General features: G+C 43.0%; 18 protein-coding genes and 2 non-coding genes across 25 annotated transcripts; 8 read left to right on the top strand and 12 right to left on the bottom strand.

Annotated features, from left to right (window-relative positions):
* Positions 1-9,822: 9,822 nt before the first annotated feature.
* On the bottom strand, positions 9,823-10,610 carry LOC140626146 (histone H2B type 1-C/E/F/G/I). The gene has a single exon (XM_072813761.1). The coding sequence runs from the start codon at positions 10,566-10,568 to the stop codon at positions 10,188-10,190; it is 381 nt and encodes a 126-aa protein (XP_072669862.1). The 5' UTR covers positions 10,569-10,610; the 3' UTR covers positions 9,823-10,187.
* On the top strand, positions 10,603-12,795 carry LOC140626153 (histone H2A type 1). Its single transcript, XM_072813768.1, has one exon. It carries the CDS (start codon positions 10,897-10,899, stop codon positions 11,287-11,289), a length of 393 nt encoding a protein of 130 aa, XP_072669869.1. The 5' UTR covers positions 10,603-10,896; the 3' UTR covers positions 11,290-12,795.
* A 120-nt stretch (positions 12,796-12,915) lies between these two features.
* Positions 12,916-16,727, top strand: LOC140626149 (histone H3.1). The gene has a single exon (XM_072813764.1). It carries the CDS (start codon positions 12,945-12,947, stop codon positions 13,353-13,355), a length of 411 nt encoding a protein of 136 aa, XP_072669865.1. The 5' UTR covers positions 12,916-12,944; the 3' UTR covers positions 13,356-16,727.
* Positions 15,538-16,790, bottom strand: LOC140626147 (histone H2A type 1-H-like). The gene has a single exon (XM_072813762.1). It carries the CDS (start codon positions 16,773-16,775, stop codon positions 16,326-16,328), a length of 450 nt encoding a protein of 149 aa, XP_072669863.1. The 5' UTR covers positions 16,776-16,790; the 3' UTR covers positions 15,538-16,325.
* Positions 16,791-16,872: 82 nt separating this feature from the next.
* Positions 16,873-18,026, top strand: LOC140626157 (histone H2B type 1-C/E/F/G/I). Its single transcript, XM_072813776.1, has one exon. The coding sequence runs from the start codon at positions 17,016-17,018 to the stop codon at positions 17,394-17,396; it is 381 nt and encodes a 126-aa protein (XP_072669877.1). The 5' UTR covers positions 16,873-17,015; the 3' UTR covers positions 17,397-18,026.
* Positions 17,440-23,416, top strand: LOC140626076 (histone H4-like). The gene is made up of 3 exons (XM_072813689.1): positions 17,440-17,512; positions 20,456-20,505; positions 22,195-23,416. Exons 1-3 carry the CDS (start codon positions 17,440-17,442, stop codon positions 22,513-22,515), a joined length of 444 nt encoding a protein of 147 aa, XP_072669790.1. The 3' UTR covers positions 22,516-23,416.
* A 1,920-nt stretch (positions 23,417-25,336) lies between these two features.
* LOC140626158 (histone H4) lies at positions 25,337-26,099 on the bottom strand. Its single transcript, XM_072813777.1, has one exon. The coding sequence runs from the start codon at positions 26,075-26,077 to the stop codon at positions 25,766-25,768; it is 312 nt and encodes a 103-aa protein (XP_072669878.1). The 5' UTR covers positions 26,078-26,099; the 3' UTR covers positions 25,337-25,765.
* A 14,357-nt stretch (positions 26,100-40,456) lies between these two features.
* LOC140626152 (histone H2A type 1-E) lies at positions 40,457-41,759 on the bottom strand. Its single transcript, XM_072813767.1, has one exon. The coding sequence runs from the start codon at positions 41,677-41,679 to the stop codon at positions 41,287-41,289; it is 393 nt and encodes a 130-aa protein (XP_072669868.1). The 5' UTR covers positions 41,680-41,759; the 3' UTR covers positions 40,457-41,286.
* A 144-nt stretch (positions 41,760-41,903) lies between these two features.
* Positions 41,904-50,581, top strand: LOC140626155 (histone H2B type 1-K). Of its 4 annotated transcripts, none has more exons than XR_012025349.1 (3): positions 41,904-42,406; positions 43,816-43,907; positions 45,837-46,427. XR_012025349.1 is itself a non-coding variant. In XM_072813772.1 (2 exons), exon 1 carries the CDS (start codon positions 42,003-42,005, stop codon positions 42,381-42,383), a length of 381 nt encoding a protein of 126 aa, XP_072669873.1. In that variant the 5' UTR covers positions 41,904-42,002; the 3' UTR covers positions 42,384-42,406; positions 43,414-43,642. The 4 variants fall into 4 exon arrangements, 2 of the variants coding, with proteins under 2 accessions (XP_072669873.1, XP_072669872.1); XR_012025350.1 differs by lacking the exons at positions 41,904-42,406; positions 43,816-43,907 and adding exons at positions 43,942-44,561; positions 50,113-50,581 and having other exon boundaries at positions 45,837-48,256; XM_072813772.1 differs by lacking the exons at positions 43,816-43,907; positions 45,837-46,427 and adding an exon at positions 43,414-43,642.
* Positions 50,582-51,467: 886 nt separating this feature from the next.
* Positions 51,468-57,357, bottom strand: H1-5 (H1.5 linker histone, cluster member). Its single transcript, XM_072813757.1, has 2 exons — positions 55,755-57,357; positions 51,468-54,944 (listed from the first exon to the last, which is right to left on the bottom strand). Exon 1 carries the CDS (start codon positions 57,291-57,293, stop codon positions 56,613-56,615), a length of 681 nt encoding a protein of 226 aa, XP_072669858.1. The 5' UTR covers positions 57,294-57,357; the 3' UTR covers positions 51,468-54,944; positions 55,755-56,612.
* LOC140626148 (histone H2A type 1-H-like) lies at positions 55,969-56,437 on the top strand. The gene has a single exon (XM_072813763.1). The coding sequence runs from the start codon at positions 55,985-55,987 to the stop codon at positions 56,420-56,422; it is 438 nt and encodes a 145-aa protein (XP_072669864.1). The 5' UTR covers positions 55,969-55,984; the 3' UTR covers positions 56,423-56,437.
* A 2,731-nt stretch (positions 57,358-60,088) lies between the features above and the next one.
* On the bottom strand, positions 60,089-61,253 carry LOC140626151 (histone H3.1). The gene has a single exon (XM_072813766.1). It carries the CDS (start codon positions 61,235-61,237, stop codon positions 60,827-60,829), a length of 411 nt encoding a protein of 136 aa, XP_072669867.1. The 5' UTR covers positions 61,238-61,253; the 3' UTR covers positions 60,089-60,826.
* A 436-nt stretch (positions 61,254-61,689) lies between these two features.
* LOC140626159 (histone H4) lies at positions 61,690-62,464 on the bottom strand. The gene has a single exon (XM_072813778.1). The coding sequence runs from the start codon at positions 62,462-62,464 to the stop codon at positions 62,153-62,155; it is 312 nt and encodes a 103-aa protein (XP_072669879.1). The 3' UTR covers positions 61,690-62,152.
* Positions 62,465-68,547: 6,083 nt separating this feature from the next.
* On the bottom strand, positions 68,548-70,290 carry LOC140626150 (histone H3.1). Its single transcript, XM_072813765.1, has one exon. It carries the CDS (start codon positions 70,264-70,266, stop codon positions 69,856-69,858), a length of 411 nt encoding a protein of 136 aa, XP_072669866.1. The 5' UTR covers positions 70,267-70,290; the 3' UTR covers positions 68,548-69,855.
* A 733-nt stretch (positions 70,291-71,023) lies between these two features.
* Positions 71,024-72,333, bottom strand: LOC140626154 (histone H2A type 1). The gene has a single exon (XM_072813769.1). It carries the CDS (start codon positions 72,312-72,314, stop codon positions 71,922-71,924), a length of 393 nt encoding a protein of 130 aa, XP_072669870.1. The 5' UTR covers positions 72,315-72,333; the 3' UTR covers positions 71,024-71,921.
* Positions 72,334-72,512: 179 nt separating this feature from the next.
* Positions 72,513-77,161, top strand: LOC140626156 (histone H2B type 1-C/E/F/G/I). Of its 3 annotated transcripts, none has more exons than XM_072813774.1 (3): positions 72,513-73,313; positions 73,456-73,603; positions 75,720-77,161. In XM_072813774.1, exon 1 carries the CDS (start codon positions 72,618-72,620, stop codon positions 72,996-72,998), a length of 381 nt encoding a protein of 126 aa, XP_072669875.1. In that variant the 5' UTR covers positions 72,513-72,617; the 3' UTR covers positions 72,999-73,313; positions 73,456-73,603; positions 75,720-77,161. The 3 variants fall into 3 exon arrangements, with proteins under 3 accessions (XP_072669875.1, XP_072669874.1, XP_072669876.1); XM_072813773.1 differs by having other exon boundaries at positions 73,448-73,603; XM_072813775.1 differs by lacking the exon at positions 73,456-73,603.
* Positions 77,162-77,816: 655 nt separating this feature from the next.
* On the bottom strand, positions 77,817-77,888 carry TRNAM-CAU (transfer RNA methionine (anticodon CAU)). Its single transcript has one exon. It is a non-coding gene; the product is annotated as a tRNA-Met (tRNA).
* A 355-nt stretch (positions 77,889-78,243) lies between these two features.
* TRNAG-GCC (transfer RNA glycine (anticodon GCC)) lies at positions 78,244-78,314 on the bottom strand. Its single transcript has one exon. It is a non-coding gene; the product is annotated as a tRNA-Gly (tRNA).
* An 11,548-nt stretch (positions 78,315-89,862) lies between these two features.
* On the bottom strand, positions 89,863-90,804 carry LOC140626134 (olfactory receptor 2B2). Its single transcript, XM_072813744.1, has one exon. It carries the CDS (start codon positions 90,802-90,804, stop codon positions 89,863-89,865), a length of 942 nt encoding a protein of 313 aa, XP_072669845.1.
* A 28,221-nt stretch (positions 90,805-119,025) lies between these two features.
* Positions 119,026-119,964, top strand: LOC140626135 (putative olfactory receptor 2W6). Its single transcript, XM_072813745.1, has one exon. It carries the CDS (start codon positions 119,026-119,028, stop codon positions 119,962-119,964), a length of 939 nt encoding a protein of 312 aa, XP_072669846.1.
* Positions 119,965-123,165: the final 3,201 nt, after the last annotated feature.

Raw genomic sequence — 123,165 nt, 5'->3', positions numbered from 1 at the left:
CACTTAAATAACCCCACACTGTTATAGTGGTCTCTAGAATTTTGCATATTCTATAATCTGACTTGATAAGCTCTTCACAATTCATACCTAGTTATTTAATCGTGAGATCCTGTCATCATTTTATGAAGGCTGCCCCAAGTACAGAATGCAGCCCCAGGTAAAACATTCTATGAGACTCACTGCTCAGCTCCTTGGGCTGCTCCATTCTGCCTATCCTTGTAGACTTTAACCCCACCAACTATTACTGATTCCTTGAATGTCATACCCACTTTCTTACTTCACCTGCCTAGAATACTGTTTTGTACTACCTCCACCCCTACTGGGAATATTATCTATCCTGTGCTCCTGGGGCTTTCCATACACATCTTTATTGAGTTATTTATTATGTGTGTTTTATCAATATTTGAGCAAGGAGATTCTTAGATTTGTTTATTTGTTCATTCATTTATTGTCAATGCATACATGATTTAAAATTCAAAGAGCATAAAAGTTACTTGAAAAGATCCTCCCTTCATCCATGGCAGTTTATCTAGTATCCTTCAAGAGATATTTTACAATTGCATAAACATACATGTACAAAGGTTTCTTGCACAATATCCTGAACCTTAGTTTTTGCATTTGCCAATAGATCTTGGAAATCATCACATAGCTATACCTGGAGAGGCCTGATAATACACAGTGATTACAAAAATAGATTCTGAAGCTAGATTTTTTTTAAAAAATTATATTTTCACTACTTATTAGCTGTGCAACCTCAGGCAATGTACTCAACCTCTCTGAATCCCTGTTTTATAATCTATAAAACAGGCCTTATAGTAATTTAACTCATTGTTATAAAGATTAAATAACTGGATGTATCTAAGGAATCTGTTAGGACATTACCTGGCAATAACTTGGATGTTACTCAGTAAGCAAGAAATACTAGCTACTGTTATTATGAAAAAGAGCATTTTCATTTGGTTTTACCATCAGATAGAATAATGCACTGTAATTCATTCCTGGTGTTGATCACTCAGATTGCTCCTAGTCTTTTGTACTACAAACTGGCTGCTGCAAATCCCTGTCATATGCCATTTTGTACATATTCAAGAATGGTACAATCCCAGAGGTATGGTTTTTGGGTGAAAAAATATATGCATCATTTTGAGAGACATTGCCAGATTTTCCTCCATGGAGGTTTTACCTATTTTCAGGGCCAGCAGTGGTGACTGGAAATTAAGATCACAGAGTCTTATCAAGAATTTCCATTCCTAACCCAACATACAGGGGCTGCCCTATAGTGAATAGTAAATGCTAAATAAAATGCTAGTTAACTGGATGGAAGAACAGTTTAGTAAATACAGTTGGGTTTGGGGGGTGTTGTGCCCAAGATCGCGAATCCAAGAAACCACCAAGGAGCCGACACTGATGCAAGCACACGAGGGTTTATTAGCAAGCTCGAGCTTTGGTCCAAGTATACCCATCACAGCAGAGCAGGGACTTGGACCCTGAGGTGGGTTACAGCTGGATTTTTAGGGGCTGGTCTAGGGGATTTCCAGTAAGGGTGGGGGAGTTTCTCAAGCTCTTAGTTCCTCATTCAGATATGGGGCATGCTCTGCAGTTTTTCTTGGAACTGACTTGGGCTACAGGCTGCAGGGCGTGCTTATCTAGGGGCCAGGGGTGGGGGACATTTTTTGAATTTCTTGGGTCCCACATTCCCCCCTTTTTCAGAGGAACCCAATGCAGGACCCAATCATGGGTCCTGAAAGTTCAGTGGTTGGTATTGTTGCCTTAGCACCAGGGGTTGAACGGTGTTAACCCGGTCCCTGACAAAAGCCACTAGTCTATTAATGAGGCAGGGTCCAAAGGTCAGAAGGAGGAGGAGGAGGATGAGGGGGCCGGCTAGGGAGGACAATAGGGTAGTTAGCCAGGGGGAATGATCGAACCAGGATTCGAACCACCCCTGTTGCTGCTCTCGCTCTCGTTTTCACCTGCCAGTCCTTCCCTGACCGTTGCCATCGATTCTCGGACTATCCCTGAGTGGTCAGTGTAGAAACAGCATTCTTGGTTCAGGGCAGCACAGATTCCCCCTTGCTGTAGAAAAATTAGGTCTAACCCCCTCCTGTTTTGGAGCACCACTTCAGATAAAGATGTTAGGGATTCTTGGAGGTGGGAAATGGAGGTCTCTATGTGCTCTATGTCTACATCAATGGCAGCCCTAAGGCTACTGTAGTGGGAAGCCTGAGTGGCCAGTGAGGTAATACCTGTTCCTGCACCAGCCAAACCAATTCCTAGTAGGGTGGCGATGGTGACAGCAGAGATGGGCTCTCATTTATTTTACCCGTGGTTACCCAGGTCCATCCATTGAAGTACCTGCTCATCTGAATGGTAGATGATTCTAGGGAGTAGTTGAACCAGCACACAGAAGCCCCCAGTTCTGTTTATAACCTGTCCGTGAGCGCAGGGAGTTAATCCCTTGGAACAGGCCCACCAACTGTCTTGGGGCGGTAGATGATACCCGGTACTGTTTATAGGCTGTGTAACATTGCACAGAATCTGGTAGTGGCGTGGAGGAGTGCCTATGCAGAGCTCCTGGCTTGACATGGATTGTAAGGTGAGGCCTTTACTACCAACCAGGCTTTTGGTTCCACATGCAAGCATTAGGGTCCGTGGTTGTGTTATGTTGACCCATTATTGCAATTCCTTCATAGAAGGGGGGCCGGATGTCATAGCACAGCCAGCAGGATTGGGTTAGATTGGGTTTAGTTGTGTTGAGGAATTTGTAAGTCTGGGACATCAGGGCCCAAAGAGGGTGTTGAGAGGGGTTGAGGGGCAGGGGAGTGGGGTGCACGGGAAGGCGAGCCGGGACTGGGGTGCCTCAACTGGAGGGGTTGTGGGATGAATTCAAAGGGGTGCTGTAGATATTGCCTGAGGAGGCACTAGCAAATTGTTTGGACCTAAGGCAATTGGGTTAGTCGGGGGTCTAACCCCGAGCAGTGGGTCGCTGCTCAAGTCTGATTCCAAATATCGCCCCGAGATCTCTGGGGAAGATTCTGGTTTTTTCATAAAGTCTTATTCCTCAAAAGCATCCAGTATTCCAACTTGTCTCTGCCTGTCCTTTAGGAGTGAAGGTAATGTTTACCAGATTGCAGGTATCCTTGCTGTGTTTAGAGCCTATTTTAGAGCATTGGCCTATAGGGCCAATTAGTTTGACTGATATCAGGTCATCCCTTATTGGGGGATCCCACCAGGTGTGGCCAGTGGAGATGCAGTTCCATGAGGAGCAATAGTAACTGCTGGCGCCCCCACATTGTTGGGCCTTTTTCCTGGTGTGTCCCAGGCAGCCATAAAAATGGTGCTGACTAATGAAAGCCCTGTCCCAGGTCAGTTGAAGGAGTTTAACTAAGTCAAAAATTAAAGAGGGAAACCAAGTCCCGGGTGGATGCAACCCGATGGTGACATTTAAAATTTCTCCCGTGGCTGTGTTATGAACTATCCATGTCAGATTTTATGGTGAGTGGGGGTTAGTTTCAGCTGCGAGGGGATACAGCGCAAGTAATATTAGCAGGGTAAGTGGGAACGACTCAGTCTTAGCTTTAGGGGATTGTCCTTGTCAGGCTGACTCTTCCATTCTGGAACAAAGTCCTTAAGGACAGCATGTGGATCAGCTGGCTGGACGTGGGTGTAGTGGACCCAGGGAGTTATTCCGTGGACCTTGAGAGCGGGTGGGAGTGGTCATGATCACAATGTAGGGTCCTTTCCAGCGAGGTTGGAGTGTCTGCTGTTGATCCCGCAAGTATACCCAATTGCCTGGTCGATACTGATGGGGGTCAGGGGGTGGCCCAGTCTCGTAGAGGGCCCTCAACTTAGTCCATAGCTGCTCATGGGCTCTTTGTAACATTTGGAGGGAGAAAAGAAGTTTTTGGTCATTGAACTCAGCAAGCACTTCAGGTTTCAGGGTAGGAATGATAAGTGGGGGTATACCAAACATGATTTCATAGGGAGTCAGTCCCATCTTATATGGTGAGTTCCTCACCCTATATAGGGCAAAGGGGAGGAGATTCACCCAGACCCCGCCGGTCTCCAAGGCTAATTTAGTTAAGGTCTCTTTTAATGTCCTATTCATCCTTTCTACTTGACCAGAGCTCTGGGGTCTGTAACCACAATGTAATTTCCAATCTGCCCCCAGTATTTGTGCTACTCTCTGTGTTACCTTAGAAATGAACCCTGGTCCATTGTTGGATCTGATCCTGGAAGGAAATCCATACCGTGGCAGAATGTCCTCCAGCAGCTTTTTGGTCACGATATGTGCTGTTTCGTGTTTGGTGAGGAACGCCTCTGTCCACCCTGAAGAGGTATCTATAAAAACTAGCAAGTACTTGTATCCATACCTTCCAGGCCTTACCTCAGTGAAATCTACTCCCCAGTATGCTCCTGTGCGGTCTCCCCTGAGTCAGGTTCCGGGGTTAGACCCATGGGCGGTAGCGTTGGTTAGCTGGCATGCATGGCAGCTTGCCACAATCTGCTCTATCTTTGCTCGAGAGTCTGTAATAGTGATCTTTGCATGTCGTATGAGGTCTTCCATCTTCCTTGTTCCCATATGAGTACTCCGATGCATCTTGGATAGGACTCGCCGTCCTAGTTCCTCTGGCAGGATGATGCTGGAGTCTGTGGCCCTTCACCAGCCACGCAAGCACTGGGTCATAGGCAAGCGTTTGATCCAGTGTAAGTCAGCATCAGTATAGTTGGGGGTGTCCAGCAGGGTCGGTGCCCCCGGATCAGGTAGCGTGGTTGTTAAGATCTGAGTCACCGAAAAAGGGCCACCTCCTTTGCTTTTGAATCGGCTAGCTGGTTTCCCCCGGCTATTGGTGTGTCTGCTCTCTGGTGTCCCGGACAGTGGATGATAGCTAGTGCCTTGGCAGCCAGAGGGCCCTCAGGAGTTCAAGAATCTCTGTTTTATTTTTAATAGTCTCTCCCTCTGCTGTCAGAAGCCCTTTCTCTCTGTAAAGGGCTCCGTGGATGTGAGCGGTGGCGAAGGCGTACCTGCTGTCGGTGTAGATGTTGATTCATTTACCTTCTCCCATGGTCAGCGCCTTGGCCAGTGTGGTCAGTTCTGCCCGTTGAGCCGATGTTCCGGCTGCCAATGGCTCTGCCCAGACGGTCTCTGTTTCCGTGGTTACGGCTGCCCCCACGTATCTGATTCCTTCTCCGCAACTGCTGCCGTCCATGTACCAGGTGGCATCCGCATTCGGCAGTGGCTGGTCCTGGAGATCAGCTCTGATTCCGTACACCTGTGCCAAAATTTCTTCACAGTCATGCAGAGGGGGGTCCCACTCTGGGTTAGGGAGTAGCGTTGCCGGATTCAGGGTTGTCGGTGGCTTGAATAAAATTCTGGTGAGGTTTAGCAGTAGGCTCTGATAATGGGTCAGATGGGCATTGCTGATCCAGCTGTCTGGGGGCTGTTTGAGTACCCCTTCAATAGCATGTGGGGTGGTAACATGTAGTTCTTGCCCCATGGCCAGTTTGTCTGTGTCCTTGACCATAGTGGCCACCGCGGCAATAATTTTTAAGCATGGGGGCCATCTAGTGGCCACCGTGTCCAGCTTTTTGGAGAGATAGTCTATGGGTCTCTTCCAGGGACCTATGTACTGGACAAGGACCCCTTTTGCCACCCGTATTTCTCATCCACATACAGGTAGAAGGGCTTGGTTAGGTTGGGCAACCCAGAGCTGGGGCAGACAGCAAGGCCTGTTTAAGGTCATTAAAGACTTTGTTCATGGCCTCTGTCCATTCAAAATTTTGCTGGTGCTTGGTGGCCTCATAGAGGGGTCTGGCCATCTCGGCAAAACCCAGAATCCATAATCGACAGAACCCTGCTGACCCCAGGAATTCACATACCTGGCGGATGGGTTGCAGCTGTGGGATCCTTAGGACGGTTTACTTCCATGCATCTGTCAACCATCTTTGTCCATCCTTTAATTTGTACCCTAGGTAGCTCACCTCTGCTCTGCAGATCTGGGCTTTTTTAGCTGAGGCCTGGTATCCCAGAGCTGCTATTGTCTGGAGCAAGTCCTTGGTGCCTCGCAGGCATGTGTCCCGGTCCTCTGTCACCAACAGGATATCATCTACATAATGCAATAAGGTCAAATGAGGGTGTTCGGAACGGAACTCACCCAAGTCTTCATGTAAAGCCTCATCGAAGATGGTCGGTGAATTTTTGAATCCTTGTGGTAGTCCAGGTGAGCTGGCCATTGATGCCTTTCTGGGGTCCGTCCATTCAAAGGTGAAAAGGTCTTGGCTCTTGGGTGCTAAAGTCAGGCTGAAAAAGGCGTCTTTTAAATCTAATACCGTATACCAATTTTTCCTGGAGGCAAGGTGGAAAGGAGGGTGTATGGGTTTGGGACCGTAGGGTGCATATCCTCTACTCGCTGGTTGACCTCCCTTAAGTCCTGGACTGGCCTGTAATTGTTAGAGCGGCCTGGTTAACAAAAGCCATGATAATTGTGGCCTTTGTTTCTGGGGCTTATGGGTTCATAGGGTTGTACTGCCTAAAAGCCTCTATGATTCTCTCTAAGAGGGCTGCTGAACTCTCATCCTTACCCTGTCTTACATCATAGACCTTGGCCAGATTGGTAGGTTTGCACGCGGCAGGCTGGAGACCTGCCATTAGAGTCTGGCGGTGGACCCGGAGTCTCTCCTTACCTTCAGCTGAGTTGTAGTCCCAGGTAGGGCAGGATAAGGGGAAGGCAGCGTTTATAAGGTCTGGGTTTTGAGTTGGCTGTCTGTCCTCTCCCAGGACAGACTTCTGGGCTTCCGCCTGAGTTCGTTCTCTCTCTTCGGTGGTGAAGAGAACCTGCAAGAGCTGTTGGCAGTCCTCCCAAGTAGGCTGGGTAAAGAGAACAGTATCTAAAAGGCCGATTAGATCTTTCGGGTCATCAGAGAACTTTGCATTTTGGGTTCTCCAATTAGATAAATCACTGATGGAGAACGGCCAATATAGCATTGGTTGTTCTCCAGTCTCGGGAGGCCCCATGGCGCAGAGGGGAAGGGAGGTGGAGTCGGCTGGCCCCACATTTGGAGGTGGGCCTGCCGGTGGGTCCATCAGCATGTCCCTGCGGCTAGCGTGCACAGGGACTCCCTCGTCAGGGAGGGGTGGCGCCCCTTCTGCAGCCCCCGGTGCCTCCAATGGAGGGGCGGAAGGGGGAGGGGGTGCCCAGTAGGACAGCGGGAGGATCAGGTCCTCCGGAGAGGAATCCTGCAAGACCCAATAAAGGGGCGTTTTGATCTTAGAGTCAGTCTCCTTCTCCGCTTTCCGCAGGGCTAGAATCTTGGTAGGTCCTGCTTTGGGAGGTAAAAATGGTTTTAGCCAAGGAGGGGGTTCTCGATCATGTCCTGCCAGATCAGGATGTAGGGCACCTGGTCAGAGTGGCCGTCCGGTTTGTCCCTGAAGATCAAGGCCTTAACCTGTAAGATAATAGGTAGGTAAAGTTCCTTCTTGGGGCCATCCCACGTCAAAGGTTGGCCATTCTGACATGCAAGAAGTTTGAAATTTCCCTCTCCGTATGTCTGTGCTCAGATTATAAGCTTTTCTCCTAACCTCCAAGAAGTGGGAGAGCCTAAGAGACGGGGGTTGGGGGTGGGGGTGGGGGTGGGGGGGTGGTTTGGTCTGCCACATTATGTCCCCAGTCCACACCAAGGCACAGAGAGTTATGACGATTAACAAGGACACAGTAACACAGACAAACGTTCCAATGCGGCCACGGAGACAAAACAGAAAGTAACCTGAAGGGCTGGCTGTCCGTAATGGCAGTTGGCCCTCCTCACAGATGAGGATTTCGTCCTTCTGGCAGGGGCAAGGGACGTCTCCCAAGACCCCTGTCGACCAGCGCGTCTGCCTAAGCCAATGTCGACCTAATTGTCTGGAATTCCTACAGGTAGAAATACAGCATGGAGCTCTCAGAAAATATGCGTGCAAAAGGTAGAAAAGTTGAGTGCACTTACCAGGTGTGGGACCCTCTGGGTGAGGTCCTGGGGGTCTCTCGGATCCCGGACAAGCCCCCAAATGTTGTGCTCAAGATTGCGAATCCGAGAAACCACCAAGGAGCCGACACTGATGCAAGCACACGAGGGTTTATTAGCAAGCTCGAGCTTTGGTCCAAGTATACCCGTCACAGCGGAGCAGGGACTTGGACCCTGAGGTGGGTTACAGGTGGATTTTTAGGGGCTGGTCTAGGGGATTTCCAGTAAGGGTGGGGGAGTTTCTCAAGCTCTTAGTTCCTCATTCAGATATGGGGCATGCTCTGCAGTTTTTCCTGGAACTGACTTGGGCTACAGGCTGCAGGGCGTGCTTATCTAGGGGCCAGGGGTGGAGGACATTTTCTGAATTTCTTGGGTCCCACAGAGGGCAGCAAGATAAACATTTTAAAACCCACTTTGGCATCTTATTTTCTAGTAAAGTCACTGAAGATTATTGGAAGGCAAAGTAGACATAGTTAACTTTTATTGATCACTTTGACTTGATCTACTATTACAGAGATTTCTTCTGGAAATCGGAGAGTAACATAAATATTATTGCAGTTTTGTTAATACCTTTAATGCAACAGGTTAGCAGAGGATCATAAATAGGGTTTTGTCCAGAGTACAACTGATTTACTGGCTTTCCTGTAGCAAAATGCTTTCTTATTCTAATAATAGGTCTTCACATTTATTATTTCATGTGATTCTAAAACATATGAAAAGATGTGAGGGGAAAAAGACAAATGAACATTGAGACACTAAGCTGTAAACTCGCTTTAAATTTACCATTGTAATCTTTAAGTTATTCCCATTTTATGGAGGAAAGATATGGAGACCCATGCCTTATGTAGTTTGCTGCAAGACCCAGAGCCAAGAAGTGGCCTAGTTGGGCTGAGACCTTAGCAGGGCCCTAGGAACTTATTTAATGACCAATCAACTTGAATAAATAGTAGTTACCATGTAAGAGTGACTTTGATAAAAGCAAAGGTCTGTTTTCGGGCTTCATTTGCACTTTCTATTCTCACATAGGTGGGCAATATGACCTAAAACAGGCAGTAGATCCTATACTAGGGGGATGGATTCAGATTTGGCAGCCGAAATCCCATTCACTCTAGTTTCTTGCTGTGTGACCTTGGGTAAGTTCCTTCTGTTTACCTTACTTGAGAGACGGAGATGACTGTACCTACTTCATAGAGCTGTTCTAAGAAGTTAACATGCCCTAAGCACCGTAACATGCCACATGGTACACCGTGAGTTTGCTATATTCTACAGATCAATCAACATACCTCTGGTCACACAGCAAGTGGTGGAGCTGAAACCAGAGGCCGATCTTCCCATTCCAGTACCTTGTTTCGCATCTGCAGTTTGGCAAGCAGCAAGCGGAGACGCACATGCACCAACATATTTGTCTTGCCTAAAACATTCATACCTGAATCCACGTCACCCTTTTCCCTTTCCCTTTGTGTGTGCAAGGGCAGCACAAAGACTGCGTCACCTTCACACTGCCTCAGCGACTCCCGAGAAGCTTCCGCTCGAACCTCCCTCCCTCCCGCCGCCTTTGTTTGCAAGCAGGAAGGAGGTAGGACAAGAGGGCGGAGGCAAAAAAAAAAAAGGGGGGGGGGGTGGGCAGGCGGGTGGCTCAGCGGTTTAGCGCCACCCTGGGTCCAGGGCGTGATCCTGGAGTCCCAGAATCCAGTCCCGTCGGGCTCCTTGCATGGAGCCTGCTTCTTCCTCTGTGTGTCTCTGCCTCTGTGTCTCTCATGAATAATTTTTTTTTTTAAACAAAAAAGGGCTGAGGCTTTCCCGCCTGCGCTGCTCTAGTTTACAATTTGTTCCGAAAGGGTCAAGGAAAACACTGGTCTCCCCGCTCTCTTGAGCGCCCCGGCTTTTTTGTCCTTAGGATTTGTCTACACCGTCAACATCAGGTTCAGCTGTGGCACTTAGTGAAGGGACCGGGAAGGGTGGTACCAAGTGCCAAGATCAGCCCGAGCCCTCCATTCAGCCGGGCGGCGTCAAGCGCACATCCCGGCCTCAGACCCGTGGGGTCTCAGGATGTTCCTGCAGGACGGGGCACGGGACGCCGTAACCTACTCTTCTATACTTTTGTAAGGGCAAAGCGAAACACCTCTTTCTTAACGAAATTAAGTGGCTCTGAAAAGAGCCTTTGGGTTGGATGGTGCCTCGGAGCGCGCTCACTTGGAGCTGGTGTACTTGGTGACGGCCTTGGTGCCCTCGGACACGGCGTGCTTGGCCAGCTCCCCGGGCAGCAGCAGGCGCACGGCCGTCTGGATCTCCCTGGACGTGATGGTCGAGCGCTTGTTGTAATGCGCCAGGCGCGACGCCTCGCCCGCGATGCGCTCGAAGATGTCGTTGACGAACGAGTTCATGATGCCCATGGCCTTGGACGAGATGCCCGTGTCGGGGTGCACCTGCTTCAGCACCTTGTACACGTACACCGAGTAGCTCTCCTTGCGGCTGCGCTTGCGCTTCTTGCCGTCCTTCTTCTGCGCCTTGGTCACCGCCTTCTTGGAGCCCTTCTTCGGGGCCGGCGCGGACTTGGCGGGCTCGGGCATGATGGAGACAACACAGACCTTCCTCAAAAAAGACAAAAACAAGTGTCGTGGGAGCAAAGTGCCGCTGGTCCCTTTCATATAGAACCTCTCATGCAAATAAGGTGTCAGCTAAAGTCCTGTGTCTGATTGGTGACTATTCAAACTAACGTCAGAAACTAGTTCTGCCCAATCAAAACGCGAGAATCCGAAAGTTGCGTTTCCATTGGTTAAGATAAAGCCGCAACCGTAACCAATGCAAAACCTTCTTTTTCGCGCCCAACAGGGGCTATAAAAGGTGCTGGACTCGGCTTTCGCTTTTGCAACCACTTGCAGTGTACTTAGGTGCCTGATGTCGGGACGCGGGAAGCAGGGCGGCAAGGCTCGCGCCAAGGCCAAGACGCGCTCGTCGCGGGCCGGGCTCCAGTTCCCGGTGGGCCGCGTCCACCGCCTGCTCCGCAAGGGCAACTACGCGGAGCGGGTCGGGGCGGGCGCGCCGGTGTACCTGGCGGCCGTGCTGGAGTACCTGACGGCCGAGATCCTGGAGCTGGCGGGCAACGCGGCCCGCGACAACAAGAAGACGCGCATCATCCCGCGCCACCTGCAGCTGGCCATCCGCAACGACGAGGAGCTCAACAAGCTGCTGGGCAAAGTCACCATCGCGCAGGGCGGCGTCTTGCCCAACATCCAGGCCGTGCTGCTGCCCAAGAAGACCGAGAGCCACCACAAGGCCAAGGGGAAGTAGATCTCTGGATTGATTTGCCCTGCAGAACTTCTAGTCAAACCAAAGGCTCTTTTAAGAGCCACCTAAGGCTTTCTGTAAAGAGCTGAACACTTGAGAGATTCCTAAGAATCAAACAGCGCTTTTCGTCAATCTCCCAACTTGGATTAGGGGAGGGCAATTTGATGAAACTTCTATTGTAAGGGCTAAGGTTTCCAAAATCCTTTCTTGATGGTCATTAAACTTCGTGCATGGAGTATTCCAAAAACCTGTCTTGGTTCGTCAGAACTAGGTAAACGGATTATATGCAGGAGCTTGTGAACTCTTCGATACTGGTGTGCTTTTTCAGCTTCACAAAGAAGTTCTGGTGATGGAGTTCTTTTGAGGGCAAACAGCAGTTTCAAAACCTTGTTTTCTAGTTCTAGTTCTAATTGAAGACCTGAACGTACAGAGATTAACCCAAAACCTCCATTCCAAGCCAAAGCTATTTTTAGAGACTTTAGTGATTTCTGAGACCTAATCTGGCCTGTTTTCACATTGCTAAATTGAAATTTTAATCATCCTTAAAGATTTGAGATGTCAACAGGTACCTGATGAACCAATGATCATTCTTCCTTTAAAAGTGTCTTTCTTGGTCTTTTTATTGTGACTTAAAGGTTTTGATGATACATGAATGGATTTAGATTCTCTAATTGCCTGCCGTGGTGACTTCTAGTTCAGAGGCATCAGATACGTCATGCCATGCAAGGAACCTACAGTTTTGGCAGTTGCTAATGAGAAGTATTGGAGTGCCTTAGTTTAGCCCTATATAGATTCCTGGTGGTACGCAATTAGATTCTTCAAGACAAAGGGATTACAAGTAATTCTGTTAAATTACAGATATATAATGCTTCGTACCTATGGCAGAGCCAGTCCCTCCGTTCCCAAATTAATAAAAAAAAAAAAAAGACAGTAGGTTTCTATTAGCATTCTGAATTTCCAGGAGAGCAGAAAATTAAAGTCTACTACAATAGGATTGGTTTACATCACCTGAAAAAAAATAAGTTCATGTAAGTATGTTTCTCTGAAGTTACTAGCCTTTGATTGTTCACATACAAATTAGATTTTTCTTACGGAAAAATAAAAACAAATCTTTAAGTGTTCAAAGGATAACAAATTGGGGGAAGAGGGTATAGAGTTGAGCTGTCCTGTGTGGTAGCCACTAGCCAATTGTGGCTAGTAATCCCTGTGCGTGGGACTAGTTTGATTCAAGAAGCGCAAAACACGTTAAAATACGCGCTGGATTCCGCAGAGTTCGTATAAAATAAAAAGGAATGTAAAATATCTAACAACTGTTGACCACATGTCAAAATGAGTGTTTTGGCTGTATTGGGTTAAAGCATTACTTAAAATAATTTCTCCTCGTTTTACTTTGTTCTAATGTAGATCCTAAAAAATTTATTCTTAGGTAGCTCGAATTGATTTCTACTGGAAATCTCCTAATATAAAGCAGACAGGAAAAATATATTGAGGTCACGGGCGAGTGTTATCAGGGCATTTGAGGCACCCTAAAAATTTCGAGCCCTTAACCAATCCGGTTACTGGTTTTATAGCCGGTTCCCTTTTGTCCAATCAGCGTCTGACTCTCACTATAAATACCATGACTGGCTCCCTCCTTACCTGCACGGAGTATCCAAGCCATGGCTCGCACGAAGCAGACGGCGCGCAAGTCGACGGGCGGCAAGGCCCCGCGCAAGCAGCTGGCCACCAAGGCGGCCCGCAAGAGCGCGCCGGCCACCGGCGGCGTCAAGAAGCCGCACCGCTACCGGCCCGGCACGGTGGCCCTGCGCGAGATCCGGCGCTACCAGAAGTCCACGGAGCTGCTGATCCGCAAGCTGCCGTTCCAGCGCCTGGTGCGCGAGATCGCGCAGGACTTCAAGACCGACCTGCGCTTCCAGAGCTCGGCCGTCATGGCGCTGCAGGAGGCGTGCGAGGCCTACCTGGTGGGGCTCTTCGAGGACACCAACCTCTGCGCCATCCACGCCAAGCGCGTCACCATCATGCCCAAGGACATCCAGCTGGCGCGCCGCATCCGCGGGGAGAGGGCCTGAGCCGTGAGCTCGCCCACTCCTTTTCAAAGGCTCTTTTCAGAGCCGCCACATGCACGATGAAAAGGCCTGTTTCCCTGTGATCCGTGGTGCAGCAATTTCCTCTGACAAGTCCCAGGTTGGCATTTTAGTCTTGTCTGATTAGTGTTGTAAAGTTACTTCTAAGGGTTTTCCTTTGTCTTAGCAGGTTCCTGCTCCAGTTTTATAATCTTAGTCAACTTTACCTGTCACCTGTCTTGTCCTGTTTGCTCTACTCTATCCCACAGAACGGTAGAGAAGACCACCTGTAAATCCTGTCTCCCTCTTAGGAGGTAGGTGGGAATTTCGAGATTACATTGTACTTTAGAAATAGGAAAGAAAGATCACAGCTGCTGTTAAACCATTGACCATGACACTAGTTGCCTTTATGTAAGTGACTTCATGGTAAATAGGACCTGTGATTGCCACATCCGAAAGTTAGGATGATGCTAATATTTTGCAGATTAAAAATGTCCTATAGCCTACCAGCAAAAAGTATCATGTCCTCTGTAATCTGCCTTAATCTCGAGCGGGTGGAATAAATTTGGATGGAAGCAGTGCCCTCCACTCCCTAGCGCACACTTGGCGGCTGTGGTGATCCAATCCAAGGCCAATTTCTAAGCAGCTTGGTATTGAGAATAAGCAATCTTCCTTCTGAGCTGATAAAGCTAAAGTCCCACAAAAGAAGTCCCAGTTCCACTGATCAATAAAGTCTTGCTGGCTGGGCAGAGGCCCATCTAGAGGTTTGCAGTAAACATAATTCTCCAAATTAGTCTTTCAATTTTAAATATATGAAGACTTATTTAGGAGCAGTGAGTAGTTCTAGTTAATGTGATTTTGGATGCTCCATGTCTCTCAAAACAATATGCTAAACTGACATCTTGTGGCCTTCAACCTAAACTCTGGCCTTTCAAGTTGCTTTCATCACACAGTACCAGGACTTGTTTTGCTATAGGGATGGCACAGATAATTTTGGCTTGTGCTAATGTATAGATGGTGGGGCCATCTGCTAATGTAAGGCTCACTGAAGTAGTGATGGCATTGATCAGTCTGAGATAGGCATTTAGAGTTTCCTGATGATATACAAGAATATCATGAATATGCACACTGAGTGCAGGAGATAAGTCTGGGATGACCATAAAGATTTGGGAGTCATTAGTATATGAATAATATTTAAAACCAAGGGACAGGCCTACAGATCCCTTCTGGCTCCCCATCCTGTCTTGCAATCTCTGCATCTCCACTTTATTGCCAGTATTAAACTGTGTCATTTGCTTGAACATATAAGCCATGAGACTGATGATGCTCATTCTCTGCTAACATTACCATCCTTCTAATTCCCAATTCCCTTGAACCCTCAGATCAGATGTTTCTGCTCACAGATCTCACTCCTCCTCTATGCCCTCCTAATATCCTCTGCTTACTTCTCTTGCTACATTATGTTTTAATTATTTGCTTTTGTGTGATTCTTCCCATTAGATTGTTTTTCTTTTGGCTAAGCAATGTCTTACTGCCATGTCCTTAATGCATTGTACTTGAATATGAAATAAAAAATTGTAGAAATAGAAATATATTACGATTTAATGAAAGAGGAAACAAGAAATAGTCTTTGTCCCTCCATTTCTTGAGATGGCAGTACTAGTAAGTGGAAGAAATATTCTTTCTGAGGAGCCCTAGAATAAAAGGATCTTGCTTGGCCCATAAAGAAATGTGGACAACTATCAGGATCTTTTACCTCACTGTTCTCAAAGCAGCTTTTGACTTTTCAAAGGTGTTCTTATTTTTGTTGTTGTTGTTTGTTTCAAACTGTGCGTCTCCATAATCAAAATTTGGAATCAAGTTAATGGCATTCAGTATCATCCTTGTTACAGCCAAGCTTGTACTGCGATATTGGACATCTCATTTGGCAATGTGATGTCAGGCAGTAATGTGGATAATTAGATACTATAAATTATATTTGAACACTTTTAGTAAGCATGTCATTTCAAACAAATTATTCTTTAAAGGCAATTTTTAAAGATACATTTACTATCTTCCTGCTGACAACCCTAATGGGTTTCTGGGTACCATTTATGGAAACCACTCCTGCATCCTCCCAAAGTTGCTTTGAGAGTAAAACTGGTCACCCATAAGCAATCTACAACTAATTTCCAGATATGGACTTAGGTTAATTTATTGTTGTTGCATATTCAATATAAATGACTTTGAAATTATAGTCTATTTAGTTCACAAATGTCAATTTGCTGGCAAAGTATTCTAAATACTGTAGGGAAGGAAAACATGTTTTTCTTCTGCCCTTCTGGTACTCTTCTACCCTACCTGGTTTAAGGAATTGACATGAGACAGATTTAACAGGAGGAAATGCACATTTTATCACATGGATAGGCCCACTGAAAATTTCAACCCCAAAGAAACGACTGAGGGAGTTTTTGTACCTTAGACAAATTTGTGAGGACTTGACAAAATAAGGAAAACAGGTACTTACAAGCCCTGACTGATAAGGAAATATAAGCAGAATTTGAGCTGAGACAGATTAGGTTAAAAATTAACAAGGTTTGTTTCTAGAACTCCCTAGCCTTTAGAGACCATTTCGCTCTGGTGACAAGGATGTCTTTTTACCTTTTAGTATAGGAAGGGTATTTTTCATGTGGGCTTATTACTTCCGGCTTTCAGGGAAAGTGGTAAGGTCGGAGGGTCTTTACCCTGTTTCGCAAGTAGGCTCACCTGCCAATAATCACGCTGCCATTGTAGGAAACTAAAAGCAAAGGGAGACGGACCTTGGCTACAATAACTGAAGCGTGACCAAGGGTTAAAGATGACCTAGGCCTGGAACCTCTGCCCCAAATCATCCTTATCGGTACAATATAGTCCAGATAAAGCAAGTGTCATCTTTTTAGGACTATAGAAATGGCTCTGAAAAGAGCCTTTGTTTTGCGACATTCCCTACTTTGCCCCTCATTTGGCCTTGTGGTGGCTCTCGGTCTTCTTGGGCAGCAGCACGGCCTGGATGTTGGGCAGGACGCCGCCCTGCGCGATGGTGACTTTGCCCAGCAGCTTGTTGAGCTCCTCGTCGTTGCGGATGGCCAGCTGCAGGTGGCGCGGGATGATGCGCGTCTTCTTGTTGTCGCGGGCCGCGTTGCCCGCCAGCTCCAGGATCTCGGCCGTCAGGTACTCCAGCACGGCCGCCAGGTACACCGGCGCGCCCGCCCCGACCCGCTCCGCGTAGTTGCCCTTGCGGAGCAGGCGGTGGACGCGGCCCACCGGGAACTGGAGCCCGGCCCGCGACGAGCGCGTCTTGGCCTTGGCGCGAGCCTTGCCGCCCTGCTTCCCGCGACCTGACATCTCCAACTGCCAATAGCGTTTGTCAAGTGTGGCTACGGTGCAAGTAAGTTCAGAAAAGCGCATTTTATAGCTCCTCCTGGGCGCGAAAAGGACGCTATGCAATTGGCTAACATTTCATTTCAATTTAGACCAATGGAAACGCAACTCCGTAGAGTGACCATCTTGATTGGGTCAAACTGTGACGTGATGTCACCCAAGGTAATCTCCAATCACCAGCGACCCTCCCCGTCTCCTTTGCATATAAAGTCATTATAATTGAAGAGGTGCGTTGCCCTGGTTCACTTTGCTTTCCTGCGGGTCACCATGCCCGAGCCCGCCAAGTCCGCGCCGGCCCCGAAGAAGGGCTCCAAGAAGGCGGTGACCAAGGCGCAGAAGAAGGACGGCAAGAAGCGCAAGCGCAGCCGCAAGGAGAGCTACTCGGTGTACGTGTACAAGGTGCTGAAGCAGGTGCACCCCGACACGGGCATCTCGTCCAAGGCCATGGGCATCATGAACTCGTTCGTCAACGACATCTTCGAGCGCATCGCGGGCGAGGCGTCGCGCCTGGCGCATTACAACAAGCGCTCGACCATCACGTCCAGGGAGATCCAGACGGCCGTGCGCCTGCTGCTGCCCGGGGAGCTGGCCAAGCACGCCGTGTCCGAGGGCACCAAGGCCGTCACCAAGTACACCAGCTCCAAGTGAGTCTGCCAGCTGCTGAAAGAACGGTCCTGACAGACATAGACCTATGGCCAACCGGCTCTTTTTAGAGCCGTCCACACTTACTAAGAAAGCTGTTCCGCTGCTCGGATTCGGCCACAGTAGGAATGCACATCAATCTTTTGGATGTCCATAGCTATAGGTAAAGTGTAGAGTTCTAGTTAGCTTTGTGTATTTCAGTCTAATTTCCATTTGCGGGGGTCCCTGGGTGGCTCAGCAGTTTAGCGCCTGTCTTCTGTCCAGGACGTGATCTGGGGTTCTGGGATTGAGTTCTGCATCAGGCTCACTGCATGGAGCCTGCTTCTCCCTCTCCCTGTGTCTCTGCTTCTCTCATGAATATAAATCTTACAAGTGATTTCCAGTTGGTTTTTAATACTATTCCACGTATTCATATCCAAGCTAACAACTCCCCGGATCTTTGGGCTGCAGAAATATTTGCAAGTCCTGAACCACCGTGTTAACGGAGGAAGTCCTAGGCATCCTAGCTCTCCGCTTATCTCTGGGTGGGGTATTCACACGGGGCCCACCATCTCCCATTACGATTCTAAGCATTGTGAAAGGGGTATTAGCGATGTGACCAGTAAGATTTGAAAATTAAACCGGAGTTCTTTCTCATGGGCTGAGTGAAGAGGTGAAAATATTTCTTTTACTTCTCTGTCTCTTCAGTTCTCTTTAAAATCCTATTCCCAATAATGCACCATATCTTCATTGGCCGGCAAGTCTGCTGCCTCTGACAGGGAAAGCCAAAATTAAAGGCAGGTCTGGTATGGGTGCTGTGTTGCACTAGCTGCTGGAAATCCAGGAAGATCTACCATTATTACCTTTGCTTAAGAGTAAGGACTTGCAGAGAGGATTGCAAGAACAAAATACATGTAGCCAGTGTACTTAAGGCTAACTTTGACATTTGCTTACGCAGTGCATCCACTATTCTTCAATCTTACATTTATTCTGCCAACTGGCCTTGAGTGCCTCTGCTAAGGAATGTATCTGCAATGGGAAAGTCCTAGCATTTTCAGAAGAAACAGTTAAGAAAATACGGACTCTAAAAAGAAACTGGGAAGTGAATGAAATGGAGCCTACTGACTGAATAAGGTCTTGTAGCTGGGAGGGGAAGTCTGCTCCAGGCAGAGTGCCCTGGACTTAGAAATTCTTCAGCATGGCTAGAGGCTGGAATGGCTGGGGATGAATGTGGAAAGCTCAGTAGAAGGGGGGTAGCAAACCTTGCTATATTGAGGAGCTTTGTACACTTTGAAAAGATTTAGAAAGTTTATCTACGAGACCACAGAATTTTAAAATCTTGTAAAATGTCTGATTCAGAATCCTTATTCTGGTGGCCCAGTTGAGAGCAGCTTGAAAGGAGGTGAGATCCAGGTGAAAAGGTTGGAAAGAGCAGCCAGGGGTGAGGGTCTGAACTAGGTAAGGCAGAGATCAGGAAGAGGAAGAGGGGAGGAGGGGATGTGAAGGGAGTTAAGGGGAAAGGGAGCAGAAGGGTTAGGCCTTGCTGCAGACTGACTCACAGGGGTGAAGGAGGCCAGGCTAGAGTGTCTGGCTTTCAGCTGTGCCAAGTCACTATTCAACAAAGTGGTTTCAGAAGGTGGGCGTGGGAGGAAAAGTGATTTGCCAGGTTCATTCTGACTTGTTGCCCCCATAATACAGCAGCTAGGCATATACTGAATATCTAAAGCTTAAAAGAGTTTGAGAAAACTGCAGAAGTGGGAAGGTCACAGGAACCTCCCCCACCCTGCTCAGCCCTTCCCTGAAAGCTGGAGATAAACCTATCCTGGGGAAGGGGCCAGCCCTGTACCCTGAGGAGGGGAAGCCTTCTTATAACCAGAGACCAGGTATTTAGATGCAGGGTCACAGGAAAAAAAAAAAAAACAAAAAACCTTGCTGTTTCTTCGGTTTACTACCCCAAGCTCAAACCACTTTGTCTTGTCACATCTTCACAAATGCATCTTTGTCTAAAAGACATGAAATTCCCCCTGATTAGTTGCTTTGGGACTTCCTTCTCTCCTGAAGGCATCCATGTAACATGCAAAACTTTGATAAAATGTGTATGCTTTTTTTCCTATTACGGATATTAAATAATTAATATCTTCTGTCAGTTTAACTCGTAGGCAGAGCCAAAGAAGGCAGAGAATGTTCCATTCCCCTACAGTTCATCCAACAAATACTTATTGCCCCTCTGCTGCGAGCCAGGCCCAAGTTCAAACCCAGTGGATAGGACAGTGAAGAGTTTCAGAACAGAGCTCCCCAATCCTTGGGTGGCTCCGCAGGAGATCCGGGATCTTGTCCCACATCAGGCTCCCTACATGGGGTCTGCTTCTCCCTCTGCCTGTGTCTCTGCCTCTGTCTCTCTCTCTGTCTCAAATAAACAAATAAACAAGGCTCCCCCAAATGCCACTGACACGTGGACAATTTTGAATTAATGTCACCTGAAAATACCATAGGTCAGAAGGAAATTCTGCCCTTCCCCTAACTGCTTGAAAGAATTTAGGTGACGGGTTGATAACAGAGAGGGAATTCTTATAAGATGGAACTTTTTCATGTGAGATCTCAGCTCCTCAGGGCACATGTGCAATTGCTAAACATCTCTTCTCTCGCTATGAATTTCGCTTCTCTTTGTAGTCCCCTCTCCCATTCCTTAGCCGGAGATAGCATAGAAACCTTCATTCTTTGACTGCCTTTAAGTATTATTTTTTACAGGGCTTCTGAACTGACAAAATTAAATGTTTTTCTTCTATGAATTTGTCTCCTGTCACTTTAAGTAGTAGATCAGCCAGAGAATCTAGAAGGAAATGAAGGAAAATTTTCTAGCTCCTACAATATACAAAGATGTAGAACTCATTCTTTTAAATATGTCCATTTTCCTGCACTTAAAAAGTGCAATGCAATTGTGAAAAAAATTCCAAAGGGGGTGCATTCTTTCTTTAAACCTGAAAGAAGAAGAAAAATAAATAAATAAACCTGAAAGAAGTTACAATATTTTGAAAGGGAGCAGAATAGAGCATTTCAACATATGCCTCTTTTTGGTGTTGTATCAGTGACAGTGAATGTATATGCACAACAGTTATTGCTGGCACAGGCGAATGTGGTAAGAATTTGGTGGAAAATGTAGTAATATTAATTAAATACCACAAAATCTACATCCTCTCTGACAAGGCATTTCAATTCTAGGTTATCCTCAGGAAATAACTTATGTACAGAACGCTCTTTTAAAATAGAAAACAATAGAAAGCACGTTTTGTTAAATACTAGAGATTTTGTTTAAAATGTATCATAGAAACTATTTACGATGGAGTATTACACAGGCATAAACAATCACCTTTCTTTTTTTTTTTCATGTTCTCTAATGTAAATTTTCCAAAGATTCAACGGAGAATAGATTTCCTTTGGTAAAGGAAGCTGATTAAACTATAGAAGAGAATAGAATTTTTAGGAATAGTTCTGTCAGGGAGCATAGATATCCTGTCCCTTTCTAAGTCTTTGTAACCAGGCCAAGAATCACATTGGCATGAGACAGATTAACAGGAGAAAATCAAATTCAGTTGTACAGGCAATCCGTACAGACATGAAATTTCAAAGACTGTCAAGCAAAATGTGAAGTATGTATGTCTTTCTGAGCTAAGGAGAAAGAGTCTGGGGCCTGGGACTTCAAAGGGAAGCAATGTAATTCACAGGAAGAGTAATTGTCTGGTACACAAATATTTGCAGGCACTCAGACAAACAGGCCTTGGTCCTCCCCATGGTCTGCACCTAGCTCATAGCATAATACAATTATCTGCTGTGATGACTCTCTTCCTGGACCAGGTGTTCTATCTAATTACCTTTTAGGCAGTTGTGGAGGGGGTAAAAACTTTTCCAGAATTTGCTGGATTTTAATACCTTCATGTCAAAGCGACCACTCTTAGGATGGCCTGCCCTCACCCCCTACAGTTCCAATATTGTGTTAAAAGTGGTACATCTGGGCAGCCCAGATGGCTCAGTGGTTTCATGCCGCCTTCATCCCAGGGCGTTATCCTGGAGACCCGGGACAGGCTCCTGGAGACCCGGGACAGGCTCCCTGCATAGAATCTGCCTGCTTCTCCCTCTGCCTGAGTCTCTGCCTCTCTCTCTCTCTCTCTCTCTCTCTCTCTCTCTCTCTGTGTGTGTCTCTAATGAATAAATAAATAAAAATCTTTTAAAAAAAAGTGATACATCTGTACGTCCGTACTTCAGTACAGAAAAGAATTATTTTACATATGTGGCTTGTTAAGGAATTGCTAGGTAATTGGTTAAGGTATACCGTAGTGAATTCTTAAGAAGGACTAACAGGTATTAAGAGCAACTTTTTTGTGTCCTTAGAGAAGGGGAATTGATTAAAATATAGCGTAAAGAAGTTCCGAGACACCATACATAGCATTGTGTGAATTTTCTTTGAAAAAATATGTGCATTTATCTGTTCACCAAAATATCAAATTAGCTAGCAGTAGTAACTGTTCTTTGTGTGGTGGGAGAAAAGGTTATTTTATTGCTTGTCCTTTTTTGGTATTTCTAACAACATTCGCGTTTGGCATTAACATTCAAAAGCAATTTTTAAAGCTTTAACAGGGTAACAGAATAGTTAGGAGGTACAAAACAAACCCAGTACAAGGAAACCTAAGCCTGTTTTGTTTTTTGTTTGGTTTGGTTTGCCTTCCCTCTCCCACGCAGTGGCACTTTCATCTTAGCTTCTCCGTTCGGTCCTCTAGCAGAGGTAGAAAAGCCTGCAGCGCTGGAGAAGGGACGGGACGTTGTGCACTAGTCTCTCAGCTCGTTGGGTCGCGGCAAGGGCGGGAAGGGGCTGGGCAAGGGCGGCGCCAAGCGCCACCGCAAGGTGCTGCGCGACAACATCCAGGGCATCACCAAGCCCGCCATCCGGCGGCTGGCCCGGCGCGGCGGCGTCAAGCGCATCTCGGGCCTCATCTACGAGGAGACCCGCGGGGTGCTCAAGGTGTTCCTGGAGAACGTGATCCGGGACGCCGTCACCTACACGGAGCACGCCAAGCGCAAGACGGTCACGGCCATGGACGTGGTCTACGCGCTCAAGCGCCAGGGCCGCACCCTCTACGGCTTCGGCGGCTGAGCTCCGGACCGTTGTCCTCCCTAAACACAAAAGCCCTTTTCCCGCCCCCACCCCCCTTGGGTGACACCCCCCTGTCACCCAAGGAGCCGTGACACTGGCTTGTAGTGCTTGCATTGCGCACACGCCCTGCGGTGCAGAGCTCGCTGGTCTGTGTGGCCACAGCGCTGTGGGCCATGTCACTGTCACTTGCACAGGTTGCTAGTCCTGTCAACCAACCCTATAGCCAAAAGTTTCCCCTGAGTTGGTTCGGTATCTTTAAGTTCGTGCAAGAATTTGCTCAAGGAGGTAGGTCCTGTGAAAGGGCTTTTAGAGCTTGTTGGCGTTCAGCATAGGTTCCTTTGTAAAACTGGACACTGGAGAAACGTTTCTACCTCTGCTAATCTTGCAAGAGATGTCTTAATGGAGAGTCTGCCTGATGCAGTTGGAAAAATGTTCAGACAATAATTCAGAAAGAATTGTCATAGGAAAAATGACAATTTTTAACTTTAATTATAATCTTCTCCATGAGCAAAATGAGACCTGGCTTGTCAAGTCAAGGAGGTCACTGGTCTATTAGCTCGGAGGGACAATTAATGGCCTATTACTTGTCTCCATCACTTACCCCAAAGAATAGAGAACTTTTAAAATTTAAAGTGAATAAAGATGTTTTGGTCTTTTAAGGATGATGATCATAGTTGGCATTCATTAGGTGTTTATAATGGACAAATCATGAATGTGTCATTGGTGATTGCCAATAAAAACTCAGTTACAGGGACGCCTGGGTGGCTCAGCAGTTGAGCACCTGCCTTCAACCCAGGGCATGATCCTGGAGTCTCAGGATGGAGTCCCACATTGGGCTCCCTGCATGGAGCCTGCCTATGTCTAAGCCTCTCTCTGTGTCTCTCATGAATAAAAATAAAATCTTAAAAAAAAAAAAAACAAACAACTCAGTTACAGTTACAGTAACATTGTTCTGTTTAAGCAAATATAAGTATGTTTTATCCAACTTAAATAGTATGATTGTTACACATTTATATTAGAAGCATTTTATCTGATTGCAACAGGGATGAATATTTTTTATTTACTCTCTTTTTTCCTATTGTGAGATATATAACACAACAGTTCTACAATTGTATATGGCTAATCACAAATACAAAGTATGTCTTTTCTCATGAAATGAGAAAGTATGAGTGGCCCAGTGGTCACTTGGGAAACTACAAAAGTAGTTCAGATGTAATACATTAAAGGTTTCGTTATTCAAAATTTAGGACCTGGATTTAGGAAAGATATTATCAAGAAGTTTTCAAAGTTTCATTAAATCAGGCTATGAATATAAGTCATAGATGTCTAAAGACAAGTACTAGAATATTAGCTATAAAAATTGCTATTTTTATAGCAATTTATAAATAATGTACAGAATACCTAGAGCTTTTTTAAATTTTTTTTCTAAGAATTGACTTTTATCAAAATTATTCAAGAAATTAATGGAAAGCTACAAATGCCTAATTGACCCTCAGAACGTGTTGGGGAAATATAATTTTAAAAAAAGATCTCCCATCTCAGAAAATTGCTCCACAAAGGTACTAGAAATAGAAAAGTTTCATTATTGAATAAGCATTAAATCAGAATGTGATACATATCATGCAGTCTGCTACAGGAATAGCAGACAAAAAAGAAATCTCACTCTGTCGGAGAGCTAAGTGAACACAAAGCATTCAAAATACTGCAGGTTTTGCAATTTGGAGTTCTATGTTAGCTGAAGTTAGGCCCAGGTCTTCTCAGGAAAACAGGAGATTACCATCATTAAGAAAGGCACCACTGTATTTCAGAGATGCCTCTAGGGTCCTTGAGGACCCTACCAGCTCTGGTAGACGGGCTAGATGCACATTTAACATCTGACCTTACAAGGGTTAAATCTTGGTGAGGCAAGAAGGTGTTGAGTTTTTAACTTCAGCTTTAAAATGTATATATGTCATCATTGCTTATTCTCTTTATATGCATGTGGGCAATGACTACTTCAATCTATGTATCTGCATTAGCAAAGCTTCTTACCAACACCCAAGTCTTCACCTTTGATTTTGGGATCTTTCTCTAGTTTTTAAGATCTTCTCTGGGAGAATCCTAAAACTACTTTAAGAATCGGTCTGGATTTACGTCCTAATCTCGAGTTTGACTCCTTTTGTACTTTGCACTAAGGATCTCTTTTTAGTAGCTCTCCTGGGTTAGGAGCTGCCTTCATTCATGGTAACATTTGTGTTGCAACCGTTTCCCTTATTTAGCTGAAATGCCTTTTTTTTTTTTTTTTTTTAATTTATTTATTCAGAGAGAGAGAGAGACTGAGAGGCAGAGACGCAGGCAGAGGGAGAAGCAGGCTCCATACAGGGAGCCTGACGCGGGACCGGATCCCGGGTCCCCAGGATCAGACCCCGGGCTGCAGGCGGCGCTAAACCGCTGCGCCACCGGGGGTGCCCTGAAATGCCTTTTTATTGCATCCCACCCTCACCAGCTGTTCTGTAGGTATTGACCAGCATCAAGTCTTCTACAGGCTTCCAGTCTCTGCTCCCAGTGGAAACCAGGTCTGAAGCCCGGGGCTAATCACATGCTTGGTCTCTTAGAAGGGAGACAAGCAAAGTATGGCTCGTCATGACTTGCTCTCCAGTTAAGCTCATTTAAGCAGAGGACAGATGGCACCAGAATAGAGGTCACTAAATTGTGATTAAGCTTTAAGGCCTCGTATACACTGAAATGTGCCTTCTCGCAAACTCCAGCTGAGGTGCCAGGTGCCTTTCCTCCTTCCAATGTCAGGCAAGACTAGTATTGTATTAAAATTCCGCTTAAAGACCTATTTTTTAAGATTTTACTTATTCATTCATGAGACACAGAGGTAGAGACACAGGCAGAGAGAAGCAGGCTCCAGGCAGGGAACCCAACATGGGACTCGATCGTGTATCTTCAGGATCATGCCCTGGGCTGAGGGCGGCGTTAAACCGCTGAGCCACCCGGGCTGCCCCCGCTTAAAAGATTTAAACGTCAAATGTTAAATACTGAAAACCTAATACAACTTCAAAAACAAACCCGGGGGAAACCATGTAAAATTTAGGACTAGCGCTTTCTCCAAGAACTAAGGATCGGTAAACCCAAGGACGGAAACAGATACTTCAAGGCCAAACTCCTTTTTCCACAAGCTAGAACTAAACCAGCATCGCAACTCCTCAGATGAAAGGATGGAGGCCCTGAAAAGGGCCTTTGGTTTAGGCAACGGATGCGGAGCTCAGCCCCCAAAGCCGTAGAGGGTGCGGCCCTGGCGCTTGAGCGCGTAGACCACGTCCATGGCCGTGACCGTCTTGCGCTTGGCGTGCTCCGTGTAGGTGACGGCGTCCCGGATCACGTTCTCCAGGAACACCTTGAGCACCCCGCGGGTCTCCTCGTAGATGAGGCCCGAGATGCGCTTGACGCCGCCGCGCCGGGCCAGCCGCCGGATGGCGGGCTTGGTGATGCCCTGGATGTTGTCGCGCAGCACCTTGCGGTGGCGCTTGGCGCCGCCCTTGCCCAGCCCCTTCCCGCCCTTGCCGCGACCAGACATGGCACAAGCGCTCTGTGCGACGACCTCCCGGCGCTGGGCCTGCGCCTCCGCCGGGAGTAATTATAAGCAGGCGTCGGACCTCGTTGAGAACTGAGGGCGCGGGCGGGAAGCGGGGCTTCGGCCCCTCCTCGGGCTCCGCCCCCTCGGGCCGCGCTCCCGGGACCGTCCCGTGAGAGACGGAGCCGGGCGCTCGCCGCCGAGCTCGGCGGGTTCCGCAGCCCAGGGCTGTTCGCTTCTGCAGCCTCCCCTCCTTACTCAGCGGAATGCGATTAGGGGCTTCCCGTGTCCAACAGTCCTGCACGTCCTCGTCTCCATCGGAGTAATTGTTAGCTGGGAAGGGTACCCCCAGAGGCCACCCCAAGATAAGACCTGCCGCCGCAAAATGGGCCACTTTGGTAGGAAGGGGAGCAGAGTATGGCACCCCAAAATGGGATCTTTGGCATAGACTGTTTTCGAGCAGATTTTTTTTTTTTAAGATTTTATTTATTTATTAAAGACACAGGGAATAAGAGAGAGACAGAGACACAGGCAGAGGGAGAAGCAGGCTCCATGCAGGGAGCCGGACGCGGGACCCGATCCCAGGTCTCCAGGACCACACCCCGGGCTGCAGGCGGCGCTAAACCGCTGAGCCACCGGGGCTGCCCTGAGCGGATTATTTTTAAGAAATGCCGTACACAGGAGAGTCTCTGAAACCAGAGTAGAAGTCACTCTTAGGGACATTTTCCATGTAGGAAGGAGACCTCAGTGGGGAAGTGTGTCCCTCTCTGCACCAGAAGAAGAAAGTCGGTCATCGGAGTCTTGTCCGTGGGAGAAGGCCCAGACTTCATTCTGCGTGACAACCTGTTCCCCACCCGTTTCCTGGTGGCCCATACGTGCCCCCCTCCCTGCTCACTCCCCTCCTACACCATCTTGGAGCTGAAGACAGTGTTCAAGGTGGTGGCTTCGGCTTTTTCAGGGAGTTTTACTCAGTTCTTCAGAGTATCTCCCACGTGTACAGGAGGTGTACATGTTATTAAACTGCAGTTTGTTTTTCTCATTAGTTTTTTTTTTTTTTACGGTGGGGAGGAATCACAGCACCTAGAAGGGTAGAGGGGAATTTATCCCCCCCCCCCAACTATTCTTTTTACTACATCTTTTTTTTTTTTTTTTTTTTACATCAGTATTTTAAGCTGTAGTTGTATTACAGGTCATAGTTTGGTACTGCATTATTTATTATTTGTTTTCAAAAGTTTCTGATGTAGTTTCACAAGATTTCTTTTTGGGGGGTAAATTTAGAATCATTGTAGTAGTTTGAGAAAAAAGCCCTTTGAGCGTTTGATCGTAATTGCATTAACTATAAATTAATTAGAATACAATACAAACCCTGCAAAAGTCAAGTACTTAAATCTAAAAATTTGGTACTTTGGGTTGCTTTTAAGCATTTTAATTTTTAATGACTAAAATAAAAATTTGGTTTTCATACAATATTTAACATGGAATGATATTTTTGGCATACATTGAATTTTATTTTTAAAGAACAGATATGGGATCATACTCTGAAATTTTTGACACTGATACAATTTTGTAAACTCCTGTAATAATGTGAGTCATTCAGTTGCGTGTTTTAGAAACAATAGCTGAAACAAGAGTTAGAAAAATTTGGTTTTAAATTGTATCTCCTCTATCAATCAGATTTTGGGCACTTGCTTATATCTTCTAAATCTTTACTAATCTAGAGTGGAATTAGTAACAATACTTACCTCATAGCATTATTGTAAGAACTAATGAAGGGCACCTGGCTGGCTCAATCCATAGCATCTGACAGCTCAGCTCATGATCTCAGGATTGTGAGATCAAGCCATGTGTTCGACTCTGAGCTGAGTGTGGAGCCTACTTGTGATTCTCTGTCTCCCTCTGCCCCTTCCCTGCCTATCACTCTTTCAAAAAAAAAAAAAATTAATGGAGATAATTTACATAAAATATTGAGTATACAGAATATGTTTCTGTATACTATAAAAAGAAATTAAAAAAAAAGATTTTATTTATTTATTCATGAGAGAAACAGAGAGAGAGAGAGAGAGGCAGAGACATAGGCAGAGAGAAGCAGGCTCCATGCAGGAAGCCCAACGTGGGACTCAATTCCAGGACCCCGGGATCATGCCCTGGGCCAAAGACAGATGCCCAACCGCTGAGCCACACAGGCATCCCTAATTTTATTTTTAGTACTAAATTTAAAATATTTTGTAGTTATATAATACTTTAAAATATTTTACTTTAATAAACATGGATTTAAAACATGCTACATTATATATAAAATGTTACATAACTAATATTTATTTTTGCTACATGTTATTAAAGGATTAACAGAATCCATATTTATCTTAAGTATGTATTTATAGTATGTGGGGAGGAATATTTCCCTTCTTCCCTTCTAAGTTCTTTGGCTGATCTAACAATTATATTGATATGAGACAGACTAACAGGAATAAAACAAACTTCATATGTATGGAAGCCTCATAAAAGTCTAAGTCTGTTAATTGAGTCTTATATACCATCCTAAACTAGGGAAAAGTGAAAGGGTCTGGTAGTACAAAGAGAAGGAAGAGCTTTCACAGGCAGGAGAGAGATGTTTGGAAAATAAAAGTTTGCTCGATTATGTGGATACGTTTCTTAGGTTAAAAGGTATGTCTGATAATAGCTCTTTTCCTGGTTCAGGCCCCCTTTCCAATGTAAATTTAAGCAGTTGAGGGTGAAATTAAAGGGGGTTTCCTGAATCTGCTAAGTTTTGACTGCTTTTTTTTTTTTATTATTTTTACTTATTTATGATAGTCACACACACAGAGAGAGAGAGAGAGAGGCAGAGACATAGGCAGAGGGAGAAGCAGGATCCATGCACCAGGAGCCTGATGTGGGACTCAATCCCGGGTGTCCAGGATCGCGCCCTGGGCCAAAGGCAGGCGCTAAACCGCTGCGCCACCCAGGGTTCCCGTTTTGACTTCTTTTAACTCAAAATAATCCTTATGCTAGGGGCTCCTAGGTAGTTTAGTCGGTTAAGTGTCTGCCTTAGCCTCAGGTCATGATCTTAGGGTCCTGGAATCAAGCCCCACATTGGGGTCCCTGCTCAGTGGGAGTCTGCTTTTCCCTCTGTGATCTCTCTCTTAAATAAATAAAATCTTTTTTTTTTAATTTTTATTTATTTATGATAGTCACAGAGAGAGAGAGAGAGAGAGAGAGAGAGAGAGGCAGAGACACAGGCAGAGGGAGAAGCAGGCTCCATGCACCGGGAGCCTGATGTGGGATTCGATCCCGGGTCTCCAGGATCGCGCCCTGGGCCAAAGGCAGGCGCCAAACCGCTGTGCCACCCAGGGATCCCCTAAATAAAATCTTAAAAATAAAAAAGATCCTTATGCCAAAGAGGATATTTTGGGGTGGCAAAATCTGTTCTCCTTCAATAGATTTTTATGGACATTCATTTTTGGTTAAAATGTATTTTTAATATTTATTACCCTGAACAAAATAAACATTTGTTACTTTATTCTTCTGTTCCAATTTCTTAGATATGTATGTACATCTTTATCATGTATTGTGTTTTGAAATAACTTCCAATTAGTATCCTCACAGCTAAAAATATAAGTGAAGGATAATCACAGCAAAGGACTCATTGCTATTCCCTCTTTACCAAAACCCCCTCCTGAAACACTACCACTACCCCCGGAAAACTAGTATTTTCATAGAAACAATTTAAATAGTAAGCATATATAAAAGTCTGTAAGTTGAGAGATTTATAAAAAAACAGAAAAAAAAATTAGAGGAAAGTTAGTTTGAGAGCCTCAGAAATTTGTCATGGTTGGGTGATCCGTGATTCTCTGCTCTTGTAGTTAGCCCCTTGCCCAGAGTCCCCACCTTCCAAACCACTGCTGCCACAAGTCGCTGAGGCTGTCTCATTATTCCACCAGGTAACTAACACTCTTTGACATCAGTGTTTATTTAAATGTGAGGTTGTTGATAGACTGGGTAATAGTTGATAGACAAAGTAATAATGTCATCCAGAACAGCCTTTTTCCAGATAAATTAATATCATGAACTGAAAAGGTGACTTAAGCCTTTCAAGCTGATCATTGCTCCTTGGACTCTGCTCTTCTTTATGCTGCTTCCACTAGGTTGACTGCTTTGAAGTTGCTCACTTAACAATCCCTGTTTTCCACCATGTGATCTCATCCTTGTTTAACTTTCAACATCTTTTTTCTTTTTATTTTATTATTTTTTTAAAAAAGATTTTATTTATTAAGGGCACACAACCATGGGGAGAAGCAGAAGCAGACTCCTCACTGAGAAGGAATCCTGATGTGGGGCTCAATCCCATGATCATGACCGGAGGCATGAAGGCAAATGCTTCACCAACTGAGCTACACCCCTTCTCATTTTTATTTTACACCACTTACCTATGTTATATGGTTTTTATTATTATAAAATTAACACAATATATTGACCATATTTTATGATGTTTTCATTGAACTAATGTTGAGGAAGATGCAAATAAGAATCAAACCCACTCTCTAAGGGACTTTATCAACTACTGGATAAGATACTCAAGATACCTAATTTGGGAAGACACTTTTAAGTGCTTTCATAGAGTCTGCAGAGAGAGAAATTAACAGAAGACCAACTCCAGAAAGAAAGGTTACATACACTTTCCCTCTGTCAATCACTTCAGTTTAAAAAAACTTTTTTTCCCATTAATCTTCTACCACTAAAATGGAACTTTATCTCCTATGAAAATAACTTCAGAGTGTAAACTATCAAGTTCTAATTTGTTCTTCTGGATCTAATTGCAATTACAAATATCTGAATTTTTTAAATCAAAACTTGTTGAAACGTTATCTCCATTTTAAAAAGTTTAAATTATTTTTCTAATTATGTAAGTCATAATAGTACACTCTTTGTCCAGTGACTTTGGAGCTATAATTGATCAACAAAAAAATTCAATTAACAGGGAATTATTAGCAATGATGTATCATATCTGGATATTTTACTCAAAACAAAAATGTATATCTATTTGTCAGTCATTTGATTATGGGTTCATTGATTTGATTAATCAAAACCACACCAATAATATAATTTGAATAACAATTTAACAATGTGGTAGTTCTTGTGAGGAATACAAACAATGCAGTAAAGCAAGTACTGGTAATTTCATCTGTTGGGGCAAAAAAAACTTGTCCTCTCTTCCCTTCTAGGTTCTTTGGATGGTCTATTAATTAAGTTGACATAGGACAGATTAACAAGAGAAAAATGTTCAATTTCATTCATGCAGGAGACCCACAAAGACAGGAGAGGCTCCCCAACACTCAGTTGAGGCCTCTATGCTACAGAGCTAAGAAGGGAGTAAGGCCTGGGACTTCAAAAGGAAGGAAGACAGTTCATAGGAAGATGGAAAAGCAAATGTTTAGCAAAAGAAGGTTTGCCAGGCCTTGCAGAGACACAGACATGGGAGAAATTGGAAGGAACAGGTCCTACTGAGCTCCCTTCATCTTACCACACTTGGCTCATACTTTGTAGTTATCTCTGGTGATCATCTCTTAAATTCTTTTAGGCAGTTGAGAGTGGAGGTAAAAATCTCTTCCTGAGTATTTTGAGCCTAATTGTCTTCATCTCAAAATAATCCACATGTCAAAGTGGCTCATTCTAGATTTGTTCTGAACCATGTCACATCATCAACATCAATAATAAAAAGCACCTATTTTATTATTAAAAATAGGAAGAACTCATAGGCTTTCCTTGGAGCTGTATTACTCTACATGACATTTATATTTCTAAGAGAAATTGCTATTCAAAATTTACAAACTCAGATAATGCAGGTGACATTTTAAGAGGAGACAACTGAATGGTCAGATTTACTGAAATCAGAATTTGGGTCCTCTGACATCAAATAATAAAATACATTAAAAAGAAATGCTTTTCAAGGTAACAGTTACTTCCTATTTGTGATTGTTGTGGTCACTTATTCTGTCTTTGCACGTGATTGCAGTTCAGATTTACCTAGAAGACACACAGATATTTCAAGACTCAGAAAATAAATTTATTACAACAGAGTAGAAATGCCACAGAATCTGATTTTAATTAAGAAATTCATGGGTAAGAAGTAAACATTAACTGATGTGTGCATGGGTGGAGAGGAATGAAGGCCCTCTCTAGTGACTTGATGATGAGCGGGGTGTGATGGTGGGGAGACCAGTGGCAGAAGTTGGCAGCATCATAACTGATTGGGTCCCCATATAATTAAGTTAAAAATGTGATGTCCTATTCAGTAAGATTCAGTTGAATTAGGAGAAAAGGGAAAGGAGGTCAGTCATAGTGATGCAGGAAAAAAGGCAAAAGAAAAATTATGCAATTTCCTTGCTACCTACTGTCCACTGACAAGTCCTTGAAACAGGACTTGTCATATTTCTAGGAATTCAGCTGCCTCGATGTTAATACTTTGCTAAGGTCATAAGGCAATCTTTTTTTAAAAAGATTTTATTTATTTATTCATGAGAGACACAGAAGGAGAGAGAGGGGGCAGAGACACAGGCAGAGGGAGAAGCAGGCTCCATGCAGGGAGCCCAACATGGGACTTGATCCCTGGTCTCCAGGATCTTCAGCCGTGGGCTGAAGGCGGCACTAACCGCTGAGCCACCCGGGCTGCCCCTCATAAGGCAATCTTAGCCCGACCCCCAGGATCCTGTAAGTCTGCTTTAATCTATACAAATTCCTTTAGAAATCTGCTTTATCTCTATAAATCCCCCAAGATACATATTAGCAGTCATCCCCCTTGTGTATGACCCACTGATGCACATCTGAAAGGTCTCATGACTCAGGTTTTATTAGATGGTAATAAATGATCCTTTCCTAACAACAGCTAGCCCCCTCAACGTCCTGGGAACCTTGCTTCCAAAATTCCTGAAAGACTTGTGCTCTCCCTGACCCCCTCCCAACTTGAAAGTATACCATGGGCCACTGTTCATGACCCCAGGGGAGTTCATTCTGCCCATGGGTCCTGTCCCCGTGCTTTCATAAAACCGCCTTTTTTGCACCAAAGACATCTCAAGAATTCTTTCTGGGCCGTTGGCTTGAACCTTAACATCTTTTCCTACATTAATAGTGTTTCAGGATTTTTTCTGATCTCAGCTGTCTGGTGTCTGCAGACCCCGGTCATGTGTCTTGAAGGAATGAAGAGGGAGACCAGACACAGTGGGAAGCAGCAAAGCAAAGTTTTATTAAGAGGCTAGAATCAACTCTCCACACAGAGGGTGGATCCAAGAAGAATACCGACACACACACACACACACACACACACACACACACACACACAAACCTCACCCCCAGCAATGAGAGGAGATTGCTTTTTGTGCAGCTTAACAGGGATTCTTTCAGTGGGGACCCTGAAGGATTTCTGTGTCTTTGATAGGGACAGTATTCCAGTGAGGCTACCTCCCCAAGCCCAGCCCTCTTGGGTTTTTTTTCTCTGTGGTTTTTCCAGGAGGCCAAGCAGCTGCGATATAGATCTTACCCTTGGGGCCGCTGGTCCTTACTGTAGTCCTCTCTGCCTGCCTCTGCCCTGTTCCCACTCCCATCAGGTAGCTCCCCACTGCCCTTCCAGGGATCCATGACTGCTTCCTGCTGGGGAGGCACAGCGCTTCCTCAGCACTCTGTCCAGAGGTCCCTATCATAGGTAGGGGCTGTCTCCATCTGTGGCTGCATAGACAGTACTGTCTGTTGCCTGATGGACTCTAAATGAGAAAAGAGAAATAAATCAGATATGGGGATTTAGAACATAAGATCCAAAAAGCAGGAGGAAGATGACTAAGGTGAAATGGCCATCACCAGAATCAGAGTTGGCACTAACGGGCGCCCACCACGAGGAGAGATCCTCTATTTGGGTCACCAGGTTATCTGAGGACTCTAAATGAGTGACCATCTAACCTGTGTTGTTAATATAAAAGCAGCATTCTTCCCAGGAGGAAGGTACAGGTGACCCCTGCCTGGGAGGTCAGGAGGTCAGGAGGTCCAGGGCTCAGTGGTTTTGGAAGGTCATGCCTGCCAAGCAGTTTACTTGCTGCCTGAGTACTGGGGCTCCCTACACCCACGTTTTGGATTATTTTATGACATGTGGCCCGAGGTGGGAGCAGGGGCATAGTCTTGACTGGAGCTAAGTAGGCCCCTGGGATGAAAGAGGGAAAGTTGGTTGTCTTGGAGCTGGGGGCAAAGCCCCCGAAGAGCTTCACTGAGACTTTGCCAGAGAGATGACACAATTTACCAAATCAAAGACTCCCTTATCTACCAGCAGCTCATTTAATTACAAGGATGGGTCTCCCATAAGAGACCTCAGAGGGGCTGGAGCCCCTTTCTGCAGGAGTGTTTCTAATCTGGAGTGAGGCAATAGGGAGAGAGACACCCAATTCTGACTTGTTTCTTGTGCTAGGTGTCTTCTTTCTTTCTTTCTTTCTTTCTTTCTTTCTTTCTTTCTTTCTTTCTTTCTTTCTTTCTTTCTTTCAAGATTTTATTTATTTATTCATGAGAGACACACAGAGGCAGAGACACAGGCAGAGGGAGAAGCAGGCTCCATGCAGGGAGCCCGATGCAGGACTCGATCCCTGGACCCCGGGATCACGACCTGAGTCAATGGCAGAACCTCAACCGAGCCACCCAGGTGCCCCTCTTGTGCTGGCTTTCTGAGGTGTTGTTTAATAACCTCATTAGTGCTTTCTACATTTTCCAAGGATCGGGGTATCCACCATAGTATGAGTGACAGTGAATTCCCAAAGCCTTGGATACTCTACTACCTGGGACTTAAAGGAGGAGTCCTTATCACTTTGACCAAGGAAGTCCAAAGGGGGGATGATTTCATTCGTCAGAGTCTTTACCACCTGAGGTCTCTGTGGTTCTGCGGGGAAGGCCTCCATCCAGTGTGTGACGGCATCTACCCAAACCAGGAGGCATTTGTATCCTTGGGCTCCAAGGCACATGTGTGAAATCCGTTCACCAATCTCCCTCAGAGTAGCTCCCCACTCACTGTATGCCTTGGGATTTGTGGATGACAGAACGGGTTATTTATTTAGTTAGTTAGTTAGTTTTGGCAGACTTCACAAATCTTTAAAATGTGTTTAATGGTTTTATTCAGGTTTTCTCCTGTAAAAAACTTGTGGTCTCTGCAAGGTTTTATCCTGTCCCAGATGGAAGGTTTGATATAGGGTTTTTCCAAAGCTTTCCATTGGTTAGCGGTGGGTAGCTGAGCCTACCATCCTCTGCTGGAGCAGCCTGTAGGCCAAGGGGTACCATCTCCTTCTGAGGCCCGTTGCTTTTTCTCCATGGAGTAGCAAGGTTTTTCCTGGGTTCTGAAGCCATGCAAAATTAGCGAGGCAACAACAGGGGCAGCTGAGGACCTGGAGACAGATTTTGCTGCAGCATCAGACAACCTATTCCCTTCCAATACCTCACCTGTTCCTCTTTGGTGCCCCTTGCAGTGTCTCACTGCTACCTCTCCTGGTGAGGTACGGCCTGTAAGAACCAGCTGATTTCTTGATTTTATTTAAGGGGGGAACCAGAGGCAGCTAAGAAATGCCTCTCTTTCCAGATAGTGTCATGGCATGCAAAACCAGGAAGGAGTATTTGGAGTCAGTTTAGATGTTTACCCTTGTGTTTCTACTGCACTCCAAAGCTGTGTTGAGGGCTGTTAGTTTAGTCAGTTGGGCATTTGATCCAGATAGGAAGGGATTGCTTTGTATTGTTTTGAGTAAAGTGGCAAAGCAACCATGGAGTACCTAGCCTTTCAGGTGCCGTGCTCAACAAATTAGCTTCTGTTGGTGAATAGGGTCCACTCTGGAAAGGGTCTACAGTGGGATTTCCTGGAGGTTCTCCCGAGCAGCATAGGTTGGAGCTACAATTTGTTGAGTCGTGTGCTGGCTCTGTACCCTCCTCCCGATGGTGGAGTTTGAAGTGGAGCAAGTTTTTATTTGCATGAGTGAACCTTCCAGTAAGAGTGCCTGTACTGCAGAAGGCGGCTCTCCGTGAGCCAGTGGTCACTATCAGTTAATAGGACACCTTGTGGGAATCCCTGGGTGGCACAGGGGTTTGGTGCCTGCCTTTGGCCCAGGGCGCGATCCTGGTGACCCGGGATCGAATCCCACGTTGGACTCACAGTGCACGGAGCCTGCTTCTCCCTCTGCCTGTGTCTCTGCCTCTCTCTCTGTGACTATCATAAAAAAAAAAAAAAAAAAGCAGTTAATTAAAAAAAAATAGGACACCTTGAATATTATGGGGGATGTATACAGTAAGATCCTGTCCCAAAGTTAATTTTGTAGCCTTGGGATTAAAAGAGCAGGGGTGGCCACAAGCCACCAGGTCGAGCTTTTTGCTGGCTGTGCAGTTAGCTCCTAGCCTGGGTTAGAATGACAAGACCATTCCCTTCTTTTCAGTCACATCTAAATTGTAAGATCTCTCTGTAGGAAGGCTCGGGGACACTGAGCAATGCATCTATGAGTTTTTTTCCAAAGCCCTTTCTGACTCTGGGCTCCATATTAATAAGCAGGTTCCAGCTGCCTGCATGTCCTTGATCAACTGGTAAAGAGGTCATGCTATTTCCCCATATCCTGGTATCCATAAGTGACAATACCCAGTTATGCCCCCAAAACCTTTCAACTGCTTAAGGGTTTGGGGAGAGGCAATGAGCCATATCCTATCCTCTCCTGGTCTCCTTGTTCCCTCCGAAGGAACTAGACCCAGATATTAGACAGATGTCTCACATAATTGATCCTCAGGTTGAGAGACCTTATACCCCCTTGTATCCAGAAAATGTAGAGTTTTTGGGTGTCAGCTTGTATGATCAGCTCAGAAGGGAGCACATAGCAGGAGACTACCCCCATATTGTCTGCAGCTGAAAATTCTGAGATGTCAGGACAGGGCCTGTCCACATAAATGCAGACTATCCTGGAATCCTTGAAGTAAAACTGTCCATGTTAACTGGGTGGATGGATTCATGGAGTCCTCAAATGTAAACAGAAACAGAATCCACATAAAGGGGAATACAAAAGAAGGCATATTTTAAGCCTAGGACTACAAGCCAGCTTTTACCTGAGGGAATTTGAGCCGAGGGTGCAAGGGTTGGGGACTGCACGATGAATGGGGATCACAGCCTCATTAATAATGCAGAGCTCTTGTACCAATCTCGCTCCCTATTGCATTTTTGTACCCCCCCCAAAGTTGGGGTGTTACATGGGCTGCTGCATTCTTTTAAGAGGCCCTGCTGCTTTAGATTATTTTTAATTTTTATCAGGCCCTCCTTTGCTTCTGGTCTTAGTGGGTAGTGTTTCTGACAGGGGAAGATTGTCGGGTCTTTAGGGTGTATGTGAACAGGCACCTCAGTTAAGGCTGGACCCAATTCTCCCTGAATTGCCCACACCTGGAGATTAACATCAGTCTATGTTAAGGGGAGGCAGTGGCTAGTCTGTCCAGGGGCCATTAATATGGGAGTTCCCAATATCTCTTACTAAGAGGTGTGAAGCTCTCAGGCATTATTCAGAAGGAGTGAGAGAAAATTAGCTCTCCTCAGGTGCATCCCAGCAGGAGAGAAAAAAAAATCTGGTTATGGGCTGTCCAGTGATGCCCTTACCAACAATGCTGAGAGGAGAGTTGTCCCAGGGCAGAGAGTAGGACAGAAAAGGTGAAACAAAATTAACTGGCTTTTCCTCTATCTCTAGAATTACCTGAGGCTCTGGGTTCATAATGGCAAGTTATTCTGGGGGAGCCACCGGGAAGAGCCCTGGGTTCCATCAGACCCTGTCAGGGTGCTGGTTGTCTGAACCTCATAGATTGAGATCCTCGAGGGTATTCAGATTTCCAGGGCCCTGGATGGCCACAGAGGTGGCATCCGGTACCAGTGTCTCCGGGGACTGTGTTGGTAATGGCTCATAAGGGCGCAATGAGGGCCTGTACTACTTTCTTAGCCTCTTTCTTGTTCCTTACTCCCCTCTGGGCCCTAGTTGTTAGACACCCGGTTAGCAGCTCAAAAAGCTCTTCGAGGTCCCCTCAGGGCCACAGCCAACTTTTGCAGCTTTTTCTGAAGATCTGGGGCTGATTGGGTCACAAATTTGTCTTTGAAAAAAATCTTAGCTTCAGAAGAATGGGGGGAGATAGATTCTATCAACCTCCTTAAGAAGGCTGTCAGGTTTTTCTCTTGAGTTTGGGTAACAATAGACAGCTTGGCATAATTTAGAGGTTTAACCTTTGACCTCTTAAATTTGTCTAGGCCACAGGCCTGGAAGTGACCAAGGTACCAATTTCTGAGGGGATCGTCAGAGTCCCAACTGGGTTCTTAGGCAGGGACAACTTGGGCTCCAGGGTAACTGGAAGTCCCTCAGGGGCCCACCTGTGTCCTGATGATTAATTAGCTGTTCGTCCCCAAATCTGTCAGCAGTGGCCAGGACTCTATGCCTCTCTGCCTCAGAGAGAGCTTGATTTCACAGGAGCATTACATCCTTCCAGGTTAATTCAAACACATAAGTGAGATTTTGGAAGGCTTCTATAAATTTATCTGGGTTTTTGGAAAATTTCCCAAGTCCCCCTTTGTCTCTGGGCTTGGAACAAAAAGGACACCTGCTCCTGGGGCAGAGCAGCACCTCCCCTTGGTCCTCTTCCAGGTACTACATTTTCTTGCAAGAGAGAGAGCCCCCAAGCATCAGTACGGGGTTCAGGATAGGTCAGGGGACCTGATCTTAAATCTGGATCAAGTGATTGAGACCTTAGGGAAGACTGAGCTGGGGTGGAAAATCCTCTGCAGACTCCATATGCTTGTCTCCCTTTGGAGTGGGGGTGGTATCCTCTGTTCCTTTACCCCCAGGGTCCAGCCATAAGAGAGAGCAGCCAGCAGGCTTCGCCAATACTGCTTTGCTGACACATGCCCTTATTTTCCTTTAAGGCCCAGAAATATTGTCCAGAGGGCACTTCTCCCCATTTTCCCTCATGTTTGCCAAACAAGTGCAATTGTAGAAGGGTATTATAATCGATACTTCCCTCAGTCCGCCATGTCCCCTCCTCCAATTTCTATTGTGCCATGCCTTGGAACGAAAGAGAATAAGTCACCTTTTGTTTCAGGTTTGCAGGTCAAACTGTTCCAGTTATTCAGGAAGCATCCCAAGGAGTACTGGTTTTGGTCAGGGACTTGCAAATGCCCATCTACAACAGAGAGGAGAAGGCATCCCTTGCCTCAGCTCCTCATGGCTAATCAGGAGGACTTCTTCCTGATGCAATGTCCTGGCTGTCCATGCAACTAGCAGCCCGGGCTGCGGTTGCTTCTGCCCAGGCTTGACCCTACTCCAGGAAGTGACCCCACTTTTCCTGACTCTTATTACCTCTGGGTTTCCCAGCCACAGGATTCAAAGGATACTGGCTGTGACCCAGGAAGACTCCATTAGTGGTGGATGGATGTGCCAGACTTCTGGCCCGTTAAGAGTTGGCATGACGGGCATAAGACCATTGTTCTGTTTGACAAACCCATTTTAAGAGGTTAACAAAGGCCAATTTCTGGAAGGACAGAGCAGGCCACCAGGGAAGGGATAAACTGCCAGGGTGGATGCCTGTTGCCCTTCCCTTCTCAGCAATACCTACCCCGATGCATTCCAGCCAGACCGGGGTCCGTTTTAGGATGGTCATAGTTGAGCAAAGGGGCATGCCCCTTGCCAAGTGTAACAAAATGGTCCCATGTATTCTGACGGTAGTCCCTCATGGATGTCAAGCAAGCTTGATCCATAAGGTGCAGGGATATAGCATTCTGTCACACAAAAAGAGCAAACATGTTTAGTGGCTGGAAGGCAGCAGGTCAACACTGCCAGTGTGACCCCAATGAGGGGATTAAGGGTGTGTGTGTGGGCGGGGGTGCTATTTCTAACATGTTCTGGGCCTGATCCCTGGGGGACGCCACCTGCCCTGCGCTCCTAGTCAGCCTAGATGCTCTCTCTACCTGATCGGGTAACAGGTGAAGGAGTAGGACTCAGATGCCACCAGACAGGAAGGCAGAGGCAGAAAGCCATTCCTCACCATATCAGGGTACTGGGAGTGAACTGGGAATACGATCCCTTGGGGGCCTTTCCTAGCTTTGTGTATCCCTTCCCTTAGAGAAGGGGTCAGTGGGAACCTATCACCAAAGACTTGAGAGCAGCAGCCCCGCGATTCCGGAGTGCCCATCATGTTGAGGACTGTAACAGAGGGAGGGACTTGCTGCCCACTACTCAGATGCCCATGGTGACCACCAGAGATCCCAGAGGAGCCCCCAAGAAAATGGTTCAGAATTTTTTTATCTCAGTTTTCTGGTGCCCGCCATCTGTGGTCACACCGCTAGGAGGAATGAAGAGGCAGACCAGACAAAGACTGGAGGGCAGCAAAGCAAACTTTTAAGAGGATAGAATCAGCTCTCCCTCCACACGGAGAGGCGGATGCGAGAATACCCTCCCACCACTCAGCAATGAGATTCCCTTTTGTGCAGTTTAGGCTGTGGCTGTTGCAGCACAGATCCTACAGGATTTCTTCCTATCTGTCTGAAAGGCTGGAAGTTCCCAGCCCAGCTTCCTTGGGCTGTTTTTCGGAGGCCGCCAAGTGCTAGGGATCTAACTAACCCTGAGGCCTCCGGTCTTGCTGTAGCCCAGTAACAGGACGCCAAGTTTATGTCGCAGACGGACATTTGATCCTGCAGAGAAATCAAGAATAAGGGGATGCCTGGGTGGCTCAGCGGTTTAGTGCCTGCCTTTGGCCCAGGGCGCAATCCTGGAGTCCCGGAATCGAGTCCCACGTCGGGCTGCCAGTATGGAGCCTGCTTCTCCCTCTGCCTGTGTCTCTCTGCCTCTCTCTCGAAGTCTATCATGAATAAATAAATAAAATCTTTAAAAAAGAAATTAAGAAACACTTGCAAAGAACTGAAATACAAAAAAAATGTTTAAAAAAAAAAAGAAATCAAGAATACCCAAATTTTGCTCACGTGGGTTCATTAAAGCAAGTCTTTTTTCTTCAAAAGACTTCAGTTTAGGGACTCTCCGGTCAAGTGACAGATTCACAAATACCTTAGGCAACCTCTTTCCTTTTTTGCAGGTCAGTATTTAAACCTTGCTATGCCAACAATGGCTTAAAGGCACAGCTCCTTTGGTTCATTAAGTGGGTGGCTCTGAAAAGAGCCTTTTGGCTTGGGCAGGTGGAAACTGCCAGATCTACTTGCCCTTGGCCTTGTGGTGGCTCTCGGTCTTCTTGGGCAGCAGCACGGCCTGGATGTTGGGCAGGACGCCGCCCTGCGCGATGGTCACGCGGCCCAGCAGCTTGTTGAGCTCCTCGTCGTTGCGGATGGCCAGCTGCAGGTGGCGCGGGATGATGCGCGTCTTCTTGTTGTCGCGGGCCGCGTTGCCCGCCAGCTCCAGGATCTCGGCCGTCAGGTACTCCAGCACGGCCGCCAGGTACACCGGCGCGCCCGCCCCGACCCGCTCCGCGTAGTTGCCCTTGCGGAGCAGGCGGTGGACGCGGCCCACCGGGAACTGGAGCCCGGCGCGCGACGAGCGCGTCTTGGCCTTGGCGCGAGCCTTGCCGCCCTGCTTTCCCCGACCCGACATGACGGAGAAAAAGGGGCAAACCAGAATAGGGTGAGAGTTGAAGCAACCAGAGGTGCCCTACTTATAGTCTCTATTGGGCACAAAAATGAAGCTGTGCCATTGGCTAAAATTACAGTTTCACCTAAACCAATGCAATTCTGGTTTTCAACTACACTTTTTTTGATTGAACAGAATTAGTACATGACGTTTACAGAATTCACCAATGAGGTACAGGGTTTGACTCACTGCCTCCTCTGTTTAAGAAGCTGTGAATAAAGAGGACGCTTAGAGCCTCACACTCTTCTTCCTGGTATTTTCAAGTCCATTATCGGCTACTCTCGGCCATGCCCGAGCCCGCCAAGTCCGCGCCGGCCCCGAAGAAGGGCTCCAAGAAGGCGGTGACCAAGGCGCAGAAGAAGGACGGCAAGAAGCGCAAGCGCAGCCGCAAGGAGAGCTACTCGGTGTACGTGTACAAGGTGCTGAAGCAGGTGCACCCCGACACGGGCATCTCGTCCAAGGCCATGGGCATCATGAACTCGTTCGTCAACGACATCTTCGAGCGCATCGCGGGCGAGGCGTCGCGCCTGGCGCATTACAACAAGCGCTCGACCATCACGTCCAGGGAGATCCAGACGGCCGTGCGCCTGCTGCTGCCCGGGGAGCTGGCCAAGCACGCCGTGTCCGAGGGCACCAAGGCCGTCACCAAGTACACCAGCGCCAAGTGAGTCCGCCTGCGGCAGAGCAATCGGTAAGACTCCGCACACACCCAAAAGGCTCTTTTCAGAGCCACTCTGTGATCTAAAGAGAACTGGCACTTCTTTACTCCGGGTGTTCCTTCGCTGTGAAGAAACAGTATGTGAATTCCACGTTTTCACTTGACTGGAAATTAATTACAATGTATGATAAGCTTAAGGAACGCTGGAGATGTATTTATATGGGTTTCGCTCAGGGAGGATCACGTTCATTAACACAAATCGAGTAAGAAAGTATTTCTTGTCTCCACAGTAAAAGCTGGTCACCTTTGACAATGTCAACCTGGCAAAAAGTTATAATAATGCCTCCAGCGCTCTGTCCCTAAATGTAAGCTGTGTTTTAGGAAGCACTGAGCACAGGCTAAGGACTGCACAAATCGTTTGTATTCACTTATGTTTCTTTGGGGAAGGGGGATGGTGCTGGCTGTCCCCTTGAGTTTGTATTTGCCACATACTAGGTTAGAAAGACAGCGGGGGGGGGGGGAAACCCGAAGAAACTCCCAATTCAAAATGTCCTCAGACTTCAGTCATATGCCACGTTGGTTGGGGATGTCCAATCCAGACGCTGCGCGGCAGTTTCAAAGTTAGGCACCGGCTTCCCTTCCCGCGTCTGTCCTAATGGGGTAAGGGTGGGCAGCGTGGCTATGCGGGAGGCGGTGCCACTGCACCACTGCTTCTTTTCTCTGAGTGAAATTCCTCTTCGTGGGAAGGATTGCACTCTCTCCTACCTTTCCTGGTCAGAAGCCCTTCTGTATTTTCTTTCCGTGTCACTTGCATTTCGTGTTGCTATTGGGAAACATTTAAAAAGAAAACTAGAAGGGCAAGGGAAGCGCTGTTCCTTCTCCCCCAACTCAGGAGGTCAAAATCCCTCTCTCCATTTTAAGCTCTCAGGACCCGCACATTTGAAAGTATTTTGGTCCTTGCCGGGAATCGGGGTGGAAACACTTCTACACTGAATTGTATTTGCTGAAGTTTTTAAATAATACCCTTTATCCAATTCCAGTGCTCCCATGACAGCATTCTACTCCGAGGTGTTTACCTGAGAGTATTCTGCAGGCACTGAACAGGACACAGAAGGATGGACCAGCACTCTGCTAAGTAGCAAAATAGGAAAGGCAACCGCATATTCATGGCCAAAAGAATCAACAAATCTATTGAGATACGTTTACTCAGTAGGAGTCCATATAGCAAGAAAAAAAAAGATTAAAATACACAGTTGTAAAAAAAAAATACACAGTTGTAGTTGGATGAATTTCAGAAACCTAAGTCTCAGAAGGTTCATAGATGATGCCACTTTATACAGCTCTAAAATATATTTCATTTAAGTATATAGAGAAGCACATGTAAGTGTATTATTCAAACAGCTTCTTTTTTTTTTTTTTTTTTTTTTTTTTTAATCAAACAGCTTCTTTAAGAGCTTCATGAATGAGTTTTTGAGAATTAGGAAGTGGATGCCTCAGCGACAGTCACAGCAAGAGGATGTAGACAAGACCAGAGGTAAATACAAATTGTTGCCAACATTCTAGATTTAGTGCTAGAAGTTCTATTGTGGGTGTTTGATGCAATTTGTTTTATACTTAAGTTGTATGTTACATATATTCACTTTCTGTATCAAATGTGCTGAAAAATATAGTAGGGAGAGAACCCTTGCATGAAAACAAGTTCCAAGGGGGAATCCCCGGGTGGCTCAGCGGTTTAGCGCCTGCCTTCCTCCCAGGGTGTGTGGTCCTGGGGACCCGGGATCCTTCCGCCCAGGGTGTGGTCCTAGGGACCAGGGATCGAGTCCCACGTCGGGCTCCCTGCATGGACCCTGCTTCTCCCTCTGCCTGTGTCTCTGCCTCTATTTCTCTCTCTGTCTTAAAAAAATCTTAAAAAAAAAAAAAAGTTCCAAGCATCATCTACTTTGTCATAAAGGAAATCTTATAAAGGAGAATTCCAAATCTTACAGTGTTTCTATAGACAGAATTTCTTTCAAAGAGCTGGAGAAAAAAGACTGACAGGCCATTAAAAAGGCCTGTGAATTTAGAAAATTCAAGATTTGGGCTACAATTAAGTCAGCAACCCACCTTCTCCAGCTCTTGGTGAACTTTCTGTCTACTCAGCTTTTCACTATCTTTGTGACAGTGTGTTTGAGGAGATACACACACGAGTGTGCGTATTTTGTGTTTTCTGTATTCATGTATATGTATGTGTGTACATCCCTCCCTCAATTTTATTAGAAAAGTTATACTGTTTAAATATATATATCTTCTCTCCTTCCATCATTTCTTAAGATGATAGTAAATTCACTATATATTTGGTTCTTTACTTTTCTGAGCATATAAGCCTTTGATCTTGTCCACTAAACCATTAATGCAGAGAATCAACAGGAAATTCTGATATTTCTTTGTTTTACAAAGTGAGGGAGTTGGCAGATAAAAAGCCCAGGGGAGGGATTGGAAGATAGGATTGAGAAGGATTAAATTAGCTAACCACATATCTATCTTGGGCCTGGAGAACATATGTGTGTGTGGATACAGGTATAGATAACATTACAGATACAGATAAAGGTATAGGTAGAGGCATGTTTTGGCTATTAGGGACCGCCTGAATGACTCACAGTTTTCAGTGGGAAAGATGTCTGGAAAGATATGGGGAGGGAGTGGCTGAAATCTGTGCAGAATAGACAAATATTTGCATATCAATCCATTATACTACAGTATTTAGAAACTGAAAATTCCTAAGAGAAAAAGTAAAAAAGAAACCAAAGCTAGATTTTATGGGTTATTTGTGCTTTGGTGATCTGGGCATCTAACTTTTTGTTGTTCAAAGTATCTTGGTTTATGTCATTGCTGAACAGCCTTGGGAAATTGACTTGAGCTCAGCCAAACCTGGATGTCACTTTACTATGATACACTTTACTATTTGATACTGGAATAGCTGGTAGTTTCAATAAGTCACACGATTGGCACCAGATATTTTTTGTCATTTTTTTCCCTAAAGAACAGTTTTGAGAACACAAAAGGAACAGATTGGAACATCAAAATAGATGAGAGAGTCTTGTTGTAAAGGAGAGATTTTTTTCCCAAAGTCAGTTACTTGAACACGGCCTTTGTCCAGCCTAGAGAAATTCATCTTTTCTTCATTGAAAATTCCCTTCCGTGGAGGTTGAACAATAAATAGGTACTGACAAAGCTTAACTCTGTTTTCACTCCTTTCCAGATTCCATACACTTTGCCATCCTTGAGTTAGGAAGCTGCATTGGACACATGAAATTAATTTGACCACAACTTATCTTAGTTACATTTTAGTTTCTTTGATGTGGAAAACACATCTCATCTCGTCATCCATAACTGTCCAAACCATCTCAACTGTGTATAATTTCTGTAGGTGACTAGTTTAACCACTTCCTGATACCTCTTCACTTCTATTTAACTTCTATTTCAGAGGCTTGCCTTTTCTGATGTTGTCACCATATCAGCCTCTTGGGAGGCTTCACGAGTAAAGCAGATGTGTGGTATTAAAATCAACAACAACAACAACAACCCACAATTAAAATGCACAAGGAAAATTTTTGTCCAGATTTGAATAAGGATAAAAAATTTCTATCAACTCCTGCAGAGTTGAACATAAATGTAAGTATTCCTAGGGAGCAATGAAGAGGACTGCTTCAGCTTAACTTGAGTTTATTGAGGGCCTTTTCAGTGCAAAGAACAAGGCTAGGACCTGGGCACGGTAGACAAGATGGATCAAGACCCCGCCCCCTGCAGACTTGTCAGGTGTGCCAGAATTCCTACTGAAGGAAGAATAAAACAAGTGCCTCAACCAAAGGTCTGCATCTACATCGAAAATAAGCAACTCTTGGGACACCTGTGGCTCAGCTGTTAAGCATCTGTCTTGGACTCACAGCATGATCCTGGAGTTCTGGGATAGAGTCCCACACTGGGCTCCTGCAGGGAGCCTGCTTCTCCCTCTGCCTCTGTCTCTGCCTCTCTCTCTCTCTCTCTGTCTCCATAAATAAAAAAATAAATAAAGCAATTCTTTTTGATGGAGAAATTATGAAAACCTATAAGGGAATGCTAGAATTCCAAGGATATTAATTTTGGGAAGACCTTCACATTTCAAGGCACAAGGGCAGAGGCTTAGTCCAGGGCCTGCTGCCACCACTGAGAGTAGCAGAGGGGTTGTAACCTGTGTTTATTGACATGCTATGATGTCTGTGCTTGTGTCGCTTAATAAACAAACAAGTTACATTTGGGGGGTTTAATTTATGAAAAGCAGGAGTTCCCATACCTATCATCTCCAACATTCCCAAGTCAAATGTTTCTAGTGCCCCTTTTCCAGACCACTAAGAAGTTACATTTTTAAACACTCATTAATACTTAAATGCATACAAAATTTTTTTATAGTCAGTAAACACCATAACTGTTGTGTAAACACAAAATAAGAGATAATTGGGCAGCCTGAGTGGCTCAGGGGTTTAGTGCAGCCTTCAGCCCAGGGCGTGTTCCTGGAGACCCAGGATCGAGTCCCACGTCAGGCTACCTGCATGGAGCCTACTTCTCCCTCTGCCTGTGTCTCTGCCTCTGTGTGTGTCTGTGTGTGTGTGTGTGTGTCTCATGAATAAATAAACTAAAAAATAAATAAATAAGAGACAATTGTTCTAACAATAAAGGAGATAATTTCAACATATACATTCTTGGGTCCTACACTCAAAAACATAAATTAGAAGTTGGGTATTTGCCTGTATTAGTGAGAAATAAAACCAATAGGGTAGATGTGCATATATATATATTGAGAGATTTCTTATAAGGAACCAGTTCATGTGATTAGGAGACTGACAAGGCCAAGATCTATAGGGTGAGTTGGCAAATGAGAGATCTTGGCAAATGAAAGATCCAGGGCAGCCAATGGCATAGTTTCTGTCTGGATGCCAGCAGCTTTGAGACCCAGGCAGGCTCATGTCTCAGTCTAAATTCAAAGGCAGGAAAAAGCCAACATCTCAGTTCAAAATCAGCCAGACATGAGTAGTTCTTATTAGGGGGAAAGACAGCCTTTTCATTTCATTCCTGATTTCAACTGATAGAATAAGGCCCACCCACATTCGGGGCAAAAATCTGCTTTACAATTAAGTCTACCAATTTAAATGTTTTGATGTCATCCAACCCCCACCCCCACCCCCCCTTTACAGAAACACCCAGAATGATGTTTGACTAAGTATCTGGGTAACCCAGGCCTGGTCAAGTTGATGCACAAAATCAGTCATTACAGAACCTACATATAGAATCATCCTGAAAGCAACAAGGATTGACTCAGATGATCAGACACCATTAATAGACTTACTCTCAATGATGTGACTTTCTTTTCTTTTTTCAGAAAATGCCAATAATTCTTGGGGGACATATGAAAAGAGCAAACTACAACCTCAATTTATAAAATGCATTCTGGGAAACCTCAGTGCCTATTGAACTACACACAAACACACACATGCTTCTTTTCAAAGGAGTCAGGTTCTAGGATTGATTAACAGGTTCTTTTGCCTTCAGATTTACTGAGACACTTGAACCAGTTCTTTGTGGGACATCTAGCATCCCTGGTCTTTTCCTAAATGTCAGCAATGCACCTTCCCCCAGCACTGGGACAGCCTAGAAACAGGTTGCCTGTTTTCTAGAATGTTCTCTAAGGGCCACTATTGTTCTGTGACAATGCAGACACTGATCATTTTCATTACAGAAGCTACATAATAGAAATGTTAAAGGTGAGAGCAGCTGGAAGGCATCCAAGAATGCTGGAATGTGCTCAGAAATAGTCTGCAATGCTGATGTGTCCATTGCAGAAGAAAAGACCTAGCAAGGTATCAGCCCTGGGTAAGCCAATTGGTCCATGTGTCTAGTTGAACAGTTCCTAAGTCCTTGTGTTGCCAGCATCTGACCTGTGGATGTGTGAACAAGCAGGGAGCCTTAGTGCTGAGATGAGGAGGAGAGCTTCCCTAACCCAGAAGTACTCTCCATTTGCTGACAGTCTGACCAGCTTTGTATCTGTAGGCACACCAGTCCACTGGCTTTGAACTAAGGCAGAAGCCATGAGACTTAGGCTCAGCTTTATCCCAATGAACAGAAAAGGCACAGCAGGACATTGAAATATGAGTATTAGTCCACCTCTCTGGAATCCACTGACACTGGCTATATGACCTTAGACCTTGAGAACACATGGAAACTTAACTCTCCTCAAAATATGACACAGAGATATGATGATCCCAGAGAAAGAATGAACTCCCCACAGCCACCTCCTAGGGAGGCCTTTACAACAGTGATCTCATTGCAGAGACCTCTAGCCTCTCTCCCCTGGTTACCAACACTGCCTGATACACAGACATATCCTCTCTCTGTAAAATTGGTCAGTGATGGTGAAGAACTCCCCTTCCTGGAGTTAGATGTGGAGTGAGAACATGCTCTGGGAAAGACAAGGCACATGCTGCCCCTGCTTGTCCTGGGATAAGCTATCCCCAAACCTGTTTTTACTTCCTGTTTTCCTGTCCTTCTTACTGACATGTTGTACCAGCCTAGAAGGAAAGAAATGAAAATTAATGTGTCTTTGGGGAACAGGGGGTGGGATGGAAGAAGGGGATCAGTTGTCATTGAGTGTGTCCTTGGGGAAATACGCAATGCAAAAAAACATGGTCATTGTCCTAAAAGACATATGTCCTAATATACGACAACTGAAGGAGATTTAGACTTGATGCATCGTGATCATGATCTAGTGTGCTGTGTTCCAAGGGAGATGGGCAAATTCTTCATAGCAGACACCACCATTCAGAGCTCTAACCACACAGCACCAAGGGTAATGAGTCTGGATTCATTTGTGCAGAAAGAGAAGCACTGTTTGGAAAGGGTTTTTAATGAGGCTCGTGACGTTTTAGATTTTTAATTTGGCAGAAGTGTGCAGAGTGATAAATTTGGGGAAGAAGTCACCTGTGGCAGTGACTGAGGGATAGATGGATGCAGACCCAGAGTCCCTCACACTCCCCCTGCCCCTGCCCCCACAACAGTCCTATTCCACACCCCACCTCTTTTCCCCTACTCATGGAAGCAGCTTCTAGCTGGGGTGTGTGCTCCCAGCCCTGTGCTCTGACTCTGCATCCCCTCTGCAGCCCAGGGATTCCTTTGAACCTTAGTCTCATCAGCTTCCAGACTTCAAAGCCCTTACCATGGTCTCCAAGGTGTTGTGTGCTTTGGCCCAGGGCTGTCCTAGGCCTGCCACCCCTGGGTCCCACGAAGCTTCCTCTGCTCCCACCACCCTCTGATCCCCTTGCTGTTCCTCCTCAGACACAATGAACCTGTGGGCCTAGGAGCTCTGGCACTTCCCTTCCCTCTGACTGTGATGCTCCCACAATCCTTTCTTGCCTCCTACATTTGCTGCCCACATGTACCTCTTCCGTGGTTTTGCTACCACATGGCATCCTTACTGACATCATGCAAGAAATTATGGAGGCTCTGGGAGCCTCTAAGCACAGCACCACGCAAGCTTTCCCAGTGGACACAGCATAGGAAGGCTCTTGGACTGCATTTAAAAATGCTCAGTTCACAGCTTATGAAATCAGACACGCAAGAAGCAAGGAGGAAAGAAAGGAGCAAGTTAATAGTTTAGTGGACAAATGGGTTGAGAGCCATGCTATTGAATCCAGTGTGTATAAAACTCTTGTACCTCTCATCTCTCCTCTCAGTGCCATCAGCCTGCGTGACAGACGCAGGACAGATTCAGGACAGCCACAGGCTAGCGCACCTGGCCACACCTGAAGCTCGCCGCAGACTCTGCTACACAGACATAGGTTTTATGTTTGTTACTGAACTCCTGGTGTGCCCAAAGCCAGGCTGACTTAAGGCCGCCTATATACTGAATGAGGGCTTTATGTGACCCTTGTGTCAGTGAATGCCAAATATTTACCATCTCATATGTTATTTAGTGCCTCCAGAAGATCTCTGGACTCTTTCATCTCTACGATCTCTATTTAACAACATATGCTCTATTTACTATGTACCTATACTTGAAATATCTTATAGGTTTTAGACTTGATCTTACTAACTAAAAACATATTTGTCTTTTATAATAAAATTGCTAATCTACAAAAGTAAATATGTGTATAGTCCATGGCATTTGTGGGTCTATCCCTGGCAAAGAACAATAAATTTATACCGGATGGATAAATTATCCTCTCTTTCCTCTCCTGCTTTTCCTGAATTCTGTGTTTTACATGAGCACGCTTGTGCTTACACACACACACACACACACACATGCAAGTACTGGAGAGGATCCTCAGGGACCTGGATTCTGGTGTGACAGTGGGCTTGCCATTTGACCTCTCTAGCTTCCAATTGCTCAACTGTAAATAAGATCAGGGTTTAACAAGATGATTTTTAAGTTTCCTTCTGGCATTTAGGATTTTGTCAGTTACTTATTTCTCTGCTGTAAGAGGTTTCTTTGTGCTGTGGCTTACCTTTCTTAGTCTATCAAACACATTTCAACAAAACTAAGTCTTCTCTCCTTGACTATCACTATTGCTAGGAGATTTACTGCTACAAGCCAAAAGCAGAGGAAATTTCTCCTTCATTGCCCAGCTGAATTTTGCACGAAGGAATCTAAGAGAGAAGAAATTAAAAGCCTTTGAAAGAGATATAAAGTCAAATAGTAACAGATTTACAGACAAGTCTGAAACTTTCCAGAGCTTTTTAAGAAATTATTTGAAAAATGATAATAAACGTCTCAAGGAAGGAATAAATAACAATGAAGTAACATTATAGATTGCCATCATCATTGACAAAAATAAAAATGAAAAGGTAAAGATCACACCACTACCCACCAATTAGAAAGGTCAAAATCTGGCACGCTCAAAACACCAAATGCTGGTGAGGATGTGGAGCAAGATGAGCCCTCACTCACTGCTGGTGGGAAAGCAAAATGGAAGTGTCTTACACCTTGGGAGACAGTTTGGCAATTCTTAGAAAACTATGCATACAATCCTGCAATTACATTCTTGGATATTCTACCCAAAGGAGTTGAAAACTTATGTACACACAAAACTTGCACTAGGACATATATATTAGCTTTATTTGGAATTATCAAAACTTGGCGGTGACCAAGGTGTCCTTCAGTAGGTGAATGGGTAAATAAACTGATACATCCCAGACAATGATAACATTCAGTGCTAAAAAGAAATGAGCTATCAAACCAGGAAAAGACATGGAGGAACATTAAATGCATATTACAAAGTGAAAGAAGCCAATCTGAAAAGGCTGCATACACTATTATTCACCTATGGGGAGGGGTCTCCTTCCTCTCTCTCCATCCTTCCCCTTGCTGTGCTCTCTCAAATAAATAAAATCTTAAAAAGAAAAAGAATAATTTTAATGTACTGTTATAACATAACAAAGAAAAAATCATTCCCAGATGATTTCCTCAGATGTTTAGAATGAAGAAAAATAATCCACTAATTAATGAAAGTTTTGGGGTGTGTTTTAATTTTTCAAAAATGACTTTTTATATCACATCTACTTTCATTGTGAAAACAATATAGAGTATAAAAGTGAGAATATAGGCATGGACTATTCAAGCAAATATTCAGTTGTTGCATAAAGCTGTTCAATAATGATAATTTTCTAAGAAACAACTATGAAGGACACCCCAATTAATATTAGAAATATGTACATGTGATGTGACTATGGAGTTGCACTTAAAATGTCTTATAAACCAAACATACTAGTGGTTTTTGCTAGTTGGTCCTTGTGAAAGTGTTTTGAGAATATAGAACTATAAATTCTTCCACTCAAAGTTGAGGGGTACCATCGTATAAATATAACACTGGAATTTCAAAAAAGAATTCTTGATATTAATTAGATTGCACTGTAGCTTTATTTTAACTTAGTTTTATTCCCCCAAAATTTTAAACTCATATCTTGAAAATAAACTAATAGAACATTAATGTATTAGTAAATATTAAAGTATTTATATTTGGCCATATACAATTATTTATATTTACCTTCAAGTAACTGAAACTTAATACTGCTTTCAATTTAAACAATTATGTCATAAAATGAGTGTGTATATAGTATGTAAAAATGTATATATATATTTGTGCATATGTTATATATACATATAAAATATGTGTTATTTATACACGTTTACAGTAAAATATATTCTATCTTAATGTTTCAAATACTTTTACTCCAAGGGGATGCCAAAAAATTCAAATGCATTGGCTGTTCAGTTTCTGATTATTTCACTCCTGATCTAAGAACAGCAGTGAGATGGAGAGTACAGATACATCCAATCCTTTGAGATTTTTAACATATATTCTATGAGCTCAAATACACTATATACATACATTAATACATACATACATACATATCCTAAAATAAATTATACATGTAATACACATTTTACATATATTTTAATTTATATTGTATTTAATGGAATTAATGGAATAATCAGAAACTGAACAATGACCTATTTTTTGGCACCCTCTTGAAGTGAGAATGTTAGAAAAAATAAAATTCCATATTCAGAAAAAATAAAATTCCATATTCTTTTCAAATAAGTGGTATACAGATGATAATGACCGGAGCACCATTTGGAACTATACACGCAAAAAGGGAGCACTCTCACAGCATCCTCATAATTATTCTGTGGACTATATAGAATCATCTTCCAAAAGTAGAATATTAAAATTAGTAAAGTATTATGAATGTTGTTTTAATACATACCTAGATAAGAGTCCACCGAGTGCTTCTAAATTTTTAATTATATTGTTTTGTAAAATACATTATTTAGATTGGGAACCTCAAATCTGGTAAATTAACCTTAGTAAGGCAATGTCTTTTGTTGGCAGAGAAGAATGAAGCTATTAGCTCAGGAAGAAAAGTGAGTTAGATTAAAAAAAAAAATTATTCTGAAAAAAAAATTATTCTGGTCCAAGATAAAGGACTTTCAGTGGAAAGGGTAACATGCACTTAGCCTTTGACACAGCATCTGCCATTAAAGTAGTCCTGAGGTCCCCAGAGTTAGGCAGGTGCAACAGTGCTCACAGAGAACTCCCTAACATAAACCTGAGATGGAGATTTTGGTCTTTATTCAAGAACCAAAAGTCCTCGAAGAGGAATTGATTACAAGTTTTGAGTTAATGGGTCCAAGGCGTGATACTGACAGGAAGCAAGGACAACCTCAGATTTCTGGACTAACAGTAACAGTCAAAAGAAAGGGTCGGCCCGAAAGCATGAAAGAACCCCCATGATTAAGTAGTGCTAATGTGAGAATCAAAATTAAACAAACAGAACAAGTTAGCTGTCAACTGGAATGGATTCAGCATGTAAACAGCCATGAATCCATGATGATAATCAATTGGAACAAATCCTGTGATGAGCTGAATCAGACACTGTGTGTCTCATGATTCCTCTTTCCTCAGGTCTTGCACCTGTATTTCTGAGGTCAGTATCACATCCAGAGTAAGTTTCCCTCCTTGTACTCTTGGGAGTTTTGCTCTGCTTACCCAGGAAAGCTGCAGCTCCTGCGATGCTATAGATCAGGGCTCAAAAAAGAGCTCCCTGAGAAACTCACTGATGCTTTCTCATTCACTGAAATTTCATTTCAGGAGAGCAAATTTCATTTTAATGACACTCATTGGGAATGCAAACTGATTTGCAAGGAATTCTCAAATTATCCTGTGGCTCAGCTTCTGCCAAAGGCATCCCCAACAGTACCACTAACACTATGGTTATTAAATAAAAAATGTTTGCTTTCTTTTTGTCCAAAAGGTAGTGATTCTCAAAATACGATCTGGGAATCCATGGGGGTTTCTGAGATCCTTTTGAGGAGTCTGTGAGGCTAAATTTATTTGCATAATAATCCTGAAACTTAAACTTAATTAGTTTTTCTACTGTTTTTCACTTGACAATTATATAGCAACAGATTGAATGCAGAAACAAATACTGTGCAAGAATCCAACTGTCTTCTATTAACCTGATATTAAAGATATTTACAAAATGTAAAACATTGCCCCTCTTCTATATTTTGTTATTTTAGGGGATCCCTGGATGGCTCAGCAGTTTGGCACCTGCGTTCCGCCCAGGGCCTGGTCCTGTAGTCCCAGGATCAGGTCCCATGTCAGGCTCCCTGCATGGAGCCTGCTTCTCCCTCTGCCTGTTTCTCTGCCTCTCTCTCTCTCTGTATGTCACTCATGAATAAATAAAAAAAAATCTTTTTTTTTAAATCTTTTAAAAAATAAATTGTTATTTTGAAAAATATAGCTATTTTTCATAAAATGTATATTCTAACATAAAATGAGACTTAGCCATGTGAAAATCAGTGACCAGAAATAGAGGACTTGAAAATATGAGTGATGAATATGAAGCAAGATCATTTCCCATCTTTGTGGAACTTCATTGAAAAGATGTAGAGGTGGAGGAGTGTGGAGGACCTTGTTTCCCCAGGACTCGTGTACAGAGTAAACCAGTAGAAAAATTCAACCACGGATGTACAGCCTGGATTAGCAATCTTCATCCTTAACTGATGAAAAGAGGTGATTAATTTTAGTTCTCATTTTCCTCTTTATCCATCTTTATCCCAACACCATTCAGGTTATTTTGTGCAAATGTAGTCCTAGAGTAAGGTAGCAAGTAGGTAACTAGCACTGATGTTACAAAACAAGTGAAAGGGAATGTGACTTGGTAAATTTCCTTTAAATCAATTTATGTGATTCATAGAGCATTCTACCCTAAAGGAAGTGGTGTTGGTGACTGGAAAATGGTGGTATAACCTAAAGGGAGAAAAACTGAAGCTCTGACAATAAGATTTTCACTGCAAGTTCAGGGTTATTTTTCATTTTCACCTTAAATTTGCAGTTTTCTCAGTAATTAACTCCATGGATGACTCTTAGAATTTGGATGTTAAATGAAATATGCACAATAAAATTAATTTGGAGTGTTTGATGTTTGTAACATAAAAAAAAAAAAAAAAAAAAAAGGCTAGATCCTATTGAAAACATACAAGGCCAAAATGTAACTCTGTGCAAAATTAGAGTGTGTACAAAAGCCTTCAGATGAAAATGTGCTTTTGCCTAACTCTAAGTCAGGGTAAAGGCAGTATTAGTTTTCTTTGGAAAGTGTGGATGGCTCTTAAAAAAAAAAAAAAGCCTTTGGGTGTCTGACGAATACCTTTTCCGCTGGCGGGCTCACTTGGACCTGGTGTACTTCTTAAACTTGACTGCTTTGACATGGTGGAAAATAACTAACCCTCCCCTCCCCAACACCTCCACTCCCCACCAACAAAAGCCAAAAGGGGAAAGAATAACAGTTACTACGTGCAGTCTTGACTCACAGCCTCACGCGAAGGAGATTAAACTCTAGTGATTTGTGGTAAATTCTGGATAGCATCCTGTAGCTATCCAATCAAAATAAGGGTATTTGAAAACCAGAATTGCATTGGTTCTAATGAAAGTCGAAGTTCAGCCAATAGGACAGCTTCATTTTGGCGCCCAGTAAGGACTATAATAAATACTGAAACTTGGTCTCCATCTGTTCCGATCCTAGTCACTGTTGTCTGTCATCATGTCAGGTCGCGGGAAGCAGGGCGGCAAGGCTCGCGCCAAGGCCAAGACGCGCTCGTCGCGGGCCGGGCTCCAGTTCCCGGTGGGCCGCGTCCACCGCCTGCTCCGCAAGGGCAACTACGCGGAGCGGGTCGGGGCGGGCGCGCCGGTGTACCTGGCGGCCGTGCTGGAGTACCTGACGGCCGAGATCCTGGAGCTGGCGGGCAACGCGGCCCGCGACAACAAGAAGACGCGCATCATCCCGCGCCACCTGCAGCTGGCCATCCGCAACGACGAGGAGCTCAACAAGCTGCTGGGCCGCGTGACCATCGCGCAGGGCGGCGTCCTGCCCAACATCCAGGCCGTGCTGCTAAGGCTAGGAGGAAAAGAATTAGACTTCTATAGTAAAAAACTCCCAAACCAAAATATTCCCTGGGAAACGGTGGGACCACAGTTGTAGTACCGAACCGTAGCACCGAACCAATTGGTTCGACCGCACACAGCGCAGGGTTTTCCAAAATGCCTTATATTAAGCTACATAACCATTACCAAGATTTGTGTCTAAGTGTACAGCTGTTTTTAAAAAAACCTGGGTGGCTCTGAAAAGAGCCTTTGGGGCTTTGTCGGCTTTTTCAAGGGGCAAAAACTTCCTACTTCTTTTTCGGGGCCGCCTTCTTGGCCTTGGCAGGTTTGGGCTTCGCGGCCTTTGGCTTCGCAGCCTTTGGCTTGGCGGCCTTGGGCTTCACCGCCTTGGGCTTGGCAGGACTCTTGGCCGCCTTCTTAGGCTTGGCAGACGTTTTAACTTTCTTAGGGCTCTTTGCTACTTTTTTGACACCGGCGGCTGCAGGCTTCTTGGCCTTCTTGGGGGTCTTCTTCACGGCTTTCTTCGCCCCCGCCGCTTTCTTGGGTTTCTTAGGAGTGGCCCCGGAGGGCTTCTTGGCTCTGGCCGCGCCCGCCTTCTTGGCCTTGGGCTTGGCCTCCCCGGAGGCCGCCTTCTTGTTGAGCTTGAAGGAGCCCGAGGCGCCGGTGCCCTTGGTCTGCACCAGGGTCCCCTTGCTCACCAGGCTCTTGAGGCCCAGCTTGATGCGGCTGTTGTTCTTCTCCACGTCGTAGCCGGCGGCCGCCAGCGCCTTCTTGAGCGCGGCCAAGGAGAGGCCGTTGCGCTCCTTGGACGCGGCCACCGCCTTGGTGATGAGCTCGGACACCGGGGGCCCGGACGCCTTGCGCTTCGCAGCGCCACTGCCCGCTGCCTTCTTGGGGGCCTTCTTTTTGGCAGGTGACTTCTCCACCGGCGCCGGGACAGCCGTCTCAGCGGGAGCAGTTTCCGACATGGCCGAGAGCAGAAGCCGCTGCAGGAAGAGAACCGGAAAAACGAAAGAGCAGGTCTTGCAATGCTGCCTGACTCCGGCCAGGGGCTTATATAAGCCGGTGCTGCTCTGTGATTGGTGGAGCGTCCAATCCACTGCCCTCAGGCAGCCGCCCTTCGCGGTTGGACTCCCAAATTGTGTTTGTTAGCTCCCAAAATCTGATTAAATACTGAAAATTATTATACAGAATTTGACGTGTTGAAGCTCTCAAGGAAGAAAACAGTCTCTAGGTTCACATGCGGATTCGTGTTTTCATGAATCATGTACAACAGATGAAAGATTTTTCTTTTTAAATCTTTTCAGTTTTTCATAGGAATCCACTGGGTTTAAGGCATTATGGTAGTTAGTTCAAAGTTGCAGTAAGTTCTACTAAGTATCAAGTGGACATGTTAAAAAATGTCCCTAGGTCTGCACTTTGATTTTTGTAAGAGGAAAGACACAGGTTCTCGGTTTGGGAATAAACTGTAGTTAGTAACACAGAGGGAGGGCAGCAGCTTGCCTGTAGCCCCAAATTAACCACATAGATCCTCCTTCAAAAGCCAGTTCTGCCTCCTGGGAGTTTTCACACGCCCAATGTCTTTAGAGAATGTCTTTGGCTGTTTGGGAAAGTTTAGTAGCCAGAATGATATCTACCTTGCAGCAGGAGGAGGAGGAATAGCTTTGGCTTGAGGATCCAATGACCTGAATTTGAATTAAAACTTAAATTTGATATGTTTTTTATTGAGATGCTTTCTACCTTTAGTATTAGGCAAATCCATTATAATAAATGGGAAAGATGCTTAGCACAGATAAAGTGCTGGAGGAAAACCTCAAACCTGCTGGAAGTATTCAAGGGCTTCAGGAGTCCTCAAAAACACAGACTGTAGGTGACATGGGACTCTGTCAGACTTCCAAGGTACTCTTCCCAATACTTCCCAATTCAAAGTCCTTATCTCCATCAATATGTAATAAAGTGCGCTGTCAGAAACACCTTTCTGTAATGTGAGCATTATTGTGTGTATGAGCTAGGAGAGACCTTATTTCAGAGAAATAGGTGGCTACTGACTATGAGAAGACTGGATTGGCAATTGAAGGAATACAAGTTATAGACACTCAGAAGTAGCCAAGAATACAACATCCGGGAAGCCTGGGTGGCTCAGTGGTTGAGCATCTGCCTTTGGCTCATGACGTGATCCTGGGATTGAGTCCTACATCAGGCTCCCCAGAGGGAGCCTGCTTCTCCCTCTGCCTAATTTTGCCTCTCTCTAGGTGTCTCTAATGAATAAATAAAATCTTAAAAAAAAAAAAAAAAAGAATACAACACCCAAGATAACTGAAGAAATAACCATGAGGTTGGAATGGAGGGTGGGTAACTTTGCTACTTATTTGGGAAGAGGCTGGTGTAGGGAATGGACAGGATTTTCTGACTGGCTGATTAGGAAGGTCTAATGATGACTAAAATCTCTACTGCAGTCAACACTCACTTAGTTCTTCCCTGTGAAAAACTGTAAGGAAGTTTAAAGTCATCAACGTATTTCCCTCCAAGGAACTCCTGGAGTTGAAACTATAGTTAATGAAGGCCAAATCTGGACAGTGTCCTGTTTTGCATGGCTTTCAAACTAAATGTGGTTTTTATATTTTTAAAATTGTGTTAGAAAAAAAAATGACAGACCATTTTTGGCCTGCAAAGCCCAAATATTTGCAATTTGGCCATTTTTCTATGTTTTTGACTTCTCTACATAGATTATGGCATATTGCTAACAAGCCTGCCTCTTTCAGAACAATGCAAACGAAGAATCAAAGAAAAGATCTTAACAAGACAAATGTTTTAACCAAGCATGTACCACTATTTCAACCACAAACCTTTCAGATCACAGTGGACATGGTGGTGGTGGGGACCTCCATGCTTAAGTGACTGGATAGAGGTGTAGTAAAGGCTAACACTCAGTGAGCATTCACTACATGCCAGAAACTAATCTAAGAATGCTCAACGGTTTTAATTCATTTGCCATATTTCACAGTGATACAAGCTGATACCCAGGGAAAGGATGAGTAACTAGCCAAAGGCTAGTAATTCCCAGCTCTGAGGTTTGAACCTAGAACACCTCCTCAGCTCTATTATGATGGGAAAATCCTAAAAGGAATGGGGAGAAAACAATTTTTGAAGCTTTTAAGAGGCAGCATCAAATAGTCCCTACAACTAAAGAATCACTAACGGATCTGTAATATGGGGGATGCCTGGGTGGCTCGAGGGGTTGAGTACCTGCCTTCAGCCCAGGGCGTTGATTCTGGAATCCGGGGATCGATTTCACCTCAGGCTCCCTGCATGGAGCCTGCTCCTCTGCCTCTCCGTGTCTCTCATGAAAGAATTAATAAAATCAAAAAAAAAAAGAAAAAAAAAAAGAAAAGAAAGAAAAAGAAAACCCACCTTTTAAAAGGAGAGGTTCTGGCCCCTTGGGTCAGTTCCTCAATCCCCAGGCATTCCAAAACGCTTTAGGTGCCAGCAGATGAGATATGAACCTTTCTGAAAGGACAAACATGAATATAGGGGAAATTTAAGGCCCAGATGGCTGAACTGATCTGATTAAAAAAAAAAAAAAAAAAACCTCCAGAGAAAAATTCCTACCTCCTGGATTTAGGTAGGATTTGAAGTCAAAAGAAGCAAAATGAGTCAATGATACTCGTGTGAAAAGCACAAGACTTTAAAATCTTAAAATAACTGGACGAAAGTAATACAGCCAAATTGTTAGGAAACTCCGGATTTTAAGTGTGGAAACCTGTAACAGCTTTAAAAAATGATTTAATTCCGTTTGAACCTCTACTTGAAAAAAAAATTTTTTTTCGAGAACCCAATTTCAGACTGAGTAGTACATCTTTAGACAGGCAAATTTTAAACATTTTTAGGGCTACTGTGAGCTTATTTTATAGACAGCCTACAGGGTTAACATCTAGGTGATTGTTAGTCCATTTTCCACAATAGTCACATATGCAAAAGCCCAAGAGCATCCTCTGAACACTGAAATACTGGAAAATCAAACACGTATGGCAATCAATTATCGTTTTAGGCCTTCACATCACAGGAAAGCCAGGAAGATGAAATTTTCTTTAGTAGGAGCATTGGGATCATTTGGCAAAAGTCAACTGTACTTGCCATTTACGTAACGATCCACAGAAACCGAACAAGTTTTCTTAAATTTCGACGTAAAACTTCCACTTCCTTTGCCCAGACTTAATTTATATACTATTGGGTCACTTTACAAATTCTTATCCACCAACTGCTTCCCGCAGCGCCCAATTCGAGGGTCTGCCTGTGCAAAATAGGCTTAGATGATGGATCTCCAGTGCTCCTGTATGCGGTGCTGGCAGGGCACGGAGTCCACAATACCTTTCGAAAACTTCCCGAGTTTTCTCACGGGGCCATGACGTAATCTTCTGTTCAACAGCACTTTTGGGGGACCATGTAGGGGCTCTGAAAAGAGCCTTTGGGGGGTGGCGTTATTTGGAGAACACTAAGAAACTTAAGCTCTTTCCCCGCGGATGCGGCGCGCCAGCTGGATGTCCTTGGGCATGATGGTGACGCGCTTGGCGTGGATGGCGCAGAGGTTGGTGTCCTCGAAGAGCCCCACCAGGTAGGCCTCGCACGCCTCCTGCAGCGCCATGACGGCCGAGCTCTGGAAGCGCAGGTCGGTCTTGAAGTCCTGCGCGATCTCGCGCACCAGGCGCTGGAACGGCAGCTTGCGGATCAGCAGCTCCGTGGACTTCTGGTAGCGCCGGATCTCGCGCAGGGCCACCGTGCCGGGCCGGTAGCGGTGCGGCTTCTTGACGCCGCCGGTGGCCGGCGCGCTCTTGCGGGCCGCCTTGGTGGCCAGCTGCTTGCGCGGGGCCTTGCCGCCCGTCGACTTGCGCGCCGTCTGCTTCGTGCGAGCCATGACCAAGCGGAGATCACTACTGAACACTGCGGGACCGAGAACCCTGCGTCCCAGTATATATAGCAACCCTCGTGACCTGATTGGACGGCAGCCTCCGGCCCCACCCCACGCACAGAATTGGTTCTTGGTTCAATCTCCTAAGGACAGGAAGCATTTTCCCGCCCTCCCGCATAAGGTCTCTAGGATAATGGACAAAGGAAATGCTTTTATTTAAAGTGTCTAGGATTCATCAAAATTCTTTCAACTGTAGTCTTGAGAATCCGAAAGTGCCTTCTTTCCACTATTTTAAATAAAAGGCGTTAGGATTGCATTCTTGATACAGAAAACTAAAGGAGACTAAGTGGAGGCATTGCTGGGCTTTGAAATTTTAGTCACTATGTTGTCAGAATGGTCAGACGAACCTAAGAATCACTCAGCTTTTAATTTCTGTACTTTTAAGGTTTTATTTTATTCATGAGATAGAGGTAGAGACATAGGTAAAGGGAGAAGCAGGCTCCCCACGGAGAGCCCAAAGCCGAACTGGATTCCAGGACCTCGGATCACGCCGAGCCTAAGGCAGCTCAACCATGGAGACCCCCAGGCGTCCCTCAGCTTTTTAAAACCTGGGCGAGCAAACTGTAGCTTAGTCAAAACATAGTAAATAGGCTTGGCAATTAGCGCAATGGTCTCTAGCAGTATAGACTCCTAGTGACCAGAGGTTTTCGTAGTTTCTGGAACTGCTGGGAGATGGGAGGTGCAGAGATGCTATTGTTAGGTCCGATCAGCATTCACGTGGACCTAATTTGCGAGTATTACGGTTTATCTGGTTTGAGTGTAGGCACTCTGGAAAGAAACTTTTAGGTCTACAGCTCTTTAGCAGACTTCGTGGGTGGCCCTGAGAAGGACCTTTTGTTTGGTTATCGGCCTGGGTGAGGCTCAGCCGCCGAAGCCGTAGAGGGTGCGGCCCTGGCGCTTGAGCGCGTAGACCACGTCCATGGCCGTGACCGTCTTGCGCTTGGCGTGCTCCGTGTAGGTGACGGCGTCCCGGATCACGTTCTCCAGGAACACCTTGAGCACCCCGCGGGTCTCCTCGTAGATGAGGCCCGAGATGCGCTTGACGCCGCCGCGCCGGGCCAGCCGCCGGATGGCGGGCTTGGTGATGCCCTGGATGTTGTCGCGCAGCACCTTGCGGTGGCGCTTGGCGCCGCCCTTGCCCAGCCCCTTCCCGCCCTTGCCGCGACCAGACATAGCAGCAAACGAGGAATGCAAGACCTTCCAACCCTTCGCAGTAACAGCTTATATAGCAGTGTGACGGACCTGTTTGGGAACACGGAAGGCCAGCTCCATCCGCTCAGGGAGGTTCCGAGCCAGAGGCCTGCCCATGTTTTCAGGACCAATGCGAAAGGCTGTGCTTAAACTCATCCTTTTAAACTGGATGCCTGATGGAAAGTTCTGCAGTTCTTTGCGCCTACCCGCTGCTGTAGGGTTGTAGGATGTCTGCGCCAAGCTTTGCTGTGTGGGTTTTTTGTTTGTTTGTTTGTTTTCGCTTAGCATTGTCGTGACATGTAGCTGCTGGAATGGGGTGGCCCCTCTCCAGAACTGCGGCTGCAGTCACTGGGGCGTTTAGGGATGGATGCAGCGTGCTTTTTGCAGGACCCCAGTGAGCCCGGGACTCGCTGCACTTCCTGCCTCTGAGTGGGGGCGAACCTTACCTGTCTTCAGGTAGCTTCTCTATTTTTCACTCATTCTGCCTTCTTTCCCTTTCCCCTATCCCCCTGCCACATATTTTGGGAAGCTCTGACCAATCTCATCAGGGTTAGAAACCCCAGGTTTCTAAAGCTGTTTGAGAAGGAAGGTCACCTTTTACCCCACCCCTATGGGTTTCCTTGGATAGCCGAGCAGAGGCCCATCAGGCCTTTCAGAGCTCCTTCCTCCCCGCACCCTCAGTCCTTTGTTCAACTGGGGGATCGCACCCAGAAACTCTGCCTTTAATTTACAAATAAAACACAGAATGAAGAAACTAGGAACGACTTTACTCCAGGAAAAAAAGAAAACAGACAACTTGGGAAGACCAGAGTGTTGGTTGGTTTCCATGACTCTAGCTGTTTGGAATGACCTCCCTCTGGTGCTGGCTTGTCTTCCAACTACTGCTAGGTTTATACGGTCTATTTCAAAGGTGTGTGATTATTTAGTCCTTGAACAAATACCTAATTTTATTATAGGCATCGGCTACCAAGTATATTGTAAACTCCGTAATTACCGTAAATTGAAAAATTAGGTGTCCATGTTCTATGAGTTAATCCATTTTTCACTGAGCTCATCCTGCTCATCATTTTTTCTTTTTTCTATTGCTGTTTGAAAATGGAATCTAAACGCTAAACTTGAAGACAAAATCTCTATCTGCTGGTAGGACAATTGCAATCTTTCCCTTGCAACTTCATCCGGTGAAGATAGCATGCTCTGAAAGATCTGTAATTTGATTTCATTGCATTTGCCAGTGCTCTGCCCTGAAAATATTTACATTCACATCTGTTTCTCAAAGGGGTACTTCTCTGTTAAATAGATACTTTCTTCATTCTCTTCTCCCAGTTGCATGGAGGGAACAAGCACTGCCTGTAGATTTTTTTTTTTTTTTAGCTTAAAAAGGGTTTAGATTTTTCCTTTCATTTACATTAAATTAATTAATAAAACTATTAAAATTCTTTTTGTTGTTATTGGTCTTTCTCAGCATACAATTAGGCTGATTGACTTGAGCTGTCCAATAATTTCTTGGTGAATAATTGGGATAAATACAGAGAGGTTTTTTTCCCTCTCACATTATGAGATATTTTCCAAGAAAAACGTTGACTGTTTTAAATTTCGTGAAATTCCCTTCCCCTTTAATCAGGTGAATAAGTGAGGTGTACTTGCCTTTCCAGTGTTCTGGTTCTGAAAGTTGCTTACTGATCCACACCTCTGTGGCTGACAAAATTTAATGGTCTTAATTACAAATGTAGGCCTCTATCCTTTTCAATATCGTTATATTTTCAATTTAATTTGCCACATATTCATTTCGTGGAACCCTGATTTTGTGTTGTTTGTTTTGGTTAAGGCTTTGGAGTTGGCCAGTAGGTTGTTTAACATATTTTTTTACTTTTTTATTGTTCTTCATTCAAAATTAGTTTACCTTCTAATAATTAGTATCCCTTCTGATTCCCATCTCTCCTGTCCCCAAAATGCATTCACATTCACATACAAACACAGTCACCTATACAGTAATCCAAAACACCACTAGCTTTTTGGATTTTTTTCCACTCTGTGAACTTATACTCTCAAATCTTTTCTTCCACTCTATACTATCTTACCCTTCCACATATATTAGCCTTTTACCAACTCAGAATCTTAAATACAAGATGTGGTAGTATAGAGTTTCCCTCTTTCCTTGCCCCAACTATGAGGAACTATCATCCCTGCTCTCATCCATACAGCTCCCTTCAGCTTCTCATGTCTCCATGTGCCATTAAGACCAACTGAAGAAGTCTACAAGATGCAGGATCCAATGTCCTCCCTTGCCTCTTCCTCTTCCCCCACCCTCTTTTCTAGGGTCACCAAGCCATAGTCTTGTCTGCTCATGGCTTGAAAAGTAATTTTCAAAACTCTTTTATCACAGGAAACCTGTGCTTTCTTCTGAAACTCCCAACTCGAATGTATTCTCCAGTATACAAGAGATTTCATGCCTGGCATTTCTTGTTTTACCTAATACCCTACCTTGTTTCTGTAATTTCTTACTCTCATGTAATCAGTGATGATCTTTACATTGTTTTCTAAACTTGCCTTCATTTAGCTGGTTTTCATGCATGTAAATGCACCAAACAATTTTGCCAGAAACTTTCATTCATCTCACCTTATAATATCTCCAGGGTTGTTATTGAGAACATAAGAATCGAGGTGAGGTGAAGGGTGAGGGCTTCTTATGTAGGGATCCCCTAGCCCTCCTGGCTTTAAAACAAGGGGTAGAGGCTAAGACACAGTTCCTAAGCTTCTACTTTTTGAAAGTGAACTGGTTGCTATAGACTGAATGTTTGTGTTCATGCAAAATTCGTATGTTGGACCTGACCTCTAATGTGATGGTAATGGGAAGTGGGAATACTGAGAGGTGCTTAGGTCATAAGTGTGGGGGCCCTCCTGAATGGGTCATAAGTGTGGGGCTCTCCTGAAAGAGACCCCAGTGATCCATTGTGTGAGAACACAGTGAGATGGCCATCTATGAACCAGGAAGTGACTTCTCACCAGACACTAAATTTGACAAAGCCTTGATCATGGACTTGAAGCCTCCAGAACGATGAGAATATATGTTGTTTATAAGCCACCCAGTCTGTGGCATTCTGTTATAGCAACCCAAACAGACCAAGACACTAGTGTTCTGTAAATCATGCTTAAAAAGTACTCAGATTTGGTGCCTTTGGTTTTGGTGGTTATTCCGAGCTATTTGTAAGTAAAGCTGGAAAATCTGTTGGAGATCCTGGCACAAGTGTCCAAGTATGAACTGAATGATAATAGCAAGGTTGAACCTTTGGTTCAGCTCTTGTTTTTGCCATTTACTTGTCTCTTGATTGATCTTAGAAGAAAGTATTTCTTAGAATTCATCCACTACATTTTACTTATTCATGCCCTTAATTTGTCTCTACCTTTTTCTTTCACAAATAGCACCTTGATGAATATTCTTGATATGTCCTCTTATGGGTTTGTAGGAGAATTTCCTTGGGACATAGACCTGGGCACACTCAATTTTACTAAGTAAATTAAACAGTTCTTCAAAATGTCTTGTGTAAAACCAGAGTAAACAAACCGCCACATGAAAATATGTTTCTCCACTTCCAGAGCAACACATGATTATATCCAGCTTTCTGATTTTTACCAATCTGAGAGGTGTTACCCAGTATTTCATTATTTTAATTTGCATTTATCTGATTACCAAGTGAAGTTTAAAAATTCTTCATATAATTGCCAGCCATTCAATTATCTCCACTGAAAACCAGATTTTTCTTTCTTTCAGGATAGGCAATAAATTAATACACTAAAGGCATATTTTCTTACACAGAACTATCATTCCTATAAATGCTGTTTTCAGGAGAAAAATTTTAAACGCACGTTCTACCAGTTTCCATCTATGGAAGTACACCATTTCTAATCTTGTCCAGATAAGAAACCTTATTATTGGCAAAGAGATATTTAAAAATTCATTTTTTATATTTAAGACCTCTTTCACAATGAGAACCATGTCTGTGGGAATCTTTTGACAGCATGTCCCACTGCAGAGTGTACTCACCCCCTAAGCTCCATTTCTGATGAATTCTTGGGAACTTTTCTTGCTCTTCTATTTGATATCCTCTCAGGGCTTCTATCCTTTGGAGCAACTGGGGAGTGAGCAGTTGTAGAAGCATCTGTTCTCATCTAATTTTTTCAATATCTTCCCTGCCTCCTAAACAAAAATCATTCCTGTGCTCCAAGTACTGTCCAGAATTGAAAGACAGGTATAGAAAACTTTACCTGGTGAGGCAGAAACTAAGAGAAATCTTCCAGGAAATAAGACTGGCCATTAGCAGAAATGACATGACTTGCTAATGTGTGACTGATCAAATTGGATCATTTCCCAAATCTCAACTGGTGACTAGTATAACTGACCATTAGAAATGGTACCTCAAGGGGAAGTGGGGGCGGTCGGGTAACTGAGTGGAGTCTTTAGCTAGAGGTGCATACCAGGTGCACCCCTTCAAAGCAGCCCTACCTGAGCAACCAAAGATATCAGCCTCTCTAAATCAGCACCACAAAGCTGGTCTCCAGCCTGTCTGGATAGCAACAGAAGAAAACCTTGCCGCTAATGGGACAAGGCCAAAGGAAGTTCCTGTGAGTTCAGACGCCCTAATGGTGAGGGAAAGAGCTGTGGGATGTGGTCATCCCATCTAGACTAATGGAGTCCATTGGGTGACTCTTTACTATTCCTCTTTTTTTTCCTTCTATTGCTGTTATTCATTGTTGTATAATGAATTACTGCCCCCTCCCCCCAAAAAGCAACTTAGCAGCTTAAAACAACAAATTTGTTATTTCACACAGCTTCGGAAGTTTGGAAAACAGAGAATGGCTTAGGTGGGTGATCTGGTTCACGGTCTATCAAGAGTCAAGGTGACTGCAGGGACCATGGTCACCTGAGGATTGGCTGGGGCTGGACATGGTTCACTCCCATAGGTACTGGTAGTTCTTCACAGACTGTTGGAAAAGGACTGTTGGTTTGGGATCATGTGGGTCTCTCCACAGGGGTGCCTGAGTATCCTCCCAACAAGTCAGCCAGAAGCCACCAGAGCAAGTGGCCTGAGAGAGAGAGGGAGAGAAAACAAGGAGGAAACACCACCCTCTGTGACCTAGCCTCCAAAACAGCTCTCTATCACTTTGACTTTATGCCATTTGCTTTGTCCTGTTCCTTAGAAGCCCGTACCTAAGTCCAGCCCCAACTCCAGAGGAGAAGAATTGGCTCCATTTTTTGAAAGTAAGAATATCAAAGAATTTTTGAACATGTCCTAAAACCACCTTTTCTCTGTCCAAACTTAGCCTTCAAATAGGATATATCTTCACTGATGTACAGACTCCCAATTCCAGTAGATGCCCTTTCTGAGGAGCCGGGAAACATAACAACCTAGCTTCTGCCCTGGTCTTTTCACTTAAAGGAAAACAGGTTTTTCTGCCCCTAGCTCCCCCTCAACACCCACCCCCACAGTAATTCCCCTTTATTTTCCTGCAGCCATTGGATGCTTATCCAGATCTTCCATCTTAGGGTTTATTGAAAGAATCCTAAACAAATTGACCAACTTTGTCCCCTATTATTGGATACTTTGGGAGAAGATAAGCTTTTCTAGAGCTAGTGAGGGAGCGGTGATAGGCCCTGTTTAAACCCCGCTGTTGTCAATTTCACATACAAAAGGTAAGTAAAGATATTTTGGAAACTGTAAAGCTTTATATAATTGTTGTTGTATTTTATCTGCTCACCATGGGCATGAAAATAGTGGTGATGATGTACATCTAGGATGAAAGGTATAATGCACATAGTGGTAAGCACTCAGTGACTACCTATGGCTGACAGGGAACTGTCTTGTGTCTAAAAGACAGTTAATCAGCAACACATTCACTCAACTAGAATTTAATGAGCACCTGCTGTTAAGTCAAACTTTACTGTTTTAGGGATACAAGAGTAAACACAACGAGAAAAATCTTGGCCTTAGGACATGTATATTATATGGGGAGAGAAAGTGGGGCAAAAATTTATTATTTTTTTAAAGATTTTATTTATTCATGAGAGACAGAGAGGCAGAGGCACAGGCAGAGGGAAAAGCAGGCTCTTTGCAGGAGCACGATGTGGGACTCCTTCCAGACCCCGGGACCACACCCTGAGCCAAAGGCAGACACAACCACTGAGCCACCCAGGTGTCCCAGTGGGGCAAAATTTATGACTTTTAGACTTAGGTTCACACGTGATTTGAAGGGAACACTTCTGAGTATTTCATAGAAATATGTTGTCCTCTAAGGGACAATGTTTACAGGAAAGCTCGAGTAGAGAAGGGTTATTACCACCCAAATGGTCTCTGTGGTTGTACTCCAGGGAAGTCACTATTGTCAGGTTGTTGGGAGTCCAGTCTTGAGCAACCAGGTATTGAAATCATGCTGCCTGCAGTTTGCTCCTCATGCATACTCTATATTACCAGGCTCCTGGAAGCTGGCAAATAAGACCCAGAGTGAGGGCCAATTCACCGATTTTACAGTATTGTAGTTTAGAATGGGTGTGAAGGAAAATGAACATTTCAGAGCCTTATCCTATAGTTACCAGATGTTAATGCTAAACAATGAGAAAGTCAATTCTCATAAGAAATGGTCTTAACACTAGCTCATTTTATTGGTAAAGAGAGCTATGACTGCAGGCAAATTTTTGGAGTTGTATAAAAGAAATTGAGTGTCAATAAGAAAATGTGAGGCCTGCACACCTGCTAGATCCTAGACAGGATACCAGCACTGCCGGAGTTCAGCTTAGAGGCACTCCACACCTCTTGGGAACCTGGACAACTCAAAGCATTTTCTCTATGGAACAAGTAGAACTAGAATAGAACCTGCAACGTGCCCTTCTGCCATGCTGTGGGTATATGCCAGAAGGGAAGGACAACTCTGCTCCCAGCCTGACTGTATCAGATGTGGGGGCGGAAGGTACCAGTGTTTATGCTGAATCTCCTCTTATTTGGTGAGAAGGTGGTTAAGTCCCTTTGCTGCGAAACACTTTACGTATGGACTACCCAAGGGATCAAGGCCGGGGCCGGGGGAGGGGGGGGGAGAGTCTGCAGACTGTAGCCGTTAAAAACTAGCTATTCGGCAACTGCTTCCATAATAGTTAACGTATAGAGACAAGGCGTGGCCTTCCCAAATGACAAGTTCTACATACAGGAAACAGGATGCGGTTGTGCTGAAGACCAGGTTACAGCGCTCCGGTGGCGCTCGCAGGACCTTTCACTAGGTTCGCACTTCAAGGAACACCCAGCCCAGGAGTACAACAGCCGCTCTCGGTGAAAATGAAAGTGGCTCTGAAAAGAGCCTTTGGGAGGGACAAGCTTTGGAAAGACCGTTTACGCCCTCTCCCCGCGGATGCGGCGCGCCAGCTGGATGTCCTTGGGCATGATGGTGACGCGCTTGGCGTGGATGGCGCAGAGGTTGGTGTCCTCGAAGAGCCCCACCAGGTAGGCCTCGCACGCCTCCTGCAGCGCCATGACGGCCGAGCTCTGGAAGCGCAGGTCGGTCTTGAAGTCCTGCGCGATCTCGCGCACCAGGCGCTGGAACGGCAGCTTGCGGATCAGCAGCTCCGTGGACTTCTGGTAGCGCCGGATCTCGCGCAGGGCCACCGTGCCGGGCCGGTAGCGGTGCGGCTTCTTGACGCCGCCGGTGGCCGGCGCGCTCTTGCGGGCCGCCTTGGTGGCCAGCTGCTTGCGCGGGGCCTTGCCGCCCGTCGACTTGCGCGCCGTCTGCTTCGTGCGAGCCATGGCTTGGATACTCCGTGCAGGTTAGGAGGGAGCCAGTCATGGTATTTATAGTGAGAGTCAGACGCTGATTGGACAAAAGGGAACCGGCTATAAAACCAGTAACCGGATTGGTTAAGGGCTCGAAATTTTTAGGGTGCCTCAAATGCCCTGATAACACTCGCCCGTGACCTCAATATATTTTTCCTGTCTGCTTTATATTAGGAGATTTCCAGTAGAAATCAATTCGAGCTACCTAAGAATAAATTTTTTAGGATCCACATTAGAACAAAGTAAAACGAGGAGAAATTATTTTAAGTAATGCTTTAACCCAATACAGCCAAAACACTCATTTTGACATGTGGTCAACAGTTGTTAGATATTTTACATTCCTTTTTATTTTATACGAACTCTGCGGAATCCAGCGCGTATTTTAACGTGTTTTGCGCTTCTTGAATCAAACTAGTCCCACGCACAGTGATTACTAGCCACAATTGGCTAGTGGCTACCACACAGGACAGCTCAACTCTATACCCTCTTCCCCCAATTTGTTATCCTTTGAACACTTAAAGATTTGTTTTTATTTTTCCGTAAGAAAAATCTAATTTGTATGTGAACAATCAAAGGCTAGTAACTTCAGAGAAACATACTTACATGAACTTATTTTTTTTTCAGGTGATGTAAACCAATCCTATTGTAGTAGACTTTAATTTTCTGCTCTCCTGGAAATTCAGAATGCTAATAGAAACCTACTGTCTTTTTTTTTTTTTATTAATTTGGGAACGGAGGGACTGGCTCTGCCATAGGTACAAAGCATTATATATCTGTAATTTAACAGAATTACTTGTAATCCCTTTGTCTTGAAGAATCTAATTGCGTACCACCAGGAATCTATATAGGGCTAAACTAAGGCACTCCAATACTTCTCATTAGCAACTGCCAAAACTGTAGGTTCCTTGCATGGCATGACGTATCTGATGCCTCTGAACTAGAAGTCACCACGGCAGGCAATTAGAGAATCTAAATCCATTCATGTATCATCAAAACCTTTAAGTCACAATAAAAAGACCAAGAAAGACACTTTTAAAGGAAGAATGATCATTGGTTCATCAGGTACCTGTTGACATCTCAAATCTTTAAGGATGATTAAAATTTCAATTTAGCAATGTGAAAACAGGCCAGATTAGGTCTCAGAAATCACTAAAGTCTCTAAAAATAGCTTTGGCTTGGAATGGAGGTTTTGGGTTAATCTCTGTACGTTCAGGTCTTCAATTAGAACTAGAACTAGAAAACAAGGTTTTGAAACTGCTGTTTGCCCTCAAAAGAACTCCATCACCAGAACTTCTTTGTGAAGCTGAAAAAGCACACCAGTATCGAAGAGTTCACAAGCTCCTGCATATAATCCGTTTACCTAGTTCTGACAAACCAAGACAGGTTTTTGGAATACTCCATACACGAAGTTTAATGACCCTCAAGAAAGGATTTTGGAAACTTTAGCCCTTACAATAGAAGTTTCATCAAATTGCTCTCCCCTAATCCAAGTTGGGAGATTGACGAAAAGCGCTGTTTGATTCTTAGGAATCTCTCAAGTGTTCAGCTCTTTACAGAAAGCCTTAGGTGGCTCTTAAAAGAGCCTTTGGTTTGACTAGAAGTTCTGCAGGGCAAATCAATCCAGAGATCTACTTCCCCTTGGCCTTGTGGTGGCTCTCGGTCTTCTTGGGCAGCAGCACGGCCTGGATGTTGGGCAAGACGCCGCCCTGCGCGATGGTGACTTTGCCCAGCAGCTTGTTGAGCTCCTCGTCGTTGCGGATGGCCAGCTGCAGGTGGCGCGGGATGATGCGCGTCTTCTTGTTGTCGCGGGCCGCGTTGCCCGCCAGCTCCAGGATCTCGGCCGTCAGGTACTCCAGCACGGCCGCCAGGTACACCGGCGCGCCCGCCCCGACCCGCTCCGCGTAGTTGCCCTTGCGGAGCAGGCGGTGGACGCGGCCCACCGGGAACTGGAGCCCGGCCCGCGACGAGCGCGTCTTGGCCTTGGCGCGAGCCTTGCCGCCCTGCTTCCCGCGACCTGACATCTCCAACTACCAATAGCGTTTGTCAAGTGTGGCTACAGTGCAAGTAAGGTCAGAAAAGCGCATTTTATAGCTCCTCCTGGGCGCGAAAAGGACGCTATGCAATTGGCTAACATTTCATTTCAATTTAGACCAATGGAAACGCAACTCCGTAGAGTGACCATCTTGATTGGGTCAAACTGTGACGTGATGTCACCCAAGGTAATCTCCAATCACCAGCGACCCTCCCCGTCTCCTTTGCATATAAAGTCATTATAATTGAAGAGGTGCGTTGCCCTGGTTCACTTTGCTTTCCTGCGGGTCACCATGCCCGAGCCCGCCAAGTCCGCGCCGGCCCCGAAGAAGGGCTCCAAGAAGGCGGTGACCAAGGCGCAGAAGAAGGACGGCAAGAAGCGCAAGCGCAGCCGCAAGGAGAGCTACTCGGTGTACGTGTACAAGGTGCTGAAGCAGGTGCACCCCGACACGGGCATCTCGTCCAAGGCCATGGGCATCATGAACTCGTTCGTCAACGACATCTTCGAGCGCATCGCGGGCGAGGCGTCGCGCCTGGCGCATTACAACAAGCGCTCGACCATCACGTCCAGGGAGATCCAGACGGCCGTGCGCCTGCTGCTGCCCGGGGAGCTGGCCAAGCACGCCGTGTCCGAGGGCACCAAGGCCGTCACCAAGTACACCAGCTCCAAGTGAGCGCGCTCCGAGGCACCATCCAACCCAAAGGCTCTTTTCAGAGCCATCTACACTCGCAGAGAAAGCAGCTGGTGCATTTCGCCTGCAGTGTAACTGTTTGGGGCTAGGTTGAGAGAGAGGAGATCGCTGGTAAAACATTGGGTAAGCGTTTATTTAGGCTCACTATCAATGCAAATTTAGTACGGGTTCTTTGACGCTCTTTGGGAAGAGGGTTTCAGTTTTGTGCTCTGCCGCAATAGAAATTTCGCCTTTGATTACGCTTCATCAAGGAATCCCCGGATACTGAGCCTGGAGGATTGGCGGCAGATCCCTCCGGTAAGCAACCCTGCTCCATGGAGGGCCGTTCCCTAACTTAATCGTGTTCCTGAAGTCCTCGGCATCCTACTCCTCCCCTCTTGTCTTTGCTTTTTCCGGGGTTGATTTTTTTTCTTTCCTCTTCCATCCTTGAGAAACCCAGAGTGGTGCGTTAGGATTCGTTGTCCTCTTCTGCCATCGTGCGGCAAGAGGCGGAGGCAGCGGTCGAAGATTGTCTCCAGGTTCCAATGAACCTGCCTAAATGGCTCTCCTCAGAAGTTCAAAGTCCTGGGGACAGCCGTGAGCTGTAGGTAGGTACAGTCACTAGTTCTGTCTCTCTTTAACCACTGGATTTAACTGAGTTTCTCCAACAGTCACTCGTGCACACGACAGCGGGAAAGCCCAAGAGGAGAGCAAAAGTCATGGTGATTATTGCCATCTGGTCAAAGCTGCCAAAGAAAAATCAAAATACTCCCTACAATTTTTAAGAAATTGGGTATAAAGAGGGTTATGCACTCTCAATTTCTGGTCCTGAAAGTAATAAATGTTTTAATGTTTCCTGTAAACCAAAACACCTGATGGAACTCATACCCCTGATTTTGCTGAGCTGCCCTTTGAAGACACCTCAGCATTTACGAATATGATTACATGTAACTAAACTGTACTTTTTCCATCATGAACAGGTCAGTATAAACTTGGTAACCTTGGTCATTTTGCAGTTCCCTCTGTCCTTTTAAATATGCGTGCTTCCCCCAAGTTTTACTCTTGCTTCTCTTTGCAGGTAGTCTTTGTTTCCAAATGTTTGTCTTAGCCCTCCTTTGACACTTTTACTGCCTAACCAAATCCAAACATCCAATCAAAATGCTTGCATTAGCTTTCTGGTGTTGCCACAACAAAATACCATTTACTTGGCTGGTTTAAATAACCTACACGGACAGCCCGGGTAATTTAGCGGTTTAGCGCCGCCTTCAGTCCAGGGCATGATCCCGGAAACCCAGGATCGAGTCCCACGTCGGGCTCCCTGCATGGAGCCTGCTTCTCCCTCTGCCTGTGTGGTCTCTGCCTCTCTCTGCCTCTCTCTGTGTCTCTCATGAATAAATAAATACAATCATAAATAAATAAATAAATAAATACTCATTTCCTCGTGGTTCTGGGGGCTACAAGTCCAAGATCCAGGTGTGAGCAGGGTTGGCTCCCCTTCTTGGCTTGCACCTGTGTCCTCATGTGGCCCATTTCGGTGTTTGCACACCTCTGGAGTCTCTTCTAAGAACATTAGTGCTATTGGATTAGGATCCTCCTTATGATTTCATCTAACTTTAATTACCTCTTAAAGGCCATGTCACACTGGGGTTAGGGCTCAACTATGAATTTTGAGCGAACACAATTCAATCCATAACAGCACATAAGGTCATTTTACTCTCAGCCTTCTATTCCAAATTATCTTTCATAAAATACTTCCCTTTAGCTCAAGCTTCAGCTAAAGACAGTCGTGCTGTCCACCTAACCAGAGATTTAAAGTCAAATATTCACAAGGGCCCACCCCATAAGAGCGAAACTGGCTGGATGCTAGAAACCAGGCCTTGTCCACAAAAAAAGGTGCTCTTTGCAATTTTTAATTGAAGCAACATAGGCTTTTGGCACCAAATTTCATTTTCCTTGTTTTAATAGCATATTTCTGTTCTCTTAATGCTGCTGTAAGAACAACCGTTGCACGAGGATGTTGAAAAAACTGCCAGCTAGCATCTGCCCATGAAAGGGACCAGTTGGAATGTCAGATACCTGAAGCAAATGAGGCCATGTGAGGGGTTTCACCTCATCATTGCCCTGCTGCAAACCCTGGACAGCAACTCTTTAAATTTTTTGAGAAGATATGCACTTTAGTATGGAATGTTCTAAATTTTCAATATAGGCAGCAGCTAATAAAAAATGTATGACGTGGTGCAGACAGACTAAAAGAAATATCTGCATTCTTCATCAAACCCTTAAGTTCGCAATTGGAGATCTCTGGGCATTAATGAAGATTTCTATGTCCCTGACAAGCTGTCCCGTGTACTTCTGCCACCAAAGCCCAGAGCACATGCCCAGATCTCCCCAGCTTCCTAAATCTTCCACTGAAAAGAATCTGTTCATCTGCTTGGGGCAGAGCACCAGGTCTTGCACACAGCAGGCACCCCCAGCTATTTTGTCCTATTTAAGTAAATGGAAAAAGAAGTAAGCTAAAAGAAAAATTACCATTTCTTCAAGCTACTACTAGCAGTGAAATAAAAGTGGAAAGGGGTATTTGGAGGTATTTACTATGGATTTAATAGCTACCTGGGTAAATAAACCCATTCACCTCTAATTATGGGACATTTATCTTACTGGGATACATTCTCCTCTACCTACTTTTCTTCCATCAGTCTCAACATTTTCTCTGTTTTCTTTTAGTGCTCTCCATCTCTCCTGTCTTGTGAAAGGAAGGAGACCGTAGAGGCCACAAGAATCTTAAACAGCTCCACCCCTTCTCTCAGCAGGACTCCCTTCTGCAAATGGCCCACTTTGTTCCCTGGACCCAGCTTCTTTCTTTCTCTTTTTAGCTCCTTGTTTTCTACTGTCTATTTAAATGAGATACAGACTCACATGCTGTTTAAATCAACTATGTAGTGAATCACTGATTTTATTTTGTTTTACTTTACCTTCATGCATATAGAAGAGTTAAGAACCATATTGTCTTCAGATTGAACAAAGAAATATCATAATGTAAAAGTCTTGAAGGAAAAAAGAAGATTCCAGTTAGTTAGCATCTTATGACTATTTTTAGAGAAAGACACCAGAAACCAATACTGCACCGTATGTTATTGACTAAAAATTTAAATTAAAAAAGGAAAATTAAAAAATAAATAAAAAAGAGAAAGGCAATCATGTGCAGACCTAGAATTTAAATGTGACTTTCAGAGGTCATAGCAATCTGAAGTCGATGTCTTTGAAAATTCTTCACCAGAAATATCCGTGGCCAGGTCCATTTTATGAAGCCCTATAGGATCTATTCCTCTGCAGCTGCAAAGGGGATTTCCCTCACCTGCACTAAAAAAGGTCTGGGTTTTCAAGCCTTGGTGCTGGCATTCCACTAGTTGGTACCCACCGATAGAAGCAGGCCTGAGAATGAAATGTTGACATGGAGAAGGAAAAGGGGGATTATTACTAAGAGAGGTATGAGTTGTCAGAATAAATTACTAGCTACTTGGAAGTGAAGGAAAGCATACCAGGGCGCCAGTCATTGGTGCCATGTGGTCGCTTCCACATTACCTCATCTGCAGAGCAGTGCATCTTTGCTTGCGCTTAAATCATTAGGCTATTTTATAGCTTGATAGAGATAGAATGTAAGTGGTAGATATCAATAAAGTGCAGATGATTCCAGGTGACGAGTGTGGAAAGGAAGGTGGGGAAGAATGAGCTGGCCTCCGTCTCCTTGTCCTCCTCCAAAGCTCATCAGATTTGAGCTCTGCAAGAGGAATATAGCTTCATGCAAGGAACTTCCAGGCCTCTGTGAAATCCTGTGCTTTGGAAATCTCAATAGTCAGCATTGATATAGGACTTTAATTCAAAGCTGCCAAGTGAGGACTACAATTGAAGATGAATACTTTGAGGAATCAGGAGACTCGAGATCTACTATCCAGCTGCTACTGCCACTCTTCAAAAATAAAAATCATTCATTCAACAACAAGAATGGGAGAGAAGCACAGCAAATTCTTGCAGACTTGCCCTGAGAAAGATACTAGGTTTGGGACTATGGGTAAAAAGAGTGGTTCAGTTTTTGTGGGCTTTTTTTTATTTTAAATATAGAGATTTCTAGTGAATATGCCATAATATTAAATAATCGTGTGTGGTTATTTTTGTATTCTTCCATAATTTTTTAAAAGGTAAAATAAGGTGGAGAAAACTCAAATACTGGTGTTTGCTGTATTAGAAATTGCAACTTTTAACATACTTACAAAATCACCAGTACTTAAGATGTGCCAGGTAGTATTCTAGATACTACAACAACCACAGTGGCAAAACAGACAAAAAAACCAAAAACTCTGTTCTTGTGAATTTACATTTCAGGGGAGAGAAAATATATACTATAAAATATACCATACAGCAGGTAGGGCTAAGTGCTAAGAAGGAAAACAGAGCCGGGATGGGGAGGTGGGGGAGATTGCTGGGGAAGTTGCTATTTTAAATACTCCAAACTGCCCTTAACTGAATCTCTAAAGCTGAGACTAGCCCTATACGGTGATTTTTGAACTCGAAACTTACGTCTGGTTCACAATACGGTAGTAGGTAGAGATGGTGACCTTTCCACTGATGGGTTAAAATGAATCCTCTGCTCTCCACATGGGGAACCTGACATTACTTAGTTAGAAATTCCTGGTTGGTACATGAATTTCGTCCAAAAGTTGCAGAACCTTAGTTAGAAACGCAGAGACAGGATTTGTTCTAAATGCATCCAATGGGGGGGGGGAGGGAGGAGCGTTGAAAATCAAAACAAAACTACAGCCAGCTTAGCAGAGGATGGTTTCGATCCATCGACCTCTGGGTTATGGGCCCAGCACGCTCCCGCTGCGCCACTCTGCTCCACTGACAGACGCCGTTTTAAGCAGTCCCTTTATTTTATTTCCTCTAGTTGCCACCTTTATCCTAATTTTTTTTCCCCCGCAAAGTCTATAGTTTGGTTTTACCCATATTCCCAACGAGAGAATGAATCCAGGGCACATACTCTGAAAGCAGAAAATTCGATGTTCCTGTCGGGAAAGAGCAGTCGCCAGCCTGACCCACTGACTTAAGTGGAAGCTCCTCCGCGTCTCGTCTTAAAGTCCCACAATGGATATGAAAGCTCAGACACTGGACGAGGGAGGTATCCTACTACTCCACGGGAGCAATTCCGAAATAATTTGAAAGGACTGCAAGAAAAGAAAACTTGAAAGGCCTGTGCATTGGCCGGGAATCGAACCCGGGCCTCCCGCGTGGCAGGCGAGAATTCTACCACTGAACCACCAATGCCTCCTGGCAGGCGGGCAGCGCCACTGCTGGAAGTGCTGTCACCTGCTGTTGCTCACGGATCCTAACACACCTGCCCCTTCTTCCCCTCCTTTCAGGAAAAGCTCACCTGCGTTGCAAATTCCGCGACGTAGGCAGGCGGGCCGGGGGAGATGCGGTGGGAACCCTCGGGCGCTCGGCGGCGACCCCTGGGCACGCGGTGACTCCAGCGCGGTCTGACCCTTGGGGACCGCGCAGGGAGGGGCCCGGTACCGCCCTCTGCTGGCCGCCCCTAGAACAGCAAGGCTGGGGATTAGGGACGCTTCAGTTGCTATGGTTATGCAGGTGACACTAGAAACTCCTTCCAGTCAAAGCGAGCACACACAGACCTCTTAATGGAGGGTAATTTTCAAAAGCATAAAAACAACAAAACAGGTACAATCACAACTCTCGTACGACTATAAAAATGAACCGCTAAAAATAAAAAAATTAAAAAATTAAAAAAAATTAAAAAAAATTAAAAAAAAATAAAAAAAAAATGAACCGCTTTTCGGCTCCTCAATGAAAGAACGGAGGAGATGCTACTACCAGGTCAAAGGAGAAATCAAAGGAATATTGATGTGATATTGATCACGATTATTGACGTGAATGTGTAAATAGGGGTAAAACTGGCTTTTCCGCTGGGGGCAGCGGGCTGGGGAGGAAGGAGATGTCCAATCAGGAGACGCAATTAATTTGCATGTCTATAGACACGAATTATTTTCTATCGTTTGGTTCTACAGTTTGCAGAGTCCTTGGATCAGAACCGGATGATGCAGAAGGGTATTCCAAAATTTCCCTTTGAAGCACAGATTTTTCTACAACCTTTTTCTTTTTAAAGATTTTTTTAACTTGTTTATTAATGAGAGATACAGAAAACGGGGGGAGGCAGAGACACAGGCAGAGGGAGAAGCAGGCTCCATGCAGGGAGCCCGACGTGGGACTCGGGACTGGACCCCAGGTCTCCAGGATCACACCGTGGGCTGAAGGCGGCGCTAAACCGCTGAACCACCGGAGCTGCCCTTCTGTCTTTTTTTTTTTTTTTTTTTTTTTTTTTCCAGGGAGATTTTGCCAACTTTGAGTGCAAACACAGGGCCAGACTCCCAAGTTACACACACCTTTAAAATCTCACCCTTGTTCAAAGCCCAAAGTCTCCTGCTTCTGGCCATCTTTCCTTAGGGTGGGAATGGGGTCCTTCACATGTGGGCTCACAGATCTGTGAGAATGTGCTGAAAGACCCCCACATCCTCCCTAGAAGCCTGCACGTGCCCACATGTATTTGCAATTGATTTCCCATATTGGGCTTAGGATGAGCCCCAGGGGGCGCTCCCTCTTTTACGTGGAAGGGGTTCCTTCTTAAGGACCATACTGGACCATACATTCATTCATTCAGACAGCTCCCCTCTCAGGAACCACAGCCTCTCCCTGCCCCCAACCAGCTTTCAGCTTAGGTTGGGGGCAAGGAGATGAAGAGAGAATGTGTAACTAGGTATAGATAAACCTGAATTCCTTAAATCATGCGTAAGGCCCTATGTGTCTGTTATACACACACACACACACACACACACACACACACATGCACACACATGCACCCCTCATCTGTTCCTACTCCAGCTTCTTCACTGTGTTCCAACCATGAAGAATTATGGAATTCCTCAGAAGCCTCCAAGCACAAGCCCAAAATGCATGTTTAGCGTCTCTTCCTTATGACCACCGAGCTCTCCCCTCAAATAGTTATCCAGTCTCTCCTCTCCTCAGTCTCTGCCCTCCTTAGGCGTGTCTTTCAGGGGAAACTATACATCATCTTTATCACTGAGGCCTTTCCAGAATACTCTACATAACACAGCAACACCCTAGAAAAACACACACGTTCTACCCCTCTTTCTGGCTTTGTGTTTTTTCTCACACATTGCGTTCCTTGTGACACACCATTCTTCTTTTTTTTTTTTTTTTCAATCTTCTGACACTTACCAGATGAGATGCTCCAAACAGAGATTTGGCATGTTTAGCTTACTTACTGCTACATCTCTAACTTCTGAAATCATAGAGGCAACAACTAGATGCTCAGTATTTATCAGTTGAGTAGATGGATGTATTTGCATTCTCCAGCATGGTATTGTAGTACACCCTTGCAGGGCACAGTATTGGCTGACTCCTCATCACTCTACTTTTGCCTCTTCGAACTGACAATAGGTCCAATCTCAGGATCTCCCAATTAGTTTAAGCCAGTGGCTCTCAAACTTCAGCATGCGTGGGAATCACCCGGAGGGCTTATTAGACACAGATGGCTGGGCCACTCACTCTAGAGATGCCAATTCAGTAGATTGCTGGTGGGCACAAGAATTGACATTTGTAGCAAATGCTCAGGTGGTGCCAGACTTAAAAGAATCACACATGGGCCCTGCCATGCCCTGCTTGCTGGGATTGTTTCAGAAAGCCAGGAGTCAGCTACTCAAGTACAGTTCCTCCCCCCCCCCCCGCCCCGCCCCCGGCTATATGGTCTTAGGTCTAAATGGGCACATACCCATGTTGACCTAGTCTCCTTGAAAGCAAGAACTTCTACTGAAAAACTGAGAGATAGCAATTTTTTCTCCTACTAGGCAGGAGCCAGGACTGCAGCCGTAGATGTGGATACATGTCCCTTCCTCCTTCATCAGTTCTTTGGCTGGCCTAATAATCCAATTGACAGATTCACACGAGAAAAACAAGTTTAACCTCCTAGTACAGGAGCCCCATAAAAACATGAGACTCAAAGAACTGAGCAAAGCAGACAGCTTTGTACCTTTCAGACAAAGAAACAATAAATCTGTGAAGAACTGACAAGACAAACATAGCAAACATACTTTGTTATTCTCAATTTGATTTTTCTCTCTATCCCTATTGATAAAGACTCTGCAGGGGAGGAAAACAACTTTTCTCCTATTCTTCATTGCTCTTGGCTGAAGACACCCCTCTCCCCATACAAAAGAGATGAACAAGAAAAAACGGGCAAGTTTAATGACAAGTACACCTGCTGAATACATAGGAGAGACCCGTACTTAGAAAAGCCCCCCAGAATGGCCCAAGCCACCCATTTAAATACCATCTTCAGCTAAAGATGTTGGGTGAGAGTGGGAAAGAGGCAGTTGTAGGAAGTTACCAGGCAAGGCACAGTGAAGTTGTTACACAGATTTAAGTCTGGTGCCTTCTTCCTTGATAGAATTGCTAGTAATTTGGAGTTATCACTCTCTTCCCAGTATAAAGAGGGAGTCACCCATGCAAAAGGAGATTTCTCTTCTAAATGTAAATTGCCTTTACAAAACGCTGACTTCTGCTCTGTTTTTAGTTTCTGGGTCTGCTTTTTCTCAAAAAAAAAAAAAAAAACACAAAAATCAGTTGATTTGGTATGGATTATTCTACTATCCCTCAACTGCGGTTTTCTTTTTAACAGCCCTAAATTCCCTATTTCTAGTGATAATTTTATATTCTACTTTCTGGTACAGGGAGGGTACCTTGCACATGGGAGACTTAAGTCCTGTTTTCAGGGAGACAAGCAGGGTCAGACTATCCTTGCACTGGTTGTTTCTCAAGTATCTTTAATTTCGAAAAAAAAAATGTGTCAAAGTGGTGAATTTTGGAGTGGCATGTTCTGCTCTCCTTCACATCATTCCCACAGACTCGAGGAAAGAATATCTGGAAACCAGAATTAGTTCTGACTCCTCTCTCTTACAGGCATGTCTAATCTATCAGTAGACAGTGCCAGCTCTTATTTCAAAATACATTATTAAAAAGAAAACCACGGGCCCCAAATGGTGGCCTTTAGGCCAAGTCACCAAACCTGGACTTAATACCGAACCCAACTGCAGTTTTGACCTCCCCCAGAAATGCATTCTCACCCAATCAATCAGGAACTTTCTGGTCAGCACCAGTGAGGTATTCTGGGGCCTGGGACTGCTCCATTCCTGACCCCAAAGCAAAATAAAGTAATTTTCAGGATAGAACTCTCTGCTTTTCCCCTTAAGGAACTTGCCTGAAACAATATTTTCTTTTGCTTAATAACTTACCTAGCCCACCCTCGTTCCTGTAGAAGCCTCCCATTTTGTACACCTCCCCAGAACTCCCATCGACTTGGCCGGCAGGATGCTGCCCAATCCATGAATCACTTAATAAAGCCAATTTGACTGTTTAAAAAGCAACCTCCACAGGCCCCAAATGCCATCACTGAGGTTAAAGGCCCAAGTCTGGAAACCAAGACGTAATACCTAATCTAATTGCAATTTTACTCTCCAGGAACATAACCTTTGACCAGTTAACATGGGATTACCTGGTCAATACCAGGGAATTTACTGATAGATTCCCTTCCACTCCCCTTAGGAGGGCGCCCTTGCCTAAACAATGCATTACTTGCTAATAAATTCCTTTAATGGCCTCTCTCCACCTTTATAAACCTTTCTTTAGTTTTCTTTTAATTTAAAGTTTAGTTAACATACAGTGTGATATTGGTTTCTGGAGAATTCTGGAGAATCACTAGAATTTAGTGATTCATCACTTACATACAACATCCAGTGCTCATCACAACAGTTGCCTCCTTAATGCCCATCACCCACTTAGACCATCCCACACCCACCTCCCTCCATCACCCCTCAGTTTGTTATCTATTGCTAAGAGTCTCTTATGACATGTTTCCCTCTCTTCATCTCCCCCTTCCCATATGTTCATCTGTTTTCTTTTTTTTTTTTTTAAGATTTTATTTATTTATTCATGAGAGACACAGAGAGAGAGAGAGGCAGAGACACAGGCAGAGGGAGAAGCAGGCTCCCCGCGGGAAGCCCAATGTGGAACTCGATCCCAGGACCCCAGGATCACACCTTGAGCCGAGAACAGATGCTCAAACTCTGACCCACCCAGGCATCCCTGTTCATCTGTTTTCTTACTTAAATTCCACATATTAGTGAAATCATATGGTCTTTGTCTTTCTCTGACTTATTTCGCTGAGCATAATACACTCTAATTCCATCCACGCCATTGCAAATGGCAAGATTTCTTTCTTTTTGATGGCTGAGTAATATTCCATTGTGCATATAAACCACATCTTCTTTTTCCATTCATCAGTCAATGACATTTGGGTGTCAATGACATTTGGGTGTTCTCTGTAGTTTGGCTATTGCTGATAATGCTGCTATAGACATCGGGGTGCATGTATCCCTTTGAATCAGTATTTTTCTATCCTTTGGGTACCTGGTAGTGCAATTGCTGGGTCATAGAGTAGCTCTATTTTTAAGTTTTTGAGAACCTTCATACTGTTTTCCAGAGTGGCTGCACCAGTTTACATACCTACCAACAGTGCAAGAGGGTTCCCCTTTCTCTGCATCCTCATCGATACCTGTTGTTTCTTGTGTGGTTAATTTTAGCCATTCTGACTGCTGTGAATTGCTATCTCATTGCAGTTTTGATTTGCATTTCCCCAATAATCAGTGATGTTGAGGATCTTTTCATGTGTCTGTTAGCCATTGGGCTGTCTTCTTAGGAAAAGTGTCAATTCATGTCTTCTACCCATTTCTTAACTGGGTTAAGAACAAAAACTTAAAAACTTATTTGTTTTGGGGGGGTTCAGTTTTGTAAGTTCTTTATACATTTTGGATGCTAACCCTTTATCAGATATGTCCTTTGCAAATATCTTCTCCCACTCCACAGGTTATCTGTTAGTTTTGTTGATTGTTTCCTTTGCTGTGCATAAGTTTTTTTTATCTTGATGAAGTCCTAATACTTCATTTTTACTTTTGAAAAACCTTTCTTTAATTTAGCTCAGTGGAGCTCTACCTGCTAGATGGGATGCTGCCCAATTCACGACTTATCTGATGAAGCTAATTAGATCTTCATATTTATTCCGCTGAATTTTTATCATTTAACAATACCCAGAATTTCACCACTGCTCACCACCTCCTCTATCATTACAACCTGGTCCATGCAACTAGCATCTCTTACCTCGATTATTACAAATGCTGCTAATGCTCTCCTTCTGCCCTGTTGGTATTATTGTCCCTCCTCTATTCAAATTGTCTTACCCATCATAAAAAACAAATCCTACAGTGACCCATCCTTCCTGTAGGGGAGGAAACTTTTCCTCTACTCTCTTAAATTCAGTTGCTGGGACGTGTCAACTAAACTGATGAAAGACATTAATGGGAGAAAAAGCATACTGATTTTATTTTCAACTTTATGTGTATGGGTACTCCACGGGAAAGAAATAAAAAATCCAAGGAAGCCGTTAGACTTGGAAGCTGATATTCTATTTTACCAAAGAGTGAAAAATTGTGGAGAAATGACCTGACAAAGGACAAAGGGGTTTAGCTTCTGGGAGCATGAATTGAGGGAAGGAAATATGTAAGGAAATTAATATAAGAGAAGGCTTATGTTAGTAAGGTTTGTTTGTACAGACTCACCTTGGTGCCAACTTTCCATCTGCCTCATATCTATAAACATTCTCCAGAGAAGGGATTTCTGGCAGTCATCATTTCTCAGAATTTTCTGCTTTCTGTCACATAAGGAGGCTCCAAGAAGGTTTCTTTCTGCCTCTTTTGAGTCTTAATTGCCTTCAGCTGAAAATAATCTATATGCTAATATGGCATATGTTGGCTGGCACATTCTGATCCTCTCCATACCTCAACCTCTAATCTGTCTCCCATGCCTCTCTCCCTTATTCACTTCACCACGGCCTCACTGCTGTGCTATATGCAGGATAGGAAAAATCATTTCCCTCTGTTAATCTTAAAAATATAACTGCCAGTTATTTTACCAGCGAAAATAGATTCACTGAGCCATAGCCAGAGACTTGCAATCTGGGACAGTCAAAGCCATAGGCAAAGGAGATGAACACACTTTCTTAGAGGATCAGGGGAACTGGGAAAAGCTGTGCTAAACTAAAAGTCCATTGGAGCAAACAGATTTCAAAGTGTCCTGGCTTTTCATTGGCTGAATTATGATAGTGTCTCATTGGGCTCTTAGGGGTGGAGCGCGGTAAAGCAGCATCCACCCTCAAGGTCTATGTCTTTCTATTGCATCTGCAACTGACAGCGCTGAGCATGAGAGCTCCCTCACCTGGCCTTCTGACTCCATTGAAGATATTTCCTTTTATTAATTTTCATAGCTTCTACCCTTCTAGGTTCTTGGCTGAGACACCACTGTAATAAAGGTAGATTAACAGGAGAAAAATAAACAAGCATACTAACATGGATACCTCCTGTATACTTGGGAGAGACCCAGGAGAACCTGGTCTCAAGTCACTGCCTTTAAATACGTCTCCAGCTAAAGACATGATCCATGTTTGGGACCCAGAGGGGAGGCAGTCCTGGGAAATTTTCAGGCAATGTAAACAAGCATATGGTTGTTATGCAGATTTAAGTTTGTGCCTTCTCCACTGATCAATGTTTCTAGAGATTGATCATTCTGCTTTTCAAGGTACAGAGAGGGTATGACTTGAAAGGACAATTCTTGCCTCCTGTGGATCTAGGAAGTGGCTGCAAACCTCCTTGCAAGTCTCCCCGTTCTGGTGAGACTTCAGAAACTAGAGGCCATAGAGCAAGGCTGAGCGTGGGGACGGTGACGCTGACACTCTTACAGGGACAATCCAGTGAGAATCAGGTCTGTTGTAAAAATGTGGAGGAAATGTTTGCCACCTCTTGGATGTTAAGTAGGAAGCTTCTCTAGGAGAGAGAGACATGGGCTCAAGGTCGAAGACAGTGCATTCACAAATGTGAAGGAGGCTCATCTAAGGAGGGAAGCTGATGGACAGGGAAGTGGAAATGAAAATCTCAGAGGTCAGGGAATATGCATCTTTGTCCTCAAAATTCCCAAGACCTTTCTTGGCCAGTGGTGACATTCAAAGTCTTGTCCCTGTGAAAGGATTTCTATCTAAAATGGAACTGGAGGATATGAAATGGAGACTCTCCTACAAACATCTTTAGAGGAAGGGAACATAAGCCCCTAGAGACTCATTTCCCATAAGTACATGATGTACAGAACACCAAGACTTATCTCCTGACCAATAAACAGCCTCAAGAATCTCACCCCACGGTGCCTGGATGGTGCTGTTGGTAAGCACCTGTGAGCTTTTTAAAATTTATTTCAGAGGAAGCCTGGGTGGCTCACTGGTTGAGTATCTGCCTCCAGCTCAGGGTGTGATCCTAGAGTCCCAGGATCCAGTCTTAGGATCAAGTCCCACATCGGGCTCCCTGCACAAAGCCGGCTTCTCCCTCTGCCTGTCTCTGCCTCCCTGCCCCCCCCCCCCCGTGTGTGTGTGTGTGTCATGAATAAATAAATAAAATCTTAAGAAAAATAAAATAAAATGTATTTTAAAGGGGGGAGGGAGAAGGAGGCTGCCCTCTGAGCAGGGAGCCCCATGTGTGACTGGATCCCAGGACCGGAAATCATGACATGACCTGAAGGGCAGACATTCAACTGACTGAGCCATCCAGGTGCCCCTTGATATAGTTTTTAAAAGGTGAATAACACTAGAGTCATACAGATAGTAATTAGACAATTGAATTTGTGTATTTGTGTGTAAGTTAAACACAGACATAATCACACTGTCATATTTACTATCTTACACTTATACCCACTCTTTACATTAGAAATATTATATTAGCACAAATATACATGCTTATTCAGTATACAGTATACCCCGCTTGTTGATGATTCTTAGTAGTGCGTCTTCCTTACTGGAAGGATGGCAGGTAAAGAAAATGCAAATCCACTGTTTGAAGTCCTTTTCTGGGAGAGAGCTAACAAGAGAAGTAAAAAGTCATCTCTACCCTGAAAGTCTTCCAGCTGGACCAAGAATTAAATCAATGGGAGACAGATTCACACAAGAGGGAAAAAAAACAACATCAAAAACCTACATTTTATTAAGTGCACCTAGAGGCCCAATTATGAAATTGAGGCCCTGAAGAAATGACCAAGGCAGGCAGCATTTATACATTTTAGACAAATTGACGATAAATCTGTGAGGATTTGACAGGACAAAGAAAACTTAACTTTGGGAGCTCAAATAGTGAGGAATTCTAAACAGAATCTGGGCTCAGGTAGTAATTAGGGAGATGTAACAAGAATTGCTTATACAGCCTTCTTGGCCCATCTCTGGTCAGAAAGCTGTCTCTCTATGTGCCCTGATACAGGGAGGTTAACTTTCTGGGAGATTCATTTTCTGCTTTCAGGGGAGAGAGGAGGGTCAGAGTGTCCTTGCACAGACTGCCTCTTAAGTAACTTTTATTTAAAATAATCAATATGACAAAGTGGCCCTCTTGGGGTGTCAGTGCTTTTGCCCTCCACATCTTGGTTCCGTAGAAGTATCTTAGTCTCACAATGTATCCCTTCAAAGGGGAGTCCGGGAAATGATGCCAATCATTGCATGCTTTATTGATGGTATGTTCCCACTTGTGACTTTATAGATCTCATTGCTGCTCATGTTCCCACTATCCTGTAGTATATAATATGAAGTAAATACCTCTGCATTAATTTATGTTCAATTTCATCCATTTATTTATGGCTTCTTTTATTTTTATTTCTGATTTCCATAGAATTATCAGTTATTATCAATTATGATTTCTCTCAGTTTGGTGTCACTTTTAATCTAAGAAGCCTATCATCTTTAAGTTCATACAAATTATTGATAAGTGCATATTCTGTTTTTTTAAGATTTTATTTATTTATTCATGAGAGACACAGAGAGAGAGAGGCAGAGACACGGGCAGAGGGAGAAGCAGGCTCCTCACAGGGAGCCCGATGTGGGACTGTATCCAGGGACCCCAGATCACGCCCCGAGCTGAAGGCAGGTGCTCAACCACTGAGCTACCCAGGTGTCCCATTAAGTCCATATTCTAGTAGGACAAGTGAATATAATTCATAGGACAACAGTGCTTTCCTTCCAGAGCGGTAGGGTTTTAGTAATCACCTTTTAAGGGAGGTTTTACAAGCAGATAGTGTAAATGCCACTTTTAGACAAGAGGCTTGATGACCCCTGAGCTGAATGCCAATAGGCTCATTCAAAATAGCCATAGGCCCTAACTAACCAACAACCTGGTTGGGCTACTTCCAACCAGGCACAGTTAATAAAAAAGGGAACATTCCATACATCCCTATACCTCCCTCATTCTGCCCTGTAATTGTGGGTCCTCAGGACTGCCTTGTGGCAGACAGTCTCTGCTTTGCTGTCCTGCCCTACTACTCCCTTGCAGTATATTCAATAAACTTCGTTCTGCCCTGGGTATATCCTTTCACTGCCGGTGCTGCTGGACTCCCATCCAATGGGGTCACCCCACAAATAGGAGCAAATAGGATTACTTTACCATCTTAGTCATTACCGCTCCATATTATACAAACTGTGAGAAGTGTGCAAATTCTACTCAGAAATCGAGATACGTTATATGTATATAACATTCTCTAACAATAACAGTCTAGTAAAATAGACTGTTAGTTTAGTATTTATTGTTCTAAATGAAACCAGAATGGATTCTAATTATTTATAGTATATAATTTAAATAATGTATTAAATACATCAACTTATATATTAAATATATCAACTAGTATATATATTAAATATTACTCATTATTTAAGGTAATAAGTGATATATTACATAAAATAATATATTAAATAATATGTATTTAGATAATAAATATATATCATATACTTATTAATATATTTTAATATAAATATATCCTTTAAAATAATCACAAACTGATAGTAAATATTTGTATATATATTTTGTATAAATTGTATTAAAGTTTGCCATTATATCATGTATTGAGTCAATTAGCAGCTCATCTTCAAAAACACAAAATGCCTCAATTTCCATCACTCTAATTTCACTGCTATTCTTCACAATTCTTTTAAAGGTCACTGACACCAAATTTGAGATCATATCAAAATTTATCTCTGGTAGTCCAGTATATATTTTTTATTTATTTATTTATTTTTTATTCATGAGAGACACACAGAGAGAGGCAGAGACACAGGCAGAGGGAGAAGGAGCCTGACATGAGACACGATCTCTAGTCTCCAGGATCACAACCTGGGCTGAAGGCGGCCCTAAACCACTGAGCCACCCAGGCTGCCCCCATATTATTTATTTAGACTTCAAAATACAACTGTATTTTCTTTGGGGAATTTCCTCTCATACTTTATTCTTTTAGTGTCTTGCTTCCATTCTCTTTTTTAATTACATCTCTCACCGATGGAGAAAAAAGATAGGAACTTAGCAAAATTTATTTATTTTAAATATTAGTCCAGCAGTCTTTAAAGTGTGGTCCCCTGATCAGCATTACCTAGGCATTCGTTAGACATGCAAATTTCTAGCCCCCTTGTCACCCAGACCTTAGAAAACCTGAGAGGTTTGGGAAATAGAAATGAAATAAATTTTCTATCAATGACATTTTATTTGAGGAAGATCACTATAATAGCTCTTTCTAAGAGTAGTGAGAATAAGGCAACTTGTAGACAATTAAATTATTAAAATGCATAAACCTCAAGTCTTTCAGAAGGCCTATCATTTGGGCATTCCTATTTCTTGATTAGGAAGATCTTCAGAATCAACCTCCTAAATGCTCCCTTTACATCTTTGTTTCTTAGTGTGTATATAAGGGGGTTCAACATGGGTGTGATGATTCCATAGAAGAGGGACACCATCTTCCCCCGGTCCTTTGAGTTGGGTGATGGTGGTTGCAGATACATGTAGATAGCAGTGCCATAAAACAGTGACACCACAATTAGATGGGAGCCACAGGTGCCAAACGCTTTTCGCCGGCCTTTGGCTGACTGAATCCTCAACACTGCTTGGACAATAAAACCATAAGATATAAGGATGAACGTTACAGGTATTAGAAGGAACAGCACACTGATAAAGAATAGTTCAGCCTCGTTTGCTGTTGTGTCTACACAGGACAACTTGAGCAGAGCAGGGACTTCACAAAAGAAGTGATCTACTTCTCTATGGCCACAGAGAGGCATCTGAAGGGTCCAGGTGGATTGCAACACTGAGTTGCCAAAGCCACTGAGCCAGGATGCAGCCGCCAGCTGGAGGCACAGCCTTTGGTGCATGATAACTGAGTAATAGAGAGGCCGACAAATAGCTACAAACCTATCAAAAGACATGACAGCCAAGAGAAGACATTCAGTGGAACCCAAGGCCAGGAAAATGAAGAGCTGGGCCACACAGCCACCATAACTAATCACCTTCCTGGTGCTGCATATGTTTACCAGCATCTGTGGAACTGTACTTGTGGTATAGCAAAGGTCCAGGAGCGACAGATTGGTAAGAAAAAAGTACATAGGGGTATGGAGTTTGGGGTCCAGATAAGACACAAGAATTATTGTCAGATTGCCAAAGATAGTCAAGATATAGGAAACCAGGAAGACCACAAAGAGTGGGAGCTCTAGCCATGGTCGATCTGAGAAACCTAAGAGGATGAACTCCTGTGGGATGCTTTCATTTACCTGGTTCATGTTAAATGGTTTAGCATTTTGTTCCCTGAAATATAAAAATTCAGTAAGTTAATAAATGCAAATAAATTTATTTACTGCCAGTTGGTAACAATCATTTTGTAAATAATTTACATAAATTATAGACCGGTGGTATTAAAAATGCAAAAAATGTATTGATAAAAATATAAATACCTTTCCAACTATTTCAAAAGTGTTTCTGTATTTGTAACAGTGTACTAACAAAATGAATTTCAAAATCTTTAAAGTGTATCATTAGTTGCTATATTCATGGAAGGTATCCTTTGAGCTTTTGTCATTTTGCAAGTTTGTTATTCTATTTCTTTCTGCCTCAATACCTACTAGTAGGTAGAAGTTGGCATAGTTCTGGGGCACGAGGGTGGCTCAGTGGGTTAATAGTCTGAGTTTTGGGGATCCCTGGGTGGCGCAGCGGTTTGGCGCCTGCCTTTGGCTCAGGGCGCGATCCTGGAGACCCAGGATCGAATCCCACGTCGGGCTCCCAGTGCATGGAGCCTGCTTCTCCCTCTGCCTGTGTCTCTGCCTCTCTCTCTCTCTCTCTCTCTATCATTTTTAAAAAAAAAGTCTGACTTCTGATTTTGGCTCAGGACTCAGGCTCAGGTCATGATCTCAGGATTATGAGATGAAGCCCAGCATCAGGATCCACATTCAAAGTCTGCTTAGTCTGCTTGAGATTCTCTTCCTTGCCTCTGCCCCTCCCTTGACTCACTCTTTTTTTTTCTTTTTTTTTTAAGATTTATTTATTTTTTATTCATGATAGACATAGAGAGAGAGAGAGAGGCAGGCAGAGACACAGGCAGAGGGAGAAGCAGGCTCCATGCAGGGAGCCCGACGCGGGGCTCGATCCCGAGACACCAGGATCGCGCCCTGGGCCAAAGGCAGGCGCTAAACCGCTGAGCCACCCAGGGATCCCCCTTGACTCACTCTTAAATAAGTAAATAAGTAAATAAATGAATAAAATCTTTAAAAAAAAAATGTTGGCATAGTTCTTGACATTGGAATTTATTCTAATTTCTCCTTAATGCCAATGAGATTCTTTGTTTGTGAAAATGAGTTAAAATTGTTTCAATCTCACCCTTCCCAATCTGAAAAAAAAAATGTAGACAGAATCCAACAAGTTATCAAACACAATTTAAGGATCTATATCCTTTTACTTTTCTTTTGAGGTTTATTTATTTATTTATTTATTTATTTATTTATTTGAGAGAGTGTGTGTGTTCAAGAGAGCACAAGCCAGGGAGAGGGAGTAGCAGGCTCCCACTGAGCAGGGAAGCCTACTCAGAACTCAATCCCCGAACCCTAGGATCACGACCTGGGCCAAAGGCAGACACTTAACTGACTGAGCCACCCAGGCACCCATCCTTTTACTTTTAAAAGCTCAGAATTCATACAGGATTTTTTTAATAATAAGGAACTTGAAATCTGACAGACCTGGGATCCTACCTTGCCAATGAGTCCCATTACCCTGGGAATGTTTTTTATCCTCGGATCTTCAGAGGATAAAATGATCCACAAATGATCTTCATTTGTGGTATGAAAATAATAATACTTTTCTAAGTTGTTTTGTTGTGAGGCACAGATGCACAACATTCAGTCTGGATGTTGTCCCCCAGAAACAGAGCAGTGTGGATAAAAGGAACTTTAGTGATTCTGGATCTCCGAGATGCTCAAAGAGGAATTACTTATGGTTTTTAGAACTTTAAATTTCCTAAGGTTACCCACTGAAAACTAGCTTCCCATTTCCTCCTTAACTCCAAACCATCAACCTAAATAACAGGGATTGTAGTAACCATCTGCTGGCATAGTGCCTGGTGCATAGAAACACAGAAATATTCCAGAAAGGATGGTAGTGATATAGAAACTCTGAGATGGACAGAAGCTACTCAGAGCCCCACATTTCCTGGAGGTGTGAATATGTCCATTCTACCTACTAAAAATGATTCATTCCAAAGAAAACAAGATTTTTGAAATTATTTCATTATTTTATCAATAACAGAATGTAAATTTTTCACTATTATTCTTGTTCATCAAAATGTTAGCAATGTGTGTTTTAACTTTGTTTTATGTATGCTATTACACTATTCCCCCCTAAATATCCTCTCTTGCTCTCAGTTGATAAAGTTGAAATATACAGTCACAGATATAGATATGAAATGATGTTCAAATGTATCTTTAAGTGAAAAAAGTTCACTTAAAGTTCACTTAACATTTATGTAGTATGATCACATTAATTAAAAAAGAAATTATATATATAATATAAATTTACATATATAATCACATACATTATATATAATATACACAGACACTACACAAGTACTACTATATGAATTAAAAGTTACCTTGAAGAACACAGGAGAAAGCATTACCCCTGGGAAATGGGGATGAGTTAAAGTAAAACAGGCCTTATGTGTGAGTTTAACTGTTTTTTGTTCTGATTTTAATAAGCAGACATTACTCTTGCGATATATTTTCTTAAATATTCCCACTTACCAATTTGCTCTCTATATTTTACTCTCAGACTGGCTTTGCTTTAGTTTGAGACTTTGATCTTCATGAGGGTACAAATTTTCATAAAAAAATTTTTTAACTGTTCATGCTTTCTTAACATTAAGTCTAATCTGCCAGGAGCTTCTCCAAAAGATGTGTGTGGGGGTGGAAGGAGGCGTATTTTGTATCTCATTGGCCAAAAAGTGTTTCCCAGGAATGGAAGGATCAGGCAAAATAGTAAAAATGGCACCAAGAAATACAGATTTCACATACTTGACAATTTCCTTGATTTCTACCACTGTTGAACAGATCTCTTTAAGTCCATATAATTGGGGGTGACTGAAATGCCTGTTTCCCTGGGACTGCTGAGTTCCCTCCTGCTGTCCTGACTCTAAGAAAGGAGCTTCCGTTCTCAGAAGTGTCCCTCTTTGACAAGGTGTAAATTCTCCTGCACTAGGATACCAAGGAGTGAAACAGGAGGTATGTCATCACCCAGGACAGGGGATGTCATTTTCTCCTTCACATAGGTCAGCGGCCCTCGCTGGCCAGCCCTAGACCTGATGTTTCTTTGAGAGCTCAGCCAGAGACGGTAACAGCCTTTTGTGCGGAAGATTACACGATGGAATTCTTTCTTAATCCACTGACCCCCCTCCTCTGAGATTCAGTACCTACAAGATAAACTGCTTTTATCATCAATATTATAACTTCCTTGTTTGTGCATTCTGTCCTATGTAACACTGTCCCAGGCTTTCTGTGGTCAGAAAGGGCACAAGGACAATTGGAATAGAGACGGAATAAGAACAAGGGCCAAGAAGTAATTATGAGAAGGAGCCTGATAGATTTCGGAGTACCAAATGCTTGTATTCTCCTTTACTCAATTTTTTTTTTACATGTTTCCTCATCTTCCAAACACATAGTAACCTCAAAGGTTTATCCACTCTTAAAAGCATATCTTTAGATTAAATAGTTGTAATATCATTTAGTATTTTTAGAAGGTTTCCTGCCCCCGCCCCGCCCTCCCCCCCGGGAAAAGCAGTTATTAGATGGACAATATTGCATGAATGAACACAAAGAAAACACCTTGAAACAATTTAAACCATTTCTATATTCCAGGAAACGTTATTCTTTTCATGACAAATCCCTTTTATTATCGTATTTGTCTCCAAAATAATGCCATATCATTGATTCAATTTCTCTTCCTTTCTTTTTTAAATTTATTTTATTTTAAAGATTGCATTTATATATTTATGAGAGACACACAGAGAAAAAGAGAGGCATAAGGAGAAGCAGGCTCCCTGCAGGGAGCCCGATGTGGTACTCCCTCCCAGGACCCAGGGATCAGGACCTGAGCCAAAGGCAGACGCTCAACCGCCGAGCCACTCAGGCGTCCCCAGCATAAGCCTTCTGTCTGGATTCTGCGCCTCTATGCTTGGGGTTGACTCCTTCCCAAAAAGAAGGCACTTGTGCGTGCATGTCACCAAAACCAATTGCAGGCCAACAGAAGGTATCAGCATAAATTGCATATCGGTTTGTTATTACTCTGATTTTCAGATTTGTATTTTTACCTTATTTTATCTTTATTATTTCTTTCAGGTTTTATTCATGTTCTGTAAAGCACATTGAGTCAGTGGACTGTCTTCCAGCTCTACTCTAAAATCCCCATTCCAAGCTGTGGAAGTGTCAGCAGTATATTTGGGGAAGGAAAATCTATACAGTTTTATTAGTTAAAATCTAGCTCAGGGCTGTCAAACAAAACTTAAATGTAGCCTATGTCATTTTCATTTTAAGTCTTACCATCCTTCTTTCCTGTCTCGGTTCTAGATAATTAAATACTTTTAAAGGATACTAAAGCATCAAGAACACAAAACAGATATGAGCTTGGTAACTATTGTAGAAAGTTTTAAGAACAGCATGGGGATGACAGGGAGCAAATCTTCAGAGCTTGCCCTTCTCCTCTCCAGCTAGAGCTGGCCCAGAGCATATATGACTTTTGAAAACAAAAGTCAAGAAGTGCAGGGAAGCTTGTCCGTCTTTCAAAAAATGAAAATGTATGGAAATGCATCTCATCTCTGTGGCTTTGAATGTTAACTTTATAAACTATTCTAACTCATCCAATTTGTAAAGCTAAATATAAATTTCAATTCACAGGACAATTTTTTACTTAATGAAATAAAGTCTTATGGAATGCTTCCTAAAATTTTAGACTGTCTTCTTCCCTTCTTTGCTCCCTCAGTATATTCCTACCGTAGGTCACACCCTAGGAAGCCTGGTAGTTATGTTTCAAGGCCACTGTATATTTTCCCTCTAATATACTTTTATTGTCTCAAAATTCATTATTTTCACACATTCATTATTTCACACATTCCCAGTCTCAGTCTCACAGACTTCCTCCCCACACGTGCCAATCTGTGTTCGGTGCTGCTGTGCCAAATGATTCTCCTGAAACATACTCTTCTCTAAAACAGTATCTCCATCTAACCTGAGCTGACTAAGTCCTCCTAGAGGTTTTAGGCAATTTAAATTCTGATTCATATTCTCAATGTTAGGATTGAAGTATTTGTTATTAACTAAAACAACCAAACAAAAACCTAGGAAGTTCTTACCTGCATCTCTGGACTTATATCAGATATGCTCCTGATTTCCTGTTTACATATATGCCAGGTGCTTGCCATTTTGGCTAATACCTAACAGATCACGGAATAGATCCCTCTGCTTCTGAGTAAAGCCATATTGGCAGCATCTCAGAGTAATGTCATTCTCACTTTGAGTGGCAAGTATTCAATTGGGCAGGAAAACAGAACATTTTGATTTTGAGAGATACCAAGGGGAATCGGGAAGGGAGCACATGTGAGTTGAAACCTAAGTTAACAGAAGGAGAATTTTAGAAACAGCCAACGGAAAAGAAACATATTCAAAATAGCATTATATATAAAGGTTAATAAAAGCTAAAGTGGAATGAATCATATTTTTCTAGCAGATAATTTCTAGCTGAGATGTGAAATATAAACAATCTATGGAATGAGTGCTTAGAACACTCAAGTTTTACTAAGTAGAAGTCATATTATACTCAGTATGTAAGTATATTATAGGATTATAGTCACTAGGTATATAAGTATATTACCAAGTAATACAAAATAAACTTAGTAATTTTTTGAAATATATTCTACTTACCTCCATTTTAAGCACTGGAGATAGATCAATTTAACTTTGTGTCCAAGAAGGCTTGAATTTAAGTAGAATTAAAATTCACAGATACGGTGACATCTTCATATGTTGTTTAGTTGTGTAACCGATTTTGATGAAATTCATTCAGCTTCTTTTAGTTATACTCCATATAAGTCATGAGGTTTGCATTCAAAGTTAACTAGAAGATAAGGACGGAGTATCACAGATGACCAGAATATGGTGTTCTGGCATCAAATCACTTGGAATTAGGGCATCAGTTATTATTTTCAGAGGCTGTTTTCTAGCCAGTTTTGCAAAATGGATAAAAGTATGTATGGTGTACTTTATCAATATTGGTATTTGTTTTGGTTTCTGGCAGAAATCTCAAACACTGAATTGCAAAACTTTTCCCCCATAGTTTATAGTAATTAACCATGTACCCAATGGGAAAAGAGAGAGAGATCTTTGAAGTGGTATTTCTCTTTGCTCTTGATTTGCTCAGCAAACTTCCTCTAGAGAGCAAATCCTCAACTTATCCTAAAAGAGAAGTAATGGCAATGGGGACTTGAGTATCTAAGAAAGTTTGATTTTTTGCTGTTGAATTGGGATTTGTTTACTTCTGTCAGCTACTCATTGAGTTCTCTAAAGGCATGCAATTACTACTATCAGGAAGGAAATCTTTATTCCATTTGTAAATTCTCTAAATAGACCTCTATTTAATTTATCTTAAGAAAATTGTTTATTAGCTTGATTTGTTATACATTTTACATAAAGTAGTTTTAAAAATTAACATAACGCCAATATATCCACCTTATCTTTCATGGATTTTAAAATTTCTAGGCTTACTTACTAAACTCTTCTTCAATTCAAGATTACATAGATTATCTTGTAAGATTTAATTTTTATATTATAATATTTAATCCAGCCAGAATATATATTTATTATTTATGTACCGTAATATGCAGACTCATTTCAATTTCTTCTCTAGGTGAATAGATTTGGAAGACACATATATATAATTCTGAAAAAATATTAAGATCCATTAAGTAGACAAAACCACAAACTTTTAACAAATTTGAAGAAACCACCTGTCCCCCACTACAAGTAGCAATAGGAAAATAACAAATTATAGGCATTAACAATGTAGAGATTAAGCAAGTCCAAATGACCAATATAATAAGTAAATATGACCAAATTCTCAAGCAGAGAAATATATATTAAAATAACAATAGTAAAACTCTTCAGACTCATTTACCTGGAAGCATAAGAATTGAATTCTATTGCTAATGAGAATGAAAGAAAAAAGGCTACTCATGGATTACCAGTGGAAATTCAAAGTGTTAAAGGCTTTCTGGGGAAAAATACAGCAATGACTTCTAAAAACTACATATTCTCAACCCTGTTCTGTCACCCCTCAGAATATCTCTCATAGAAAGAAATCAAACATGATATAAAAAAAAATGAACATTAATGTTTGATGTAGAAATGTTTTCATGGTCAAAGATGGAGAAAAATATAGGGTCCTTTGATAGAAAAGTCACTAAATAATTAATATATCCACAAATTGGGAAATATTCATCCATCTACAATAAGCAATGATGGCTCTAACAAATGGCTGGGAGATGTTTTCCTGAGGTATTGCTGAATGAGCAAACAAAAATGCAAACAATGCATATGACATAGTTCTAATTTTGTAAAATAATGATTTAAAACACCTTAAATATGATTTTTAATGTATTGTCTGTATGAGATTTTATAAGAAAGTATATTTGTTTTTTTCTAGAATAATAGCAAAGGCTATTTCTTAGGTAGTTCACATTAGTAACCTAGAGATAGGCAGAGAGCAATTGGTAGAGGAAGAAAAGGAGGAAGCGCCTGAAGAGAAAATGGAAAAGAAAACAAATAAGATTCTATATATATTTAAACATTTTTCGAAATTAATAGCCGTGATTACTTCTGGGTAGAAGGAAGGATGGGGATGGTTAGAGAAAATTTGTACTACTGTATGAATTTTTTTGTAATACTTTTTTAACAGCCTGTAATTTATTTATTTTTTTAACAGACTGTTAATTTAAATGAACACAATTACAATTTTAAAAAGAAAGTAAGCAAAGGACTAAAGAAAATACAAATAAAAATAAATATTTATTCTGCAGAATGGATGAAGTGTATACCAATTGAAATTGTTTCAGAAATCCTTAAACATAGAAATTACCAAGAAATGCTCATTTATCCAGGTCCTGAAAGTGGGGAATGCTCTGCTGAAGTTATCATGAGACAGATGCCCCCCTGTCCTTTGAAAGGATTATTTCCTCAATAATCCTGCGATTATTGCTATTGATTGCCCTATGAGAGCCATTCGTTATCTCCATAGATATGTAGATGTTGAAGCAAGCTTGGTGAGGTCCAAACAAAACGTGTTAGAAACTGGTTGCATGATATGAAACTCCCACTTTAGTTCATTTTTGTTTTATTTTTCCTCTGGCACTTTACCCAGAGTCACATGCTTCCCTTCTTACCAGGAATCTTACTCCCTTCTTTTTTCAGGAATCTGCTTATTTGCATAGCATTCTTCTTTTGCTTGGGAAGAATTTCTGTAACAATTTTTTTTCTATGTTATTCTCTAACCATCCAAAATTTTTTTAATGGAAGATATATTATATAGTTGGTCCTTGAACAACGTGAGAAGTTAAGGGTGCCACCCATGTCCAGTCAAAAATCCACACATAACTTTTGACTCCCTCTAAATTTAACCACTAATAGCCCACTGTTGACCAGAAGCCTTGATAACATAAACAGCCGCTTAACACATATTTTATATGTTATATGTATTATACACTGTATTCTTACAATAAAAGCTAGTGAAAAGAAAATGTTAAAAAATCATAACAAGGAGAAAATACATTTACGGCACTGTACCGTATTTTATTGAAAAAGAATCCATGGTTAAGTGGACCCTACATGTTTCTTTTTTTTTTTTAATGATTTTATTTATTTATTCATGATAGACACAGAGAGAGAGAGAGAGAGGCAGAGACACAGGCAGAGGGAGGAGCAGGCTCCACGCAGGGAGCCTGATGTAGGACTCAATCCTGGGACTCCAGGATCACGCCCTGGGCAGAAGGCAGGCGCTTTAACCGCTGAGCCACCCAGGCTGCCCCCTACATGTTTCAAACCCGTTGTTGTTCAAGGGTCACCTGTTTTAGGAATAACTATAGTTGCAGCAAATTACTAGGAACATCTTAGCATTCTAATTGCTAGATGTTGCTTCTAAGCCATTCGTGCACAGAGCTAGATTATTATAATTTATAACTTATGATTTCATATTAGCCCCAGATGATGTTATCTTCTGGCAGACAAGGCTCATCTTTTGTTTTGCTAGGCAGAGTGAGGTGTTGAGAACATTCATCCTGGTAGGGCCCAAACTGAGTCATGACAGAGCTACCATATTGGAAAGTTTTGGCCTATCTTTCAGGATCCCTGTGTATTTATTTATTTATTTATTTATTTACTTATTTATTTATTTTTAAATATTTTATTTACTTATTCATGAGAGACACACAGAGAGAGGCAGGCAGCGACACAGGCAGAGGGAGAAGCAGGCTCTTAGGCAGGCAGCCCCACGTAGGACTCGATTCCGGGACTCCAGGATCACGCTCTGGGCCAAAGGCAGGCGCTAAATCGCTGAGCCACCCAGGGATCCCCTATTTATTTATTTTTTAAAATGTATTTATTAGAGAGAGAGAGAGAATGACAGAATGAGGAGGGGGAGGGGAGAAGAAAGGAGAGGAAGAAGCAGACTCCCCACTGAACAGGGAACCCAACATGGGACTCAACCCTAGAACCCTGAGATCATGACTTGAGCCAAAAGCAGACACTTAACCGACTCAGTAGAAAATTGTAACATGAAATTATTTTTGCACTCCAAAAAAAAAAAAAAAAAAAAGGAGAAGTAACTAAGGAGTTCTCACCTGTAAAGTAGGAACAAAGGGCATAGATGTGTATCAGGAGTTAATTTTAAAATGATATATTATTTTTATAGATGTTGTGATGTCAGGGAGGAAACTATTTTCCTCTACCCTCTTCTGTTCAGTAACTGAGGGCATGTACATTAAATTAACAAAGGACAGATTAATAGGGGAAAAGGCATACAATTTTTATTAATATTTTAGTGCATAAGAGTTCAGAGAAAATAAGTGAAACTCAAAGAAGCAGGTGGACTCAATTGCTTAGATATTATTTTAACGAAGGAAAACATGTTTGGGTTTCAAGGGACAATAAACTGTGGAGAAGTGACTAGAAGTACGTGAAAAAAACTGATGGAATATAAGGGCTATTTTAATTTTTAAAAAATGGTTTATGTAGACTCATCTCAATGCTCAGTCTGTCCCCTGTAATAATGATGCATAACAGGACTAGCTGCGAACTAAGCACAGCAGATAGCCACCAAGCGGCACCCAGGGTGGGATATGTGTGACAATCTTCAAGAAGTTTCCAATTGTCTTAATGTTAATGCCTTGCTAAAGAGAAAAACAATCTTTAATTTGACAATGGCAAAGCCTCCTCCTGTACGATGTAGGCCCTCTTTAGCACCTGAAAATCCTTTTGAAATCTCCCTTTGCTTACTTCCCCCAACTCCCAGGGATATAGTCAGCCACCCCTCACAGGCCTGGGGCAGCAGCTCTTCCTGCCCACGGGTCCTGTCCCTGGGTCTCGTCCCTGTGCTTTAATAAAACTACCATTTTGCCCCAAAGATGTCTCAAGAATTCTTACTTGGTTGTCGGCTCCGGACTTCACCTATATTCCAAAACTTTATCAATAAGAGCAGCTCTGTACCCTCGTTTTAGGCAAAAAGGGGAAGGCAGGGAATTTTTCCTGAATCTGCTGATTCTTATTTGTCTTCAGCTAAAAATAAACTTTGTGCCAAATCGACATATTTTATTTTTTTTAAGAACTTATTTCTTTCAGAGAGAAAGAGGAGTGTGGTAGGGAAGGGGCAGAGGGAGAGGGAGAGAAAAACAAGCAGACTGTGCTGAGCATGGGGCTCAACATGGGGGCTTGATCTCACAACTCTAAAATCTTAACCTGAGCTGAAACTAAGAGTCAGACAATTAGTTCTCTAAGCCGTCTGGTGCCCCTTAAACTGACATATTTTAGAGTGGCATATTCTGATCACCTTCAGGGATGATAATGATATTTATCTCCTTTTAGAAATAGGTAAATTGTGTGATTTATTTTCTAAGTACATATTGACTATTATATCTAATTTTTATTTATAATTCTGCATTTATTTTGTTAAGGAGAACCTCCAAGATTGTGTAAGCTTCAGGCCTCCCTAAACCTGGATCTGCTCCTGTAACAGTTTACGAACACAGGACTGAAAGTAGTGAGTAGGAGACAGGTAGGGCTAGGTAGGGAGAGATAGGTAGGGGACCACGGAATCAGGCTCACAAAAATCCCAAAAATGCTAAGGTGTAAAGAAATCAGAGATAAGGCAGCAAGTCAGACAACCCTGCCCTAAGTGTGGGCGGGGAGGGTATCTTTTTTATGACAGTCGTCTGTGATCAACAAAAAATAACCAGACCCCGGGCAGCCCCAGTGGCTCAGCGGTTTAGCGCCGCCTTCAGTCCAGGGGATGATCCTGGAGAACTGGGATGGAATCCCACGTTGGGCTCCCTGCATGGAGCCTGCTTCTCCTTCTGCCTGTGTCTCTGCCTCTCTCCCTCTCTCTCTCTCTATGTCTCTCATGAATAAATAAATAAAAATCTTAAAAAAAAAAAAAAAAGAATAACCAGACCCCAAAGAAGTAAGTTGTTAAACATGTTACCTGTATTATCTGTATTTTTGCTTAATAAACTTCTATCGGTTTAACTCACTTTGCTTTGTCCAAGAGATTCATTCTTCGACTCCATGAGACAAGAACCAAGCTCTTTCGTGTCAGTAGCAAGAGCAGTTTTCCAATTGTAGTAGAAAGAAATAGTTCTAAAATTTTCTAGTTACTTTGGCAGCAGTTCCCTGGTCCCAGAGTCTTTCTAAGGAAAAGTCAGCGTGAGGCAGCACAGACAGATCCCTTGCCATGTCAGTTCTGTACTGTGGTTCTGGGAGTTGCTTCTGGAAGCTCAGCATAAAGCATGCTGAATGTGTGGATTTTCTAGAACTTCCTGATAACTCCTTTATTGAAGTGAACCAAAAGGAATTATTTTGTTAGCAGTTAGGAAGCCTTCTAGATATGGTAATTGGTACCAGCAATAGTCACAAGTATGATGTAGTTTTGGAATGTAGATGGGGTTTGGTGGGGAGAGGTCCAGAGCCAAGGACCAAGAAACAATTCCTGAGACATCGTTCATGCAAAATGGTGGTTTTGATACAGGAGAGTTTGGTTCTTGTCTCACAGAGTCGAAGAATGAATCTTGCAGTGAGTAAAGCGATAGAAGTTTATTAAGCAGGTACGGAGAAAGCTCTCAGGAGTGAGAGGGGTCCCAACAGGGTTGCCACTGAGGGCTTTTTGGCTGGTCTTTTATTGGGAACATAACTAGGGAACCCAAGGCCTTGAGATGTCTTTGTGCGGTCTCAAGTGATTGACATATGGCTGTTTTGGAGTCTGGTGAATCTCTGGGATTCAATCAAAGAGAGATACTTCCTAACACTCCAAGGAGCTAGGGAGCCTAATTTACTTTCTTCTCTGTTTTTGTTATCTTATCTCTGTTTCCTTGGGATGGGTAGGAGCCTGACTCTGGACCATTTGGTGTCCTTAGGATTTATGGGAGCCCAACTCTGGGCCTTTCCCTTATCCTTCCCTGCCTAACCCCATCTATCCCTAACCCATTGTTCTACATCAGTTTTATTAAAGTAGGAGGATAGGACCCATGGGCAGAGAGAGCTGCTACCCTGAGGTTTTGAGGGGAGGCTGATCATATACTTGGGAGCTTGGGGAGGTAAGGAAAAGAGAGATTTTCAAAAGAACTTGCAAGATACTGGAGACTTTGCCATTGTCAGGTTAAGATTGTTTTTTCTTCTAGCGAGACATTAACACAATTGGGAGCTTCTAGGAGGAATTTCACACATAGCCTATCTCATATATGGGGATGCAGTTTGCAGGGTTGGCCTTCTGCTCCTTCATCACATAGGGCAAAGTACTGAGAGGTGGGGGGGTGCCAAGTTCCCCCTTGCTCTCTGGGCATGCTTTCTCCCAGCTTGTCCATTTGTTCACCAATCCAGAAATTCCAAACCTCCGTCCTTTAGGTAAAGTTGATTAAATCGTTGACCACTCAATCCCCTCTCTGGAGGTCAGGATGTAGGGCTGAAATTTCCAACCCTCTAATCCTGTGGCTGGTGCCTCAAGCAACCAGCACTCATCCAGAAGTTCCAAGACCCCATGCAGAGTCACCTTATTAGCATAATAAACTCAGGTGTTTTTGACAGGAGCATTTCTTAGAGCAGGATATCACAAGGGTATGGAGGCCGAGAAAAATCAAGGCCATTCCACCTCAAGTTTAGCATTAGCACAAGTACAGCCATCTTAGGCCCCTGTGAATAAGAGCTGAACTTTACAGGAAAAACTGCAGAATGTCCTTGGCAGGGGATCTCATATCAGAAAGACAACAGAGCTCAGAATTGCCCTAGTCAGAGAATCCCATATCAGAAAGACAACAGAGCCCACACCTATGGTAGAAAGTCCCATATTAGAATGAGAACAGAGCTCAATGCCCTTGAAAGCCCCACATCAGAATGTAAACAGAACTTGAGAAATTCCTCCACCCCTTCTGAAAATCCCCTAGACTAGCCTATAAAAAAAACCAGCTGTAACCCACTTGGGGTCCAAGTCCCTGCTCCACTGTGTTGGGTATACTTGGACCCAAGCTCGAGCTTGTAAATAAACCCTCGTGTGTTGGCATCGGTGTCGGCTCCTTGGTGGTTTCTCAGATTCACAATCTTGCACAACAAAGGGCTATGAACTTGATTTAGAATTTGACTCAGAAACCCACAGGATCATTCTCTGAGGCAACTTATATTTTATATTTAGCCCTACAATGACAAGAAATAAAAGATTGGTGTAGGACAATCTTTTATTGAAAAAAAAGTTCTAGTCCTCTGATGTGGGAAGCAAAGGTAGAAGAGAAATTATGAAATTTCCTTACTACCTATAGCCCATAGCCAAGTTCTTGAAAAAGTCAGAGTGACATTCCTCTACAGATTCAACTGCCTCAATGTTAATACTTTGCTAAAAGACAATCTTGGCCTGACCCCCAGTATCCAGTAAGTCTGCTCATATAAAAATTAGCATATACAAATTCCTTTGGAAACGTCCTTTCTCTCTACACTGCAGAATACATACTGGCAGTCATCCCCCAAGCATATGACCCACTGATGTACATCTAGAGGGTCTCATGCCTAAGGTTTTATTAGACGGTAATAAATGACCATTTCTAATGAGTTAGGGATAAATGGGGCTCGGCTGGCTGAAGAGGCCATGGAATCAGGCTCACAAAAAAATCCAAAAAATGTGGAGATGAAAGTAAACCAGAGATAAATAAACCAGACCATCATGTCCCAGGTGCCAGAGGTGGGGTCTTGTTATAACAGCTCTTTGTGACCAACAAAGAATTACCAGACCCTAAAAAGGAAGTAAGTCATTAGCGATGTTATCACTAGTCCTTACTCAATGGTGATATCAATGGATTTGTTAAAAGGATTTAGGTTCCCTGGTTAGGCTTCAATAAAAGACCAACCCTACAAGCCCGCAGTGGCAACCCTATCAGGACCCCTCTCACTTCTGAGAGCTTTCTCTGTACCCTTGCTTAATAAACTTGTATTGCTTTGCTCACTCTCCTTTGTCCGAGAGATTCATTCTTCAACTCCGAGAGACAAGAACCGAGAGCTCTCGTTTCACTAACAATAGCTAAGCCCCTCAAGGTCCTGGAAACCTTGTTTCCAAAATACCTGGGAGGCTTACACTATTCCTAACCCCTTCCCAACTTGAAAGTTTATAATGGGCCACTCCTCATGACCCCAGGGTAGCTCTCCCTGTCCATGGGTCTTGTCCCCATGCTTTAATAGAACCACATTTTTGCACCAAAGACATCTCAAGAATTCTTTCTTGACTGTTCGCTCCCAAACCCCAACATTTCACATCATACCTACTTCCCATTCTCTAATGTTTCCCAGTCTTTACAGATTGTGGCCCAAATTAGATAACCACAATTAGGTCACCATATCTTTGAAGGTCAGATACTTGATGAGAGAGAATGTTAACTAAGGACAGAGCACAAGTTGACACCCTGCAACGTCCCCCCTCTCCCCTGACTCCTGAGTGGGATACAGGTGACATTCCTCCAGGGAGCTCCCAACTGTCTCTAGTGAGTTGATGCCTCACTAGAGGGGAAAAACAACCTTCACTCAGACAATGGCAAGGCCTCCAGTATCTTGTAGTTCCTCTTTAGCATATGAAAGTCCTTTAGAAAGCCTCCCTTTTCCGATAAGGGAAAGGAGGGGAATTGAGTGGGAAAAATTAGAGAGGGAGACAAACCTTGATATACTCCTAACTCTGGGAAACAAACAAAAGGTTGCGGAAGGGTAGATGGGTGAGGGATGGGGTAGCTGGGTGACTGGCACTGAGGAGGGCACTTGATAAGATGAGCCCTGGGTGTTATACTGTATGTTAGCAAATTGAACTTCAATTTTAAAAAAATGGGCGCCTGGGTGGCTCATTAGATGGGTGAGCGTCTGTCTTCAGCTCAAGTCATGATCCTGGGGTCCCGGGATCGAATCCCACATCAGGCTCCCCTTGAGGAGCTTGCTTCTCCCTTTGCCTATGTCTCTGCCTCTCTCTGTCTCTCATGAATAAATGAATAAAATAGAAGAAGAAGAAGAAGAAGAAGAAGAAGAAGAAGAAGAAGAAGAAGAAGAAGAAGAAGAAGAAGAAGAAGACCTCCCCTTTCGTTATCTCCTCCAGCTCCCAGGTATATATAATCAGCCACATCTCACAAGCCTAGGGCAGCAGCAGCTCTCTCTGCCCAACGGATCCTGTCCTTGTGCTTTTGATTAAGTTTTGGAATATTGGTGAGGTTTGGTGGGGTGAGGTCTGGAGCCCATGACTAAGAAAGAATTCTTGAGATGTCTTTGGTGCAAAATGGTTATTTTATTAAAACAGGAGGACAGAACCCGTGAGCAGGAAGAGTGGCTGAGGGGTGGCTGATATATATATATATATATACCTGGGAGAGGGGAGAGGTTTGGGGATAGCATACTGTCTTAGGAATTTTGGAAGCAAGGTTTCTGGGCCCTTGATGGGGCTAGCTATTGTTGGGAAAAGATCACTTATTACCGTCTAATAAATCCTGAATTATGAGACCCTTCAGATGTGTATCGGTGGGCCATGTGTTGGGGAGTGTTCGCCAACTTGTACCTTGGGGTATAGAGATAAAGGAATCTCTAAAGGAATTTTTATATGTTCACATAGACTTACAGGCTCCTGGGGCTCCTGGGGATTGGGTTAAGATTGCCTTCTGCCCTTAGCAAAGTATGAACATAGAGGCAGTTGAGTCCATAGAGAAATGACCCTTTCCCTGTTTCAAGGACTTATCAATGTGTTTTATCCTCAGCTAGTCTTCTGTTTCCCTATCACTTTAATAAAACCACCATTTTGCACCAAAGACATCTCAAGAATTGTTTCTTAGCTGTCAGTTCTGGACCTCACCCCACCAACCTCACCCATTCCAAAACACCATCATCTACATCTCTTCCAGTCGATTGTTCCTCAGTTGTGTCCATTATAAACCGGTCATTGTAGATAAGCTGCTTTTCTGAGTTCTGTGAACCATTCTAGCAAATCATCAAACCTGTGGAGGGGGTTGTGGGAACTCCTGAATTTAAAGCCAATTGGGGAACTGCCCCGGTGGCGCAGCGGTTTAGCGTGGCCTGCAGCCCAGGCCGTGATCCTGGAGACGTAGGATTGAGTCCCATGTCAGGCTCCCTGCAGGGACCCTGCTTCTCCCTCTGCCTCTCTCTCTCTCTCCTCCTTCTCCTCCTCCTCTTTCTCTCTGTCTCTATGAACAAATAAAAAGTCTTTAATAAAAATAATAAAGCCAATTGGTTAGAAGTTATAGGCAGCCCCCATCTTTATTTGTGTCTGAAGTGGGAGTGGCCTTGGGGGACTAAACCCCTTAACCTGTGGAGTCTGATGCTAATCTGGTGTTGTTAGCATCAGATCTGATTTGAATTATTGGGCATCTAGCGGTGTCATAGTTAGAGAAGTAGAAGTTAGTGCTGTTAGAAGTGATGTGAGTGAACACAGTTCAGAGCCCTACATGATATATTTTTAATGAAACATTAGAGATTATTTGGAAATAATGGGGCCCCTGATAATTGGAAAGAGAGAGTTTTGTGGTTTCAGATGATTCTGTGTATCTAAACCCTTAAAATCCAGGGCAGAAATAGGTTCTCCTTTCTTCTCTAATGAAGCAGTCAGTTGAGCAGATCTCAATTGAAGCAATTGCAAGAGGATGACATTTCTTTCTTTCTTTCCTTTTTTAAATATTTTCTTTATTTGACAGACAGAGAGAGAGGCAGAGACATAGGCAGAGGGAGAAGCGGGCTCCATGCAGGGACCCTGACGTGGGACTGGATAGCGGGTCTCCAGGATCACACCCCAGGTCAAAGGTGGCGCTAAACCGCTGGGCCACCGGGGCTGCTCTCAAGGATGACAATTCTAATTCCCTACTCTTAAATGCCCTCATTGCCAAGAATCAGATCAGTGTGTCTTGGGGAAGCAATTGTAAGTGAAACCTTGGGAGTAATGGCTTTCACTTAAAGAACTGCAGGAGGAAAAAAAAAAAAAAGAACTGCAGGAAGTTGCTTTAATTTTTATTATTAGAAACTTAGCAACTATGTGTGGGAATAGTTTCTGAGGGTGATGGACCGGAGAGGAACAATATTTTACATTGAGGTGATTATAACACTCTGGATTTAATAATAGATTTGAAGTTTATCTTCTAGTTTGAATAACTGAGAATGTTTTATGCTTACTTATTTTAGAATTTGACCTAAGTCATACTACAGTAAGTACATTTAATTTGGTAGAAATTCATTAGAATATAAATGGATTTATCTTGTGCAGTTGGATCACTCACTTCCTTAATGTGAGATGGCCCAGAAGACATTACATGTATCATGGAAGTAAGAATTGGCATTGAGAATTACACTGATAAGGATGCCAGCATCCTGCAAAAATCTCCTATAAGACCACAAATCCGAACTATGAGTATTTCTTCTGTATTTCTCCAATGGTGCCTCCAACCATTTATCTTAATAATGGTGTACTTGGGAAAGGAATTCCCCTTTTCTAGGATTATTGGATCTTAGCTCTGAGCTAATCTTTTTTCTCCCTGGAGACTCTGATTACTTAGTCAACCACCGAGTGTTGAGATTTGAAGCAGTTAATGATATATACTGTTTTCATTTAGGTGTATCTTATGGATCCAGGGGGCCCACGAATCCAGTTTGTAGTCATTTTTCCTGATTCTGGATGTGTGGACCACAAGTACTCGACAACTGAAACAATCTCCACACTGATTCCTTGATCCACAGAGCAACAGCCACTATGGCTGGAAGGGCAACAGGGAGGTTCCAGGAATTATTTACTGTTGAAAATATTGTTACTCAAAATCCATATCACTTTCTGGGAGGATTTCAGAGAATAGTGCTTCTATTAAAGACAAGAAAGATTGTATTGGACCGTATTTACATTTTTTGCTTGGCCTATGGGTAGACAAATGAGTCCAGTAAAAGAAATGGATTATTTTAAGCTTAATCGCAGAGTGATTTTAATTGTAATTGGTCTTAAAGTTTCGGCCTTTTTATTATAAGAAAGAACCAGCTTCTGGTTCCTGGCATGTACCTACTAATGCGACTATTTGTTCTAAAGCTCATTTCAGTGAACTAATAACACCAACAGGGAAGGAGTAAGGTATACCTTTACCAGTTTCCTCACTCAGCTCTCAAGCTCCATACCATAGCTATAAACCATAGGAACCTCAATCGTCTTATCATCTAACAGGACTCCAAGGCATTTCCCTAAATGGCTAGTGATATTAAACATAATTTCATGCACTTATTCACCATCCTTATTTCCTCTGCGGTGAAATGTCAGTTATATTTTTCACCCATTTTCAAGTTGTATTATTTGTTTTTTTACAGTTTAGTTTTGAGGGTTCTTTGTATATTCTAGTTATGAGTCTTTTGTCAGATAAATGGTTTGCAAATATTTTCTTCCTGTCTATAGGTTGTGTTTTAAGGTTTTTTTTTTTTTTTTTTTTTAGAGAGAGAGAGAGAACGGCAGAGACACAGGCAGAGAGAGTGCTTAAGCAGGCTCCATGCCGGAAGCCCACTGTGGACTCGATTCTGGGTCTCCAGGATCACACCCCAGGCTGATGGCGGGCGCTAAACTGCCAAGCCACCGGGGCTGTCCAGTCTTTTACACTCTTAACAAGGACTTTCACAAAGCAAGTGTTTCCAATCTCAATGACGTCCAATTTATTGATTTTTTCCTTTCATGATTCATGCTTATGGTAGCATGTCTAGGAAAATAAAGCTTTTTTTTTCCTTAAATATTTTATTTATTTATTAATGAGAGATACAGACAGAGAGGCAGAGACATAGGCAGAGGGAGAAGCAGGCTCCCGGGGGACCCGATCCCAAGACCTCAAGATCACAACCTCAGCCAGAGACAGATGCTCAACCACTGAGCCACTCAGGTGCCCCTAAGAAAATAAAGCTTTATGCAGTTTTATCTTTTTAGTTTATCTTTTATAGAGTGTCTGAAATTCTCGAATATATTAGTTCATTTTTTTATTGGTTTTAGAAAGTTCTAAGCAAATTATCTCTTTGTATTTTGCTTCTGCCCCATTCTTTCTCACTTCTCTTTCTAATACCCTAATTTGTATCTTAAACCATTTGTGTATGACTTGTATGTGATTATATCCATAATTTGTTCCCATCTTGTTCCTTGTTGCTATTATAGTTATTGTTGACTTTTTTTCTACTTTTAGTCAATGCTTCTCTGTTATGATGTTAAATTCTGAGTTTTTTCAGTTATTTTACTATTCATTTCTAGAATGTACATTCTATTCTTTTTTACATTTCTAGTCTCTGGTGAAACTCTCCAGAGTACTTTTTTTTTTTATCTTTCTTTTTTTTTTTAAGGTTTTGTTTATTTATTCATGAGCGACACAGAGACAGAGAGGCAGAGACACAGGCAGAGGGAGAAGCAGGCTCCATGCAGGGGGGAGTCTGGCAGGGGACTCCATCCCGGGTCTCCAGGATTACACCCTGAGCTGAAGACGGCGCTAAACGGCTGAGCCACCAGGGCTGCCTTAGAGTGCTTTTTTTGGTCCATAGTTTTCAACAAACTAATCACAGTTGTGTTAAAATATTCATCTACTAATTTCATGATCTGGGTTATCTAGCTATCTCTTTCTATGGACTTTTAAAAATAATCTTGATTACTGATTATATGATCTTGCCTCTTTTCATGTCTAGTAATTTTTATTGTATATTCAACTTTGTGTAAATGCACAAAAAGGCATTAGATGATGTGATTTTCCATCAAAGGAGTTTCTTGTGATATCTTTTAAGTAGATCAGGTGAAGTGTCCTTTTTCCTCCTACTTTACTGTCTTCTACTTCTCCTACCATGTCCCCTTATACACAACCACAACAAGCATCTCAATTCTCTCATTTTTCTAAACTCTAAATTTTCTATTTTATCCTCTTAACCAAGAAGTTACTCTTTAATAATCTGCCTCTTTAGGCTTTCTTTAAAATAAACTAAAATCCAATATAGAGTGTAGTAAGTGCAGGACACATGTAATAGAATCGAAAATAAAGAGCTTCCAGAACCCAGATAAAAAAAAAGTTTAAAAAAAAAAGCAATAAGAATATTTTCTAGGAGTATATTTCAACTAGCTTTGATGATTTTAGTATTTTTTTAAAAGATTTTATTTATTTATTCATGAGAGACAGAAAGAGAGAGAGAGAGAGAGACAGAGAAAGAGGCAGAGACACAGGCAGAGGGAGAAGCAGGCTCCGTGCAGGGAGCCCGACATGGGACTCAATGCCTGGTCTCGAGGACCACACCCTGGGCTGAAGGCGGCGCTAAACCTCTGAGCCACCAGGGCTGCCCTAGTATTGTATTTAATAGAATTAAATTAAATAGAATTTCCCATATGAAAGAGCATCATAAGCAAGGAGACATATAGTCACACCATTATCAAAGATCTACTTTATGTCAGGGACAACACTAAATATTTAATATTTCTCACCTTAGGGGCACCTGGGTGGCTCAGTGGTTGAGCATCTATCTGTCTTTGGCTCAGGTTGTGATTCCGGGGTCCTGGGATTGAGTTCTGCATCAGGCTCCCGGGAGGGAGCCTGTTTCTCCCTCTGCCTATGTCTCTGCCTCTCTCTGTGTATCTCTCATGAACTAAAACAAAAAATATTCTCACTTTATTTAACTTTCACAGAGACTCTTCAAAGTGATTTTTCTCCCCAGTGATAGTGAGTGAAGTTTCTAGTTTTTAAGCAGGCATCAATTTGTTTCTGAGCTAGAGTTTGATCCATTCTGTCTCTAAAGGCTATTCTCCTTCCTCTTTGTTCCAAGTTATTTTCCGGAGATGATTTGGTTTGTCATTGTTTAAGGAAAATAGTGAGTAGCTTAATGCATCTGAAGTGTAAAATAAACGGAAAAGCTTGTAGATGGAGCTGGAAATGGATGCTGGTCCAGAATCAACATTAATAGTAAGGAATTTATGTGTATTTCCATAGGCAATAAGAATCACTTCAGGACTTTAAGCACTGGCATGATAACACCCATATTTTGGAAAGGCTCCTTTTGTAGCAAAGTGAAAAATAATTTTAAGTAGCGAGACTCTAGAGAGTAATTAATGAACAGGCTCTTGTGGCAGATCAGATAAGAGTTAATGATCTACTGGCTAGGGCCAGAGAAGAGGAAAAAGAGAAAAGAAAAGAAGACCAAAGGGTGAAAGAAAGATGATATGGGTAGTCTTCAAAACTTAAGGAGGGATGCCTGGGTGGCTCAGTAGTTGAATGTTGCCTTTGGCTCAGGACATGATCCCAGGGTCCTAGGATAGAGTCCTGCTTCTCCCTCTACCTATGTCTCTGTGTCTCTCATTAACTAATAAGTAAATAAAATCTTTTAAAAAATTAAGGAATATGAGCATTCAGGGAAAGAGATGGCTCAGGAAAACTGTGATGTTTTAATACTTTTAAGACAAACCACAATGAGGCAAAAAGCAAGAAAAACAGACTTGAGAAATAAAGTTCAAAGAAGTGATGGATACTCAACATCAAATTTTATGAATACATATGATAAAAGTTTTATAAATAATCTGTTGTTTGCTTCCACAAAACCTACAGTGACAATAAGTTAGATTCAGTTACAGTAAGAGATTTGTTTAAAGGTAATTGCATTTGGTGGGGGATATCTGGCTGGCTCAGTCGGAAGAGCATGTGACTCTTAATCTTGGGGTGATCAGTTCAAGCCCCATGTTGGGTGTAGAGATTACTTTTAAAAAGGTACTTGCATTTGGTGGAAATAACTGACATAGACTTATAGTCTTTTTTCTATGGTGTCATATTAGAACATATTACATCATACGGTAATATGCTGGGAAGCATCTCTTCTAGTCTTTTATAATACTTGGATTGTATTATTTTATCTCATAGAAAAAGGCTTTCCTTAACTACAACATTTCTGTCAGCTACAAATTTAAATGTATTTGTAATGGTTAAAGGTAGCGATTGGCCAGATGTGAGGTAAAGGAATAGAAGTGAGGTGGCAGGGCAGCCCTGGTGGCTCAGCGGTTTAGTGCTGCCTACAGCTCAGGGTGTGACCTTGGAGACCTGGGATAGAGTCCCATGTCGGGCTCCCTGCATGGAGCCTGCTTCTCCCTCTGCCCCTCTCTCTCCTCTCTATGTATTCTTATGAATAAATAAATAAAAATCTTAAAAAAAAAAAGGGTATACTTGAAAAAAAAAGTGAGGTGGCAAAAAAAAATTTAAAGGTTGTTTCTAAAACGTTAACAATTTCACATCCCCCATGGAGTTAAGTACCCTTTGAGGATCTCATCTCCTTCATTTCTCAGAGGGACTCATTATTTAGGGTAAGAAATTCTTGACAGCATCAAATTCTCTAGATACTTCTCCCCAGTTTCCATGAGACAGTCTTTGACTGAGATGGTAGTACAAACTAGTAACTGAATCTGAGACTAAGAAGCAACTCTCAGGGGATGGCTCATCTGACTGTGCCAAGAAGTTTGCTCAAATATAGAATTAATATTGATTAGATTTGATTGCTTATCTAGGCATTTCAATATTTGTTAACAGAAAAAAATCACTGTATGCCCTTTGTAATAAATTAATGAAGATGATAATGCTATCATTGTTTCTAGCTAACATATTCCATCTCTACTGATAAAAGTATTAAGATTATACTATATGACTTTAATAAAGTTTTTATTTAAAACATAGTATTTGACATGGTAATGACCAGTTACATTCTGTTTCTACTTGACAGAGTGTTCAGAAGTGATTGATGGCTATAGTCAGCCATAAGATATTAATAGTAATGGTTATTAAAATATAAGTGCTATTTTAAATGTATCTCGTGTGGATCAATTAAAATCTCTTCCTTTGAAGTCTTTGACAGCTAAATATAGAAATGCAGTTGTTTCTATATTGTTCACCTTGTGACTGTAACAGATAGGAAAGGGATCTGAAATGGCACATGCATACTACTATTTTTTGTCTTTTTTAAAAACCAAAACCTATTTAGTCTAATGATTCGGTTAAATCATTTGTCAGTTAGATAGTAACTTTCTTGAGATATTTTAATAATTTTACACGAAATTAGGCAAAATGAAATGAAATTATTCTAATATTTTTGGTCTTTTTTTGTTTTTGTGTTAATTTTACATGTCAAAAACAATTTTTTTCTTTCTCTTAATAGATCTGTCTTAAATGAAAAATACTCAAAATAAGTTGTATTGTTATGGACCTTATAACTGCATAGAAAGTTAATCTTGAATAAACAAAATGGTAAAGGACTATGAGTAGCACATCTGTACACTGCATGCACCAAGAAATATCACAAAAGTCAAATGAGGCACGTACAGATCCTGGCACATCTTTTCACTGATTCTAGGTTCCTTTCTGAATAAAGTGTGAACTGGTCACTCTCTGAGCCTTCATGTTTATTATCATAAGACGCAGCAAGGAAGACTTGATACCCCCTCTCAGTCTGTCCCTTGGGTGAATCTGGTGTGTGTGTGGGGGGGGGGGGTGCAGGAGTTACTGGGAAGCGTATTTCCTCTGAGACCATACGCTCTCCCAACCCTTGTTAGAGGTAATTGGTTAAGGGATTTTTTTTTTTTTAAAGAAAGTTTAACTCCATAGTGTAAGGCAGAAAAGGAAGTACCCAATCCTATAACAACTCTGAAACCTGTAATTTCTTCCTTTTCAAACTTGAATCCTTTGGTCGTTAAGTGCTCCCACACCGAATGTACATCAGAGACAAGCCAGTTCCTTTCAAGGTACTCCTTATCTGGGTGGGAGGGGGAATGTGGATTTGGGGGGCCCTCAGGTGGCATAACGACCGTGTGCTCATCCACATCCTCTCTTGGTCCATCAGGATTCCCTGCTGCTTGAGTCTTACCTCTTTATCGGCTTCCCTTTCCTGTAGATTTCCTAAATGTCATCTATCTTTCCTTCTCATTTTCACTCTGGTCATCCCACTTGGTCTTCCAAGTGAAGTCCCAAGAAAGACAAGGAAACATGGACAGGGCATTTTTGAGGCTGCAGCCAAATTTGGTAAGTTCATGATCCTGTGCAGAAAGAAATGTGACCTTGGCCTCCAGCTAGTCATCTGGTTTATTTTTTTCACCTTAGACTACAACTGAATCACATGCAATTCGAGTTATTATGCCAATATTCACAGCATAAATGTCTATATATTTTACATAGACTTGATCAAATCTTAAAGATTGTGGTTTAACCTCACTCATTCTATGAGGAAGCTAAAGAGAGCTAATGGAGTTTTTACCCTTAAAGTAGTCGAATCTACTGAATTAGAAAATCTTGAGACTAAAAATACTGATAATGGTCCTGCATTGCACGAGAGTCTATTGAATAATGAGCTCTCAGTAATTGTGAGTGTTGAATATTAACACTGAAACTTTGAACTCCAAATGGAGAGTCAATGTAGGAAATTTCTAAAATGTTCTTCTGGGCTTTTGTCCTTTGCATTTACCTCCTCTTCCATTTGGCACAGAACAAGCAGCTTGTCTAGCTATGAAGTGCCAACACTTCTTTTAACCCTGAGACATGCCCATTTATCCCTCCAAACAATATAAGCAATGAATCCCCATTCTGACTCCTTATAAACAAATTAGGTAACAGTTGATATTGGGCATTATTTGGTTCAATTTTTAAAAATCTTATGAAACTGAAATTATCTGGTCAAGGATCCAGAAGTCACAGAAGATATACAAATTCATCTTGTTTCCCATAACGATGGAAACTTACTTAAATGCAACAAGTGATACGTTGCATTATACAATTAAATAATTAATGCATATAGCTCTTGGGAAAAAACTATCATGGCTGTGTATTTAGAAGCCATTCTTCTAGGTTTAAATAAGAACAGACACACTCACATATCATGTAAAAGAATAATCTTGGCAAACAGGACTCAGCCATTAGTTATTTAAAGTTCAGAAATGTAGGAATGCAGTCCTCACGCAGGGAAAGTTTGGGGAAAAAAAGATGTCATTGAATATTGATGTGATAAAGGCAGACAATGAATGGAGGGTTTAGCCACCGAAAAAGCTTTGAATCAGAATGAAAAATTTGTGAGAATAATCCTAATTGAATAATGTCATGCTTTGTGGGTCGTTTGGTTGATTTGAGAAACAAGAAAAAAAATAACTTGGGTTTGTACTCCATTTTATAGTTGACATTCATACACGTACATACAGGTGTATACATTTACACAGACATAGGGACAGTGCTGAGTATCTTAATCATGCTATGGGACAGGCAGTGTCAACCACAGGCACCTGCGTTCCCTTCCAGTAGGGACAGAGGACACCAGGCGGAGGCTCATTCTGACAGTTTCTGTGCCCAGTATATGCAGTATTAAACATCTTGGCAGGCATTTTTAATACCATTCCTCATTTTCTGAATAAAAATTGCCTTGTTTGTCTATGTTTTGCCTGTAATACCTTGACAGCTATCTGCCTTATTCAATTTATGAGCAATGAAACTCTTTATATTAAACTTTGTGCAACAAACCAAAAAAAAATTGAGTTACACACTCAATTTTACAACTTATTTAGTTTTTTCATAGACAGATTTGGCATAATTTTGTGTTGCCTACCTCTACAGTTAGAGCCCAGATTAATGGCGTGATTTCCCGTGTGAAACCACCGGGGTTCTGGTGGCTCCATGCACGAGCTGTGTCATCTGGAGCAGCTTGTTTTTTCACCCTCCTGGCCTCTGTGGCTTAATCTGTAACATTGAATAATGAACTTGCTAACTTCTTGAAGCTGTGTTAAGAATAAGATGAGGTAAACAATGTCAAGTAATTAACATTAGTGCCTAGCTCAGGCGGTCCATATATTAGCTACATTAATATTTAAGTGATTTGTAGTTCACGCTGTTATTTTATTTTTTCTCATAATTTGTGAAATTTTAAATACATAGAAATTTGCAAGGACTAGTAGAAGAAATACACATACTTCATCATTCACAATTAATCACTATTCCTTATAGTCATATTTCTTTCCAGCTATTTTTAAAGAAATAAAACATTACAGAGAAAGCCAGTTTTTAACCTAATTTCCTCTCTAGAGACTTTCATTATTATCAGTTTAGTACCCCACCACCCTGTTCAGTTGTATATACATATATGTTCTTTCTTAACTATTGCATGTTTTAAATTTCCATTTACAGAAGGTGGAAGAAGAGCCCCCATTGCTGGCTGGATTCTAAATGTTGGTTGTCAGTCATCTAATCAGTGGATTGTGTATCCACCTACATGTTATCCTATCCATTCATGACCACTGGAGATGCTTCTTGCATCCTCTGGAGTGATGGCCTTGACAATCCTACAACTTCCAATCACTGCCAAAGTTTTAGTGTACACAACCTTAAAGCTGTTGGAAAAACAGGTGAACTCATGATTTAATTTTGATAAAGTGTTCTTAGAACAGTGGGGCCGTATTTTACACCCTGATGCAACTGAGAGATATAATGCAGTCCCTTTTAATGAGTCATAACTCCATCACTTCTTACTAACTGCTTAGGAAAATGTGCAAACATGTCAGAATGAGACTTCCCTTTGGTTAACTTACATTATAACAATACACTCATCCTAATACATGAAACCACTGCCTAATAACTGGAAGTGTACTAGAAGATATATCTTTCAGTTTTATGGGATTGTAAGAGACACATAAATAAAATAATCAATGTAGGCTTTCTGGAAGGTGAGTTCTTTGTGAGAACAAAGTGAATAAGAGAAGAGGCTATCAAAAAAAATTGGATATTAGTTCCATTGGGATTGAGTTCTGGCAATTGTTTATGTCTATCTTTCTCATCCTTAGAGGAAGCATTGCCAACTTCAGAGAAGTTACCCAGTCCCAGAGTTAAAATATATCCTGGTAATACAAAACATAATTCTATCACAGAGGTTGGGGATAGGATTGGGTAGAGGGGCAGAAGATATGCTAGGGTCATTCTCCAGTGAATACAATGGAATCAGAGGTATAGCTATATATAGTAACAAGGTCATCTTCTTCCTAAGATTTTGCTTGATCACATGGATAGGACTCTAGATTTCCCAGTATTAATGAGACAATGTTAAGAAAGGTTTTACCTAACAGCAAGCCTGGTTCTCTGATGCAGAGATACAAGCCACTTTTCCTATCCATCGTTTACACGCAATGCTTCTCCGTTAACAAAAGAAAAAGTAGATAATTTTATTTCCTTGTAAAATAATGAGATTTTGAAAGCAATTTTTACATCTTGCAAACCTGAAAAGAGTGATGCAAACTGTTAGTAAATAATCACAGCCATGAGTCTGAAAAACTTCTAAGTACCGTACTCCTCAGAGCAAATAATGACTTAATACTTATTGAAATCCTAAACCAAATATTCAGCACTTCCATTCTACCATTTTACCAGTCATTCCACTTTGAGGGAGTATAGCTACACTCTTTTTGAAAGAGAGAGTGAGTGAGCTCATACAAGTGGGGAAGGGGTGATGAGGGACAGAGGGAGAGAGAGAAAATCTTAAGCAGGCTCCATGCCCAGTAAGGAGCCCAAGGAAGGGAGGTCCAGGGGTCGATCCCATGACCCTGAGATCATGACCTGAGTTGCAATCAAGAGTCTGACGCTTAACTGACTGAGCCCCCCAGGGACCACTCTATACTCTTCAAAGATGCTCATCTTTCTCCTAACAGGTAATACGTGGTGAGAGGTGATGGAGAATCACAACACAAGCTCTTTTGAAGGCTTCATCCTGGTGGGCTTCTCTGACCATCCCCACCTAGAGCTAATCCTCTTTGTGGTCATCCTCACTTTTTACGGGCTGACTCTTCTTGGCAATATGACCATCATCTTACTTTCTGCTCTGGATTCCCGGCTGCACACACCGATGTATTTCTTTTTGGCCAACCTCTCATTCCTGGACCTGTGTTTCACCATGGGCACCATCCCTCAGATGCTCTACAACCTTTGGGGCTCAGATAAGACTATCAGCTATCTGGGTTGTGCCATCCAGCTCTACTTCGTCCTGGCTCTAGGAGGGGTGGAGTGTGTCCTCCTGGCTGTGATGGCGTATGACCGCTATGCTGCAATCTGCAGACCCCTGCACTACACAGTCATCATGCACCCCCGACTCTGTGGGCAGCTGGCTTCAGTGGCATGGTTGAGTGGCTTTGGCAATTCTCTCATAATGGCACCCCAGACATTGATGCTACCCCGCTGTGGGCACAGGCGGGTGAACCACTTTCTCTGTGAGATGCCAGCACTAATTGGCATGGCCTGTGTAGATACCATGAGCCTCGAGGCACTGGCATTTGCCTTGGCCATCTTTATCATCCTGACACCACTCATCCTCATCCTCATCTCTTATGGGTATATTGCACGAGCGGTATTTAGGATCAAGTCAGCTACAGGGCGAAAGAAAGCCTTTAACACGTGCAGCTCCCACCTAATTGTTGTCTCTCTCTTCTATGGCACAATCATATACATGTACCTCCAGCCAGCAAACACTTATTCCCAGCACCAGGGCAAGTTCCTCACTCTCTTCTACACAATCGTCACTCCCAGTGTTAACCCCCTGATCTACACACTGAGAAACAAGGATGTTAAAGAAGCCATGAAGAAGGTGCTAGGGAAGGGGGGTACAGAAGTATAGCAAAAGTTTTGGGATTTTCTTTTGACCCATTTTCTGTATACATTGTTAGTCCTCAACATATATGAAATGAATGAGCATAAAAGTGAAAAAGAAGTATTTTTTTTTTTCTAGAAAGTTCAAATGTACATTTAGGTGCCAAATTTCTGAATGAGAGACAAAATAAATTGTTCAATTTTCTAGCTCTTAGTATCTCCAAACTGCAATATGGATCCATAACATGGCTCTTGCATATTTTTAATCATTGATATAACTGAGTTTAGTGATATTTATGTTTGACCTTCCAGGTAAAAGAGAATAAAGAAGGTTATGCAGCCAGACTATCAGGATGCAGGCTTTATGTGGAAGAATTTCTTGCTCATATTCGATACTTGTTAGTACTTTATTTGTAAAAAAAAAAAAAAAAAAAAGCTAAAAGGTCTTTTTTTTAGTTTTCTTTTTTTTAATTTCAGTAAAATATACACAAAATCAAGCTTATAATTTTAACATTTCTTAAGGGCATCATCAGTAGCATTAAGTACATTCACAGTGTTGTACAGCCATCACCACCATCTATCTTCTGAATTATATTGTCTTCCCAAACTGAAACGCTGTATTCCATTAGTGGTAACTCTTCATTCTCCCCTCCTCCCATCCTCTGGAAACACCATCTGACTTTCAGTTTCTATGAATCGGACAAAGGTCTTTTGTTTAAAATGTTTGAAGCTTATTAATCTCTACTTTCCCCATCTGTCACCGGGATAATCATGGACAGAGGCAGAGAGGAAATGACATGAATTCTGGGGAACTGTTGGAGTCTTTATGATTGGATGTTCTTTGTGTGTTGATTTAATCACATTTATATCCATGACTGCAGTCTCTCGCCAGCCTAATGGGAGTTGATTGGAACAGTTTGTATTAAATGAATGAATCCTAAAGGCAGGCAGGTTTCTTCAGACCTGAAATATTACCAATTGGACAAATTCCATCTCATAACCTGGGAAAACACGTTACGTTAAAATTTTTGAATAAATTTTAATGAATAAGGACTTTTAATGTGGTGAATAAGGACTTTTAATGTGGGGATGTTGCCAGTGGCATCATTAGGGATTGGATAAAAGATAGGTTTACTGATTTTTTTTTAAAGCTCTCTCAAATCTTTAATAAAGTTCAAATTACTCTAGAGGCTCCAGAAAAAAATACCAAATACCTAAATACCTAAATAAATACTTACATAAATTGTTCTAAAAAATACCATTTTCAAACACAATGTGCATATTTTCCTATTTGTAAGCACTAATTCTTGTACTTTGTCCAGATAGATTAGATTTTATTTTATTTTATTATCCTATTTTATTTTATTTTTTTAATAATAAATTTATTTTTTATTGGTGTTCAATTTACCAACATAGTGAATAACACCCAGTGCTCATTCCGTCAAGTGCCCCCCTCAGTGCCCGTCACCCATTCACCCGCATGCCCTGCCCTCCTCCCCTTACACCACCCCTAGTTCGTTTCCCAGAGTTAGGAGTCTTTATGTTCTGTCTTCCTTTCTGATATTTCCCACACATTTCTCCTCCCTTCCCTTCTATTCCCTTTCACTATTATTTATATTCCCCAAATGAATGAGAACATACAATGTTTGTCCTTCTCTGATTGACTTACTTCACTCAGCATAATACCCTCCAGTTCCATCCACGTTGAAGCAAATGGTGGGTATTTGTCATTTCTAATGGCTGAGGAATATTCCATTGTATACATAGACCACATCTTCTTTATCCATTCATCTTTCGATGGACACCGAGGCTCCTTCCACAGTTTGGCTACTGTGGATATTGCTGCTATAAACATCGGGGTGCAGGTGTCCCGGCGTTTCATTGCATCTGAATCTTTGGGGTAAATCCCCAACAGTGCAATTGCTGGGTCATAGGGCAGGTCTATTTTTAACTCTTTGAGGAACCTCCACACAGTTTTCCAGAGTGGCTGCACCAGTTCACATTCCCACCAACAGTGTAAGAGGGTTCCCTTTTCTCCGCATCCTCTCCAACATTTGTGGTTTCCTGCCTTGTTAATTTTCCCCATTCGCACTGGTGTGAGGTGGGATCTCATTGTGGTTTTGATTTGTATTTCCCTGATGGCAAGTGATGCAGAGCATTTTCTCATGTGCTTGTTGGCCATGTCTATGTCTTCCTCTGTGAGATTTCTGTTCATGTCTTTTGCCCATTTCATGATTGGATTGTTTGTTTCTTGGGTGTTGAGTTTAATAAGTTCTTTATAGATCTTGGAAACTAGCCCTTTATCTGATATGTCATTTGCAAATATCTTCTCCCATTCGATAAGTTGTCTTGTAGTTTTGTCGACTGTATCCTTTGCTGTGCAAAAGCTTCTTAGCTTGATGAAGTCCCAATAGTTCATTTTTGCTTTTGTTTCTTTTGCCTTTGTGGATGTATCTTGCAAGAAGTTACTGTGGCTGAGTTCAAAAAGGGTGTTGCCTGTGTTCTCCTCTAGGATTTTGATGGAATCTTGTCTCACATTTAGATCTTTCATCCATTTTGAGTTTATCTTTGTGTATGGTGCAAGAGAGTGGTCTAGCACTACATTCTTCTGCATGTGGATGTCCAATTTTCCCAACACCGTTTATTGAAAAGACTGTCTTTCTTCCAATGGATAGTCTTTCCTCCTTTATTGAATATTAGTTGACCATAAAGTTCAGGGTCCACTTCTGGGTTCTCTCTTCTGTTCCATTGATCTGTGTGTCTGTTTTTGAGCCAGTACCACACTGTCTTGATGACTACAGCTTTGTAGTACAACCTGAAATCTGGCATTGTGATGCCCCCAGTTATGGTTTTCTTCTTTAAAATTCCCCTGGCTATTCGAGGTCTTTTCTGATTCCACACAAATATAAAAATAATTTGTTCTAACTTTCTGAAGAAAGTCCATGTTATTTTGATAGGGATTGCATTAAATGCGTAAATTGCCCTGGGTAACATTGACATTTTCACAATATTAATTCTGCCAATCCATGAGCATGGAATATTTTTCCATCTCTTTGGGTCTTCCTCAATTTCTTTCAGAAGTGTTCTATAGTGTTTAGGGTATAGATCCTTTACCTCTTTGGTTAAGTTTATTCCTAGGTAGCTTATGCTTTTGGGTGCAGTTGTAAATGGGATTGACTCCTTAATTTCTCTTTCTTCAGTCTCATTGTTAGTGTAGAGAAATGCCACT

This window comes from Canis lupus, chromosome 37 (genome assembly GCF_048164855.1).
Source record: "Canis lupus baileyi chromosome 37, mCanLup2.hap1, whole genome shotgun sequence".
NCBI lineage: Eukaryota > Metazoa > Chordata > Mammalia > Carnivora > Canidae > Canis > Canis lupus.
The sequence above is the reverse complement of the archived record's forward strand: the minus strand, read 5'-3'. Positions and strand labels throughout refer to the sequence as shown.

Bases quoted from the DNA above. Each gene is read 5' to 3' on its own strand.
- LOC140626156 (XM_072813775.1), top strand. From the start codon at position 72,618: ATGCCCGAGCCCGCCAAGTCCGCGCCGGCCCCGAAGAAGGGCTCCAAG.
- LOC140626154 (XM_072813769.1), bottom strand. From the start codon at position 72,314: ATGTCAGGTCGCGGGAAGCAGGGCGGCAAGGCTCGCGCCAAGGCCAAG.
- LOC140626146 (XM_072813761.1), bottom strand. From the start codon at position 10,568: ATGCCCGAGCCCGCCAAGTCCGCGCCGGCCCCGAAGAAGGGCTCCAAG.
- LOC140626148 (XM_072813763.1), top strand. From the start codon at position 55,985: ATGTCAGGTCGCGGGAAGCAGGGCGGCAAGGCTCGCGCCAAGGCCAAG.
- LOC140626159 (XM_072813778.1), bottom strand. From the start codon at position 62,464: ATGTCTGGTCGCGGCAAGGGCGGGAAGGGGCTGGGCAAGGGCGGCGCC.
- LOC140626147 (XM_072813762.1), bottom strand. From the start codon at position 16,775: ATGCGCTTTTCTGAACTTACTTGCACCGTAGCCACACTTGACAAACGC.
- LOC140626134 (XM_072813744.1), bottom strand. From the start codon at position 90,804: ATGAACCAGGTAAATGAAAGCATCCCACAGGAGTTCATCCTCTTAGGT.
- LOC140626158 (XM_072813777.1), bottom strand. From the start codon at position 26,077: ATGTCTGGTCGCGGCAAGGGCGGGAAGGGGCTGGGCAAGGGCGGCGCC.
- LOC140626151 (XM_072813766.1), bottom strand. From the start codon at position 61,237: ATGGCTCGCACGAAGCAGACGGCGCGCAAGTCGACGGGCGGCAAGGCC.
- LOC140626157 (XM_072813776.1), top strand. From the start codon at position 17,016: ATGCCCGAGCCCGCCAAGTCCGCGCCGGCCCCGAAGAAGGGCTCCAAG.
- LOC140626153 (XM_072813768.1), top strand. From the start codon at position 10,897: ATGTCGGGACGCGGGAAGCAGGGCGGCAAGGCTCGCGCCAAGGCCAAG.
- H1-5 (XM_072813757.1), bottom strand. From the start codon at position 57,293: ATGTCGGAAACTGCTCCCGCTGAGACGGCTGTCCCGGCGCCGGTGGAG.
- LOC140626135 (XM_072813745.1), top strand. From the start codon at position 119,026: ATGGAGAATCACAACACAAGCTCTTTTGAAGGCTTCATCCTGGTGGGC.
- LOC140626155 (XM_072813771.1), top strand. From the start codon at position 42,003: ATGCCCGAGCCCGCCAAGTCCGCGCCGGCCCCGAAGAAGGGCTCCAAG.
- LOC140626076 (XM_072813689.1), top strand. From the start codon at position 17,440: ATGGCCAACCGGCTCTTTTTAGAGCCGTCCACACTTACTAAGAAAGCT. The intron at 17,513-20,455 runs GTAGGAATGCAC...GTGTTGTATCAG, and splicing joins GCTGCTCGGATTCGGCCACA to TGACAGTGAATGTATATGCA. The intron at 20,506-22,194 runs GTAAGAATTTGG...GTTGTGCACTAG, and splicing joins TGCTGGCACAGGCGAATGTG to TCTCTCAGCTCGTTGGGTCG.
- LOC140626149 (XM_072813764.1), top strand. From the start codon at position 12,945: ATGGCTCGCACGAAGCAGACGGCGCGCAAGTCGACGGGCGGCAAGGCC.
- LOC140626152 (XM_072813767.1), bottom strand. From the start codon at position 41,679: ATGTCGGGTCGGGGAAAGCAGGGCGGCAAGGCTCGCGCCAAGGCCAAG.
- LOC140626150 (XM_072813765.1), bottom strand. From the start codon at position 70,266: ATGGCTCGCACGAAGCAGACGGCGCGCAAGTCGACGGGCGGCAAGGCC.